The 144179-nt window shown below is 43.3% G+C and overlaps 4 protein-coding genes across 5 annotated transcripts; all 4 read right to left on the reverse strand.

Moving 5' to 3' along the window:
- Window positions 1–2353: 2353 nt before the first annotated feature.
- Window positions 2354–48795, reverse strand: EDC3 (enhancer of mRNA decapping 3). The gene is made up of 7 exons (XM_033919473.1): window positions 48572–48795; window positions 43164–43366; window positions 37859–38172; window positions 25817–26152; window positions 11181–11334; window positions 5227–5444; window positions 2354–4080 (listed from the first exon to the last, which is right to left on the reverse strand). The coding sequence occupies exons 2-7, from the start codon at window positions 43325–43327 to the stop codon at window positions 3746–3748; spliced, it is 1521 nt and encodes a 506-aa protein (XP_033775364.1). The 5' UTR covers window positions 43328–43366; window positions 48572–48795; the 3' UTR covers window positions 2354–3745.
- A 7907-nt stretch (window positions 48796–56702) lies between these two features.
- On the reverse strand, window positions 56703–82560 carry LOC117348395 (cytochrome P450 1A5). Of its 2 annotated transcripts, none has more exons than XM_033920478.1 (7): window positions 82342–82560; window positions 68855–69737; window positions 68544–68670; window positions 67845–67934; window positions 64063–64186; window positions 63190–63276; window positions 56703–57965 (listed from the first exon to the last, which is right to left on the reverse strand). In XM_033920478.1, the coding sequence occupies exons 2-7, from the start codon at window positions 69701–69703 to the stop codon at window positions 57662–57664; spliced, it is 1581 nt and encodes a 526-aa protein (XP_033776369.1). In that variant the 5' UTR covers window positions 69704–69737; window positions 82342–82560; the 3' UTR covers window positions 56703–57661. The 2 variants fall into 2 exon arrangements, with proteins under 2 accessions (XP_033776369.1, XP_033776368.1); XM_033920477.1 differs by lacking the exon at window positions 82342–82560 and adding an exon at window positions 74244–74337.
- A 3984-nt stretch (window positions 82561–86544) lies between these two features.
- LOC117348173 (collagen alpha-2(I) chain-like) lies at window positions 86545–92343 on the reverse strand. Its single transcript, XM_033919896.1, has 2 exons — window positions 91348–92343; window positions 86545–86796 (listed from the first exon to the last, which is right to left on the reverse strand). Exons 1-2 carry the CDS (start codon window positions 92255–92257, stop codon window positions 86786–86788), a joined length of 921 nt encoding a protein of 306 aa, XP_033775787.1. The 5' UTR covers window positions 92258–92343; the 3' UTR covers window positions 86545–86785.
- Window positions 92344–132244: 39901 nt separating this feature from the next.
- LOC117348517 (glucosamine 6-phosphate N-acetyltransferase-like) lies at window positions 132245–134875 on the reverse strand. The gene is made up of 2 exons (XM_033920733.1): window positions 134863–134875; window positions 132245–132755 (listed from the first exon to the last, which is right to left on the reverse strand). Exons 1-2 carry the CDS (start codon window positions 134873–134875, stop codon window positions 132412–132414), a joined length of 357 nt encoding a protein of 118 aa, XP_033776624.1. The 3' UTR covers window positions 132245–132411.
- Window positions 134876–144179: the final 9304 nt, after the last annotated feature.

The following is a 144179-nucleotide window of genomic DNA, read 5'->3' on the forward strand; positions in this document are numbered from 1 at the left end:
AGCGCAAAAGCGTGAAGTGTGTGAACACTTGAGGGCAGATTCCACAATCAGTGAATGGTACTGAATCTAAGGCCTGTCAAATCCTAGATATGTTTGTATCCTGTACATAGTGTCAATCTTTTTAGGAGCAAGTTGGAAGTCTCCCAGTTTTAAAATAAAGCATCTTTCATGACTTTGTATAAAGATACTTTAATGCATTCATTTGGTGGAGTTCAAAGAGTTTTATCTCTATCTTGATGGGTAACACTTGCCCCATTTATCATATGAAGCCAGTAAAAGATAGATTTTCAGATGGGGATGTGTGGTTTGGGAAGGAAAGGAAGAATCAGAAGGTATACCATAGGATTCTTCTGCTGAAAAATCTAGTAAGTCTTCGCTGGAGTGTAGAGAGAAATTAAGAGTCAAACTTCGCAAAAGTACTCTCTTCTTGGTGTATCTGGGAGTGTGCATAAAGAACAGCGTCAACTCTGCATCCAGGTGAAACAGGAGATACTTGCATGTCCAGTGGGTCCTCGAGGCTACAACGGGAACTCATGGCAGCCATTTTGATGACGGCTTTGCACGGGGCAGGAGCATAGGAAGATCGGTCCTGCCCTGGGTCACTGCTAGGCCACCAGGTAAGGTCCGAGGAGGTTCGGGCAGCCTGCAAAAAGAAGAAGAAGGAAAAAAAAAAAATCACGACTAATCGAATTCGTGAGTAAGGAAACCGCAAATCCATAGGGAGAGCTGCAAGTCTAGGTCCCTTCAGGACCTAGACTGCACACACCAGCTGAGATGGTTCTATTGTACTGAAAACATTTCTTGAAGCTGCTTGGTACCAATTTGGACATGGAGGGGAAAACAGCCAACCTAAAGTCAAAGGGTTCAATGGCCCAGAGAACTCAAACAAAAAACAAAACCTGAAAACTATCGATGCTCCCTGAAAGAAAAGGGGCTCAAAGTGTCCCAAAGGCCAAAAATAAATCAAATTTGGTAGGAATGAAGCAACTCAATAAAAATAAAGGATGACAAAAACAAAGCAAAATAATGATAGGAAGGCACAAATAATTGATAAAGTCTAATGCGCCAAGAACACTGAAGACACAGCTTCTCAGCGCCACAAAAAGCAAAGAATTGCAGATTCTGTTAGCCAACACCGAGTGGGAAAGCACCAGCACCCATGAAATACGGGCACTACCTTAAAATTTAGAGTGACAGTGTACTTGGCATGTCTACGTATTGGGTTCTGTGGATGACATTACCGCACACGTGAGATTATACCTGCTTATTCTTGGAGAACAGGGGGGGAAAAAAACCCCACTCACCATAAACCATTTCATATGATTATACCACTGTTGAGCATCGCTGTGTGTGCTTATTTTTGTACTGCTAGCCTGCCTTTCCTGTTTTAATTTGAGGATCATAATACTAAGATGGTTATACTTGTACCATTTACTGATACAACACGTACTCAGGATGATAGCTGTACTCTACTTGTGTATCTGTTTTTGAATGCTTCACACACACAAAAACCACCCACTATAAAGAAACCTGTGGCAGACTTCACCTAAACACATCTCTTACAGCAAAATATATTTCCCAACTGACTGGCACCTATAAAAGGTAAACAAACAATATGTCAAATCAGAGCTATAGGAAGTTATCCTCTCTTCATAGCCATAAGGATTATCTTGCAGTTTCTCTGTAATAATGCTTGCAAGCTGGGTTCCTTTTTCAGAAACTGAACCTGAAATTATTACTTTAACTTACAGTCATCTCTTACCAATTTATAAAAATAAGAATGTAAACAAATTTTTTTTTTTTAAATCAAATTCACCCAACACATCCACAACAAGCTAGCTCTCAAAGGCCAGTAACAAATGTATCAAGTTAATCTGTCGGTCGGATTTTCAGGATACTTACAGTGACTATTGTATATTATATAGATATAGATCAGGGATCTCAAAGTCCCTCCTTGAGGGCCGCAATCCAGTCGGGTTTTCAGGATTTCCCCAATGAATATGCATGAGATCTATGTGCATGCACTGCTTTCAATGCATATTCATTGGGGAAATCCTGAAAACCCGACTGGATTGCGGCCCTCAAGGAAGGACTTTGAGATCCCTGATATAGATATATATATAGAGAGATTTTTTTTTTTTTTTTAATGTGTGTGTGTATGTATGTGTATTAACTGTGAATATCTTGAAAACCAGACTGGCTGGGTATGTTCCGAGGATTGGATTGAGAACTCCCAAGTTTAACAAGTATCTCTTTAACTTGCTCGTTGGCCTTTTATTTCTATAGACTTAAACAGACTAACCTAGCAATCACACCATTCTGCAGCAATTCACTGAATATCTATCCACAGATCTGAACTGCAAGAGGATTTTACTATGGCAAGAGGGAGAAAAAGGAAATGACTTGCTATCTGCTATATTTCACTAAACCATGAGGGATTCACTTCAAATTTATATTAGTATTAACTTCAACTGAAAACCTATCACAAGACTAAATGACAACAGAAGAAAGGTGGCTGCAGAACAGATACAGCTAAAGATGAATGCCAAGTAATACAGGAAAAAAAGCAACATAAAACAGCAGGAAGCCTTCCAGTCAGACAGCTCTATGTAAACACATGCCCTACAACTGTTCACAAGAATGCAGGAAGCACTGCAATCATATCTGTCATGCGGTGCCCTGTTGGCAAAGTGGATGTAAAGATTTAAACTATTCTACCTCTGCCACTAAATGAAATGAAACTACTATGTTCATGCTGTAACTTTCTAGTTCATTATCTCTTTCACAGGTTTTAAAACCCTAGCAGTTTTGCGGAAACAACATTAAGCACATCCGCTTTCTAAAAGATCTTTTGCAATTCAAGTGCTGGTATAGCCAAATATTTCCGTCACTCAGAAACAAAAGTAATTAACAGCCACTTAATAGCTACTGAATGCCAGTGCAGCACTCTTCTCGGCAAGCAAGCCTCGAGAGTGCACAGAAGGAACACTGTGCAAAGATGTGCTAATTCACAGTTCTGAAGTGCCTGTATACACCACATATAAGCAACAGATGAGCTCTGCGTAGTAACAGCAAGTAAGAGATTAGATTAAAAGGGAAGACTACAGCACTCAAATTCTGATTGGCACACAAGTTCCAGCATTCAACTCTTTGGCTGCACTCCTACCAAACCAGCAAGGTTTGTGGCTTTCTAAGACCATCCCATGGTCCCGTTACTTCAAAAGTAACAGAAAAGGACACAAGCCTTTTATACGAACTAACATTGAACCATTTTGTCTGGTTTCAGGTGGCACATTTCTGATAAGGAGACAATAGCCTAATATCCCTGCAAACAAAATAATTTAACATAGGCAACCCATGCTAGGTGAAAGCATTTCTTCCTCACTTTCAATGACAATAGGAGCCTCCCCCTGTAACTGCTTATATCTTCATCAGTCCACAAAGAGTAACCATCGTCTCAGCACAGTGTATGAGGTAAGCCAAGGCATTCTCTCTCTTTTCAAGGACTGGTTTTGTGGAGTTTTTTTCACAAAATGGCACAAAAACAGAAAGCTCCCATTGTAAAGCACTGGACAGCACTATCTGCACACATCAGTGCACTTTCTTTTGCTTTAAATAATTCTGTGAAACATCTTATCTCCAAAGCCTCAAAGTTCAACACTTTTGTTCCTTCTTTAACATGGTCATAAAAATTTCTGTAACTTCGTCAACTTGATCACTCCTTTTCTCTGTGCTGTCTCTGGTCCTAAGTTGAGTGCAATGGAATGACAAACTTGCAACCAAACGGGGAATGGTAGTTTATTCCCACTTCCTGAAAGACTTTCTGAGGGATTCCAATATCACACAGGTACACACGTCCTGCCCGCTCCCCCAGAGGCAAAGGCAAACCCAGCTCTAAAGACCATTTGGCATCAATGCCTTGTTCTAGTTCATTCATGGGTGGGTCGATACTAAGCACTGGCGCTCGATTCCGACTGGTCCATTCCACAGCTGCTTTGTACCAAGGTTGGTCACGCACGAAGGCATTTTCATGACAGTCCAGGCAGTTAATCACCAAGTCCACAGGTGAATCAGGCAGATCTGCAAAACAAGCAGCTTGGTTAAAGTTCTTTAAAAATATGTGAAGCTGGGCAGCTCTGTCCACTCTCAACTGTACAAGAATATTCACAAATGCAGCAATGATTTATGATTAATTGGCTGCATGATAACGCACTAATCAAATGAAGGAATACTGATGAAAGAGTGGCAATATTAATCACAGGATTGCAATTCTGAATTCCAACCTGGAATTGTATAGTTTGGTCTGCCAGAAGTTCTCTGTAAAGAGAACCTAACTCATTAAGTACGGAAAAAGCATTACACAAACAAACTGTAAAGATACAACACAAATTTTAAGCTGGCTGAAATATTTTAGTGTGTTGCCATAAAACCAGCTATCTTTCATAGTTCTCTGGGGAAGAGTGAGATGTAATGTAAGTCTCCCTCCAACTTAGGAATCAAGGAAACTCTTATATCTTGGCATCCCAAGTCCTCTAAATTTTCTTCACACTTCTACCTCTAACCCTCTGTTGTAGTTCCTTCCTATTTCTCCTACTGTAAACCGCGTCGAGCTCTACGAACGTGGAGATGATGCGGTATACAAACCTAAGGATTAGATTAGATTTGAAGGTAGGCAATTTGAAGTTAGATTGTTTTGTTATTAAATTAGCATAAAGAGCTGCTGTTCTATGGATGCCAAGCTAATAATGGGGAACATCACCTACTGACAAGGCAAATAAGTTAAAACTATGTTTATGCTTGCATCCCTTACAGTAAGAATCACAATTTCACTCAGTTCAAGACTGAACGAGGACATGTTTCATTTTTACATTCTTGGCCATTAGGTGGCTCTATCAAGTTTCAGGCACAATTTTTGGCTCAATTTATTCAAAGTACAATATTTAGAATTTGGAGAGAAGTCTATAAACATTAAAAATAACAGTGTGTAACTCATAACAGCAGAAAGTTACAGTGAAGTGGTCCTCACAATGATTCCAAGTAAATTCTCACTCAAGAAAACTCATTCCAGAAATGGGAGAAACCTAACTCATGTACGAGTGACCTAAAAGCAGATTAACATCTCTACCATGCCGACAAATTGGTTAAGAGTCCTGTTCTCTATGTACAAGTAGCCAAAGAGCAGAAACTGTGATGGTCGACAATCTGGAGGCCTTTCACATTTCCTACCTTTCACAGTGGACACTTGCTGACCCTGTGTTCTATTAAAGAGGTTTAGTTCATTGGTGACAGACTCCAGCATCTTGACAAAATTGGGTATGAAAAGAATGACATGAACATCATGATTGGCAAGATGTCTTCCACAGCCTATACCCTGAGCCCCTTTCTCATGGGGTCCACACAGCATGGCAACAGTGGGACGCTGGTGAATATTTTTAGGGTTTAACCTATGCAAGAAAAGAAATGAAATTAGTAGTTACACTTCAAATTTATGTTACAAGAAATGAAGGGAAAAAAAAGGTAAAGGTTGGAAAAGAAGATATACAACATTTTAAATTTTTGGTAACATAAGAACATAATTTTAGATACCTATGCCCCTCAAAACACCATTGAAAAACCACACACAGGAGTTTAGCACACATAACCCTAAACTCTATATGGCACCTAAAAAATCAGCACTGATCAGAACAGCACTTAACCGTGATTCTATAAAAGGCACCTGCTATATATAGAAACACAATTAGCGGCCTCATGTGGCATAACATTTAGGCGCACCCATTTAAGCCAAGAAAAACCAGGCCTAAATAGCTGCACTTAAATTGTATGCAGATCAAGCATATTCTGTAGCTGTGTGCCTTTTAGGAACAGCGCCCATTCTCCACCCCTAGCCATACCCCCTTTGAAGCTTCATGAACTAGAAGTGATGTGCACCACTTTATAGGTCATCAATCCCTTCCAGCCCTGAACTGTATGGAACTCCAAACCAAAGTCTGACCCCCTCCTCCTGTGGTCATCTCCTGTGATACTCCCTGGAGCCTCAGTTTTTGTTTCCTATAGCCTAGCTGTAGGGACTCTTCTCCTGCTCATGTTTTATTTCTATATTCTAAGTAAATTAATTTGATATTTGGCGTGGATCTTGCCCTGGTGTTGTGGATTCACCCTGCGGAGACATCCTTCAGCAGGAGATCACAGACTTTTCTATAACTAATTGGCTGTATCCAAAGGATTACCTACCATTGCAGTAAGCCACCTGGAAAGCCTGCAGGTCAGATCAGGGTTCCAGGATCGGGACCTAACTCTCCCTAGGTTCGTCCACTAAGGGGTTGAACACAGGCTGTACGGTTCCTTGGAGGCGCGCCCAGGATCGGGACTGGACTGTGTACCTTCCCTGCTTGTACTGAGAGGTCCTGGTAGTCACTGACTGAGGTGACAGGGAAGGTGAGGCGGTCAGAAAATCTGAAATCCAGTTCTCTCAGCTCCTGAGGTACTGATTAGAGAATGACACGGGAAGCGATCCCCACAGGGAGCCGCGGCGTGGCGGCGGTTTGGCTGCGGGTTATGGAGACTCCATAGCCAAATCGCCGCAGACACGGAGACAAAAGTTTTCACCGCCCGCAAAAACGGTGAAAAGATTTGTCCCCGCAGGCCAATGTACCCCCTTCTAAGTACCGCTATTTACCTTGTCTTCACCATGTGTCTTTGGTTCGGGACCGGGTGTTTGATTTTTTTTCCGGCGGCCATGTTTGTCTCCGCCATGTGGTCTGTCTCCTCCAACTCTCTACCCGACTTGCACGTTGCCGCATTGACTCCGCCCCCCAATATACTGGCTCCTCATTTGATTCGTGGCATCCCCTGCCGGCTCAAGAGCTGTGAGGAGCTGTGCCTAGCGATTGCTCTGCTGATTCGCGGCGTCCCCTGCCGGCTCAAGAGCTGTGATCAGCTGATCAGGAAGAGGAGCTGTGCCTAGCGATTGCTCTGCTAAGCAAGTACCAGGCACAGCCCCTCTCCTCTTTTACCGTACAAACAGCATGCTAGTTGTGTGAGCATAGCCTGGTAAAAGGAAATCGCTCCCAACCCAGCATTTTTAACTGGAATTGATGGAGCTTTGTGCATCATACCCTTAGTATATTGAAATATGTTCACTATGCAATGACATGCCCACAGGGGGCTCGAATGGAACACACAGCAGTGCCATTCCCAGACCAGGAAATCAGCCATTTTCGGTAACCTGCAAATGCTTGGCCCTGATGCTTTCCCACCACCTTTAGGAGATATTTAATCCTTTATTTAATTGCAAAAATCCTGAATTACCATAGGAAAATCAGGACCCAATCATTTTTTTGCAGTCTGTTAAATAGACAGTACTATGTAGATCATGCAGTAACAGCCTTTTGTTCATTTCTGCACTGGAAAAAGGATCATTTCATATCCATGTGCAATGTTATTGCGGAGGGGGTCTGGTAATTAAAACCACGAGTCATCTGTTCTCTTCCCTCTAATACACACCTTGCTCCTTTTCGGTAAAGCCTTAAGTCAGCAAACCTTCCACAAAACGAGATTCATATATCACTGCCTGACATGGAACAAAAGGTAAATTGCATTGCTCAAGAAAAGCAGGAAAGGGAGACCTCAGAGAAAGAATAAATGTATGCTGCGGTGACGGTGACGGGGCGGTGAATGGGGTAGCAGTGGCGGTGACGGAGCGGTGAAAGGGATGGCAGTGGCGGTGACGGGGCGGTGAAGGGAATGGCGGTGACGGGGCAGTGCAGAGGATGGTGGGCCGGAGACGGGGACAAATTTTTTCCCCGTGTCATTCTCTAGTACTGATCTCCTTGCATGCTCTGTTTTAAGCTTGCCTGCCATTACTTTCTATGCAGCACATGCCACTGCGAGTATATGTGGGCATGCTGGATTGGCGATTTTTTTGGGGGGGGGGTCTTAAAAAGGGGGGTTTTGGGTGGTTTCCATGTATGCCCTAGCCTTCCCCTCCCCCACCATAAGATCACAAAATTGCCGTTTTCCTGGGTTCCCTGTGTTTTTCCCAGGTTGTTTTAGGGCAAAATTGGCACCCTTAGCGGCCATCTTGGATTTTCATTAAATCTTTCAAAAGTTTATTTTTTGGACTTAGGAGCTTCGTTTTTGCTCCAAACTTCTCAGATGGCCTCCTCAGGACAGGATGGCATGGATTCATGCCTTAAATGCGGCGGATGACTAGCGGATTCACAGCTGTGTTTCAATGTGCCACAGCTCACAAGGGGGGCGAGGTGTGCGCGGAACTGCGCTTCCCTCCTCTGGAAAGGCTCCTCTTACATCTTCTTCTATCGGAGACGTGAATGGTGCATTCGGTGCCCCTAAGAATGGTGCAGATGGCGCTTCAGTGAAACGCAAGCGCAGCTCTGGGGAAAGTCTCTAAGCATTCTAAGTTAGATGCATGCAGAGTGGCCCTTGCCGCAGGTGACATTTCCCCTGAAATTTGTGAATATGATGTATCAGGCTTTTCTGGTTAAACAGTCCATGCCAGTCTCTTACACTCAAGAGTCCAGCTCAGCAGATGGGGGGGTCTCCCCATCTTCTGGATTCCAGCATGTCTTTATGTTCTCTCTCAGGGATCCCGGAAAACAGGCGGGTGGTGCTCACCATCGCCTCTGCTTCGGTCTCTGTTCCATTACTGTCACAGGTCTTCTCAGCAGCGTCAGTCAATGTGACTGATCTCTAGGATCTTCCTGATCCTCATGAGAGGGGGGTCCCAGGACCTTGGGGATGCCCTGGCAGTGCGCAGGCTCTTTAGAACTAGTCGCCTGGTGGATATTATTTCTGAGTCCCTCAGAGAATTGAGCCTGAATTCAGACTAACCAGAACGGGTGCAATGCTCCATAATGAGTGATCAGCGTCTGCTGTCCATCTCCTTTCCAAACAATCCGGACTTGGCTAGGATCTTTTTGGAAGTCTTGGAGTCCCCGGAGGGCCGCCTCAAATGCACCAGGGCCATGGCGAGATTGTATCCCATGGCCCTGGAGTTGATCAAAAGACTGACCCCACCAAAAGTGGATTCGGCTGTGGCACAGGTCACTAAGATAACTTCCTTACCCTCTGATGGAGAGATAGTCCTGAAAGATGTTCAGGACAGGCAAGTGGATTTCATCCTCAAGCGCCTATTTGATTCTGCGGCAGCTGGGGTGAGGGCCACTGCAGCCACCTCCTTCGTCGCCCATGCATGGCACTCTAAGCACCGCCATGATCCTGAGGATGTAGTACTCCGGGACCTGGATTTCCTGGTCTCCGGGGTCAACTATTTGCTGACACTCTTTATGGCATGAAGGTCTTTGCTAAGCTAGGAGCTTATTCAGTGTCAGCCAGAAGAATGCTTTGGATTCTTCAGTGGTCTGGTGATGCTTCTTCCAAGGTCATACTGAGCACTTGAGCCACTGGCGGGGAAAACGGCCAATGTGAAGTCAAAATGCTCAATGGGCCAGGGAGCTAAGAAATAGGATGCCAAAAACAAGTGACACTCCCAGAGAAAAAAAAAAAGGGCCACAGAGTGGCCCAAAGGACAAAAACTGATGAAAATGAACTAAAGTTGGGTAAAATACTGAAACACGATAAAAACAACACATTATAATGAAAATAATGAAAACTAAGTATGAGAAGGCACAAAATAAGAGTAAAAGTTTGACGTGTTGGAGAAAACTGAAGCCATAGCTTCTCAGTTCCATGGAAAATAAAGAATTGATGGTCCTGTAAGCAGACATCAGGTGGGAAGGCACCAGAATGCAAGCAGTATGGGCACTGCCAAAAAATTTAAAGCAACAATGCACTTGGTAGTGTCCGTACTGGTTTCCATGGATTACATCACCCACACGTGAGAATATTATGCCTGCTTGTCCTTGGAGAACCATGAGTATACTCCAAACTCATAGATCAGCATACTTCATGTTGTTTTCATGATGAATGAGATCAGCATATGAGAACACCAGCGATCAGAAGCAATGCCATAGACTTGCTGTTCAGCTGGTCAGGCAAAAACAAAGGAGGAGGAAGAAGGAGAGGAAGAAATGTCAAATATGAAAAACATTCTCAATGGCTGAAGATGGAAGGGGAGCCTCGGAAGCAAAGGACAGGTACTAGGGATGAATGAAGGATTGTACTTAAGGCAGATTTCAGGAAAGCACTACTAATGCCTGGGCTTAAGCAGCCTGAAAATCTACCTATTAACTGAGGTCCTGCCAAGTTATTGTGACCTACAATTGACCACTGTTGGAAACAAAATAGTGGGCTTCATGGAGCTTTGATCTAACCAAATTCTTTTTAGAGCAAATACTTGGAGGAATGAGGCAAAGTGTAAATATGCTGAGAAATTAATGGAAGAGGCAAAGGTACCTGCTAAGGTTGTTAAGAAGAAGGGTAGTGGGGAATAATGCAGGAGGATGGATGCTTGGGAAGAGAGAAATGGAGGGCTGTTGGTGGCAAAAGATAAGAATGAAAATGGACGGTATTCTATGGATGAGGGGTAATATGGACATGGAAAACAGTGATGAAGGCGTATAAGATGAGGCACAAAGCAAAAGAAGGTGGACAATAGAAAAGACAGAGGAGTAAGTAAGATGAAAACAGCTAGGAAGGAGTGACGATACATGATAATGAAGAAAACCGAGATGGAATATTAGAAGCCAATAAAAGAGAAAGCCAGCTTGGGTGGGTTACACAGGTATCACTGCAGTAGAATCAAATCATGGATTGGGAGGGATGGGACACTCTTCTTACCTCCTACCCCTTACTTGCAAAATAATATGCCATAACAGTAGAGTATACCCAAAATGAGCACCCCCCCTCTCTCTCACATACACACAAAATAAAGATCTCAATGCTATCGAAGGCAAAATCATTAATATAAGAGATACTGGTTGAGGTGAAAGCCTAGTTGGCAATTCACATATAACCTGCACAGTAAGCAGTTGGGAGGCTAAACAAACTACATTTATCATACTGTGTGCTTAAGACCTAGATGGCTAGTTTGTGTCAAGAGGCTTGAATTAGATAAGTTTTCTAATTTGCCTGGTACAGGGGAAATGGCCTAACGATATAAATGAAGGAAGCAGGGCTTTGGGACCCTAGATCTGCTCTGTGAAGCTGGATTATGTGCTTCATTCCAGCAGCAATTTTTTATTTTGAAAAGTAATGTTTACCTGTTGGGACCACCCAGCAAAGTGAGAGCCATCTGACTAGCACAAACACCGGTCATCTCTAGCCTCCGTTCCACAGTCAGTCCGTGTTTCTCTGCCACAGCCAAGAGTTTTTTGTGCAGCTCATATGAAATACTGGGCACAACTAATCCAGCATCTTTAAAAAAAAAAAAAAAAAAAATCATCCAATGTTTGACTTCAGCAGCAATGAGAACAAGTAGTACACTATGATTCCATCAAATGATCTCACTACATTATTCCACTACTGCAACAGTACTCATTTTCATTGTTTGTGACTGAAATACTGCCTGCTCCTTGTTCGCAGGCGGTGTGCTCTCTGGAAGAGGACTATATTTAACACAAGATTCCTTCTTAGTTTTTCTGCAAAATATATCATGAAAGGAAACGCCTCTAAGGAAGCTTAACAGCTGCTACAGCAAGTTCTTATCCAAGTAGTAAAAATGGAGCCAAGGAGCTGATTGCAGACCCACACTAAGGGAGCAATCTACCTGCAGTACCACTTGACACTAAAACTTGTCCACTTGAGCATCCCATAAAAATACCTTGAACTGATGGTTAATCTTACAATACTCCCAGGAAAACATACATAGTTTCAAAACCTCATTGACAATACTGCTGAATTTTTCTTATGCTGTACTAATAAAAAGAGATTATGTACTTACCCTGGTAAGCTACTTTCCAGTAGATAGGTGAGACATTCTAGACAAGTGGGCAGTGTTCCCATGGCCGCTTACCATCTGAAGAAGGAATCCAGTTTGGATTTTTCTCTGTGCCTCTTCTGTACTTCACTGAGCTCCTTAGCTCCACCTACAGTTAGTAACCAAGCACCAAGGGCCAACAAACCAATGTGAAGTAGAGACACCCATACCAATCAAGGTCATCAATAATTGTTCTGCTCAAAGGAGTAACATGAGAATATCAGCTGCAAACAGCTGACAAAACCTCAAGGGAGTTCAGAAACTACTCCTGCCAAAAATAAGAACATATATACAGTATACACCCCAGCCCCCAAGGGATGACTTATCTAAGGTACAACTTGGAGACACATGAAACAAACTAAGATAATAGGTGCAGGAAGGACAAGGCAGGAATCTAGATAGTCTCACCTATCTACTGGAAGAGAGCTTACCAAGGTAAGTACATAATCTCTTTTTCCAGTGCAATAGGCGAGACCTTCTAGACAAGTGGGATGTATAAAAGCAGTCCCCAAAAAGCCAGAGCAGGCTGACTGCACCAACCCTCAAGAATGAGGACCCCAAAGGCAGAGTCCTGTCTCACCGCCACATGCACTCTGCGAAACATATTGCAAACGTGTGTAGAGGAATTATCATGCTAATCACAGCTATAAAATTAAATAAATATATTTAATATGAAGTGCTCAGACCATACCCTTTGATTCAGTGATCTCACCAAACTGGGGTATGGGTATATTAGGGACCATCATATCACTTCATTGTCCCTATGCCAACCTAGAACACTCTTCAAACACTTTAAACAGTGTAATATATAAGGAAAATTCACTTATCTTTAAGATGGCTGGACTGAAGTAGGTGGCATGATTATAAACCTCCAGTTACGTTGAGAATAAAGTGCGTTGAAAAATAAAGTGGGTCTCCCCAGTTATTGGCATAAACGTGTGTAGAGGACCATGTTGCTGCCATGCAAATCTCCTCAGGGGAGACAGTTCTAGCTTCAGCTCACAAAGAAGCCACACATCAAAAAGAATGAGCCTAGACGGAAACAGGAGACTGTGTCCCAGAAAGCATGTAGGCTGGCAAAAGGGCCTCACAGATTCATTTGGAAACCAAGGTCTTAGCAGTGGGATCGCCCCGATGGACAGAATAAGTCAACACAAACAAATGGTCAGAAAGACAATCTCATGTCTGACCACCAAATGGTGAACACACACTTGTGCATATTCAGGATCCTCAAAATCCTGTGTGTCTGAACCAGTAGGCTGAGAAACAAGCACACGTACTTCCTGATCAACATGGAAAGCTGAAACTATCTTCAGAAGGAAGAAAGGAACCGTGTGCAAGAAAAACCTAGTCTCTGAGATTCAGAGGTACAATTCTTTGCAAGAAAAAGTCTGGAGACACAGCTCGTTGATGGAACAGCGATCCGAAAAGCTTTCTGGAGCATCAACGACAAGAAGGAAGCAATCTTGAAAGGGCTCAAAGGAAGTCTTGGATAGATTATACAGCACCAGGGTGAGGTCCCAGAAAGGGAACAGTAAATAAATCAGTGGTCCAATGCAAAGAGCCCCTATCAGAAATCTGGCAACGTCAGGGTGAGATGCCAAAGACGACTCTGGGCATGAAAACAAGAGAGCCCAGCCACTTGGACCTGCAAAGAGGCCTCAACCAAGATCTGCCTGGAGAAAAGTCAGCACCACCAAAAGTGGATCAAAATATGGTTCTCTGTGATCCTGAGCACACCAATGCTGGAAAGTCTCCCATGCCGTAGTGTAGCCAGATACAGCAGACAACTGCTTAGACATGAGCAGAGTGCCAAAGACCACAGCAGAAAAGCCTTTGCAAACCAAGGCTGCTTACTCAAGAGCCAAGCTGGAAGAACAAAACAACTCGGGTCTTCCAAGCAGACCAGATCCTGCTCAAGTAGGCCAGGATGGACACAAAACAGATGGCCGCTACTCTAGCGAAGACGCAGCAGAGCCATCAACAGCCTGTGAGGCCAGTCTGGAGTCACCAGAATGATGTGGCCCGGATGGACCTCGATCTACCAAAAGATTCTGCTTAGCCTGGACCAGGGAGGAAAGACATACAGGAGGATTTCCTGAGGCTACAGCTGCACCAGTGGCGAAACCCTCACTTCCGAGCTCGAATTTTTGAATGAAGAAATCGAGCTGCTTGCATATGCTTTACCGTGGCCATGAGGTCGAAGTGGGCCAAACCCCAGCCCTGCACATGGGCTCGGAATGCCACCGGGGCCAGCGCCCATTCACCCTGAGCCAAGGGCTGTCTGCTTAGGAAGTCAGCCTGAACAATGTTGACTCCCGCCACATGCGCTGCTAAGAGTACCTGGACCTCCAGTCTTCTGCTAGTACACTAAACCCAGTTGAAGGGCTCCGAGCTCCAACTGGCTGAGCAACCATTTCCACCGATAGGGTGTCCAATACCACTGAATAGGACACAGAGTGCAGTGGGCTCCCCAGCCCTGAAGGCTGGCATCTGTCAGCATCACGATCCAGGAGGTGATCCACAATGGTACGTCCTTGCATAGCGATCATGGGAGAAGCTACCAAGAAGGCTGGTCTGAGCCTCCAGAGTCCAAGGAAGACTGGTCTATAATGCATCCCAGTGCAGAGCCCAGTGAGAGAGTAAGGCAAGCTGGGAAGGATGAATGTGTGCTCTAGCTAAAGGAACCAGATCCAAAGTGGTAGCCAGAGATCCAGGACCTGAAGATAGTCCCATGCCAAAGCAGTGGAGAAGGGAAGAAATCTGAAAATGCAGAATCAGTCCACAGGTCCCTAGAAGAAAGTTGCAGCCTGTAGCCGTGTCAAAAAGAACACCCAGGTATTCCAAGACTGCTTAGGTGAGAAATTGCCCTATCTGTAATGCACAATCCAACCAAGGTCCTCTAGCATCTGGATCACCTGATCCACCGTGCATAGACCCTCTGGCAATGAGGGAGCTCTGACTAGCCAGTCAACCAAGACAGAGTGTACCTGCAGACCCATGTTACGTAAGTAAGCAACTATGACTGCCATCACCTCACCTCGCCGTGCCTTAAGAAAGATATGGCGATACTCGAGAGGGTACAGAAAAGAGCAACGAGATTGATAAAAGGTATGGAAAACCTTTCATATGCTGAAAGACTAGAGAAACTGGGGCTCTTTTCCCTAGAGAAGTGGAGGTTTAGAGGGGACATGATAGAGACTTACAAGATCATGAAGGGCATAGAGAAAGTGGAGAGGGACAGATTTTTCAAACTTTTGAATACTACAAAAACAAGAGGGAATTCAGAAAAGTTAAGAGGGGACAGATTCAGAACCAATGCTAGGAAGTTCTTCTTCACCCAAAGAGTGGTGGACACCTGGAACGTGCTTCCAGAGGGTGTGATAGGTCAGAGTACAGTATTGGGGTTCAAGAAGGAATTAGATGATTTCCTGAAGGAAAAGGGGATAGAGGGGTATAGATAGAGGATTACTATACAGGTCCTGGACCTGATGGGCCGCTGCGTGAGCAGACTGCTGGGCGTGATGGACCTCTGGTCTGACCCAGCAGAGGCACTGCTTATGTTCTTATGTTCTTAAAGGTACAAATAGTCATTGCTAGTCCAAAGAGCAGAGCCAAAAACTTACAATGTATGTGCAAGATGTGAAGCCACAAGTATCTGCGATGGGTTGGAAAGCTCAGAATGGGCAAGTATGCTCCCATGAATCCAGAAAGGCAAGGGACTCTCCAGGGGCTACCACTGTTATAACAGATTACACCATTTCCTCTCCTGATCCATCTCACAGGCTGTAACAGCCTATACTCACTGTGACCTGTTTGTAGATTTGTGCTCCAGCCTGCCTCAGCTCTCTTACAGTAGCTGGAATAGAGAATCACTGGCTCTGCAAAGTTGATCTTCGGGCTGCCTGTCAGATGCCAAGCCTGACTGCACTTCCACTCCAGTGGATCGACATATGAGCACCAGGATGGGCGGAGGCAAGAAAACGCAGCCAGAACCCTGTGAGACACTGCCGAGCCTCCTAAGAGCACCTACCACCCTGCACATGACCCCTGCTTAACATTAAGTAAGACAACTTCAGAGACGGCCCTGAGTTCCAAAGAAACTAACCAGGCTGGCAAACAGGTACCCACTGGGATTGGTCTGTTCTTAATGCAGGCAAAGCGAAAAACACCAAAAGGACTAAAAATGCTGAATAATAAAATGTAGAGCAGAATGAACACACTCTTGCAGGCACGCGTGTAGGTGGAGCTAAGGAGCTCAGTGAAGTAGAGAAGAGGCACAGAGAAAAATCTGAACTGGATTCTGCAGATGGCATGTGGCCATGGGGACACTACCCACTTGTCTAGAATGTCTCACCTATTGCACTGGAAAAGCTATTATAACACCTAAAAATGTTGATATATTTCTTGATTAGCTTTTGGGTGTTAAATTAGTCCAGTAGAAAGGTATCATCTAATACAGGGGTGCCCAACGCATCGATCGCGATCGACCAGTAGCTCAGGAAGGCAACTCGAGTCGATCGCACTCGTGTTGCTGTCCTGATCTACGGGCCGATCAGCCTTCCTCTCCAGTGTTCTCCCTAGGGCCTTTTAGCTGGGCGGTCCGCCCAGCTGTTATCTGCCGCTGCTGAACATTAAAAAAAAACCCCAAAAAACCGGCTTGGAGATTTCAGCCCCTAGCGAACTTATGCTCCGGGCTCTAACGTGTGCGTGCCGGCTTCTCTTCTCTTCCCTCCGAAACCGGAAGTTATGTCCGGGGGGGGGGGAGGGGGGGAGAAGGGAAGCCGGCACGCACATGTTGAGAGCCCTGAAGCAAGCGTTCGCTACGGGCTAATGCGGGAGACAGGTTAGTGAAGCATTTGTTCTTGTTCCTGCCGGGTCCTGCCTACTTTCTGTTTCCGCGAAGGCAGGACCCGGCAGCATTTCCCCCAATAGGTTGATCACGATCTTGGGCTGATCAGCCTTCCTCTTCCCGACGGCAGAATTGACATCGGGGAGAGGAATGCTGGTTGGCCGAAGCAGGGAGAGCTTGGGGCCCGTTATTGGTGGTGTTTGGGTCCTGGTCCCCGATGGTAATGGTAGTGGCTTGGGGGAGGGCAGGGAGAAAGAAAGAAAGAAAAAGGGCAGGCAGGGATACAGAAGGAAAGAAGAGAAAGAGAAACAGAAAAAAATGAAAGGGAGGCAGAGAGAAAGAAAGGGCAGGGAAGAGGAAGGAAAAGTTGGGGGGAAGGAATGAGGTCTGGAAGAGAAGAAGCATACAGGCTAAAAGAAGGGAAGAAAGATTGTATGCACAGTCAGAAGAAGAAAGTGCAACCAGAGACTCATGAAATCACCAGACAAGGTAGGGAAAATGATTTTATTTTAAATTTAGTGATCAAAATGTGTCTGAATTTATATCTGCTGTCTATATTTTACACTAAGGTCCCCTTTTACTAAACCGCAATAGAGGTTTTTAGCGCAGGGAGCCTATGAGTGTCGAGAGCAGCGCTGGGCATTCAGCGCAGCTCCCTGTGCTAAAAACTGCTATCGTGGTTTAGTAAAAAGGGAGGGGGTATATTTGTCTATTTTTGTATGGTTGTTACTGAGGTGATAGTGCTTAGAGTCATCTGCTTTGACCTCTTTGAAAAACCCTGGAATAGGAATGATGATTAACATTTTCTATGCATACAGTGTGCTTTGTGTTTTTTTTTTTTAATTTTATTGTTGGTAGATCATTTTGACTTGGCCATTTAAAAAGTAGCTCGCAAGCCCAAAAAGTGTGGGCACCCCTGATCTAATAGTATACCTGTGGAATTGTGGTACAGAAATTTAAATGTTAATTAACCTTTATTTTCATACAGCCTTTCAAAATAGATATCAAATCAGTTTTCAATTAAACAATTGAACTCAAATTTACAAAAACATAAGGAAGAGAGACTACAAATTTACAAGCAGACATTGCAGGGGTTCTTATCCACTGGTGCCTGCACTCCCAAACAGTGAGAGAAGAGCTCAAATGCTCACATTTCATAAACTTTGGTAAAAAATAAATAAATAAAAGATTTCATAGCATCTTATTAGAAACTAGTTCTTTAAGCCCGTTACATTAACGGGTGCTAGAGACACTTCCTCCCTTTCCCCTTGCACGGACTCCATCGTGATAAGGCGGGGTGGAGAGGGCTGCCGTCCGGGTCCGGCGGAGAGGAGCTAGGCGGATGGAGGAGTAGCAGCAATCGCTGCTGATCGCAGCCTCCGTCCTATCTGGATTTCCTTTTTTATCTGCATCGGGAAAGTGGAGAGCGGCCTGCGAGGTTCGCTACAGCGGCTGGCGAACCTCAGCAGGCCGCTTTGAAGAGCAGCGGCAGCGGGAGGGAGGAGTCTCTGGAACACGCGCCTCCAGCTAGCGTAGGCACTGTGAGGTGTGACACAGAAACACCTCACGCCACCAGGAATCACGATTTTTGAAAAGCGCATGCGCGCTTAGCCTTTTATTATTATGGATTACAACTAGTTAATATCCTATCGGAAACAAGAGTTACTTTCATTTTAAAAATTCACTTTGCTCAGCCATGCAGTTCAGCAACTGAACTGATGGTGGCACTGCTGCTCATGTGATAAAGTTACTTATCTCTGCTTGGTAGTCCATGGGAATAATATATGCCCTTTGCACACAAATATACGTATGTACAAAGGCGGAGAAAGAGGCAGCCCGAAAAACAAATTAATACTTTGGTGTGTGGCAAGCCTGCTAAACTGGTATAATTATAGTTTATTTATATTCTGCCTTTGGTTATGCACGTGCAAACATGCATCTGTCTCCTATCTTTCCCTTCAAAGTTTTACACTAGGGTCAGTTCTCAGACATCCCCTTATTTATCAAATCCAATTTTGCTGTCGGGTCATTCCATGTCAAGTGATCAGATTCTTGGAAAGTGCCCTGCATGACCATCACGGATTTTGATGAAACTTCATATGCAGAGTCCACCATGTCTCAAACGAACTTTGGTAAAGTTTTAGTTTCGCCTGTGGAATATTTGTGGAGATATAGCCATTTGTTTGACCCCATACCACAATGAAATACAGTATGACAATGACATTCTGACAACTTTGAGACACAATATCTCCCGAGCTGTGTTTCCAAAAAAACTGAAACTTAGCTACCCTGCACAAAAATTTTTGAGGTCTGTTCATTGCTACCAATAACAATTTTTGCCGAGCACTGATTGAATGCCTGAATTACAGTAAACTTGGCCGAAAAAATTAGTGCCCCCAAAAAAGTCAAAGTTTGACATTACTTAGCTCCCACAATAATTGAGTAATAAATGCGAAATTTGGCGCATAATGTCTCAGTACAACGTTGTTTTCAAAAGTACAATTTCAACCTCCAAGCTCTTTCCATTAGTTTACAAATTAAGTGTAAAGTTGCTAATTTGTGTAAAAAGGCCAAAACTAGGGTATTTTCAGCCTGCTTTTACAGAAAAATACCTTTTAGAAACTCTTTCAAATCAGTCTCATTAGAAAGAGCATATTTCAAACCCCCTAGAAAAGTGGACTTCATTTTTCAACGCAGGTTAACAATGGCTGAAAAAGGGGGACAAAGTTGGGAGACATTGCCACGGCAACAACCTCTATTTCAACATAGTTCTGTCATTTTTAAAGTTACAGTTTTGTATTGACGTAGTATTACTACTACTCTATTGCGTTGGTCCATGGTGACATTGTCACTACCAGTTCAAGAGTTTGAACTGGCAACCCCATCGCCATAGGGGTCACGCCTGATAGCTGTGCAATACCAGCCACGGGTGGGCCACTTCGTCCAGGTTTCCAAGCCTCGCATTTGGTTTCTTTGTCAAGGTTCCAAAGCCTTTTGTTGGTATCTTTCTGGTTCCAAAGCCAATGATTAGGGTGTCTTATCCTAGGTTCCTAAGCCTAAATTGGGTATCTTATATGGTTCCCAAGCCGAAGTGAACTCCACTTTGATTTTAACTGCCAGCAATCTTTATAACATTCTGTTAAATTTTTGAGCCACTTTCTTCAATGCAGTTTCTGGAAATTGATATTGGCGGCCGGATGATGTAACTGAAGGGGCACAAAGCATGCAGATGAGGTGTTGCTCTGGAACCCAACAAACGTCTTGCCTTTCTGGCCAATAAAACGAATGAGCTGGACCGTGAGGATGCATAAATTTTATCATTGCATCATTTTGTTCAATTGAGACTTCAACAATGTTGCCTATCCACCATTGATTATCGTAAGTACAGGCAACGTAGCAACCAGGAAAGATTTCGGACACTTTCAAATTTGGAATGGCAGTATCAGAAATTTTGGCAACAAAATTTATTGTGTCATTTGAAACTTTGCTGACACGAACCGAGTTTGAGTCGACTGGTACAAATTGGTGGTGCTCTCTGGTACCGGCTACTGTGCTGCTTTCATGCCATCTTTCTTCTTGAAACTTTTTGCTTTCTTCAATTTCTTCTTTTGGAACATAAATGTATTTAACTCCGTGTATATTTTGGTCACAAAAGTTAAATAGATCCTTTGGCAGCCAGTCGTTTAGTTGTTCCACCAACTCCATCGCAGGGTGATTTTCCGTGGCTAGTTCCAAAAAAATTCCATTCAGCCTCAATGTTGAAATCATTTCTGTGATTGCACAAATTCAAAAGTTCTTGTAGTTTTTATATTGTGCAGCTGAGCCATCACTGAAGTAGTATATTTTGGTAATGTTTGTTTGAGTTACCAAAAATTCGATCAACTTTTGAATAAACACGTGTACAGATATCGTATCATGTTGCATATGATCAGAAATAATGCAACAGTTTACAACTTGCAATATGCCCACTTCATTGAGGTAATATGCAACAAAAGGATGTACCGTAGCTTGTGAATTTTCCCAGTGAAAGCCTTGGGCGGCATCCTGTACAACAAATGAGTAATTTTCAGCTAAATCCATCAAAACGATCATTTCCGTTTCTTTTAAGCCTGTCTTCAACATCTTCAAATATTCACTTTGATGTTTTGAAATGAAATGGTGGCTTGTCAAGTTCCAAATCTTGCTTGCAAGTCTTTCAATAAAGTTGTCCATGGTTAGTACGCTTGTTTCTAATGTTTCACGGTCAGCGTGAACCCATTGCTTAAATTCTATTGATTCTTCTGGATCTAAATCCTTGAATATTTCTTCCAGGTATGCTGTTAGTGCTTCTTCACCAGGGCAGTTTTGACATTGTTGTACCATACAGTCCTTGATATTTAGGTCGCACACAGTTTTTTCCATAAGAACTTTGTAGTTCTCTTTGACATTGGCGCCTTGTAGCATGAGCTTTACATTTTGATGTATCGTGCAGACACACACGGAGTGTGCACCTGATGCATCAACGGTTACACGCCACTTAGGCCTGAGCTCACATAATTTGGAAAAACCAATTTCAGTTCCGTATTTGTTACAGTACGCCACGTACAGCTCTTTTAAATTACACAACAGCAGCCGCTTTTGCTTTTGTACTTTTAAACCATTGAGGCGGACTGAAATGCAATCTTTTTTGCCAGGACATATTCTGCTGAATTCATCGTCTTCATAAAAATCTTGAACTCTATTTTCAATTTCTTTTGGAAGGGACTTGCCAATTTTTGCATCAGGTATAGAACAAATGCCTTTCTCTTTCTTTACTTTTTGGGCTGTTCTGACCATGCGCTCTGAAACGCCAAACTTCATTGCTGTTTCCTTTATTGACCAACTTTTTGGGGCCATCGTCAATAATTGAACTTTCATTGACCTGTTGGATATTGCAATTTTCGTTTTCATTTCTTCAATGAGGTCAGTGTAATCTTCACATAACTTGCATTCTACAGACTGACGAGACGGCCCAACTTCTTCAGCTGAAACTCCAGCAGCAGATGTAATCTTCTTGGCTATCACATTCTGCACACGTTCAATTTTTCGTATCACATAGCTGGCTTTATCTCTACTAGCTAACCTTCGAATTTTCAATGGAGAGGTTCCTAAAGCAGTCAAGCTTTGATCAACTGCATCGGAGATGCTGATATCAAAATCGTCTGAAGATGAAGATGCTGCAGTAGCTTCACTCATTGAAACGTATTGGGCTTTGCACCTACTGCAAAGTTTCTGACCTAGCTTGAAATTTATTTTTGCCACTTTTCTAACATCATTAGACATGGCAAGATCGACTTTTAACAATCCACTTTGAACAATGTGATTTTTCTTTTCAAATGGATTACAACACGATGTTTGCTTTAATTCGTATTTGTCGAGATACTTTGCTTTGTGGTGGAGGCAGATTTGGTCTTTATCCATCAGTTCAACTTCAGAGCGCCGAGTGATAAACAATTTTTCATCAGTTGACAAATTATGTAAAAAAATGAGCCCACATTTTTTAGAATAAAATGTGCCGTCATGACACTTTGACAACAATTTTTGCCCAATGGCACAGTCTGGCAGAAAAGGATTATTATTAGTCGATTCGTTGGCATCCATTTTAAACTGAATTAATAATAATGTGGATCTGAAAAAGAAAACAAGTTGTAATTTGTGATCTGCATGCAACAAAATTATCACCTCAATTTCTAGTTAGGAATAATCATTAATTAAGAACACTATAATTGTACCCAAAGCTTGAGTAAAAATAAACAGGGAAAAACAGTGTGAAAAGTGACATAATTGTAAGTTGAAACGTAGGCCGTTGCCATGGTGACATCTCCCAACTTTGTCCCCCTTTTTCGGGCATTGTTAACCTGCGTTGAAAAATGAAGCCCACTTTTCTAGGGGGTTTGAAATATGCTCTTTCTAATGAGACTGATTTGAAAGAGTTTCTGAAAGGTATTTTTCTGTAAAAGCAGGCTGAAAATACCCTATTTTTGGCCTTTTTACACAAATTAGCAACTTTACACTTAATTTGTAAACTAATAGAAAGAGCTTGGAGGTTGAAATTGTACTTTTGAAAACAACGTTGTACTGAGACATTATGCGCCAAATTTCGCATTTATTACTCAATTATTGTGGGAGCTAAGTAATGTCAAACTTTGACTTTTTTTGGAGCACTAATTTTTTCGGCCAAGTTTACTGTAATTCAGCCATTCACTCAGTGCTCGACAAAAATTATTATTGGTAGCACTGAATAGAGCTCCAAAAGTTGTGCAGGGTAGCTAAGTTTCAGTTTTTTTTGGAAACATAGCTCATGAGATATTGTGTCTCAAAGTTGTCAGAATGTCACTGTCGTACTGTATGTCATTGCAGTATGGGGTCAAACAAATGGCTATATCTCCACGAATATTCCACAGGCGAAACTAAAACTTTACCAAAGTTCATTTGATACATGTGGGACTTTGTGCATAAAGTTTTATCAAAATCCGTGATGGTCATGCAGGGAGCCCTTGATCACTTGACATGGAATAACCCTGTCACTTCACTGGTTAACAAGTATTTTGCTATTGGAGTTCTATCACCTGTATCTTAACGGCCAAATGCTGACTCTAAATCTGAAAACAGTTTTCGTCTATCACATCCTGTTCTTAAGTTATTACATTACATTGATGTCTTCGTTTGTGTTTTTATCATTTTCGTCAATAACACTGCCGTGAAGCGTCAATATTTTACTGCTTTTGAAACACAATATTGCTTTTTAGGACAACTCATCGATCACATATACCAGTAATTTGAAAGTTTATACTAAAAAAAGTGATTGTGCTGCTTTTTCTACCTGTGAATTTTTTTAATACTTTGCTTAAGATATTATAATTATTATGAACAGACAAGGTTATGTTAACCATCCTGATAATTTCTGTTATGTCTGCGGACAATTTACTGCACAATAACAGCAAAAGAATCTGTCCAGCAGACTTCAAAGTGTATACAAGCATTATTTTGGCTGTAAAGTTGGTGACCAAGATAAAGCATGGGTACCTCATGTGTGCTGCACTGTCTGCTATTCCGGATTAACACAGTGGCTGAATGGGAAACGGAAGAAGATGCCTTTCGCTGTACCCATGGTGTGGCGTGAACAACTGTTATTTTTGCATGACAAAAACTGCTTGATTCATAAAGAGGAATAAATCAAAAATTGTGTATGATGATTTCCCGTCAGAAATTAAACCTGTTCCTCAGGACTCAGAGAATCCAGTTCCAATTCCTCCTTCCACATCTGCAGCACAATGTGCCAAAAGTTCAGATGAAGAATGCAACTCTGCTGCTGTGGAGGAGTTGTATGAACCTGAACTGGATGAAAACCAACCTCACCTGCTAACTCAAGAAGAAAGCAGAATTGTTGGGTTCAAGGCTGAAGCAATGGAATCTTTTAGGGCAGGACACCAAAATATATTTTTTTCATGATCGTCACACCATCCTGGTTTCCTTTTACCAAATGGAAGGAAACATTTGTTTCTGTACTGATATTAATGGTCTCATGTGTTACCTGGGATATGAATATGTTTCTGACGAATGAAGACTATTCATTGATTCAAGCAAAGCAATACTTTTACACAATGGAAACCAGAAGTCATCTGTACCAGTTGCTCATACATTTGGGTTGAAGGAAACGTACGAGTCGATGTAGACACTTTTAAAACTCGCAAGCTATGCAGATCACCAATGGAACCTCTGTGGTGATCTCAAAGTTGTATCACTCCTTCTGGGTCTACAACTGGGGTACACCAAATACATGTACTTCTTGTGTCTTTGGAACAGTCGTGATGATGCCAGCCACTACAGACAGAAACAATGGCCAAACTGAAATGAATCCATACCTGGCAGATACAACGTGAAGCACCTGCTGTTATGACATCGTGAGAAAATCTATCTTTCAGCACTTCACATAAAACTGGGTCTGCTGAAAAATTTTGTCCAGGCAATGGGACAGAAATGGTGATGCATTTCAGCACTTAAGAAGTACATCTGGTTTTGAGAAAAATGAAGCCAAAATCAAAGGTGTTTTTGTTGGACCCGAAATCCGTGAACTGATCCTTTGTGATTCATTCAAACAGAAGCTGAACCCAGCTAAATCAGCAGCATGGGAAGCATTCGTGCTGGTTGTTCAGAATTTTCTTGGTAATCACAGATCAGAGAATTATGCTGATCTTGTGGAGAACATGCTGACAGCATATCTGCTAATTGGTACCAAAATGTCACTTAAAATGCACTTCTTACATTCCCACCTCAACTTCTTCCCACCCAATCTTGGTGATGTCAGCGATGAACATGGGGAAAGATTTCATCAAGATATCAAGGTGATGGAAAGCAGATATCAGGGAAAGTTCAATCCCAGTATGATGGGAGACTATTATTGGTTCTTACAAAGAGACAAATGTACAGTACAAGTGTAAAAGCAAGTATCTCAAACATTTCTGAACATGCTGACATCACTTTTGTGTGAGTTGAGAGGCGTAAACATATGCTGTAACATGTCTCCTTATTGTCTTCGTGTTGTTTTCAGAGTAAACTCCTTAACACAAGTTTAGTGGGACACAGTTCATACTCGTAATATTGTGCTGGTATGGCAAACAGTCTAAAAAACCAGTAATATGTATCTCAGAAACCTGACATGCTAGCTGAATTTCAACTACAGATCTGAAATCAGCGTTATTAAATTAACTAACACTTCTTAAGTTCTCAGTAGTAAAGAAAAACTTTTTTTTTGTTGACCAATGTAATGAGTTATACTACATACTTTGCATCTCATTATTACTTAACTTGCATTGTGCTAAAATAACATGCATTAAGACTAATGAATGCATGATTTTGTTATTAAATATATTATTTGGCAAAAAAGAGAGTGCCTTATCCCTTAGTGCATGTTAGTAACTACCCCCTCAAAGTCTGCTGCCAGAATCATATGTGCCTCATTTTGTATCAATGGAAATAGGATTAAATGCCATTATGTCTCACAGTCTTAAGTATGCAATAGGTGGTAAGCACTAATGGTTCCAACATACCAGTGCAGTACTCCTTGCTGGTTTGCTGAGGTACAACAATTCGCCTGTATACAATGGGCTCAGACTCCAAGATATTCTCATCATGCCTGTACCGAGAGGGCTTCTCATTTGGTGTACCTCTAGAACGTGTTCCACTCCGCCTTTCATAAGTTTCAATCTCTTCAAACACTGCCGCCTTGTCAAAAAGTGCTAGGTTCCCCTCAAAATCAAAATCTGTGTCCAAGATTTCATCAATGTCATCTCCGAAACACTCATCATCTTTAGTCTTTATCTGTCCATTCTTAAGGCCACTCTTCTTAGGAGTTGCTTGGTTCGGATGACGACTACTTGATGACCCTGAAAGACAAGTCTGTCAAAGTTAAGAACCAACTTTTTTTCCAACCACTCTTTCAGCTAAATAGCATCATACACTAGAAAATTCCTAAACCTGTATGCCTCACTCAATCTAAAAGTAAACACCACTTTTCAATTTACCAGTATTCTCTGTATTTTAAACACCCCATGTTGAGAACTATGTGGAGAACAATGGGAGCTCATTAAAGTTAGAGGAAATTAAAAAAAAAAAAAGAAAAGATGTTTAAAAGCTCATTTGGAGGAAATGATTCTTTCTACTAAGTGGAACTGAAGTTATGGACTATACTGCAGAATTAGATTGCTCTGATCACTTGGACATATCTGCGTCCCATATATGGTGATTCAGTGTAGGATGGGCTGGGGAGGGCATCAATGTGAACTCCACTAATATGGAACATGAGGATGTTACTGGCCAGACTTTACGGTAGATATCCTGTAAACAACGGGATGGTTGGATAGGCTGGAGTGAGCTTGGACAGCAACTTCAGCATTTGGAACCTAGGACAATACCAGACTTTACAGTCTACGGTCCAGAAATATCAAAAAAGAGACAAGTTAATCTAACCATGTATTTTTTTAAATGGGTATAACTTATGGGCAGACTGGATGGACCGTTCAGGTCTTTATCTGCCATCATTTACTATGTTACTTCAGTAAGAATGTTAAAAATGCAAATTGGATGAGCTTCTAGAGAACTATGGTATTACTATCTAGTCAGATTTCATGAGATTCTAGTTAACACGTTCTGAATCTGGGATTTGCTCATATTGCTTCAATAAGGAATAAAATATTTTTTGTATTGAAAAATTTAATTTCTAGGGTGTCTTTGAATGCCTCAAAGTGCCAAACAATACACTTCCCCCTCCGTATTCACGGGGGTTAGGGACAGAGCCAGCCTTCGAATATGGAAAAACCGCGAATAATATTCGGGCCGGTTCTGCCCTTATCTCCTACTTCCCCCAGCTATTTTTAGCCCTGTAATAATAATAATAATAATAATTTTATTTTTATATACCGCCAAAGCCCCCCTTAAGCCTTACCTGGTGGTCTAGCAGGTTTTCAGGCAGGAGCGATCTTCCCACGCTCCTGCCCCGTGCAGATCGTTAATAGGAAATGGCTACCTTGAGCTCCCATGGTCTCTCGAGCCATTTCCTGTGAGCGATCTGCACAGGGCAGGAGCATGGGAAGATTGCTCCTGCCTGAAAACCCGCTAGACCAGTGTTTTCAACCTTTTTACACCTATGGACCGGCAGAAATAAAAGAATTATTCTGTGGAACGGCGAATGAAGCACTGGGCTAAGTCGTGGGCCAGACCCCGCCCATCTCTACCCATTCTCCACCCCAGACCCCGCCCCCATAATAGTACTAATTGTAACACTATTTTTTTCCATTTATTTTTCACAGATACACAGTATAATCTTAACAACACATAATGGTTAACCACAAAATTAAACTACACAAAGCACGCTGACAGCAGATGTAAATTCTCAAAATTGACAATTAAATCACTAAATTAAAAAAATAAAATCATTCCCCCTACCTTCGTTGTCCCCCTCCCTCCATGCTTTGCCTTACCTCCTGGCCTGCTCCCGCCTGGCCATTTTATTCTGCCCCATTATTATCTTCAGGCCAGCTCCCTCTTCCTCACTGATGAAGTGCACAAAGCTGCGGGCAGCGGCTCCTTGCGCATCCCGTGCCTCTTCTGGAAGCCTTCCCTCTGACGTTGCAACATCAGAGAGAAGGCTTCCGGTTCAGATGCAGGACGTGCTTAGGAGCCACTGCCCGTGGCAGTTGAAGAACACTGTTTTGGGCCTGATGCACATGCTGGCCCTGTGGACCGACACTGGTCCACAGACCGGTGGTTGAAGAACACTGCGCTAAACCACCAGATAAGGCTTGGGGGGGAGGGGGGCTTACAGGGTTAAAAATAGCCCGAAAAATGAAAAAAAAAATTTCCGGTCAAAAATCACGAATATCCAAATCCGTAGATATGGAATTCGTGAATACGGAGGGAGAAGTGTAATAAGCTCATTCACTTTTACATTGCCAGTTAAAATCCAGCCTGGGTTGGAAAAGCAAAACATTTTTACTTATTACTTTTCCTTAGGTCATGCTCTTCAACCTCTTCATATCCTCCCTTGGTACCACTCTAGATATCCTAAACGTAACATCTTTCAGCTACGCAGATGATATAACTATACTCCTCCCCTTCGACACCAAGACCCCACCTCATTAGGCAACCTAAAAACTACACTGGAAGTTGAAGAATGGATGTGGAGCAGGACCTGCTTACTTTGGAAAGTTGGTCCTCAACCTGGCAACTAGGCTTCAACACTAAGAAGTGCAAGGTCATATACCTCTGAAGCCGTAATCCATGCAGGACGTACTCCTTGAATGGAGAAACTTTAACTAGGACTTCAGCAGAACGAGATTTAGGAGTAATCATCAGTGCAGACATGAAAACTGCCAATCAAGTGGAGAAGGCTTCATTCAAGGCAAGGCGGATGATGGGTTGTATTAACAGAAGTTTCATCAGCCGGAAGCCTGAAGTCATAATGCCATTGTACAGGGCCATGGTGAGACCTCATCTGGAATACTGTGTACAATTCTGGAGGCCACATTACCGTAAGGATGTGCGCAGAATTGAATCGGTTCAGCGGATGGCCACCAGGATGATTACAGGCCTCAAGGGTCTCTCGTAGGAAGAGAGGCTGAACAAATTACAACTCTATACTCTCGAATAACGTAGGGAGAGGGAAGACATGATTGAGACATTTAAGTACATCACAGGACGTGTCGAGGTAGAAGATGACATTTTCTTTCTCAAAGGACCCTCGGCCACAAGAGGACATCCGCTCAAACTCAAGGGCGGGAAATTTCATGGCGACTCCAGAAAGTATTTTTTCTCGGAGAGAGTGGTGGATCATTGGAACAAGCTTCCAGTGCAGGTGATCGAGGCAAGCAGCGTATCAGACTTTAAGAACAAATGGGATGCCTATGTCGGATCCCTACGAAGGTTAAGTTAAGTTAAGGAATTGGGTTATTAGGGCATAGACTAAAGGGGGTGGGTCAGTAGGGTGGGAAGACTTGATGGGCTATAGCCCTTTTCTGCCGTCATCTTTCTATGTTTCTATGATGTTAGACCACAAACTGATGCTGAACTCAAACAAAACAAAATTTCTACTACTTGAAAAGGACAAAACCCCATCAATAACAAAATTAGAAATAAACGTCACCAAATACCCCATACAGCCCTCTCTCAAAATCCTTGGAGTGTCAATAGATAGATGCTGCACAATGCAAATCCAAATCAACAAAACTACTCAAAAAGCATTTTTCACCATGCGCAACCTACGAAAAATAAGAAAATTCTTCGACAAAGAACATTACAGGATCATAGTCCAATCCCTTGTCTTAGGACTAGTGGACTACTGTAATATCCTCTACCTACCATGTTCCACAATCTTGATAAATCAACTACAGACCATTCAAAATACAGCCCTCAGATTGATCTATTCACTTGGAAAATTTGATCATATCACCAATGCCTACCTAGATTCACACTGGCTACCTAGATTCACACTGGCTAGATTCACACTGGCTACCAATGCCATAAGTATGTCGCATCCCTTGAAGAATACAGAGGCGATCCAAACGACTTAAAGTCGTTAGAAGTCTACAGATTGCGGAGAATGCTACGCACATTTAAAAAACGCAGTGAAGAAAAGTTCGCCTCCCCATTTCTCCACCCAGGGAGAAGGAAGGAAAAGGGAGAGCGGCATCAAAACAAAGAAAGAGAAAGAAGTGCTATACTCTTTGGTCTCTTTTTTTCAATATAGGACATCTCTCAGCAGTCTTGAGTTTGCCAAGGCTCCTGTCTGTGTGTTCAGCTTATTAAGCAGAATTGTGCTTGGCTCCAAGTCAATTTGGCAAAATGTCATAATACAAGAGAGACGCTCCCTTGGAAAAGGTAAATAATACTTCCCATATTTCTTTACTTTTCAATTAAGACAGAAAGCAAGGTCTCAAGAGAGCTGCTGGCAAGCTTCTTATGGGATGCCTTCCAGGATTTTTTTTTACTGCCAACTCTTAGCGTGAGTGTCGAGCTAGCACCCGCAGAGAATCCATTGTTGAGCAACTTACATTACTATTTGATGTTTATTGGTTTCTGTCACACAAGTATTGTAAAAAGGTGAACTTTGTCCTTGACTTAGCACGCTAAGGGATGTCAGAGAAGTCAACAGAAGCAGCTATGTTATTCTTTCACTTCCTTACTATAAAAATTTTAAGCATGAGGATTTCCAGAACTAAGAATCTCATGACGGTACCTCCCAAAAATGTCCACAGGTACTTTCTACCAATTTAAAATTGCCATGTTCAGGGCTTTAATGGTGTTCAGGTTCTTCTGTTGACCATAGTCTTATCATAGACTAAGGTGTCAAGTTGAAGCTAGATCACCCAAAATTCCAACAAGCTGAACCTCTGAGCTTCAGAAGCCACAGAACTGCCTGGAAGAGTGGGCCAAAAAGTGGCAAATGAGCTTTAACACAGGGAAATGCAAGGTCATGCATGTAGGGAAAAAGAACCCGATGTTCACTTACAAAATGGGAGGATCACTGCTAGGTGTAAGTAACCTTGAAAGAGACCTGGGAGTGATGGTAGACACAACATTGAAGGCGTCGGCACAGTGCGCCCCAGCCTCAAGGAAAGCAAACAAAATGCTAGGTATCATTAAGAAGGGCATCACGACCAGGACGAAGGAAGTCATCCTGCCACTGTATCGCGCAATGGTGCGCCCACATCTGGAGTACTGTGTCTAGTACTGGTCGCCGTACCTCAAGAAGGACATGGCAGTACTTGAGGGAGTCCAGAGAAGAGCAACTAAGCTGATAAAGGGTATGGAAAATCTCTCATATACTGACAGACTGAAAAAGTTGGGGCTGTTCTCCCTGGAGAAGCGGAGACTTAGAGGAGACATGATAGAAACCTTCAAGATCCTGAAGGGCATAGAAAAAGTAGACAGGGACAGATTTTTCAAATTATGGGGAACCACAAGTACAAGGGGGCACTCGGAGAAATTGAAAGGGGATAGGTTTAGAACAAACGTTAGGAAGTACTTTTTCACCCAGAGGGTGGTGGATACATGGAACGCGCTTCCGGAGACTGTGATTGGCAGGAGTACGTTACAGGGCTTCAAAGAAGGTTTGGATTGGTTCCTAGAGGACAAAGGGATTGAGGGGTACAGATAAGAGTTGATGTAGGATATAGGGATAGGAGTAGAGATAGGTTATAGAAATAGTCAAGGACCACTGCTTAGGCAATGGGCCTGATGGGCCACCGCGGGAACGGACCGCTTGGCGAGATGGACCTCTGGTCTGCCTCAGCGGAGGCAACTTCTTATGTTCTTACTCATGTGGATTAAAAACTGGCTGGAGCAAAGGAAATAGAGAGTGGGGGTAAATGGAAACAGGGGGATCGCGAAGATCTGCAACATGACACAATCAGGCTCAAGGAATGGGCAATGAAATGGCAGATGAGGTTCAACGTGGATAACTGTAAAGTGATGCATGTAGGTAACAAAAATCTCATGCGTGAATACGGGATGTCTGGGACGGTACTTGAAGAGACCTCCCAGGAAAGAGACTCGGAAGTTATGATCGACGAGTAGATGAAGCCATCCGCGCAATGTGTGGCGGCTGCGGCAAAAAGGGCGAACAGAATGCTAGGAATGATAAAGAAGGGGATCACAAACAGTTCGGAGAAGGTTATCATGCCGCTGTACCGGGCCATGGTGCGCCCTCATCTGGAGTACTGCGTCCAGCACTGGTCGCCATACATGAAGAAGGACACGGTACTACTCGAAAGAGTCCAGAGAAGAGCGACTAAGATGGTTAAGGGGCTGGAGGAGTTGCCGTACAGTAAAAGATTAGAGAAACTGGGCCTTTTCTCCCTTGAACAGAGGAGATTGAGAGGGGACACGATTGAAACATTCAAGGTACTTAAGGGAATAGACTTAGTAGATAAGAACAGGTTTGTTAACCCTCTCCAAGGTAGTGAGAACGAGAGGGTACTCTCTAAAATTGAAAGGGGATAGATTCCATATGAACGTACGGAAGTTCTTCTTCACCCAGGGAGTGGTAGAAAACTGGAATGCTCTTCCGGAGTCTATCATAGGGGAAAACACCCTCCAGGGATTCAAGACAAAGTTAAACAAGTTTCTGCTGAACTGGAACGTACTCAGGTAGGGCTAGTCTGTTAGGGCGCTGGTCTTTGACCAGAGGGCGGCCGCATGAGTGGACTGCTGGGCACGATGGACCACTAGTCTGACCTAGCAATGGCAATTCTTATGTTCTTATGCCAATGAAATGATCTACAATCTGGTTCCAAGAGCATAAATTCCAGCAACAATGGGGCATTGTCCAACCAAATACGGGTCAAGATAACTATATCACGAAGATGACCCAAAATAAGGGGATCCCCAAACCAAAATAAACGCAAGAGAAGGAGTTGTAGACCATGGAGTGATAAGTATAATACCTGGTATGAGGATGTAACTCCTGCAAGAGATCCACCAAAGACCATTTAGATAAAAAAGATTTTAAAAATCCCTCAGGCAACAACACCCTCATATAAAGTGGTTGGGGCAGAGTTATCCAAGACAGGGCTTAAGGTTAAATTAAAAAGTCTTGCCCCAATAATAAGGAACCCTCGACATTATGTAAAAAAAAGCTGCATAAGACTGTCAAAGAACATAAGAATAGCCTTACTGGGTCAGACCAATGGTCCATCAAGCCCAGTACCCATTCTCACGGTGGCCATTCCAGGTCACTAGTACCTGGCCAAAACCCAAGGTGTAGCAATATTCCATGCTACCAATACAGGACAAGCAGTGGCTTCACTCATGTCTTTCTCAATAACAGACTATGGACTTTTCCTCCAAGAACTTGTCCAAACCTTTCTTAAAACCAGCTACGCTATCCGCTCTTACCACATCCTCTGGCAATGCGTTCCAGAGCTTAACTATTCTCCAAGTGAAAAAAAAAATTTCCTCCTATTGGTTTTAAAAGTATTTCCGTGTTAACTTCGAGTGTCCCCTAGTCTTTGTAATTTTTGACGGAGCGAAAAATCGATCCACTTGTACCCGTTCTACTCCACTCAGGATTTTGTAGACTTCAATCATATCTCCCTTCAGCCGTCTTTTCCAAGCTGAAGAGCCCTAACCATTTCAGTCTTTCCTCATACGAGAGGCATTCCATCCCCTTTACCATCTTGGTCGCTCTTCTTTGAACCTTTTCTAACACCACTATATCTTGCTTAAGATAAGGAGACCAGAATTGAACACAATACTCCAGATGAGGTCACACCATGGAGCAATACAGGGGCATTATGACATCCTTAGTCTTGTTAACCATCTCTTTTTTAATAATTCCCAGCATCCTGTTTGCTTTTTTTGGCCGCCGACACACTTTGGGCGGAAGGTTTGGGCACTAACCTCCAAGGTGAACTCTAGCATCCGGTAACTGTGATTCAGGTAATTCTTCCCAATGTGCATCACTTTGTATTTGTCCACATTAAATTTCATCTGCCATTTGGACGCCCGGTCTTCCAATTTCCTAAGGTCCGCCTGCAATTTTTCTCAATCTGCAAATTTAATCACCTTACTTGTCTTTCCAATTTTTAGATCATTTATAAATAAGTTAAATAGCACAGGTCTGAGTACAGACCTCTGCGGCACTCCACTGTTTACTCTCTTCCATTGAGAAAAATTACCATTTAACCCTACCCTCTCTTTTCTATCCGATAACCAATTCCTAATCCATAACTGAACTTTGCCACCTATCCTATGACACTTTAATTTTCTCAGGAGCCTCTTGTGAGGAACTTTATCAAAAGTTTTCTGAAAATCTAGATACACTATATCAACCGGCTCACCTTTATCCATATGTTTATTCACACCTTCAAATAAGTCAAGCAAATTTGTGAGACAAGATCTCCCTCGGCTGAACCCATTCTGACTTTGTCTCATTAAATCATGTCCCTCATTAGGGAGGTATAAATTCACAAAAATAAATTTCTGCGCATCAAGAGTGACCTGAAGGAGGAGGTAACGGCCCTCTTTATCCCTGATCACTTTATGAACTTGCTAGGGAAAATCCTGGGCTAATGCAATTAATACCCCACGAGATTTTTTACCCGCTTGATTAGATGCAAAATAGACTAAAGGATAAGGCTTATGATGACAGAGCTTTTCGTGCAATGGTAATAAATGGGTTTCCTGTACAAATACGAATTTAAGCCTCTCGCATTCATAGAAATACAAATCAAAGCAGCCATAGACCTACTCATATATAAAAATAAAATCAATTGGAACCCCCTCCTATAAAAACACAATCCCTAAAATAAAATAACAATGCAAGCAATGGCATATAACAACCCACACACACACAAAAAAACATCCCACAGAATGATCACCCATTCCACCTCCATACCCCCCAACCCATCCCATCCCTGATACAAATACAAAATCAAACCAGCAGTGTCTCAAATGATTCGAGATACTACCAGAAAAAAGAAGGAGCGTGGACAAAAAGAAAACCCTGCTACCTTCAACAAACCATCTCAAAAATAAAAATATCAAAAAAGAAATAAATAAAATCACTCTAAAACCATACCAACAAATTTTATTCAAGGTATCAAAAGTGACCATAAAAAAACAACAACAGCAATTCCATCATACAAAAGTCAAGTGGCAGTCTTCAAGGGTCCTGCAGACGAAGCTGATTGTTGGCGCCTTAGCCTACACTTCCCCTGGGTAACGCACTGCCATTTGAGTTGAGGCTGCACATTCAGCACTGTAGGATGCGGAACCAGAGTTGATGAAGTAGAAGAATCCGCCGGAGATGAAAACTGCTAGGCCTCCTGAAGATTACGGATCTGATACAATTTGCCATCCTTATAAAACACTAATGCAAAAGGATGGCACCAGTTATAGCAGATATTCTGCTCCCATAGATGTTGCATAAAAGGTCCAAGATCAGTTCTCCGGTGCAGAGTCATACTAGATACGTCCTGATATACCTCTACAGAATAGGAGTCCCAAGTGAAATCCTCCGCCTTACAAATGGTATGCAACACGCGTTCCTTTATCTTGTAGTTAGTAAAGTTGTAGTCACTATGTCCTTAAGTCTATTACTATTAACCGCCCCTAAGATGTGATGCGCTCTATCAAGTTGAATAAAAGCTTCTTCCTGCAATAAGGTGCCACAATTTGTTGAACCACATGCTCACTGTTTTTGTAAGTTGGCGAATCCGGTAAGCCCCGAAAACGGAGATTGGAGCGCTGGCTCCTGTTCTCCAAATCCTCCAATTTGTCTTGCAGAGACTGATAATTATTCCGCAGGTCTGTGAGGTGTTTGTCAGTAGCCACAAAAATCTCTGCCTGAGAATCCAGTCGATGTTCCGTCTCCTCGACTCTAGCTCCCAACTCATGAATTTCCACCCGAAGATCAGCTCCCAGGGTAGTCACCTCCGATCGCACAGCTTTCAAATCCTCACAGATTTCCTTCATCCAACTGTAGATAGGTCTCCAGGGATGTCAGCCTGGACCACCTCCGAAAGCTCAGAGTCTGCAGGAAGCACCACGCCCGGAAGCGGCAAAGAAATCCGCAGTACACTCGAGGCTTACATATTAGACCCCGACGAAGGCTGCAACTCAGGCACAAAAGCAAAAGTAGAAAGATCTACCTTCTGCACAAGCTGACTCATCAACAGGCATGGGAGCCGGGATGAATAATAGCTGAATAAAAGTCAGCACAATCATTTAACAATGCATAGCAAAAAAAAAAAAAAAAGCTTAAATTTGCCAAAGGTAGCAGGAGCTAAATATTCAGGCAGCCAGCTTGTCTCGTGCTGAAGCCATGCCCCAAACTTGAGATGTTAATGTATACATTACTATGGAAACTTCCATGACCTTTGACCCTTATTTTAAGACATTGTTTGCTTGCGTTGAGAAACCAAATCAATTTTTTCAGGGGATCTGAAACATGCTCTAATAAGAGTTAATTAGAAAATGTTTCCAGAAATTTTTTTTTGTAAAAGTTGATTAAAAATACCCAATTTTTGACATTTTTGAAAAAAAACACAAACTTTAAATTGAAATGATAAAGTAATGAGATTAGCTTATAGTGTCAACATGGAACCAGCTATTTTGGGGGCATTTTGGTGGCAGAGTTAGCACTTGGCTGTTAAGTGCCGATATTCAGCTCTTAACTGGCCAAGGTAAGTGCATAAATAGTACCTGATTGTAGAACCGCTTAGATAACCTTGATAGGCGGTATATAAAAAATCTAATAAACTTGACCACATAAAAGTCTGCCCTATTTATGCTGTTCGCCATAACTGGTTAAGAGCTAAATACTGCACTTAACTGGCTATGTTTTTGCTGGCTCTGTATACCTGGAAATTCAATACCCAACATAACCTGGCACTGAGTTTCTGGGGTTAACACTGGCAGTGGTCAGCAAAATGTTAATCGCCACCAGCTGAATATGAGCTCTAAATCTCAATATTTCCAGATGGTTGTTTTTCGGAGGCATTATTTAAAATGTCTGGTATCTAAAGCAAACTATATGAACAGATAATCACTAGGGCCTCTGTTAATAGTGTATTACCAATTCATTTTACCATACTCATAAGTAAAATTACATTGGGATTCACTAAACTGTGGTACATAAATACAAAAGGTTTGGTATTTCCAGTAGTAATTTTTATTGGCATTGACTAGAACACAGTCACCCTCCAGAGTTTGCAGTGCATGATGGGACTTGACTACAATTTTTATAGAGGCATAAAGCTCTGTAGAGTACCCTTCCCCCCCCCCCCCGTACCAGAAGGCATAAAAAAGAAGGCAAAAGTTTGATGCACTGAAGAGATAACTGAAGACACATCTTCTCAGCTATGTGGAAAATGAAAAACTGATGGAACCGTGAGCCAATGTTGGACAGGAAGGCACTAGTACATGCATGGTATGGCCACTGCCTAAAGATTTAAAATGATAGTGCACTTGGTAGCATCTGTACCAGGTTCCATGGATGACGTCACCCACATGTGAATCATGCCTGCTTGTAGATCACCTTCCTTACCTGAATTCAACATGAAGTGGTTTACAATAATGTACATCAGTAATGGTACCTGCACCAGCAAATATCAACAAATATTCTTAAATCACAATCTTCAAGTGAACACATATATGAGAAGATGCTCAGGTAAGCTCACGAGTGCACACCCTCCTATTTCAAGAAACATATACCGCATCGAAAAACAGAAATCATTTCATTTGTCCCTGCAGGACAGGACAACACCAGACTCCGGAAAAAAAATCCTGCTGGTATGGCTGGAAATTTGAGAAAATAAGTATCAGAAAATACTGAGACATACCACACAAATGGAAGATCTTAACTAATGGGCATCAACAAGATACAAACATGTGCGCGAGTCACCTTGTTTGATTTCCCAGTAAAGCAACTTCAGGCCTCACAATTGCATACATTTAAACTAGAACTCAAGAGCAGAAAGCCTTAATCCCGCAAAACATGGAAAAAACAGGACTGAAAAAACAGAGGTTTCTTTAGCAATGCTAGTAGAGGTACTAGAGAAATGTATTTTGTGTGTTGTGTACTGTATACTCACAGGAATTGTGTCTGCGCCGAAAGCCTTTTGACTGAAGCAAGGATTCCATCTGCCTGTCCACATAGCTCTTGGAACACTGCTGTGGCGAGCTGGTCACATCCTGGTTCCTTATGTCATTTTTTCTGGGGATATTCAGGGGAGCAGTGGTCGAGGTGATGGGCTTTTTCACCATTTTACCTGTACCATTCTGATTGATGCCCCCTGGGTACCCAGTGCCAGAAATACTAGAGTCTGTCTGTTGCACATCCACAGAGTTTCTGCTGCTCAAAAGGCCTGGAATCTCCAAGATTTTCAGTTCCATTATATCTCGTGCTCTAAACAAGGGACAATGTGGTAAGTAAAACAACAACACTGCACATTTCCCTTTGCTAGTAAATAGTTAGTAAACACATAACCCATTGGGCAAAAAAATGATGAACCAATATAAATGTTAGCTTAATTTAGGGCTGTATCATTCTGTTCAGTGTAGTAAACATTTAATTTGGATGTGATCAGAAATATCAAAGCTTGACAGAGATATCGAACACATATTATGTACAGAGGTTTCAATTTTTTTTATTAGCTAGTTGTCCATACTAGAGAGCTGCACGGGAACGGGGACGACAGGAATCCCGCGGGACCCGCAGGCATCCCGCGGGTTCCTCCTTCGGGTCACGGGGATCCCGTGGGGACGCCCCCTAGGGTCGCGGGAATCCCATGGGGACGCCCCCTAGGGTCGCGGGGATCCCGTGGGGACGCTCCCTAGGGTAGCGGGGTTCCTGCGGGGCTGGATGTACTAAGTCGCGCGGCTTTCCTCCCTACCTGCTCTGCTTGCAGCACAGAGCCGAACGGAAGTCTTCCCGACGTCAGCGCTGACGTCGGAGGAGAGTGAGGGCTTAAACAAAGCCCTCCCTCCCTCCGACGTCAGCGCTGACGTCAGGAAGACTTCCGTTCGGCTCTGTGCTGCAGGCAGGGTAGGTAAGGAGGAGTAGCCTCGCGGCTTGAGTGGCTACCAAGGGAGGGGGGCGGTCCGCCCCGCCCCGGGTGCAGCACAGCCGGCCGGGTCCCCTTACTTTTGTGGCGCTTCCCCGACCGATCGACAACAGCCCTGGTCCAACAAACCTCCCTGCCCTTAACCGCGAATCTAAATTACCTTCTTACAGCAGCTGTAAGAAGGAAATTTAGATTCGCGGTTAAGGGCAGGGAGGTTTGTCAGACCGGGGCTGTTGTTGGTCGGTCGGTCAGGGAAGCGCCACAAAAGTAAGGGGACCTGGCCGGCTGTGCTGCACCCGGGGCGGGAGAGAAGGAGGGGGGGAGAAGGACGCTGAAAGCACTGGGGAAGACAAAGGGGTGGAGAAGGACGCTGACAGGACATGGGGAAGACGGGGGGGAAAGAGAAAGCTGAAAGCACATGGGGAAGACAAAGGGGTGGAGAAGGATGCTGAAAGGACATGGGGAAGACGGGGGTGGGGGGGGTGGAGAAGGACGCTGAAAGACCATGGGGAAGAGGGGGGTGGAGAAGGACGCTGAAAGACCATGAAGAAGACGTGGGGTGGAGAAGGACGCTGTAAGGATATGGGGAAGACAGAGGGGGGAGAAGGACACTGAAAGGACATGGGGAAGACAGAGGGAGGAGAAGGACACTGAAAAGACATGGGGAAGACAGAGGGGGGAGAAGGACGCTGAAAGGAAATGGGGAAGAGAGAGTGGGGAGAAGACGCTGGCAGGGAAGACAGAGATGCCAGACTATGGGGGGAGCGGAGGGAAGAAGATGGGTGCCAGATCAATTTGGAAGGGAGGAGAAAGGGAGAGGCACAGTAACAGAGCAAATGGAAGATGCAGAAGGAAGAGAGACAGTGGATGGAAGGAACTGAATGAGAACACGAAGAAAGCAGAAACCAGGCAACAAAGGTAGAAAAAGAATTCTATTTCTTTCTTTTTTATTTTTTGCTTCAGGAGAAAGTAGTATATTAGTTGTGTTGATAAAAATTTATAAACAAAAGAGGCTCTGGTAGAAACCTGTTTACAAAGTATGCATTCTTCCCAATTAATATTTCCAAATTAATAAAGTCTTTTTGCTTATTTGTAAATGGGTTTCTACCAGAGCCTTTAAGTCAGTAGCATAATTAAATGAAATAACTATTTCTGAAGTTTATAGGGACGGGCGGGGACGGAGGGGATTCCTCACGGGGACGGGTGGGGACGGAGAAGATTCCTCGCGGGGACGGATGGATTCCTCACGGGGACGGGTGGGGACGGGTGAGACTTTGGCAGGGACGGGTGGGATTTCTGTCCCAGCGCAACTCTCTAGTCCATACTATTTGCACCTGGTAGACAGTGAAGGCTAAGTAAGAAATAAATTTAAGAAAGCATGATATAAACACAAAGGATCCTTAGTTAATCTAAGTAAAGAGATAGGAGAAAGAGTGACCTAATGACACATTTCAGTTTATAGTTCCTTACTAGCCTAATTCAACATCAATCACTGGGGCTGCCAGAAGGAATCGCAAAATAGTTAATAGCAGAAACACTGACAACCCGATGGCAGTTTATTAATTCAATTAGTACAGCTTGCCAAATTAGCAGGTGGATCTGTCTAGCAGGATGAAACTATTGTAATAACTAGGAGACCTAAACACACAGGTGCTAACATAGCCAAGTCTGTCAGGTAATACAGAAAACCTTAGCTCACTAGCAGATTTCTATTCCATCTGTTCATTCACTATATCAAACAAGGTACAGCGATAAAGTGATAAATTTAAAAAAGAGGGTGGGGACAATTTTGGGAGAGAGTAATCATGTTCTGGAAATGGTAATTGTGATGCATATATGGTTAAACTGCTTTTTTTTTTTAGCTGGGCAAGTCACTTAATACCCCCATTGCCCAGGTACATTAGATAGATTGTGAGCCCACAGGGACAGACAGGGGAAAATGCTTGAGTACCTGAATAAATTAATGTAAAACCGTTCTGAACTCTCTTGGGAGAACAGTATATAAAACTGAACTAATTAATCAATCAGCTCAACTGTTCTGCACAAATGGGTATTGCCCATTCCTGCCAGCAGGTGAAGATAGAGAAAACTGATATCTGCCAGTTACATCACTGGTATAAATTGCAGTGCTCCCTGAAGCAATCTAGTATTTTTCTCTACCTTCAACAGGTGGTAGGTGTGCTGACAGTGTTCCACGTCCATGGTCTAGCTTCCCATTCTGCTGGCAGCAAATGCACAGCATGGTTCAACCTAACGGCAGCTCCCAGAATTCTGGTCTCCACACCACATGGTTGAGCATGGTGGGAAACAATTTTGGGAGAATGTAAGCAGGTCATGGAAAATGGGAATTTTAATGCATCTGCATTTAAAACCACTTACTCTTATTCCTAATTCTCTCCTTCCTATTAATTTCTATTCTCCTCCCTTCATTGAAAGATGGGAGAAAACATGGCAGCTCTCTCATGTACCCCATCTTCCTATCAAATTGTCTCCCATCCCCCTCCTCATTTCTTTAACTTTTTCATTCTTATTCTGTGCTTTCACCAACTCTCTACTGCTCTCTTTTAGCCCCCCTCTTCCCCAATCTCCCTTTCCCTGCATATGAGATCTGTTCAAAAAATTCCAGGACCGATTTTATTTAAAAAATTATTAAGCAATCTTACAACTTATTCCATTGGGTCCCCTTCAAAGTACTTCCCTTCCCTATGTATACAATTTTCCCAACATTATTTCCACTTCTGGAAACAATCCTTTAAATGCATCTTCAAGAATCGCCAAAAGTTGCTGTGTTGAATTTTGCTTTATGTCTTCAATGGTGTTTAATTGCTTTTCTTTCAATGTGGATTTAAGTTCAGGAAACTAGAAGAAGTCAGCAGGGGCCAAGTCAGGAGAGTAAGATGGCTGGAGAAAAATTGTCATCGTGTTTTTGTGCAAAATTCATGAATTTTGATGCATTCAAAACACCTTCCATGACTCATGACATGTTCCCCCATAAGCCACTTTCAACATTTCATAAGTTTCTGTAGTGGTATTTCCCAATTTAAAACAGAACTTCAAGCTGTAGCACTATTCACTGAGTTCATACATGATGAAAAATAGCCAATCACGAAAAAACACTTTCACAGAAACTGTTGTAGCTCGGAAATAAAAACAGATATCAACAAACGAAAAAAAGGAGGTTACTCATGATGTTTCAAGCTATTCAACACCACCTAGCACGTCTCAAACGAACTTCCCATTGGCGCGCAATTCAAACTGTCCTGGAACTTTTTGAACAGACTTCGTATATTCCTCCTGAGTAGGAGCATGTCCTTCATTAACCAACTACCATATACAGTCTGTGCCAGCACAACAAGCACTTTCAAAATTCAGCTTATTTCAGAAAGCAGGAATAAGGCTAAAGAATAAACACTTATGTAGACAGATGACAGGGCTATGCTGCATCAGAGAAACCTTCAATGCATTCCCACCTACTTTAGGATTGTTTAAATCTGTGACAAAAGTAATTTCCCAATTTTCTCATTTCTTCCCTTTATATTTTCCTCTATTCAAAATTTCCAGGAAATTTATATCTGTATTCACTAGTAATAGTACCATTCAGGTCAAGTCTTGATGGAATCAAGCTAGCAGCTAAGTCTGCTTGGCAAGCTGCAAATAAAAAGAACTAGCAAAAACACAAATGCTCACTCAACTGGGTCTGCCTGACAGAATATACATGGATTTTCAGAATGTCAGCTACTTAAGAGTACAGAGATTTGTGGTTTAGCAAGGCAAGTTCAAGTGATGGGCATATGAGATCTTCAATTTGTTCCATCCCAAGATGGGAAAGCACCAAAATAGACAACAACAACAAAAGAACTTCCTGAATAGGGAGATAACTGAGCAGACTTGATAAGGTATATTGTGTTTATTTACTATTACATTATTTGTCAAATCATTTTAACAGGACCCCTTTGTTAGATCAGAGGTGGATAACGCCAAGCTCTCAAGAGATATAAACATGCCTTATTTTTAGGACAAACCTTTACATCGGACTCGGACCACATGTAGGCAAATATATCTGCACCTCTTGAGGACTACAGCTGTTTTACTAGAGAAGTGCTAGACTTGCCAAACCTGTCCTGGAAATCCTACAAATTAGTTAAGTTTTCAAGACATCCACAAAGAATATGCTGGAGAAAAATGTGAATATGCTGTGGGTCTCCAATATATGCAGATTTACCTCATATATATTCAATGTGGATATTCTGAAAATGTGACTGGCTGTGGGATCCCCAACACATGCCTGAAAAGCCCTGTGCTAGACATTTGAAGATAAGTTACATCCACTAACCTGAAAGTGACTTCTGGTACGAGGCACTTAACTCCATTATGGAATGGCTGTGTCAAAGAGATGGTCTGGTTAAGATGATCCACAGAAGAAACTCTCCCTTGATAGACTCCCAGTGTCTCTCCACAATTAATGGACACAATACTCCCAATCCATTCAGTAGCCATATTTCTGACAGGCAATTATCCAGCCAAGTAAGTATCAACCTGCACAAAAAAATGACATGAAAGAAATAACTGCGCTACAGAACTGTATTCTGGTAGTAAGATAATTGGGGATAATAAAAAAAAAGAGAGCAATCAAGAAAAATTTTCAAGCAAATAACCTTAACTGAATATTATAGCACAACTAGTTATATCCAATTCTTGTGGCGCACCAAACAAGATGTTCAGCTGTTATTTTAAATTCATCTTTAAAAGTTGGCGGTCAAATCTTGGCTCTTTCAACAAAGCATATAGCACCCGATATGAATGGTTTTAGCTAATTTGAATGATTTCCCTGAAATTAATATAGTTATCTTATGTTTTACTATTTTATCAATTTAGCATTTAAAACCACCTTGTCATGTAACGTCAGTTAAAGCAGTATAGTTAATAAGTCGATAATAAACAAACATCAAGTACCGTATTTTTTGCTCCTGACCATAAGACCCACCCTAGATTTAGAGGAAAAAAAAAAAAAACATTCTGAACCAAATTCTCCCTGCCAGGCTCTGTACCCAACTCCATACTCCTTGTTAGGCTCTGTACCCTGTTCCCCTCTGGTGGTCTAGTGGTAGGCTGGGATAGGGCACAGGGCGGTTAGGGACAGGGTACAGGGCAGGCAAGCCTAGTGACAGGCAGGCCCCATATCCCCACGTACCCTAAATCATCCCCCCATGCCTCCCACATAGTGGTGTAGAGGGCATGCGACAGTGCAGTGGGCGGGGTGTTTTAAAAAGATGCAGCGGCGGCGGGAGGAGTGTTTTTAAATGGTACGGGGGGGGTAATTTTTTTTGTACCTTCGCTACATAAGATGCACCGAGATTTCCATCCACTTTTGGGTGGGAAAAAAGTGCATCTTATGGAGCAAAAAATACAGTATACTGCTCATGATTCCAGTTTTATCTATCTTTTTTTCTTTTTTATCAAAACTAAGGGTAATTTAGTGGGTGATGCTCATAACTATTGTTTATATATTTATTTATTTCCAGACTCTATTTTTAGGTTAAGATAATGTTGAATCTGGGCACCCTCCTAAGCCTAATCCAAAACATAAGGAAAGGAAAGTGACTTGATAAACCACCTTTCTACAATCAAAGTGATTTACTTATTATATGCAGGTATTTATTTTGTACCTGGGGAATGGAAGGTTAAGTGACTTCCTCAGTTGCAAGGAGCTGCAGTGGGAACTGAACCCAGTTCCCCAGGTTTTCAGGCTGCTGCACTAACCACTAGGCTACTCCTCCACTCCTGTGTACCAAGAACTGCATTCTACGAATTAGAATGTAGAACCAGGCACAATACATTTGACATTTGTATATAATTGGAAATGATTTTTTTTTTTTTAAAAAAAAGATTATTTAGACCTACCTCCATGGCAGTGCGAACTTTGCTGAGATAGAAGGCTCATTTCTGTTTTAGGACTTTTAATGACTCCCATACTACAAATATATATTTAGGATTTCCTAAACATGAACATTATGGCCCATATTCTATAAACAGCACCTTAAGTTAGGTGCCAATAGATGTTCTAGCGGCGCCTAACTTAAGTTGAAAAAGTCATTTAAAAATGATTGAAACTGGGTTGTTGTTTTTTTTAATGTAGGCACTTATCAGCACCTAGAAAAATGGCACCATCATGGCTACAGATGTACTCTACAACGTCTAATGCCACTGTAGGCTTGCTAATGTCAGAAGTGGCGCTAGGCGTCATAACCGCAATTCACGTGAAAGGTAGTTGCCGGAAACGTAGGCCTTTAAAACCCTGGCCTACTTTTCATAAAACCGTGATTCTATAAATGGTACCATTGTACAACACACACACGATTAGGAGCTGTTTTTTAGGAGGACAGCGGGCCCGTTTATTTATAACATTTATATACCACTTATAACCTAAGTGGTGTATATTCAGGTGTTCAAGCATTTTTCCATATCTGTCCTGGCAGGCTCACACTCTATCTAATGTACCTGGAGCAATGGGGGATTAAGTAACTTGCCAAAAAAATCTCAGGAAGGACAAACAAAACTCCTAATTTTACTAATAAATTATGCCCTATTGAAAACCATAGGAGGGACCTACCTAGACACTACCAGGTCTACCCACTGCACTTATACAAAGACCCACTCATTCACTTAACACACAAAAAACAAGAAAAAAAGTGGAGAAAAAGCCTCAGTTCATCTTCATATGACAAAAAACTCCACTTATAAACAAGCATTAAGCAAGGTCCAAAATGTATCAATTCACTCAGCAGTGAGAAACACTATAGTAGCCCTCGTAGGAACCACCTCAAAAAAACTCTAGCATGCCAAATTACAAAACTTCAAAAAAATGTGAGTAAAGCAAGCAGCACATATATGAGTCTCAAATACAGTCAATGGTAAGCAGGAAAAAACAAACAAACCACTTAGCTACAGACGGTGTCCAGGCTGTCTTCCATGCATCCAAAAAGTGCAAGCCTGTCTGGCCCCGCAGCCACTCTTTCCCGACGGGGAAACCTCCGTTTCGCTGAGCTGCATCAGGGGAATGATTCCAGCCTACTCCACCAGCAATGTAGAGGCTCTCCAAGTGCTCACATCCACACACATAGAAGCTGAGTTTTTTTGCTATATGATGAACTGAGGCTTTTTCTCTACTTTTTTTCTTGTTTTTTGTGTATTAAGTGAATGAGTGGGTCTTTGTATGAGTGTAGTGGGTAAACCTGGTAGTGTCTAGGTAGGTTCCTCCTATGGTTTCCAATAGGGCACCATTTATTAGTAAAATTAGGATTAAGTAACTTGCCCTGGGTCACAAGCAGCAGTGTGGGATTTGAACTCACAACCTCAGGGTGGTGAAGCTGTGGCTCTAACCATTGTACCATACACTCTCTACTCTGAATCCACTCTATGTGACTGAACATAGGTACTTTCATGAAACATTTAGCCTGCACCTACTCTCATATCCCCCATACAGAGAAGAGATGAAAGAATATTTCATGATGTGGAAATATAACATGGCTACAACATTCATTCAGTGAATTTGTATATAATAAGTACATAATTTTTTCACAAAACCACACAATAGAGTCAGACAGTGACAATAAGAATTAATTTAAAAAGCATGACAATTTTTGATGGCCTGTGTTATTTGACCTCTGAAAACAAGTGTCTTCTAGAAAATAAAGACAATAAACAAAGGATTTTAAATGTATTGAAAAGGGTGAGCTGAGGATATCAGGGTGCTCCACTAGCTATGACATAAATTTGAATAAAAAGTTCATACAGTATATCTAAACTCCTCTCTCTCAAACTTCTGAACTAATAACAACAGTTTCCCTAAAAAAGTAGCTTAAGGGCACAGCATCTTTATTATGCGCAACAGCATTAAAATCTACATAAGGTAAACAGGAAACAAAAGAGTAAACTGGGGTCAGTGCAGCAAACAATTATAAAACCCTGAGACCTTAATTCCACAACCTTTCAAGTTCTTTGGGGCTGGGATATCATCCTATAATTTGTTTATTTCTTTTTTATAATTCCTGGCAACCAGTGACCTTGGTGGTTTACAACACTAAATGTAAAAAAAAAATCAAAATTAAAAAGGAACTCCACAGTAGGCAAAGTAAAAGTAAGAGGAAAAGAAGGCTGCTTTGGTTCTCAAAAAGTAATAGCTGGTAAGGAATAAGAGGTTAGCTTTCATAAACTACCAAATATCACTGAAAGAGGAAGACAGGCAAAAATATCTGGAAAAGAGGCTGATTGTATGGTCAAGAAAGCAAAGATGCAAATGGAAGAAAAAATAGCTGAAACAGTAAAACGGGGAGACAAGCCATTTTCTTAGATATATTAGCGATAGGAAGAAGTGCAAAAGTGACACTGTGAGACTCAAAGGTCAAGGGGAGAAATATGTAGAAGCTGATAAGTTAAATTGCTTAACAAATATTTCTGTTCTGTGTTCACGGTTGAAGCGCCAGGAGCGGGACCACAGAAGACAAACATGAATTGGGATGGAGGAGTGGTAGATCCTGATCGATTTTCAGAGGGTTGTGTTCATGAGGAGCTAGCTAAAATAAAAGTAGACAAAATGATGGGGCCAAATAGTCTACATCCGAGGATGCTGAAGGAACTTATGGAAGTTCTGGTGATTCCGCTGACTTACCTTTTCAATGAGTCTCTAGAGTCGGGAGTGGTACCAGAGAACTGAAGAAGGGCGGATGTGGTCCCTCTCCACAAAAGTAGTAAGGAAGAAGTAGGGAATTACAGGCCAGTAAGTCTGGCTTCTGTAGTAAGTAAATTAATGGAAACGCTAAACAGTGAATGGTGAAGTTTCTGGAATCCAGTGAATCACAGAATTGGAGGCAAGGTAGATTCACTAGAGGTAGGTCTTAGACAAATCTGATCAATTTCCTTGACTGAGTGACCAGAGAATTGGATAGAGGAAATGCGCTAGATGTGGTATATTTAGATTTTAGCAAAGTCTTTGCCAAGAGCACTCAGTTTATTTATTAGACATCTGTGTGGAACACTGTCAAAGGCTTTGCTAAAATCAAAATACACCAAGTCTAGCGCACTCCCTCTACCCAATTCTCTGGTCACCCAATCAAAGAAATTGATCCAATTTGTCAGACCTACCTTTAGTGAATCCATGTTGCCTCTGGTCCTGTAATCCACTGGATTCCAGAAACTTCACCATTCTCTGTTTTAAAAGCGTTTCCATTAAGTTGGGTTTCTAAAATTTAATTCCAAAATGCAAAAACTCTAATACACATTGAATTTTAGGATACATGCACCCAGCCTGTAATTGGTTTGAAAATAAAAATGTATAATTATAAGAACATAAGAATAGCTTTACTAGGTCATACCAATGGTCCATCAAGCCCAGTAGCCTGTTCTCAAGATAGCCAACCATTAGAAAATGAAGCCCTAATTATACATTATCAGTGCTAAGCTAGTTTTTACCAATACTTATGCGCGACCCCCATCCTGAAAATACATATTTTTATACCTATTGTATTTAAATGTGGTTACAGAAGAAATATAAAAAGTGTTTTAACTAGCGCTTAACTTATCGGGAGCCGAGCGTGCAGCCCTACTTCCAATGACGCTTTTTTACGCCTCTTCTGTGGAAATGAAAGAAAAGTGCAGGCACTTTCCCAGGCCCCAAAGGTTGAATAGACTAGAGGAACGGCTGCTAGGAAACCAAGATCCGTTTTAATTCCAGCGAGTACTTACCAAACTGCTGGTATTGGAAGCGATTCCAATTCGCCTCAGCTCGGTTCGGGATTCGGACTTCTGGTCTCGACTCTTGGCGGCCAATTCCACCTCTCACACCGCCGCCATTTTCCAGTTACGAGCGACGCCGCACAGCATCATGGGAGGACAGAAAGACTCTCTAACCCGCTGCTGCGTCTCGATGCTTTGTGGCTTCTCCCTTTGGGAAGTAGGACTGATGTTGGATTATAGACCTCTATGGCCTGTTGCCCAAAATTGGCAGGGAGAGATAAAGTGTTCTGTGCAGTGTCAGATTCAATTCTGGTCGCTTTGATGGGCAGACTGGATGGACCGTGCAGATCTTTAACTGCCAATATTTACTATGTAACACGCTCCCGTCCTCCCCCCCCCCCCCCCGCTAAGTCCTTGCAATCAGAATTCTCCCACTGCACTCCTCACTTCTCCCTGCAGCAATGCCTCCAAACTCCTCTTCCTAAACGCAGAACCATGCATCTCCCGCACGTTCTTTCTCCACTCCTCTCACCCTCCATTCATTCACATACTCAATCCTTCCTATTCACTCTTATTCTATGCTGTTGGAGCCCACTTCAGCCTTGAGCTTAATTTGGGTTGGTTGCTTTGGTTTTGTTTTTTTTGGGGGGGGTTTGCCATTTATAGGATGCAGAGGTCTATTCAGCATTAGCCTTACTTCCCAAACTCTGAAGCTGTCATCAAAGACCACTCTAGTTATAAGGTCATTTAAGTTTTGCTCTATTAGGATTCCACCTTATTTCTATATAGTGATTCTCTGTGTTTAGCCCACACATTCTTGAATTCTGTCAGTTTTTGTCTTCATGGCTTCTCATGGGAGGGCAGGCATTCCAGTCTACCACTCTGTGAAAAAGAATATTTTCCTGGCATTGCTTCTAAGTCCTCCCCACCTTGCAATCTCAACTCAAGACCTCTAGTTCTATTGCTTCCCCGTCCCTGAAAATTAGTTTGCATATTAATATCTTTTTAAGAATTTAAATGCCTATATCATATCCCCCTATGTCCCCTTTCCTCTAAAGTATACACATCTTGAAGTCTTCAAGTCTCTTTTCATATGTCTTGTAGTGCAAGCTCTATCATTTTTGTTGACTTCCTCTTAACCGCCTTAACAAGTTACGTCCTCCAAAACTTAACATAATACTCCAAATAGGGCCTCACCAATGACTTGTACAAAGGCATTTAACATCTCCTTTCTTCTACTGGATATGCCTCTCTCTTTGCAGCTCATCATTCTTCTAGCTACAGCCACCACTTTTGTTTCCCTGCCTTAAGATCCTCTGACACTGTCACCCGGAAGGTCTCTCTCCCAATCTGTGTTTATCAGCCTCTCACCTCCTAGCAAATATGACTCTTATGTTTCTGCACCTCATGTACATCACTTTATACTTTTTGCATTAAATTTTAATTGCCAAAAATTAGGCTATTCTTCTAATCTTTTTAGATCATTTCTCATGTTGTCCATTCCCTCCAGGATGTCCACTCTTGTTGCAAATATGTATCATCTGCGAAAAACAAACTTTTCTAACCCTTTGGCAGCATCTCTCATAAATATGTTGAATGAAATCAGCCCCAAAACTGATCCATGGGGCACTCTGTTGCTCACCTCTGAGTAAATTCCATTTACTGCCACCCTCTGATATCTGTTAGTCAACCAGTTTGTAATCCAGTTTATCATTTTGGGTCCTAACTTTATCATTTTGGGTCCTAACTTTAGCCTGTTCAATTTGTTCACAAGCTTCCTATGAGGAACCATGCTAGAGACTTTGCTGAAAATGGGCCCTGTATAGACCACATCTAGCCTATGCCTTCAATCCAGTTCTTGGTTACCCAGTCAAAGAAATCAATCAGATTAGTGTGCCATGATTTTCCTTTGGTAAAAATATGAGCCTTAACGCGCGGAATAGCACGCGCTAAAATGCCATGCGCACTAGCCGCTACTGCCTCTTCTTGAGCAGGCGGTAGTTTTTTTGCTAGCGTGCGTGCGCTAAAAACGCTAGCGCATCTTCATAAAAGGAGCCCTATGTAACCTCAAATCTTGTAAGCCTTTGGATTCTAGGAAGTGTATTCACCCTTAATTTTTCCTACCATCAAAGTGAGGCTTACTGGCCTGCAGTTTCCTACTTTTCTGTCACCATTTTTGTGGAACATAAGAATAGCCATAATGGGTCAGAAAAATGGTCCATGTAGCCTAGTATCCTGTTTCCACAGTGGCCAATCCAGGTCACAAGCACCTGACAGAAACCCAAATACTAACAACATTCCATGCTACTGATCCCAGAGCAAGCAGTGACTTCCTTCACATCTGCCTCAATAGCAGACTATGGACCTTTCCTCCAGGAACTTTTCCAAACCTTTTTTAAACCCAGCTATGCTAATCGCTGTTACCACATCCTCTGGCAATGAGTTCCAGAGCTTAACTATTCCTTGAGTGAAAAAAAACATTTCCTCCTATTTGTTTTAAAGGATCACATCTACCCTCCTTCAATCTCATGGAACCTCCTCTGTCTCCAAGGATCTGTTATACAAATTTTAAAAAGAGCTCACCAGAACCTAGAAAGAAACATTTACAAATCAAGGTGGCTTAGAATATTCCTTCTGTATCCTTGGAAGTATTTCATCCAGCCATATGGATTTGTTCGCTATTAGTTTTTCCAGTTGTTGATGAAGAGATTATGGGGTAACATAACATCCTATATAATAAAATCCTAAGCGCACATGCGCACTTAGGATTTCGTGTTCCCTGCTGTTGTGGTATGTGATCCGTGACAGCCAACCCAGCGGCAGGGAACATTCTGGCCACTAGTAAAAATATATTTCTATACCGCAATACCATTAGTAAAAACACTAGTAAAAATATATTTCTATACCGCAATACCATTAAATTATATGCAGTTTACAAAATAGAATTAAAAACTGCACATATACAATTTAATTTAATAAATTAATCTCCTAAAAGTCTTGTAAATAAATACGTTTTCAGTTGTCTCCTAAAATGCTGATATGAGCAAGAGGTCACTTAGAGAATTAAAATCTTTATCCCATATTGCAGCTTTAAATGACAGAAGACGATATTATTTATGTTGACAACCTTTGAATGAAGAAAAGTAAATACAGCATATGTACGTCTGTGCACGAATGACGTGTATGTCAAAAAATTGCTGAAAGGCTCAATTTTTTGCTATAATTGTTTGTTTTTATTGGATTTACTTGTATGTTTTTTGTAAGCTGCTTATGTTTAAAAGGGATAAAAATAAGTGAAATAAATACTTCAGATTGTGGATTTGTACCCAGGCTCTGGCACTTAGGGGTCCTTATATCAAGCCGTGCTAGCGGGGTTAGTGCATCAGACATTTCATCACGTGCTAACCCCCGCGGCCAGCTAAAAAACTAACGCCTGCTCAATGCAGGCGTTAACGGCTAGTGAGGCAGGTGGTTTAACGCGCGTTAAACCCCCTACTGCAGCTTGATAAAAGGACCCCATAGACTTTTCCAGCATAGGAGAAACTCACAGCTCCATCTTCTGGCATAAGAAGCAACAGCTCTTCAGGCATCTTCAGATGGTGGGCCTGGGAATCCTTGCCAGCAGCTTTCTTCTAGTTTTGTGGAAGAGATAGTAACAGTTGTATAGTGAAGGTTGCTGGCATGGCCATCATCTTGCTGGGCAGGATATGGGTAAGCCAGGTTCCTGGGCACAGGTATTAAAAGTAGGATTGTCTAAGTTAAATTCTGCCACCTAAAACCAAGGCAAGAAAAACTTGGTGCCAACTATACTTGTCAGTTACACAGTTTGCCCATTATTTGTATTATTGAGGAAGGGTAAAGGGGAAGATTCATTCAATATGAAATTCCCTGATTAGGAGAGTGAGTGCACTGCTGTAATTAACTCAGCTTTGTGATTAAAGACTTGAAGTAGAGATGTGCAGTGTTTCTAGCTCTTGCTGTTGAGTAGGTACAGTCAAAGCAGAACAATAGGTTCTTATAACTACACCAACTCAAAGAAGCATCACTGTCAGACTTGATAGAGTCTGACCTAGGGAGCTGAAGCCCTATTGCAGTGCCAGATGTTTGTTGTACTCTGGGTATTTTTAGGGTAGATATGCTTCTAGATATCCCCATTGGAACAGAAATGGACGTGTCCCTGGTTAAGGCTGAATATAAGGAAAGGTGAGAGGGGAGGGACACCCTTTCTGGTCCAACACTTTGAAGGGGGATTGGCTTGTGGTAGACTTTCTTGTGTGGTTCCTGGTCTATTCTAGATTTAGCCTGTGTTTCCTGATCCCTATCTGGTATGTGCTCTCAGTTCTTGGTCCCTGTTTCAATTTAGAGATTTTGGGTTCCTAACCCATGCCTGGACCCTGTACTGCTCTGCTGCACTCTTGTACAGACTGTGGGGCCACCCCTGCTCACCCAGAAGGCTTCCCTCCACCGGGGTGGCCCCACAGTCCAGGCAACACCAAGCTAACTCCAGCAATGAAGAGCCCTCCATCTTCTGCCACGCTCCCGTTGCCTTGCAGGTAGTCCAGAGTCTATACAAGGTTCGGCACTGGCACTAGCTTAACTGACAGAACCTTTGAGTCTCTCTGCTTGTCAGGCCCTATTCGTACCGCCCCTCTGATGCAAACATGTCAAAGTAGGTGGAGCCGAAAGGGCCTTCCCGAGTGCATGAAGGCTCTTCATTGAAGTTAGCACCAGTGCTGGACCCTGCATGGAATCCAGATTCTGGGTCAGGCAGTGGTAGGGCGGCAGGAGGAAAGTTAGATGAGGAGAAATGTTTGACTTGCTGGGGGGGGATGAGAAAGGGAGTGATGTTAGACTAAGGGATGTGAGGAAATGGAGAGAGTTGGTAAGGTTGGCTGGTTGGCTGAATGGGTGTGGAGAAATGCTGGGCATGGATGGAGGAGAAGGGGAGAAGAGATATGCTTCTTATGGGATGGAGAGGAAGGGAAGAAAGAGGAGGAAATGCACATGGATGGAGGAGAGGGAAGGGGAACTGAAGAGAAAGGGAATATATGCACATGGATGAAGAGGAAAAGAAGAGAAAAGAAGAAGGTGCACATGGATAAAGTGGAATGGAAAGAAATAGAGAGAGATGTGCATGGCTGGAAGGGAAAAAGAAGAGGGGGAAAGATGCATGTGGATGGAGGAAGGGAGGGGCATGAACTTGGGACACAGAAAGGAGGGATGGAATAGAAAGGGAGAATTGTTGGGCATGAGTGTGTGAGCAAGAGGGAAAGAGATGGTGCAAAGGAAGAAAGAGGAAAATTGTTGGGCATAGAGAGAGAAGAGTGAGGTAGACATTCATAGGGAAGAGAAGGTTGAGAGGGAGAAATGTTGAATATGGTTATGGAGAGAGAATAGTGGGACAGAATGAGAGGGATGCAAGGGGGAGGAATGTTGGACATAGTGGTGGAAGGAATGGAAGAAGAGATGTGGCATGTGCTGGAGAGGGGTGATAGAAAGAGAAATGTTGGGCATGGGGCTGGTGGGCAGTTGTGAAAGATGCTGCACATGATCTGGGGGATGAGAGATGGAGAAATGTTGGATGTGGCAGTTGAAGGGGGAGAGATGCACCATGGATCTCTCTTTCTCTTTCCTCACTCCCTTTGCAGCAAGGGAGGGAATGAGAGAAAGACAGATGAACAGTGAGTGAGAGAGAGAGGGAGACATGTTGACAAAGGAGAAAGGAAGAAAAGTTGGACTCATGGAGGGATAGAGAGAGATGTTGGTTGGGGAAGGGAATGAGGTCTGGAGGAGAGGAAGCATGCAGGAGGCTGAAATAAATAAATGTTGGATGCACAGTCAGAAGGAAGTGCAACCAGAGACTAATAAAATCACCAGACAACAAAGGTAAGGAAAATGATTTTATTTCCAATTTAGTGATTGAAATGCATCAGTTTTGAGAATTTATATCTGCTGCCTGTATTTTGCACTATATTTGTCTATTTTTTTGTAGCTGTTCCTGAGGTGACATTGTATATTTTAAAGTCATCTGCCTTAACCTCTTTGAAAAAAAATATAAGGATAAATGATAATTAACATTTTCTCTGCGTATAGTGTGCTTTCTGTTTTTTTTTTTAATTTTGTGGTTATCATTATATATTGTTAATAAGATTATATTGTGTGTATATGAAAAATGAATGGAAGAAATTGCATTACAATGAGTACTATTATGATGAGGGTGGAATCAGGGGTGGAGCTTGGGCGGGTCTGAGGCAGAGCTTAGGCAGGTCTGGGGTGGAGCTTGGGTGGATCTAGGGCAGAGCTTGGACAGGGGTACTCGGTTGATATTTGTTAGACTTAGGGGGTACTTGGCTTGAAGAAGTTGAGAAACACTGGTCTAGTGGTCCAACTGACTCTCACCAGCTTCTTGCTTCAAATGGACCTAAAAAAGTTTTTATTATGTGTTAGTGCCTCTGAGGTAAGCTTCTATTCAAAGTCTCTTTTGCGTTCCTTATCAGAGCTTTACATTTGACATTCCATTCTTTGTATTGTTTCCTGTTCTCTTCATTTGGATCCTTCTTCCATTTCTGAAGGGTGCTTTCTTAGCTCTAATAGCCTCCATTAGTGCACTTCTTAATCATGCTAGATTTTTGACCTTCGTTATGTTTATTTTAATTACATTACATTTCTATTCCGCCATTACCTTGCAGTTCAAGGTGGATTACAAAAGAATTATCAAGGAAGTATTACAACAAGATCTTACCAAAAAAGAGATTTGGACATTTTCAAAGAGAGTAAGAAATGAGTTTGGTTATTTGTTTAGGGTTATTGGCTTTAGTGAGAGGTGGTGTTTGAAACTTGCAGTGTTGTTTCTTTAATACGTGGAACATTTCTGATGTGGGCTTCCAGGATGTTATTTAAGAACATTCACACTCGATATAAATTTTTGATCTTTATAGCTGCTTCTCTTTTTAATTTATTTTACTTTTGTCCATCTTTCTCATTGTATCATTAGTCTTCTTTTTGAAAGTTAAATTCTAATGTTAGAAGCTGACCAAAACTGTTATTTTTCAGTTTGGACCGAAACCAAAAGTGCTACCAAAACTGTCTAAACACTTGCAGCCAAAAACAAAACTGAAAACTAAAGTTTGTTTGCGAGAATGTGAACTAGTGAGGCCCAATGGCGATTGTCAGAGCTCGCACTCAACAGTCCTTTGCTAAACCCATAAAAGATTATCTTCCAGCCCCAGGAATTGCAAGCAGAGACTGACAATCAGGTCAGCCATTTTAACAAGAACTTCTCAACAAGTCTGGCACGTTTGGGCTTCCAAGTTAATACAGAAGTAAATATCCTTTTGAAATAGGAACTTTGTGAGAATGTGTGAAAAAAATATGTTTAACCAGCTCTTTATGCTTACCCAAACTATGCGCCAGTAACAAGAGAAAGTAGCTTTGAATGTTTTCCTGTTTAGTTATAAAACTGATTAAAGCCAAGTATGATACAGATTGCTACTAAAAAAAGGATAAACCAGACACTGGTTTACATGGCAGACATTATATCAACCTAATGCACAATCCAGAATTTTTAAAAAGCCCATGATATTACTGAATTCAAGGACTATGGGGTCCTTTTACTAAGGCACGCTAGCCGATTTAGCGTGCCTTAGTAAAAGAGGGGATATATGCTCTGAAATCAAGAGCAATACATTTCTCAAATCATTTTCTAATATATAAACTTAATTTCGTTGTCATATCATTTCCCTACAAGCACTGTAAGATGGCCAGAACTTGTGCTTGAAAACAACCACTGCAGGTTCCTTTTTTGTGGAATCTGCCTGCTAATAGGTTGATTAAAATGATGTATAAATAAATACAACTGTCAACTTCTCATACTTTTATTAGGTTAAAGAATTCATATATATGGTATTTTCAGTTTGTCACACCAAGTTTGATAAAATATGGCTACAGTAAAAGCACATAATAAACACTTAAAAATATTAAAGAGCTGTGTAAGTCTCACAGAGTTTCTTCATTTGTGTGTTCCTTCATTTTGGATATAAGCAGAACTGTGTCAAATCACTATTTACATGTGTTCAACTGTATAAAAGTGTTTGAGGATTTGTCCTTTCTTCCCTGACCCTTCCTGCTCCCTCCCCCCCCCAAAAAAAAAAAAAAAAAAAAGAGGCTAGAAGTCTCAAAAATGCTTTGGTAGAGATACCTGTATACAGATCCTGAACCACATATACTTAACACCCTGGAACCAAGGCCAGGAAAGACACTATAGAATTTAGTGGCCATCACACAGGTTTCTGCTGATTGCATATGTAAAAGTCCTTTTTGCACCTCTGTTTTATAGTCCAAGAACAAAATGGCTAAAAGGCATAAACAGCTTATTAAAAACACTTCCTTCTTCCTAAGTGGGAGACCTTCCTGATACTGTTTTACTGTGCAATTATTGCATCTTTCATTCTGTATTAAACACTAGAAAAATAATCTTTGTTTATATGGCACTTTTTGTTGTGCTTTAAACCTCTAAATAGTATTGCAAATGAACTTGGATTTAAGAATCAATGTAGCAGTTGATCTCCTTGGATTTGTCAAATCCACTCATACACATACACAGTCAAGTAGTGTATGCTTGTTTGTTCTTGTAACCCTATTTATTTATTGTTAATTTAAAATGGATCTCCAGTAGATTTGCAAATTGGATCCAGTAATAGTAAGATGGCATTACTCTGCCAGAATCTTTCCAGGTGTTTTAACACCATAGTTAAGCCAGCATGCCACTACCTTACTTTAGAGTCGCTATCGGTGAGAGTGGCTTATCTTTATCACTAAATTAACTGCTTTGGACAGCATTTGCTGTACTGTTAGGAGAAATTCATGCACTTTGTGCTGAAAAGTCCATGTGCATTGGGACTGATGTCAGAATCTGCTGTTCTTATTGCTGATATAATGTGGTAACCACAATGATCTAAGATTCTCTCAGATCACAGCCTGAATAAAAACCCCTCAGTTCTCTCTCCTTGCCATAGCTGAGTAATGAACCGTAATGTTCAAACTCAACTTGTTAAAACATTGAGAATGTGCTCTTCTGCCATCAGAGTTGCACTGGGTGGATCACTCCTTATTCTCGTTCAGAAAGCGCTGCCTGATTTTGAGCTCATATCGTTTGTGCTTCAGGGTGAGACCATATTCAGTTGACAGGTCCAACTTCTGGTCATCCTTCATGCTGAACTCCAGCTGTTGGAGCAAGATGGCCAAGAAGAGAAACAGTTCTAGCCTGGCAATGGTCTCTCCAATGCATTTTCTCTTTCCTAGGCCAAAAACTGTCACCTTATCCACCTCATTCTTATCTAGCCCAGTTCTATCAGCATTAAGAAAACGTTCTGGGTCAAATGTGTATGGGTCCCTCCAAAGTTTCCTGAAAAATAAGAAATATTATTTCAGTGCAGGCTTGTTATATAGATACAATATTATATAAATCCGAAAACTGATTTAGAATTTGTCAGCTAAGATTTAATCTTAAAAAATGCAGGGTCTTGCATTTGGGCTACGTAAACTCAAGGGAGTGGTACAGTGTAAGGCAGTGTCCCTCAAACTTTTCGGCACCACAGCACACTAAACCCGGTGCCGCAGCCAGAAGGCATCTAGAAGTGTGTGGACATCAATATGACGACATCACGCAAATGCATGATATCATCACATTGACATCCGCAGGCTTGGAGGCCCTCCGGCCATGACCCTGAACCTGTCACTTTGCCGGTGGGGGTTCCTGGAGGAGGAGAGGTGTGGGGAGAGGAGGAGAGTCGTCGGCGCCAACTGACTGCCTACATGACGTGTCTCTCACCACGAGAGGAACATCCTGTAAGCAGTCAGCAAATGCCTCTCCTCCTTGCCAGCATCTCGCAGCACACAGTTTGTGATACACTGGTGTAGGGGGTGAAGTACATCTGTTAATCAAACAGTGGGGCTTGGGAGTGATTGTGTCTGATGATCTTAAGGTGACACAACAGGTAGAAATGGCAAGGCCAGAAGGATGCTTGGATACATAGGGAAAGGAATGGCCAGGAGGAAAAAGGAGGTGATCTAATCTAATCTAATCTAAATCTTGGGTTTATATACCGCATCATCTCCGCAGATGGAGCTCGACACGGTTTACATGGTTAGGGAAGGAACGGAACTCCAGTGGAATTATATAAGTATGAGAGAAGAGAGGTTGGTGTGAGAGTGCCAGGAGCGGGACGGGGTTACGTTCTGGAGAAGAGCCAGATCTTCAGATGCTTACGGAATGGTAGAAGGGGGCTCAAATTGCGGAGAGGGGAAGGGAGACTGTTCCAGAGCTGAGTGATTCTGAAAGGGAGGGAAGAGCCAAGTTTACCAACAAGGGAGATGCCTTTTAAGGAGGGGTGGGATAGTTTTAATTTTTGAATGGATCTAGTGGAGGTTGGATTTGAGGAATTCCAGGATAGAGGGATAAAAGGAGGAAGGATACCGTGGAGGATCTTGAAGGTTAGGCAGGCACATTTAAAGTAGACCCTGGAAATAACGGGAAGCCAGTGGAGTTTGGATAGGAGCGGTGTGACATGGTCAAATTTACTTTTTGAGAAGATAAGTTTGGCCGCGGTGTTCTGGATTAGTTGGAGTCTGTGGAGGCTTTTCTTTGTTAAGCTTAGGTAAATGGAATTGCAATAATCCAATCTGGAGAGGATAATGGATTGTACGAGGATGGCAAAGTGTTTTTGGTGGAAGCAAGATCTCACTTTCCTCAGCATGTGAAGGCTGCAAAAGCATTTTTTTATCAGGGAGTTGAGGTGGTCGTTAAAGGATAATGATGAATCTATGGTGATGCCCAGAACTTTGCTAGAGAATTCCAGTTGTAGAGAGGAGCCTGTGGGCAGTGGGATGGAAGTGGGTAATTGATCAAGTTTAGGGCCGAGCCAAAGTAGTTTAGTTTAGGTGATATGGAGTCGGTCCAGAGGAAGGCTGCTAAAATGATTGGTGGTCTTTGTCATAAGGCATTTAAATATCCACGTGGCAATAAATGCACATGAGTCAAGTCTTTCATTTGAAAGGAAGCTCTAGAATGAGAAGGCATTGGATGAAGTTAAGAGGTGATAGGCTCAGGAGTAATCTAAGAAAATATTTTTTTTATAGAAAGGGTGGAAGATGCATGGAATAGTCTCCCGGTAGGTGGTGGAGACAAAGACTATCTGAATTCAAGAAAGCATGAGACAGGCACGTGGGATCTCTTCAGGAGAGGAAATGGTGAATGCTACAGATGGGCCATTTGGCCTTTATCTGCCATCATGTTGCTATGTTTAATACCTCACTCTAGTGAGATCCTATTTAGAGTACTACATACAATTCTGGAGACCACATAGTCAAAAGAAACAGGATTGAGTAGGTCCAGACAGCAGCTTTTAAAAATGGTTATAGTCTTTATCATAAAGCATTACGGGAATAGACAAAGATCTAAATATGTATAGTTTGGGGAAAAATGTGTGAGAAGGGAGGAATAATGGAAACATTTAAATTCCTAAACAGGATGCATCCTACACTGTCTGTGTAGAGCGGCATGCAAAAGGGGCCTCTAAGCATAATCTGAACCAAAACTCCAGGTGCATACAGTACCTTTAAGGAGTATTATTTCTAATAATCAGCCCACCTGGAAAACCAACTAGAGAGAGAAAATTCTAAACAGAAAAAAAGCCTCTAGCAAAAAAAAAAAAAAAATGGGGGTACCAAAACTATTAGTCTGTCACTCTATACACTCTATACAAACAGTGTAATCTATTCATGCAAGAGAAATATAGCAGCGGGAGCGCAGGTATTTATCTCATATTGGACATGGGCAAACTACTGCTGCTTAAATTTCATCAATGATTCTTCAAAAAAAAAAAAAAAAAAACCAAACGCCACATTTTTCTACCTCAAACAATGATTGTAATCCAAACTTGTGTCCTCCGCTGCGTTATAAACATTCACATTCGACAAGAGTCCTTGCAAGACCTTGTTTCGCAATGAGCTGCCTCAGGAAACTAACTTCCTCTTCCAACATTCAAAGTGTGCTGTGTTTCCTCTTGCATGAATAGATTACATTGTTTGTGTAGAGCAGTGGTTCCCAAACCCTGTCCTGGGGGGACCCCCAGCCAGTCGGGTTTTCAAGATATCCCTAATGAATATGCATGAGAGAGATTTGCATACCTGTCGCTTCCATTATATGCAAATCTCTCATACATATTCATTAGGGATATCTTGAAAACCCGACTGGCTGGGGGTCCTCCCAGAGCAGGGTTTGGGAACCACTGGTGTAGAGTGACACACTAATTAATAGTTTTGGTACCCCGTTTTTGTTTTTTTTTGCTACAGACTTTCTCTGTTTACAGAGTTTTTTCTCTCTGGTTGGTTTTCAGGGTGGGATGATGATTAGAAATAATACTCTTTAAAGGTATTGATGCATCTGGAGTTTTGGTTCAGATTATGCTTTGAAGCCCCTTTGGTTGATTAATAATTTTTTTGCATGCCACTCTATATAGACAGTGTGGGATGCATCCTGTTTATTGATTTAGTAGTTTGATACTTATGCATCTCTTCTCCTTAGCATGTTGATAGTGTGAAACATTTAAATTCCTCCATGACATAAATGTATGGGAGGTAGGCCCAACTGAAAGGAAGCTGTGAAACAACGGGCCACAGGATGAAGGTGAAAGGGGATGGACTTGGGAGTAATGTAAGGAAATATTGTACAGAGAGAATGGTGGATACAATGAATGGAATGGTATGAGGGCTGTATCTGAATTCAAGAAAACTTAGGTCAAGTAGAGTTGATTTCTGAGAGAACGGAAAGGATTGTAGAGTTTGGTAGTTGGTATGGATGGATAGGCTGTATAGTTTTTATCTATTGTCATTCTATTTCTATGATAGTATGTGGGCAAGAAATACAAAAGGGAGTAAAAAAGTACTGTATTGCTTTCATTTGAACATCATTTGCAAACTACACCCTGGTTATCCAACTAATCAGGTTGTTCTGTAGAACTCATTGCTTATGTATATCTATTGTCATTCTATTTCTATGATAGTATGTGGGCAAGAAATACAAAAGGGAGTAAAAAAGTACTGTATTGCTTTCATTTGAACATCATTTGCAAACTACACCCTGGTTATCCAACTAATCAGGTTGTTCTGTAGAACTCATTGCTTATGTATATGTGATCTGAGTCCTCCTACTGTAAATTTTAGAGAGAATCATAAGACTATTTCACCAAAGCATTTGAAAGACAGTAAAGGGAGAAAGGGAATGGGACTTGTTTACCGCCTTTTTGTGGTTACACATTCAAAGCAGTGGGCGATGGTGGTTTAAGTGACTTGCCCAGGGTCACAAGGAGCAGCTCTGGGATTTGACCACACAACCTCACTAGGCCACTCCTCACTACCTGGCAGGTAGTACTGTTCTCCTTTTTCTACCCTCCTACTTGTGTTAGTCCCGTTATTATGTTTTGAGTTTATCTGTTCTACCTAATTTTTTTGTCGTCTATTGATTTTATAAGGTAAACTAACCTGCATGGATATACCCAATGTATAAGACCCATGAACATACTTAACCCTTTCAGGACCATAAGGATCGTAGGCCAATTTTTGTGGTTTTGACGACATTTTTATGGTAAAAAGGGCTTGCAGATGCCAAAAAATTGATTTTTTTTGTGAAATATCATTATTTTTTTTTAAAAAAAATCACACTTCTGGCTTATGGACAGTGTGGCAAGTGAATCTTCTCGTCAATCTGGCAACGACGCTAATGAATGAATGTCGGAACCAGTTTGTTTACATAAAGGCAGTATCATATGGAATCCGTATATATCAAATTTAGAACTGTAGACTATCCCAATCAAAATTGATAGGATTTTAAAGTTATGGGACAAATATGTCCCTTGGTCCTGAAAGGGTTAACTAAAGGGAAAGGAAAGGGGACAGGATTTGATATACTGCCTTTCTGTGGTTTACATATTGTATACAAGTACTTATTTTGTACCTGGGGCAATGGAGGGTTTAGCGAAATTGCCCAGTCACAAGGAGCTGCAGTGGGAATTGCATCTGGTTCTCAGGCCACTGCACTAACCATTAGGCTACTCCACTCCACACTAGCCACTTGCAAGTTTTCCCCAATCTAATGTAGGAGTGTCAAATGTCGGTCCTCGAGGACCGCAATCCAGTTGGGTTTTCAGAATTTCCCCCAATGAATATGCACGAGATCTATTTACATGCACTGCTTTCATTGGATGCTAATAGATCTCATGCATATTCATTGGGGGGAAATCCTGAAAACCTGACGGATGGTGGCCCTCGAGGGCTGACATTTGACACCCCTGATCTACAGGTTGAAATATATATTTAGCTATAATCAAGTACTGTAGTATATTAGGTCCTCATTTCCCCTGCAGATTGGACAAGATTAAGGGGCACATTTTCAAAGCACTTTGACACACAAAATACTATAGGAACTTATGGTACTTTGTGTGTCTGATTGCTTTGAAAAATGCGTCCCTAATTCTCTAGGAGCACCGACCTTGCATGGTTAGGGGTCAAGGACTACATTAGCGTATAGAATGTAATCATTAAAGATTATAATCAACCTAAACTATACTTACTCATCGTGGTTCACTTGCCACTGGTTGACAAAGATGCATGTTCCTTCGGGAATAAAATAACCATTCAGTGAAGTGTCTCTGGTTGTGCTGCAAGAGAACATAGCCACAAATGTTAATTGGCAAACCTTTTTCAGTTTGTCTATGTCAGGGGTAGGGAACTCTGGTCCTCGAGAGCTGTAATCCAGTCGGGTTTTCAGGATTTCCCCAATGAATATGCATTGAAAGCAGTGCATGCACATAGATCTCATGCATATTCATTGGGGAAATTCTGAAAACCCGACTGGAATACGGCTCTCGAGGACCGGAGTTCCCTACCCCTGGTCTATGTGATGAGTGCTGTTCAGAAATTATCACATTGCTGCTTACTTTCAAAATGCTTTCCTTGAATTATATCTACTTTGGCTGTGAAACACTGGACCTGTTGGTCCTGTACTCTGTATCCTACCAATTCTGTATGCAGCAATATCTTTAGTACTTAGCGGCCTTGCATTTTATTGAGAAGGGAGGCCCAGATGCAATATTTTCTACTCTTATAAGGGGAGGAGAGATCAGGAAAGGAGGCAAACAGCTTAATCCTAGACTAATGCTTTTCAGAAAATCTTCAAGACTGAGAATCACATCCCTAAGGGTAGACTGGGATATCCTTAAAATGAAAAATTAAGATTTAATGTTGGTTTGCTAACATCATGAAGGCAATACCTTAAGGTGATGGAATGTGCCATTGCTGCTGCAAACTTTAGGGCAAATTCCTCTTAATCAAATAGTGAGAGCAGCTTTGAAGACTTTGTTTTAGTCTGTGGCTAGCAGGAGACTAATTATGTATTTAGCAACTATATCAAGACATTTCTTATAATTAGTCTGAGAATACATTACCAGTGTGGGATTGTGAAGGGTATAAATGATGAATGTCTCAACACCTCCAGAATGAATGCTTCCATGTACGGCAACAGAGGTCTGTCTGACAGCCTTGGTCTTCGCTCTTTGCCAATGACCTGGTCTATGGTGCACAAACAAAATTTGGAAAAAATACAAGTCACTTCTAGCCTATTATAAGGAGTTTTCACATTTGCTTAAAACTTCTACCACTCAATTGAAACATAGGGCTCCTTTTGCTAAGTTGCATTAGGGCATTAGTGCGCGGAGTAGCTAATAGAGCTTGCGTTAGTATTTTCATCTATCGCGCACGCTAAAAATGCTGGCACACCTTAGAAAATGGAGCCCATAGTTTCCAAAGCTGTAATGTTATTTGAAAGCTTTCCTTGGCAATTCAAAGTGATTGTCTGATGATAAAAGCCCCTGAAAAGGAACATCTTTCAGTATCCAGAAAGCTATTGCACAGTTAATTGAGTTCAGAAGAACATCCAAAAGTCAAGAGGGCATCACATGGCACACATGCCACTACTTGCATTGTTCGTACCGCGTGCCATGTGATGCCCTCTTGACTTTTGGATGTTCTTTTATTTACACAGACTTGTGAAACTCCTGAAGCAGGCCATTTGGGCCGAAACATGCGCATGTCAAGTCCCATGTTTGTTGAATTCAAGAATTTTGGGAAATAGTCAGAGTTCAGTCTCTGTTTGGACTGATCCACTCCATCGTGTTTGAGTATTGATCTTGCATTTTCGCAAAAGGCAAGTTCGATCACGTTTCCCCACTCCTCTCCAAGCTCCACTGGCTCCCAGTATACTCCAGAGTCCTCTATAAATGTGCCTGCTCAGCCTTCAAGATTCTACATGGCGTCCTTCCTCCCGTTATCCCACTCTTCTGGAATTCCTCAAACCCGCTCTCTTCTAGACCCTCCCAAAAACTGAAACTATCTTTCCCATCTATAAAAGGTATATCCCGCGCAGGAAAACTCGGAACATCCCTCCCCTTTAGAACTACGGAACTCTGGAACAACCTCTCATCCCCGCTCAGAAATTCTAGCTCCTTCCAATCCTTCCGTAAACGCTTGAAAACTTGGCTCTTCTCAAAAATCTAATCACCTCCCGTTCTCTAGTTCCCTGCCCCTCTCTTATCTTCTCAGTCCCTCTCCTATACCCTTTCTTTGTAGTTCCTTTCCTCTCAACCTCTGTAAACCGTGCCGAGCTCTGCGCACGCGGAGATGGTGCGGTATACAAACCTAAGGTTTAGTTTAGTGGATTTGACTCTCCTGTGTTTTCTTGTCTTTGAGGATAAAGCAAGCCCGGACTGAACCTGAAGTCTGAATGAATCCTAGAAAACTCTGTTGGCGGAGCTTTATTTTTCCTGATTGTTGAACTGGAAGCTTTCCTGGTTTTTTTGGCTGACTTTTTGCTTTGTTGAAAATAATAAAAGAACAATAACAATAAACTATATTTTGGGGTAGTGTGTTTAAACTTGGTGCTCACATGCCTTTCTGACTCTCCTATGAGGTCCAAATTGGCCCAAAGGAAAATACAATTCTGTCACAGAATTTCCCAAGAGCTATCACCTGAAGGGTGCTTAAGACAAGATCCAATGGTAAGCTGGAATTTTTCCTACCGTTCACTAAGGGTTTAGTTAGTGGAAATGCTTTTGGGATTCGGTGATTTAGCCAAGTCATATACCATAGCTGTTTATCTCCTTAGGAAATCTTAGTTCCAATATATTTTCCTGGTGCTATATATATAGGTCTTTTGCTGAGGGAATAACAGTATTTACCAATTGTTTATGCAACTGTCTATCTATAATCAGTGCATGGTTATATGCTGCTGTTATATTCAGAGAAATGGATTAAATGAATGAAATGATTGATTTGGATGAAATCTTGTAGCATCTTAGAGTAAAAAAAACCCCAAAATTTAAAGATTATAACTATTGCTCTAAGTATAAATAATAATTGTGACCATTTGTGATAATGGTTATATTTTTCTATGCATTTTCTCTTTTGGTAATAAAAGCTCTTCTTGGCCAAATTGTTTCCGCTAGTCTGAATACTGAAACAAGCAAAAATAATTGTGCCTGGGTGTCCCCTTGACACGAGCGTAATGCAGCATCAAGCTAATTACCTAATTATTTTATAGCACTAATTATCCTACCGTCCTGTCTCATAGAAACATAAAAACATAGAAGATGACAGCAGAAAAGGGCTACAGCCCATCAAGTCTGCCCACTCTGCTAACCCACCCCCTGTCTATGCCCTAATGACCCAATTTCCTTATCTTGACCCTCGTAGGGATCCCACATGGGTATCCCATTTATTCTTAAAGTCTGGCACGCTGTCTGCCTCGATCACCTGCACTGGAAGCTTGTTCCAATGATCAACCACTCTCTCTGTGAAGAAATACTTTCTGGTGTCGCCATGAAATTTTCCGCCCCTGAGTTTGAGCGGGTGCCCTCTTGTGGCCGAGGGTCCCTTGAGAAAGAAAATATCATCTTCCACTTCGACACGTCCCGTGAGGTACTTAAATGTTTCGATCATGTCTCCCCTCTCCCTACGTTCCTCAAGAGTGTAGAGCTGCAATTTGTTCAGTCTCTCTTCGTACGAGAGACCCTTGAGCCCCGAGATCATCCTGGTGGCCGTCCGTTGAACCGATTCAATTCTGCGCACATCTTTACTGTAATGTGGCCTCCAGAATTGCACACAGTACTCCAGATGAGGTCTCACCATGGCCCTGTACAACGGCATTATGACTTCAGGTTTTCGGCTGACGAAACTTCTATTGATACAACCCAATATCTGCCTTGCCTTAGATGAAGCCTTCTCCACTTGATTGGCAGTTTTCATGTCTGCACTGATGATTACTCCTAAATCTCGTTCTGCTGAAGTCCTAGTTAAAGTTTCTCCGTTCAAGAAGTACGTCCTGCATGGATTTCCGCTTCCGAAGTGCATGACCTTACATTTCTTAGCATTGAAGCCTAGCTGCCAGGTTGAGGACCAACTTTCCAATGTAAGCAGGTCCTGCGTCATATAATTCTGTAAACTGCATTCACTTACTATATTACATAGTTTGGCGTCATCGGCGAATAGTGTTATTTTACCTTGAAGCCCTTGAGTCAGATCCCCTATGAATATGTTGAAAAGGAGTGGACCCAGGACCGAGGTACTTAAATGTTTCGATCATGTCTCCCCTCTCCATACATTCCTCGAGAGTGTAGAGCTGAAATTTGTTCAGTCTCTCTTCATACGAGAGACCCTTGAGCCCCGAGATCATCCTGGTGGCCGTCCGCTGAACCGATTCAATTCTGCGCACATCTTTACTGTAATGTGGTCTCCAGAATTGCACACAGTACTCCAGATGAGGTCTCACCATGGCCCTGTACAACGGCATTATGACTTCAGGCTTTCGGCTGACGAAACTTCTATTGATACAACCCAATATCTGCCTTGCCTTAGATGAAGTCCTTATCTACATCGACTTGTGTGCCAGACTTGTTGAGAAGTATTTGTTAAAATGGCTCTCCCAGTTGTCAGCCTGTGCTTGCAGTTCCTATGGTTTTATCAGAGGGCTGCTGACTGCAACTTCTGACAAAACCCAGTGGGCCTCATTGATTTGCATTCACATAGCCAATTTTTAGATTCCAGTTTAAGTTTGGGCCAAAACCAGACAATAAGCTTTGGTAGCATTTTCAGTCGGCCTCTGTCCGCAAGTTACTTATTCAAAGACTGGATTATATGTCAATAGAAAAATAAAGGATCAGAACACATGACATACCCAGCTCTTCATGAATCTTCTGCTGTACATCTTTGTGAATCACCAAATATGTGAGGCTCCAGGACAGGGCAGTTGTGATGGTGTCAAACCCTAGAGTATGAAAGAATGAGAGAGTCTGAAAAAAAAAAATTCTTTTGTAGTACCATTTTAGGTATTTCAAAATGATTATATACTATTTTCCTGACCAGATTGGTGTACAAATTAACAAGAAATACACATGTATGGAACTGCTATGAATATAACAGACAAATTACATCGTAATGTATTGGGTTCCTCAGCATGCAAGAGGATAGAAAATTAAGCATTTCTCTGATAAACATGAGCCACAACAAACCAAAATGAGGGGGAAAACCTACATCAAGGAACTCTTATATAATTGGTGCTTTGTCATTAAAGAGTTTTCCCATTTTTGAGTGCTGGAAATTTGGTCCTCCCCTACTGTAGCTTCCCAGTGAACGTGAGCCATTGAAACCTGCCCCCTCTTTTACAAAGGTGCGCTATGCTTTCTTAGCGCACGGTAATTAGTGTGTACTAATCAATGCATGCATGTTTTCCTATGGACGTGTTAGCGGTTAGCGCACGCGTGGATTTAGCGTGTGCTAAACGCACGCTAAAACGCTTAGCGCACCTTTGTAAAAGACGGCCCCGATTTCTAGATTGAAACTTTAGATTGAGATTTATTTTGACAATATTATTTACCGGCACCAAAGATGTCATTGACCAGGTTGACAATTTTCTGATTTGAAATCTGAATTTTGACATCTTCATCCATTTTCTTCTCCTGGCACTGATCAATCAAGGAGTCGGTGATATCTCGAATATTGTTCTGAAATGGGAACATTCAAAGTGAAGGTTATTGCAAGTCATGAAGCCAATAAGTTAAATAAATAGAAAGATAAGAAGTTTGAAAAGGACCACAGAGAAAATGGTGCCTGATGTTTATCAAATAAAGTCCAGGTCAGCGGAAATGCATTGAACACTTGCCATGCATGCATGCCTTTTGCTCTCACCTTGTCAAAGCTCTTATAGTGTTCATTGACGAGCTTCTGTACAAAGCATTGGAATCGCCTGTTGAGATCCACAAATACTTTCATTGTTTGATTGGGAAGGTACTGAAGCATGGGGATGAAATCTGCTAAGTTTCCAGCAGCAGCTGCTTTCCCAAATTCATCTGTCAGATTCACCAGATTCAGCAGCTCTTGATCATCATGATTGTATCGTTTACCATAACACATGGCAGATACCACATTTGCCACAGAGACTACCAGGTACCTGTAAGGGTCCAAACTACCCTTCTCTTCCATTTTCTTCAGAAATGATGCCACAACGTATTCTGCTTCATTACAGATGTGCTCCTCGATCAGACAAGAAGAGGTAGACATGGAACACGGTGAAGTTGAAAAAGTCCTCAATGCATTTTGAACAAGCCTTCTGCGAATTTTCCATACTTCCCCTGAATCCGTGCTGAAGCTCAAAGTCTGGCCATCACCAATGAAACTGAATGTTTGTAAATGTGGACGGCCTATGAAATCATCTCCTTGCTTTATGAGTGCCTGCTTGAGTGTGTTCAGCCCACTTAGCACCAACACAGGTCTGGTGCCAATCTGGATTTGCATCACATCTCCATAGGTCTGGCTCATCTTGGTCAAACTCAAGTGAGGTTTCTTACCTAGCTCCAGTATATTCCCAATCACTGGGAAAGACCATGGTCCAGGGGGCTTCTTTAACCCTTTGGGGGTCCTCTCTCTGAAATATCTCACTATCAAGAAGAGTACGCTGAAGACCACTGAAGCAATAAGGACCTCAGTAGTTGAGATGGAAATTTTGTTGTTCGGTATGGGCAACACAAAGCTAGTCATCTTTGTGGATTTGTGAAGATTGCCTTGAAAGTTTCTGTAAAAGAGTTATATTAAACATGGTTATTTATTTATGACAACACTTCATCACTATTCACTTAGGTTTCTTCTCTAAAAACAAACCAGATATGATGGGTCTGGGATCAGTCTGTGGTCTCTTTAAGTAAAACTCACCATACAAAATTTTAATATAGTAACAAAATTGGAAGATCTAGACATAAGACAGAAAGGGAAAGCAGAGCCAGGGTAGTGTGTTTTTTTAGTGCCAGCCGCCGTGATAACAGCTCAGTGCTCATGGGAATTCTATGAGTGTCAAAGCTGTTTCCACCATGGCCAGAGCTAAAAGCCACACTAAGGTTTTGTAAAAAGAGGGGTTGTATTTAGAAAAATTGAAATATTACTTCTGTTTTAATGGAAGCCAAAAATTGAGAATCCAATGTACCACTTGGCTCCAGTGACTAGAGCTTAAGTAGTTTTGTGGGGAAGGGGGGATTTGTGCAGAATATTTAATCTTGCTTGGCCAGTGATCATTATCTCATGTGCCCAGTGGCACTGGGTAACAGAAAAATGAAGGCAGATAAAGGCCATATGCCAAGGGTGTCTAATGTCGGTCCTCGAGGGCCGCAGTCCAGTCGGGTTTTCAGGATTTCCTCAATGAATATGCATGAGATCTATTTGCATGCACTGCTTTCAATGCATATTCATTGGGGAAATCCTGAAAACCCGACTGGACTGCGGCCCTCGAGGACTGACATTGGACACCCCTGCCATATGCCCTATCTAGTCTGCCCAACCATACCATCCACTATCCAAATGAAGATGGGGGGAGTGCACATGTATAAAGAGGTCAGTGTGATATTTACACCCCTCCTGGATAACATACAATCAGGGGAGGCATGTTGTACAGTGTATGAGTTCCTATTAGTGCTACCAGGAGGAGTGTGTGGCGCAGTGGTTGGATCTACAGCCTCAGCACCCTGGGGTTGTGGGTTCAAACCCCGCGCTGCTCCTTGTGAGCCTGGGCAAGTCACTTAATCCTCCATAGCCCCAGGTACGTTAGATAGATTGTGAGCCCACCGGGACAGAGAGGGAAAAATGCTTGAGTACCTGATTGTAAAAACCGCTTAGATAACCTTGATAGGCAGTATATAAAATCCTAATAATAATAATAATATTGTAATGTGAAGATTTTTGACATTTTAACTAAGACGGGCTTACTCCTGTACTGTGCAGAATAAATATGAAAATTAAAAAGACTGAGAAAGATTCATTCACAGCAACTCCTATCTCAGATACTGCACTGGAATATTTTTAAAAAATTTGATTTGATATATCATCATTTGCTGAATACAGCATGGTGGTTCAAAATGTGTTGTCTAGAACACTGGTTCCCACCCCTGTCCTGGAGGTTCATCAGCCAGTCGGGTTTTTAGGATAGCCCTAATGAATATTCATGAGAGAGATTTGCATATAATGGAGGTGACAGGCATGCAAATCTGTCCCATGCATATTCATTATGGCTATTCCAAAAACCTGACTAGCTGGTGGTCCTCCAGGACAGGATTGGAACCAGTGTTCTAGACAAAATATTTTAAACCACCATGCTGTATTCAGCGAATGATGATACATCAAATCAAATTTTTTAAAAAATATTCAAATGCAGTATCTGAGCTAGGAGTTGCTGTGGATGAATCTCCAGCAGTGGCCAAACCAAGTCCCAAGTAATAAAACAAGGATTTCAGTCTGCAAGGATTGGGAAGATGAGAGTATTATCTGTGGAAATAGAATAAGTTATATGTAGAACTAATGAAGCGGGAAGGGGTAAAAAGCGGACCTCACGGACCTCGCAGATCTAAAACCGCACGTCCTTAAAAATCCGAGGTCCGTGCCACAGACCTTATGGACCTCGCGGATCTAAAACCGCACGTCCTTAAAAATCCGAGGTCCGTGCATTGACAAGTCCGCCTTCGCTTTCCCTGCAGCTCAGCTCAGGCCCCCGGCTCCCTCGCGGACCTCACAGATCTGAACTGCACATCACATCCTTAAAAATCCGAGGTCCGCGCCACTTTTGAGGTCCGTGCCACTTTTAGTCTCTGGCTCTGACAGAGCTCTATGACAATTTAACTCTGACGGATCCTAATGCTTTTCCCTCCCTATGCTAGGATCCGTCAGAGTTAAATTGTCATAGAGCTCTGTCAGAGCCAGAGACTAAAAGTGGCGCGGACCTCGGATTTTTAAGGATGTGCGGTTTTAGATCTGCGAGGTCCGTGAGGTCCGTGTTTTACCCCTTCTCTAATGAAGCCTACATTATGAGGAATGTATGTATCTATGTATATGTAAGAATCCCAAGCATATGACCCTGTGAGGAAATTTGGTGTGGGTGGGACATTAAACATGTTATTAGACACACACACACATGCTCTAAGCCCACTTTTTATTCTTCACAAAGCAGCGGGAAGGGGTAAAACACGGACCTGACGGACCTCGCGGATCTAAACCCGCATGTCCTTAAAAATCTGAGGTCCGTGCCGCTTGTAGTTAAATTTCTGGCTCTGACAGACCTCAGACCTCAGCACTGACGGATCCGTCTCAGCATAGGGAGGGAAAAGTATTAGGATCCATCAGCGCTAAATTGTCACTGAGGTCTGTCAGAGCCAGAAACTAACTACAAACGGCACGGACCCAGATTTTTAAGGACGTGCGGGTTTAGATCCACGAGGTCTGTCAGGTCCGTGAGGTCTGCGTTTTACCCCTTCCAGGAAGGAAGACAATTTGTCAGAAAACATTCTTTATATTTGAACCTTTTAATGAAGTAACAGGTAAGAAATGTTGGCAAGTATACCACTCATTAACATTTTTGCTCTCTAGGTTGATTCAAAGAAAATCAGCAGAGCAAGCATTCAACCTCACCTTGCAGCACTTTGACCAAATGCCAACCTCCCTACAATAATTAAACACTGAACCAAGCTACGAATCCCAGATAATTGCAATACAGAACACGCAACCAGCTAGGTGCCCAGTCCCCAAAAAAAAGTGCTGAAAAGTTTAATAACCGAGAGCAAACAAAACAAAACTGCAGATCTGTACAAGACGTAGGCAAAATTTATTGTGACAAAATAATTATATGCAAACCCTTTTACCAATCAAGGGACCCGACACGGTCCATGTTTCGGACAAACCTTCGTCAGGGGTCCATGGTAAAAAAGGAAAACAAAAAAGTCACAAAAAATTGTAGAGTAGCAGCAAAGTGTTAGCGACGTCGAGATTCATCAACTGCAATGAACTGTCGCGATGGTTTGCTGCTACTCTACAATTTTTTGTGACTTTTTTTGTTATCCTCCCTTTTTTTACCATGGACCCCTGATGAAGGTTTGTCCGAAACACGGACCGTGTCGGGTCCCTTGATTGGTAAAAGGGTTTGCATATAATTATTTTGTCACAATAAATTTTGCCTACGTCTTGTACGGATCTGCAGTTTTGTTTTGTTTGCTCTCGGTTGGTTTTCTATTGCAGTTTAGGTTGGGACCTCCCTTCTCTCCTTGTTTTGTTGAAAAGTTTAATAAGCAATAACATCGATAGCCCCTCCGGCAGTTTAAGTCCAGGCTATTGGGGTTTTCGATCAATGTCTCCTGAGCTCTTCTTAAGATGAATGAAAAAAATTTCCTTGATAATGTAATTCTAAAACTTGGATCTTTACTCATTGTAGTGGACTAAATAATTAATAATTATTTTCTTTCCAAACACTACTGATTTAAGTGGTGCTTGGTAATATAATTTTATGTGTTGTTTTTTTTTAAAAAAAAAACCAAAAACCAAAAAAAGCAAACTGCAGACTAATATGTACAAGATGCAGGCAGTGTTTATTATACCAAATATTTAATGCAGTTATTGATACCACCTTATTACAAACCAAGTCAGATCTTGTACATATTAGTCTGCAGTTTGCTTTTTGCTCTTCGCTTGTTGTTCTGCAGACCCTGTTGGACTCCTTTTTTGTTGTTTTTACTTGGTTTTGGGTTGTTTGTTTGTTTTTTACATATCTGTATTCAAGTATTGATTTGCTTGTTTATAATTTGAAAAGTTGAACAAATAAAATAATTAAAAAAAAAAAAGCAATAACATATCATGTCATATCTCATTTAACCTGGACCATAAATACTGGTCCTTTCAAATGCCAAATCAGATTTATTTTACTACCAAAAAAGCCAGGAAATCCCAGTAGAAATAAAGAGAAATTGTCTATTTAAATGAATCATTCATTTTCACACCCCTTTATTTTCTTGCAAAATGAACCAAAGAATATACGGGGGGGGGGGAATTCTCTATTTCCCTTATCTATATATTCACAGGAAGAACAGATATAAGCATTAATATATATATTACAAGAAATCAAAGTCTACACCAGTCTCATTGTGCAGTGGATAAACATCTGTCTCTCATTCCCCTCGCTTCTCTGACCCTGTTGTACTCCTGGGATTTCCATCTCTCTCTCTCTCTCTCGGGGTCTTGGTTGTGCGCGAAGCGCTCGTGAAACTCTCCTTACCTGGCGCGCGGAGGCCGCTTTCTTGTCCTCGAGGCTCAGTCGAGAAGCTCCTCAACTCATCGCCCGGAGACAATCGCCCCTGCGCATCGCCAGCAATTTATATCCACCTCCTTGCTGCTGATTGGCTAATGCCCCGCCGTCACCTGATGCCAGTTCAAAGGGAGCCGAGCGGCTGGAATCCCAAGTAACTGGCACGCTAGGAAAGATTGCGCAAACTTTCCAGTGCGCCCCATAAAGAAAACCCAACGATCATAAAACGATATAAAACCAGAGAGGCAATCGACATGATCAAAACAATGCGAGGACGGAGCGCGGCGGAAGACGGGGGAAGCGCTGTAAAGGCAAAATAGGGCGGCGGATGTGGAAAAGCGCCTTGCACACAACGTGCAAATGCAAAGGTTGAAAATGGTGATGGAATGAGTAGTGGAGCGGTGCAGCATCTTAGCATCTCTATCTGCAAAACTAGGGATGTTGCAAAAAAAAATAATGTAACAGGAAGCAGAGCATCACGAAGTGCGTGCGGTCTGCAATTTTCCAATCTCAGGCGAGGGCAGAGATCCCCCCCCCCCCCCGAGTCCTCAGAAAGGTTTGTGACCTTCGATCTTCATAGAGATCATCCAGAGGCTGAAATCAGCGAAAAGAGATTCAAGGATTCAGGTCTTTTTAAAATATATATTCTTTATTCATTTTTACAACTTTCAATGAGTGCAACTTAAGATATATTCACTTTACGCTTTAAGAACACTTAATATTCCATCAAAAACTAATATATGTCAAATATAACCCCCCCCCCCCCTGTACCTTGAATTTAATTTCAGACAAGAAACATAACATATCCAGCCCCCCTCCCTCCTCCTCCTCCTCCTCCTCCTCCCCCCCCCCCCCTCCGGACGTGTATAAATAAAGGGAAAAAATAACCAATATTCATTCTGTACAATATTTTGTTAAAGGCTTCCAAACATCCTTAAACTTCTTAAAATGCCCCCGCTGTGTGGCAATTACTCATTCCATTTTGAAAGACGTGGCACAACGAACTCCACCAAAAATTATAGCTCAACCTATCCCAGTTTTCCCAATTTATCGTAATTTGTTGTATGGTAACCCCTGTCATAATAAGCAAAAGTTTGTTATTTTTAGAAGATATTTGGCTCTTAGCTCTCATTGATGTACCACATAATACAGTATCATACGATAGTGCCACCCGATTTTCTAGTAAATTGTTTACTTGTCCCCAAATGGACTTCCAAAAGCTAAGTATCATTGGACAATAGAAGAGCAAATGATCTAATGTCCCTGCTTCAAGATGACAATGCCAGCATCCGTTAGACTTAGAGCTATCTAATTTTTGTAAACGAACTGGGGTCAAAAATGCTCTATATAGTAAGAAAAACCATAGATGCAGACACCGTACATCTCATCCTCCAAGCCCAAACTCGTCAGGTTCAGGTCTTTGGATGCTTGGGGAGTCTTATACAGAGTGTTTTCACAGAGATGGAGTCAAATTTTCAAAAGGGTTGAGGGTATTAAACTCGACACAAATTACGCCATGAAAGGGTTTCCTCAATACTCAGGGGTGCTTAAGCGCTCACAGAGCTGGCACCTATGCTGAGAGATACAGTTCTTGGGTTGTGCCTATATTACTGGAGGGGGGTTCGGCTCCCCATCATTGGTGCAGCCCTTTGATGCTCTGAAATCCTATCTTTAAACAGATGTTTTTTGGGGGGTTCCCATTATTAGGTCCAGCTCTTTGATATTCTAGGGTTCTATCTTTAGAGGGAACTTTTTTTAGGCGTCCCGATTCCCGTGCGTCCAGGGTGTCGGATTTTGGAGAAAAGTTTAGGATTTCCAGTCCTTGGAGAGAACTTCTGAAAGAGTTCTTAAAGAAAGATTCAAAGGTTCGGTGGGTCACAACTCGAGTTTCGGAGGAGATGTTTTATATAGACAATTCAGGGTTATCTTAATCTTTAGGAGGGGGGTGATGAAAAGTTCTCAGCCCAACCATGAAGAGTGAATATGGCTCAATCAGTGATCTGAAACAATGTCAAAACACAGAATTTCATTTCTGCAAATTGGCACTCAATGAAATAAGATAACACTTTTTTCAGCTCCAGTGGCAAAATAAGGCTCAGAATTTAGGAAGTTGGGGGGAAGGGATAAAACGCGGACCTCACAGACCTGACGGACCTTAAAAATCTGAGGTCCATGTCGGTCTGTGTCCCTGCCGCTTGTAGTTTCTGTCGCTGACAGATCTTGATTGAGATTTGAGCGCTGACGGATCCGTCTCAGCATAGGGAGGGAAAAGTGTTAGGATCCGTCAGCGCTAAAAATCTCTTCGAGGTCTGTCAGAGCCAGAGACTAGTGCTGGAGTTTGGAGACTTCTATTCCCCGCTCTCTTGGCTTCTGCTCTGCCTCTCCAGCACTAGTCTCTGGCTCTGACAGACCTTGATAAGATTTTAGCGCTGACGGATCCGTCTCAGCAAAGGGAGGGAAAAGTGGTAGGATCCGTCAGCGCTAAAAATCTCTTCCAGGTCTGTCAGAGCCAGAGACTAGTGCTAAAGTTTGGAGACTTCTTTTCCCCGCTCTCTTGGCTTCTGCTCTGCCTCTCCAGCACTATTCTCTGGCTCTGACAGACCTTGATAAGATTTTAGCGCTGACGGATCCGTCTCAGCAAAGGGAGGGAAAAGTGGTAGGATCCGTCAGCGCTAAAAATCTCTTCCAGGTCTGTCAGAGCCAGAGACTAGTGCTGAAGTTTGGAGACTTCTTTTCCCCGCTCTCTTGGCTTCTGCTCTGCCTCTCCAGCACTATTCTCTGGCTCTGACAGACCTTGATAAGATTTTAGCGCTGACGGATCCGTCTCAGCAAAGGGAGGGAAAAGTGGTAGGATCCGTCAGCGCTAAAAATCTCTTCGAGGTCTGTCAGAGCCAGAGACTAGTGCTGGAGTTTGGAGACTTCTATTCCCCGCTCTCTTGGCTTCTGCTCTGCCTCTCCAGCACTATTCTCTGGCTCTGACAGACCTTGATAAGATTTTAGCGCTGACGGATCCGTCTCAGCAAAGGGAGGGAAAAGTGGTAGGATCCGTCAGCGCTAAAAATCTCTTCGAGGTCTGTCAGAGCCAGAGACTAGTGCTGGAGTTTGGAGACTTCTTTTCCCCGCTCTCTTGGCTTCTGCTCTGCCGCTCCAGCACTAGTCTCTGGCTCTGACGGACCTCGAAGAGATTTTTAGCGCTGACGGATCCTAACACTTTTCCCTCCCTATGCCGAGACGGATCCGTCAGTGCTCAAATCTCAATCAAGGTCTGTCAGCGGCAGGGACACGGACCGACACAGTCCTCAGATTTTTAAGGCCGTACGGGTTTAGATCCGCGAGGTCCGTCAGGTCCGCGTTTTACCCCTTCCTGAAGTTGGGTGGTTAGGCTGAGAACTTTTCAGCACCCCTTCCTAAATGTAAGGGAAATTAGACCTTTAGTCATCCCTGAATTAGTTAAGGTATTCTTTTTAACTGTAACGATTATTTATTTTGACATTTCCAAGTAGAGATCCACGTTAAAAATGATACGAGGGGGGATAATTTTATTATTTTATTAATATATATAGTACATTGTATTTGATTATATAATAGGAAGGGTTGGGGAGGGTGGGGGTTAATAGCATTTTATGTGTACTCTTGATGACTATTAAGTGATATATTTATGATCTATTTGTTATATTATATTGATGCACTTATTGTACGTTTAAAAATGAATAAAGAATTAAAAAAAAAAAATGATCTGGGAATTCACACGGATCACGGTTCCTTTTTGCGTCCTCTTCCTTAATCATTTTGAGTAGAGGTATGGAACTGATTTAGATTTGAACATGTTTTATTCTAGTGCAGTGAGGAAAACACAGAATTAGTAAAAAGTAGGTAAAATCACTATGATAATCAAATGCTATTTTTATGACAGGGAGAGATCCAGGTTCCATTAGCTCATATTGCTCACTCACTGTGTGTGACCTTGAACGCTGGACTTTTGTTGTTTTATCTGTGCTTCTTAAATTTATTCTGAATTATGTTTCTAGCTCACTTCTGAAAAACTGTACTTGGTATTGAACGAGTCACTTATTTCCTTAAATAAATATGTACTTTGTACCTCAAAGAATTTTAATGAAAGATTCAAAGCGAAAACAGAAATAAACGGTTAAGTCTTTAGAATTTAGGTTCAGTTGTTCCCTCTCTAATCTAGGCTCAATGAGAATCACAGTCCAAGTATGGGAGTTATTTTTCTACTTAAGATAGCGTTCAGACTAAGGAGTGCCTAAATGGAGAGATGGACCAAAAAGATCTGCTTAGGATCTGAAGAACTAGTGGGAAATTGACTCCTGGTTTAGGTCTCCACCTGCCTCTCTAGACCAGGAAGGGGTGCTGAAAAGTTCTCAGCCAAACCAACCACCTAAATACAGAGCCTTATTTTGACACTGTAGCTGAAAAGAGTGTTATGTAAGTACCAATTTGCAGAAACAAAATTCTATGTTTTATGACATTGTTTCAGATCATTGAATGAACCATATCCACCTCATTCTCTTCTTGGTTGGGCTGAGAACTTTTCAGCCCACCCTGGTAGTGTGACGAGTTTCAGTCTCTGGTAACCAGAGTTGAGATTGTGACGTCATAATGCCTCATTCCACCAATAAGAGCCAACCTCATCAGTGATGTCACAATGGCTTGATTGTCCTGTCCTTGGCTCACTTTTATTACATACCAGGAGGTGCTGAAAAGTTCTCAGCCCAACCAACCAACTTCCTAAATACAGAGCGATATTTTGCCACTGGAGCTGAAAAGAGTGTTATTTAAGGTCTGATTTGCAGAAACCAATTTCTATGTTTTATTGTTTCAGATCATTTAGTGAACCATATCCACCTCATTCTCTTCTTGGTTGGGCTGAGAACTTTTCAGCACCCCTTCCTCTTAGGCTGTTCCTCTAATGTCATTGTGTTTGTTAAGCTTTCAATGCAAATGTTTTTAATAGTATTACATAATTGCATGCAAATATGTCATATATGCGAATTATTTCACACACATGACTTCTATTTTCTTTATTGCAGCCATTTGTATGCTCTGAAGATAAATCTCTAGATATCTAGGCAGTTCCCAAACAGTACTCTGTCACTCCAATAAATTCCTCGACAAAACCTTCGCCTTCCAGGCTGCCAAACTAAACCCATGGCTAGCCCAAATGATCCTCGAGGCCCCCCCACCTACCTCGGCTTTAGAAAATTACTCAAAACTCACCTCTTCCAAGGCCAGGACCCTTAATGCCCCTCCTCAAAGAACCAAAACCTCCACCCCCTCCCCCTATTGTACTACCCTACCCTCTCCCCCTTGACCCACTCTTTCCTACTCCTTCCAACCTCAACTACTTCATTGCCTGCAACTTTGATCAATTGGTATTAACTCAGATTAATTGATGTGAACCGCCTAGAACTCCCTGGATATGGCGGTATACAAAAATAAAGTTGTTATTATTATTATTAGAGCCCTGCCTGAGTTTCTTCCAGTGCTTCCAATCAGATAGAAAATAATGCAAAAATGTGACCATACGTTTTCCATAAACCAATGAAAATTAAGACACTCAGATTTAAACAAATCAATAATTCATCTTGTTGAGCAAGCCAAATGAAATGTGTTATGAAATAGAAGGGAAAAAAGTTAATTTTCTCTAGAAACGTTTTTCCCCGTGAAATACTCATAAACAGATATTAAACTGTTTATATCTCCTCCTGAAAGAGGTTACTTAAATTCTAATATCCATCCCTAATAATATTAAATGTATTTTACTTCTGCATTCACCTCCAAAGTTCATGCACAGACACTTGTGGTTTGGGTGAAAATGTTGAATTCTTTGCACACCATTAGTGTGCTTATGACTGGGCACAGGTGTATATATTGGAGGGGGGGGAGGAGGAGAGAATAATGCCAACCAAAAGATAAGGGCTGATAAGTGGGTGCACTGAGAGAAAAGCCTGGAGAAGAGGACGTGTCTGGTTAAAGTTTAGCTGGGTACCCAAGTGAGCCCTCCCTGCATCTGCCCCAGCTCCGGCGAGTTAAAAATTGGCCAGCTTCGCGTGAGAAGCCTTTTTGGCAGAGTTTCTCTACTGGAGACCTGTGGGGAAGGATCGGAAATTGGTGGGGGTAGAAAAGGACCAAGGACTGATCTGAAAAACTGATATGCACGGTTTTGAATGTGTGCTGAAAAGTTTCCAAGTGTACTGGAAGAGCGAGAAAACCAAAGGAAAAAAATAACTCTAATATGAGATACAAGTAATAAACAACAACATGAAAATCACAGTTACTTAAGGAATATTCTATCTTATGGTCAGCAACCATCTGATTTTTAAATTGCAGCTCTAGTTTGAGAGACAGGCAAAAGACATGAAAATCACAATTACTCAGAAATTATTCTGTCTTATCAGCAACTGAGTTTTAAATCGCATGCACCCGTTAGCGTTTAGCGTGCGCTAATTCAATTAGCGCACCTTACCCCCCCCTCCCCCTTCTACAAAACCACGTGGCAACAGCCCCGAAGCCCATAGAGATTTAGGGCTCCTTTTACAAAGGTACGCTAGCGTTTTTAACGCACGCGCCGGATTAGCGCGTGCTAGCTGAAAATCTACCGCCTGCTCAAAAGGAGGCGGTAGCAGCTAGTGCGCGGGGCAATTTAGCGGGCACTATTCCGCGTGTTAAGGCCCTAGCGCGGCTTTGTAAAAGGAGCCCTTAAAAGGCTTCGGGGCAGTTACCTCACGGCTTTGTAGAAAAGGGGGTTAGTAAAAGAGGGGGATAGTGTTTTATCGGACCTTCTGAAAACATGACCTACAATGCAAGAAGACCACTGGATATTAGACCATTGGAATATAATAAAATGCTGATCAAATACAGAAATCACCTTATCTAAATGTGCCTCCTACGTGTTCTGCACACAGGCTTTAGGGAAGAGGAGATAAATGGCTTAGGACGCTGCCCCCGAAGAGGTCGCTTGGCTTTTGCAGGAAGCGGCGGCCCAAGGCTTCGGTGGTGGTGTTTGCATTCAGAGGTGAAAGGGCAGCTGCTTTAGCTGTAGACAGTTTGCTCTGGGGGATTGCGTGAGAAGGGAATGAGGTGCTTTTAACTCCCAGGACAACCCTGCAGCGCCCTGGTCAGTCACGCAATAAGATTTAACAGATGACAAAAGGGTTGTTGGTGGTTTTTTTGTTTTTTTTTTTAAACCCGTCCAACAGGCAAAGGGAAAAGCCAGAGGAGAGGTGTTTAAAGTCAGTAAATCTTGCTGACACCTCTTGGATTCATAACCCTACACACGCACCTTCCAAATTGCAGTCCAACAGGGATGTGATAGTGGCTGATGGGAAGCTATTAAAGAAAGCTTAAACTACTAATTAACACGCAACTAGCTATAATCTACTTGGCAAATGAAAGAGGCACGCCAACAGTTTTGTACCAGAGCCAAACCTTTCCCAAAGACTGAAGTTAACTGGAGTGACTGTGGCTTTACGTCTTCAGAACAGGGTTATGTCTCAAGGGAACGAGTGATGTGATTGTCCTATTAGTCCACTTGAATGCACAGAAATAAAGATTAGCAAAAACAAAAATGTATAATATGGCTGCAACACTAACTAGCTAGAATGTTTGCATTAGCACATGTTAACTGGTTAATGCTGGGTTAACACAGGAGCACTAGGAGGCAGCAAGTTGATGGAATTTGCGCTCTGTCCCTGTTTATAACAGGGATGATTAATGATGTTGTTTAGATATGTCTATGTTATATGTGGTAATCGTAGGGAAACAAGATTTTACGTATGTGGTATATAAATTTTTTAAATAAATAAATAAAAAGTGCACCTGCATTAATTTTTTTTTAATAGAAAAATAGAAAAATTAAAACAGAAAAAAGCCTTTTTCTGGGACATGGTCAAAATGGGCTTAGTGCAGTATAGTGGTACCTTGGATTACGAGCATAATCCGTTCCAGGAGCATGCTCGTAATCCAAAGTGCTCGTTTATCAAAGCAAAGTTCCCCATAGACAATAGTGGCAACAGCAACGATTGGTTCCAGAACCTGGGGTCTGTACCTGTCAGGGCCGGGTGCTGCAGCGCCATCTCCTCCATCTGCCTCCTCCGTCCGCCATTCGAAGAAGAACCCCACAGTGCCGCTTCGGGGGGATGCGTGTAATGTCTGCCAGCCGCCGGAGAACCCCGCAGTGCCTTCAGAGGGATGCCTCCTCCATCCGCCGGCCAGCCCTCCACGTCAGATACCCCTCACATGCCGGAGAGCCCCACCCGAGACCACGCAGCCGAGCGCCGCCCCACCCGCACGCCGTGCACGACACGCACAACGCTGATGATTGACGCTGTGCACGCCACACGCAACGCGCAGGCGGGACGCCACCCGGCCGTGCAGGCCCAGACAGAGGTCCTCCAACCTGCAGGAAGGCACCCGACATGGAAGGCTGGCTGGAAGACGGAAAAGGAATCCCCCGAAGCAGCGCTTCCTGGGCTGTAAGTGCTCGTTTATCGGGGCAGTGCTCGGTTTGCGAGTCAAAAGTTTGCTGAGTGTTTTGCTCGTCTTGCAAAACACTCGCAAACCGGGTTACTCACAAACCGAGGTTCCACTGTATATCGCAAACTGTGTGCCCTGGTAGATTCCAGTTGTGCCGCAAGATGCCAGTGAGGAGGCGAAGCACCGGCTGACTGCTTACAGGATGTGGCTCTTCCAGCGAGAGGCACATCCTGTAGTCAGTCAGCTGGAGCCAATGCTCCTTCTCCTCACTTCTGCATCACCCCCATCCCACCCTACTGGCGGTAATAGGAGGGTCAGGGCCGCGGCTGGAGGACACCTGCGCATACGCAACCATCAACATGATAACATCATGCATGCATGTGACATCATCGCATTGACGTCCGTGCATTTCTGGGTGCTCTCCAGATGCATCCCCGAGATCAGTGTGCCGCAGCTTAAAAGGTTTGTGACACACTGGCTTAGTGCAAGAGAAAGTCCCTCATTAGGACATGTTAATTAGAGAATGACACGGGGAAAAAAATCTGTCACTGCCCCGGCTCCGGCCCACCGTCCTCTTCACCGCTCCATCTCCGCCGTTCCCTTCACGTCACCGCCATCCCTTTCACCACCCCGTCACCGCCACTGCCATCCCATTCACTGCCCCGTCACCGTCCACCACGTGTTCGAAACTCGAAAGCAGTGTCTGTCCTCTATGAGCTGCTGCAAGACTGCTGAACTTGCTGCAGAGGAGGAATCCAGCACGAAATATAGATAAATTGTTCAGTAACCCATGGGAATGGATAACTAGTAGATTAAAAAAAAAAGAACCAGCTCCTTGCTGCAAAAGCAGCTCAACTGGACTCCGACCGGAGCAAAGAATGAACTCCCCCCACCCCCCCAGAAATCCTGGGCAGGCAAGCAGAAGGAAAGTGTGGGGACATGGCTCACCTTACCTCTTAGAACTAGTTCTAGCGCCGACGAAGTTTCAGCTCCGAGTCCGCAGTGACTCCAGTCCAGGCAGCGACCTGTCCTCCTGCTCGCAGCTCCAAAATGTTCCCAATTGCTACTGCTGTGCCACTACAACCCATTAAATGGGGTTTTCAAATCATGTGTGGCAGTAGCGATTGGTCCCCTCACTGCTTGAGCAGGAAGAAATGATCAATCAGGAGCCAGTACATTAAAGGGGGCAGAGTCAATGCAGCAACGGCACAAGTCGGCGATGGAGAGTTGGAGACAGCATGGCCGCCGAAGAAACTTGAATTACAGTCATGGTAAATCATGGTCACGAAGAAGGGGGTATGTTTACCTGCGGGGACAAATCTTTTCACCGTTCTTGTAGGCGGTGAAAAGTTTTGTTCCCGTGTCTGCGGCGATTTGGCTATAGAGTCTCCATGGCCCGCGGGCAAACCACAGCCCACCGCGGCTTCCCGCAGGGATCGCTCACTGTGTCCTTCTCTAATGCTAATCCCATATTTTGCCACAGCTTAGCAAAAAGGCTCCTTTGTCAACAAAACACTGGGATCACAACCCTATGAAAATCATGTCGATTGTAGAATAAAAGAGGTCATGATCACCTGAGACATTCCCCATTCTGATTCTCCAAAAGCTGGATGCAAAGCAAACCAGGCACAGTGGTGAAAGTGAATAAGGCAAAAGGTACTGTACTGTACATACAGGAAGTGCAGCATTTGCTGAACAGCACATACCTCCTGTATACTTCACCTTGTTCTTGGCTGCACAATCATTTTATATGGAGCTGATGTGTGTTCAGGACACATGGGCTCCTTAGGAAGGCTAATAGTGCCGAAACAGAGACCTTGTTGGGTTCTAATATTTTATTGCACATCACCTACAACTGTGAACAACTGACTAGCTTTGTTTGGATTTTTCATAAACATTTCTTTAGATACTCTGGGCTTATCTTTGGACCTTTTTCTAGTTCCTAGTGTCGTCCAGATACTGTGTGTTTTTATTCCACCGCTTTTTGCATTTGTTCTGGAGTGGTATTTTTTCTCCTTTTTTAATGGTTTACTGAGTTTGGGGGACTGCCACTTTGTCTATCTTTATAACATTTTCCTGACCAAAAATTCACCCAAGTCCCAAATACCCAAAACAAGACCTTTTAGGTGTAGGAGGAGCCAGGCCTTCGCTTAACACCATGATTCTCTAACTGGCATCTGTCATAAAGATCGCCGACAGAAGGGATTCCCAATCCCTCCTGCCGGATACCCCACCATGAACCCCGAAAACACAGGCAGCAGGAGGAATGCTCAGTTCCTCCTGCCAGACCCCCCCCCCTCAAAAGTTTTCCAGCAGGAGGGATTCCCAGTCCCTCCTGCCAGACACCCCCATCCCACAAAAGGTAGACTGCCGCTGGACCCCCACCCCCAGCCCAGCCAGACCCCCCTTAGCTCAGCCAGACCCCCCCCTACCTTTTTTAGTTGGCCGGCTGAACTTCTCCATAAAATCGCACTACAGTTTTATAAAAGAGTGTGTGTGTGTGTGTGTAAATAAACATGGTACCATCTCTGGAAAAAGGTATCTAAAGTTACCAGAAACAACAACAATAAAAAGGTTTTAATGAATTCTGTTAGAGCAAAGTTTGAAATATACAGTCCAAATCCCATTCTTTTACAGTATATGAAAAAAATGAAAAAGCTACAGAAGTTCAAACATGTAACTTTTGCAGACTGCTTATGGACCCATGACATGAAAAATCGTCCATGCTCAATATCTTGGAGCTGCTACTTTAGACACATTTTCCCAGAGATATACATATTGCATGTTAAAAGCTTAATGGAGACCAATAAGTTGTTGATAAATTAATGTGATATTTTTATTTTATTTATGCTGGCTTTTACAAAGCTCATCGAAACAAAAAATGGACACTTGAGTTTCAAATCCTTTAAACTGACGATGGTGCTCAGAACCAAAGGTGGCAAAAAAAAAAAAAAAATCACAAACGGGGACAAACCCCTAACTGTGCTTTTGCAGAGTCTATCATTGCACCATCTTATTGCCAGTGAAAAAGATTTTTCAACGTGCTATAGAGGTAAGTATTTGATTCATAAAGTGCAAAAAAGTCTTTTCAAAAGAGTGCAAAACAATTCAGTAACTTAACTTAAATGCAAAAGCTTTTTAAAAGTCTCACTGCGGCGGGTGTGGCAGGTTCTGACACGTTTCGCCGATGGCTTCTTCGGTGAACCCACTTTCTTTGGCTGTTAAGCTGTGAAAAAACTTCTTCCATGTTGTCCTCTCACAGATACTTCATTTCCAGTTTGATGACACGTTTACAAAGCTGCAGTAGAGGTTTCTACCGTGGGCCAGCAAGGTAAATGCTCCAACACTTGAGCCCACGGTAGAAACCTCTACCATGGCTTTGTACAAGGATCCCTTATTTTGTACCTTTTTCAATTATGGCAATAAATTTATAAAGAACAACTATTTGCCAAGCTGGTAGATAGCTGACTTTGCCCCAAGTTGTGTATTTGGTCAATTTATAATCAAAGTTCTTTTGGATTGATGATTGAAAGTTGACCCACTATGCAAACAGCTCGGTCTGGTTTTTATTTTATGAGGTCCTTTTCCTCTTATTCAGAGAAGGCTAGTAAGCAATTTTGTTATTCTCTAGCAGCTTGGCAAACATTTGTTCTTTTTTGGCACAGTGCTTTATTGCCAAACCTTGTATTAAAAGTTATACTTTGTATGTCAGTAATTTTCACACAAATACAGGGTGTGGCAAAATAACCTCCTGGATTTTAAACGCCAACAAAAATGTGATTCAAAATTTTATTACACAATCTAAAAGTGCATGGAAAGTACAGTTTGTTTTCATGTAGTTTTGAAAATGATGTTGTCCAGATGGTGGTCTTCATTTGCTAAACACATTTGTAGTCGATTTTTGAAGTTTTGCATCACCTGGAAGATCATTTGTGGAAGTATTACTTTAATTTCTTGGCATATAGCAGCCTCCAGTTCATCAATAGTTCTTTGTCGATGTGTGTAGACATCAGCTTTCAGATAGCCCCTGAAAAAAAAAATCATAAGGGGAAAGATTAGACAAACATGCAGGCCACCCAACATCACTGAGTAATGAAATCAAGTGTTGTGGAAACATTTTTCTCAAACTTTCCATTGATCTCCTCACAGTGTGAGTGGTAGCCTCATCCTGTTGAAACCACACATCCAGATTGCCAAGTTCAATGAGTTTTGGTTCCAAAAGGTTCTGTAGCATATCCACATACCAACTGGAAGTTACTGTAACTGTTTGGCCTTCCTCCTCAAAAAAATAAGACACCAAAATCTGCAACAGCATACCAAACAGTGACACGTTGACGGTGTAGAGAACTTTCATGAAACTGTTGAGGATTGTTTTCCGACACCAAAGAGGGAGCCAAAGGAGGCCTCAATGACGAGACAATCAAGACACAGCAAAGGAGTCATGAGGAGGAGATGTCAATGATTCAGTCATGGGTGTGCAGTTCAAAGTTCACTTTATTGATAGTAGCATTGTGAGGACTTGAAGACTCGACACTGACAGTGTTTTGGCATCTATGCTTTTGTCAAGAGTCTCAATGACTAGTAGTTCTATCACATAAGTAGAGCATTCAATACAGGTCAAATTTAGAATCGAGCAGAAAAATATCTGGTGGCCAAAGCTCACTTCTAAATTTGACCTGTATTGAAGCTTTCCTCCACTCAAATTTGTTCCACTAATGCTGGTCACTGGAATTTTAAAGCTTCAGGTCATCTACAAACAGTAAGTATGATATTACATCTGAACTGTTGGCATCTTTAGTATAACAAGAGAGAGAGAAGAAGAATATATGGTAAATAATAAAAATAGATGTTAATTTGGGGAATGGAACTACCTATCTAGAACTTATCTCTGTGTAATATTTAAGAACAGATACTTAAAGAATTTAAGAAGGAATTAGAATTTTAATTTTTCACAGAGTAAATTTGTTTATGAGACTAGACAGGCAATGCAGTAATTTTAGTTATAATTTAAGGATCTTTAAACAAGGGAAATGTGGCACAAGATAAAATATTTCTAGAGTAGCAGAATGACTAATTTAAGCTGGATTAAAAGTAACTCACTATGATAAAGGCCCAGGAGGTCTGTTTGCAGAGGGTGGCTGGAGGAGATGATGTTGAGGGGCAACAGGCCCAGGACGAATGTCAGGAAGTTCTGTTTCACACAGCGAGTGGTGGATATTTGGAATGCTCTCTCGGAGGAGGTTGTGATGGAAACCTCCATTGTGGGATTCAAGTGCAAGTTGGATGCACACCTCCTTGCAAATCACACTGAGGGATACGGCTAAATATGGTCATCATAAGGGAACACCTAGGTCTCCATCAAGGAATACCTAGATTGGCCTCCGCATGTGCGGGTCACCGGACTGGATGGACCAAAGGTCTGATTCAGTGAGGGCATTTCTTATGTTCTTATGTCCTTGCTGGAAGAAAAGTTCTTCAGTTGTAGAATAGCTGAGAGCACATGGAGTCTTGGATGTAGAGGAAAGATTCCACCAAGGTGTACTGCAGATATCCAGCGGTGATCCAAAGAGGAGAAGCTTAGGTCAGAGGTAGGCAATTCCGGTCCTCGAGAGCTACAGGCAGGCCAGGTTTTCATGATGTCCATAATAAATATGCATCGGATAGATTTGCATCTCAAGGAGGCAGTGCATGCAAATCCATCTCATACATATTCATGGTAGATATCCTGAAAACCTGGCTTGCCTGTGACTCTTGAGGACCGTTATCGCCTACTATTCCAGCGATCAACCACCCTTTCAGTGAAGAAGAACTTCCTAGCACAGTGACACTAGGAAGTTCTTCTTCACTGAAAGGGTGGTTGATCGCTGGAATAGTCTTCCACTTCAGGTTATTGAGGCCAGCAGTGTGCCGGATTTTAAGGCCAGATGGGATAGACATGTGGGATCTATCCGCAAAGATAGATAGGGAGGGTCACTGGAGTGGGCAGACTTGATGGGCCGTGGCCCTTATCTGCCGTCTATTTCTATGTTTCTATGTTACCCCTGGCTTAGGTTAATCTGGTTCACGGAAGTTTCGCCCCCCACATTTCGCCCCCAGCAATTCGCCCCTCACATTTCGCCCCCGCACATTTCGCCCCCCGGATGTTTCGCCCCCACACATTTCGCCCCCGCACATTTCGCCCCCCGGATGTTTCGCCCCCACACATTTCGCCCCCGCACATTTCGCCCCTGAGTGTCAGACTATTCCTCTCGCAGGCGATTTCTTTGCCGACACGACGGCAGGCTACAAATTCAAAGTGCACAGCTGGCTGTTCTCACTGCCTCTAATGTCGGCCCTGCAGCTCCGGACTTCCCCACACCTGCTCTCTCCCCCCCCCCCCCCCGATCACTATTATTTTAAATGTTATGGCAGCCACTGTATCCATCGGAGGAGACTTCTAACCTCGGCCATGAAGTTGCTGTTGCAGGAAGAGTTCCGGGGCAGGCCAGGTCCCGCGTTGGGGGGGGGGGGAGGGAGGAAGAAAGAAGATGGGGGAAGCAAGACTTGCTGTCTCCTGCTGCCTCTCTAGCGGCAGAGTGGCACACAAGGCTGCCTGCCTGGTTGGCTGACGCGGCTGTCTCCCTCTGCTTGGGAGCGTCGCGCTTTCCCTGCGCCCTGCTTCCCGGCTCTCTCCTCGTGTGGCTGGGGCAGGGTAAAGGGTGGGGGGGGCTGCTTGAGAGGAGTCGCCGCTGGAGAGGAGTCGCGGCGGTACCCTGCGCCCTGCTTCCCGGCTCTCTCCTCGTGTGGCTGGGGCAGGGTAAAGGGTGGGGGGGGCTGCTTGAGAGGAGTCGCCGCTGGAGAGGAGTCGCGGCGGTAGCCGCGCCGGCGTTTCTGAGCCGGCGACTCCTTCCTCCTAGGGCGCGGGTCGCGTTGGCGCTGCGACAGCGTTCCGGGCCGGCCTCTCCCTCCCCCCCCCCCCAGGCCACGGGCCGCAACTCCCTCCTCACATGCCGCGGGCCGCGTGGGGACACACCTGCAGTCCTGATGTTTCCTTTCAGCCCTGCACGTTGTCCGGGCTTTCCGTGCGCGGTGGTGGACCCCGCTTCGGCTCCCGATGTTTAAAAAAAAAAAAAGGGAGGGCGGAAAGGAGTGGTCCGCCCCGCACGGGCGTACCTTCTGCTTGGGAGCGTCGCGCTTTCCCTGCGCCCTGCTTCCCGGCTCTCTCCTCGTGTGGCTGGGGCAGGGTAAAGGGTGGGGGGGGCTGCTTGAGAGGAGTCGCCGCTGGAGAGGAGTCGCGGCGGTACCCTGCGCCCTGCTTCCCGGCTCTCTCCTCGTGTGGCTGGGGCAGGGTAAAGGGTGGGGGGGGCTGCTTGAGAGGAGTCGCCGCTGGAGAGGAGTCGCGGCGGTAGCCGCGCCGGCGTTTCTGAGCCGGCGACTCCTTCCTCCTAGGGCGCGGGTCGCGTTGGCGCTGCGACAGCGTTCCGGGCCGGCCTCTCCCTCCCCCCCCCCCAGGCCACGGGCCGCAACTCCCTCCTCACATGCCGCGGGCCGCGTGGGGACTGGCGGCCCGGTGGGAAGGGAGACAAAGTTAGAGTGAGAGAGAGAGAACGGAGGAACGCTCAGGGGCGAAATGTGCGGGGGCGAAATGTGTGGGGGCAAAACATCCGGGGGGCGAAATGTGTGGGGGCGAAATGTGTCTGGGGGCGAAATGTGGGGGGCGAAATGTGAGGGGCGAATTGCTGGGGGCGAAATGTGGGGGGCGAACCTTCCGGATCCCTTGCCGAGTGACCCTGACCGCACAGGGAACAGGCGTGTCGAAAACGGCAGTCAGTAAAGGAGCAGGTTGATTTATTAAACTGCCAGCAGAGGCCTGGACCTCCCCCGGCACCCGCACCCCCGGGCGGACGAAAGGAATGCCCCCCACCTGCCGCCGGCGGAACCTGCTTAACCAAAGTTCCAGGACCCGAACCTCCCGGCTTCGCCATATGGGTGAGCCAGAGATTAATGTCCTGCGTACCCCAGGACATATGCCGATTTTCCTCCATCTTGTCACGGAACGCTTCGTCGTAATTCAGCCACGCCCAACCCCCGAAGCGCTGATACGCATCCAAGACGGAGTCCGCGTATGCCAATAAAAGACCATAATCCTGAGGTCTCTCCCTCCCCCAGACACTGGCTAACCGTAAAAACGCGCGTGTCCAGTTGACAATATTGCGCGAAATCACACCCACCTTGGGTTTCCCACCCTCCTTTTTACCCTTCTTCTTCCTACTGCGAACTCGACCTTCCATAAGCGCGAAGACATCAACACAGGCACGCCTCCTAATTTTACGTCGCAGGGACCGCGGGACCTTCTCCCACAGTTCCGACAATGCAACCAAGGCGGGAGCCCCCCTATCAGCACCCTCCTGCACTAGACCCTCACTCGCTACCCGCCGCTGGGACCCCGAAGAGGAAGACGACGAAGAAGAGGAAGAGGATGTTAAAGAAGAGGAAGAGGACGAAGAAGAATCCCTGTCCCTACGGCGCTTCTTACCCTTACCCTTCTTCCTCCCCCTCTTACCCCGGCTATTAACCCCAGCCCCTAGGGCCATGTTACCCGTAATCCGGCCATCTCCTCGTCCACGTCCGCCTTCAACAGCTACAGAAGCGGCGCCCTCCGCAGCAACCGCCATAGCAGGACGTTGAGCAGTCCGGGCAGGTTCCTCGACGCTCATCCGCACGGCTTCAGCGTGTCCTTCACGAACTGGTCCCAAAGTAGATGTGCCGGCCATGGCAACACGTCCAGCGGTGACCGCCTGTGGGGAGAAAACCGGACAGGGGCCAGCAACCTGAACAGCAGGAGGGTACGTTAGCCCCGCAGAACCCGTAGCCTCACCACGGATCTCACCCCCTCCTAAGCCCCCCACAAAACCCGGACCCCAAGGAGACGAAGGGCCCACAGCCGGAAAAGAAGGGGGGACCGAAGCCCACGGACCCATCGCCCAAGGAGAACCCCACATGCCCCATGGGGACCAACCTCCCACCGTGCCCCCCTGCAGGCCACTAACCGCACCAGAAGTAGAAGGGAGAATGGGAGCCCCCGGAAACCCGTTCGCTCCGCTCACGCACCCTGCTAAAGAAGAAACCCCCAAAACCGGACGGACCTCCGCCCGCGCGTCCGGCACCACCCCAGCCTCCCGAGACACAACCTTGGGCTCCGAAGCAGCAACAGGCAAGGAAACTACCACCGCCCTCCCAGCCGAGGCCCTGCCACGTGAGCGAGACCCAGGCAGGCGGCCCCTACCCCTGCGGGTCGAACCCGCGCACTCCCGAACTACCGGCAGCTCCCCCACTACCTCCAGCGCAATCGCTGTTCGGGCGGCCGAACGCGAGCGCCTGGGAGGCAACGCCCGACCCCCACCCGCAGCCGCACTTACCGGAGCTGTGTCTCCTTCATCTAAGGAGTCGCCCGCCAAAAGGGACAGCTCCGCTGTGTCCGCGGCCGATGCAGGAGGCGTGCGTGCCATCAAAGAGCCAGGACCGCCGACTGGGAGCAAGAAGCACGCAGCAATCCGGACACGATCCCAACCAGTAGGCCGTACACCCCGGAACGGACCCGCACGCGGTGATCAAAGCTGTCTCGGAGGACCGAACCGTTTAGGTCCTCCGAGCATGTTTCCTTTTTAACCCCTCCCACCCACAATCCCCTTCGGCCGCGACAACCCGAAGCGAGGGGAAGAAGAGATCTCTCGACCACGGTCCGCCCCCCCCCCCTCCCCCAGCTTTCTCATTCCCTCTCCTATCCTGACTCCCTCTATCCTATCTAGCCCGACGGGCGACTCAGCGGGCCACCCAGCCCCGCATTAGGGTCGCCCGTCGAGACAAGCTCTCGGGCTTACTTAAAACATATTGCACCCCAACCAAACTGGTTTTAGGAAATATCATAATACTGAATATTCGTTAATTGGTCTTACAACTAATATTACCTATAATCTTGATCATCATAATTCAGTTATTCTTTTCTCCCTCGACCTTTCAGCAGCATTTGATACTATCAATCATTCTCTCCTTTTAGACAGGCTTCAATCAATAGGCGTCAGTGACTTATCACTACAATGGTTCACTTCCTTTCTATCTGACCGTAATTCTACGGTACGCTTTAACAATTCAAACTCTAAACCATTTTCTTACAATTACGGAATCCCTCAGGGTTCAATTTTGTCTCCATTGCTATTTAATATCTTTCTATCTCCATTACTCAACCTTAGCCAATCTATAGGTTTCACCACTTACGCCTATGCAGACGATATCCAACTGATTCATCCTGTTAACCCAGAAAATTCCAACAAAATAATTCAAATTAATCACAAATTAGAAAAAATCAAAAATTGGCTCACACAAAACAAACTCGCTTTAAACATATCAAAGACAAAGGCGTTACTCTTCCCGTCAAAACAGGGATTAAAACTTTCTACCCCTTTTTCAATAGACAATACAACTATTGAATTAGTAACATCACTAAAGATATTAGGAGTAATAATTGATGACAAATTTTCTTATCAAGAGCACATCAGCAATATAGTTAAAAGCTGTTTTTATCGTCTACGCTTAATCTGCTCAATGTCTAAATATTTAGAACCACAATCCCTAAACATCTTAATACACTCTCTTATAATATCCAAATTAGATTATTGCAATTCACTTCTGTTAAATATTACCCAAAAGGAAAAAAGACGCCTACAAATAATACAAAATATCGCTATTAAAATAATTCATAACGGGAAGAAATATGATCATGTAACTCCTTTTTTGATAAAATCACATTGGCTGCCCATCAATCAACGAATAACATATAAAATAGCATTATTAGTATTTAAAACAATATCCACCAATGAACCACAATTCATAGATCGGCTTTTAATACCACACACTTCAAATCGCTTCCTCCGATCTGATTCACAAGGGTTGCTTGTGGTCCCTTCATTGAAAGTAATAGGAACTAGACGTCATGACATCTTTTCAGTCATAGCTTTAGTGTAATGTAATGTAATGTAATTTATTTCTTATATACCGCTACATCCGTTAGGTTCTAAGCGGTTTACAGAAAATATACATTAAGATTAGAAATAAGAAAGGTACTTGAAAAATTCCCTTACTGTCCCGAAGGCTCACAATCTAACTAAAGTACCTGGAGGGTAATAGAGAAGTGAAAAGTAGAGTTAGAGGAAAAATAAAAATAAAATAAACATTTTAACAAGACAGCATTGATCTAAATACTTTGGAAGGTAGAAGAGAGGAGAGAAAGGAATAGAAGCAGAAGGGGGAGCCGTTGAACAGTAGAATTCTGGAGAAATTTAAATGATAGAAATAGAACAAAACAAAGACAAAAGGCAAAACAATAGATAAGATTAAAGATAAATCATAAGCTGGAAAGAAAAATAAATTAAAACTTTGTCTTCAATCCACGGTTTCAGCGTCAGTGATGAAGTGGAGCAAGTAAGTTTAGGAGGAGCGATTGACGTTTCCAGAAAGGGCTTCTTCAGGGAAGAGACTTGGCAGACAGTCCCAGGATGCCTATGTCTCCTCCCCTGCGATGTTCTCCCATCCATGCATTCCCTCCCAGACACACTGCCCGTGCCCCAGCCGCTCCAAGGAGGCTGCCCCAGATGAGGCCCACGGTGAATGCAGGATTCTCTCCTCTGCGGGAAAGCCGCCCGGAGCAGACAGTCGATCTTCTTAGCGGATTGCATGGGGGGAAGAGTTCACACTCTTGGTAGGATCGGGTCTATGTTGTGGTTGTGGCTGGTCTCGTTGCTGCTTAGGTGTAAAAGCAGTTGATCTCCACTGCTGCTGATATTTAAAAGCAGGCAGATTGATCTCTCCAATGGACTGCAGGGGGAGGAGTTCACACTCCTGGCAGGATTGGGTCTGTGGGCTCTTGGTGGTTGCGGTAGGTTTCGCTGCTGCTTGTTGTTTTTCTACTGCTGCTGATATTTAAAGCAGGTAGATTGATCTCTTAAACGGGATATAGGGGTAGGAGCTCACATGCCTGGTTGGATCGGGGCAAGGGCTCCTATTATAGGCAGCTGGTCTTGCTGCTACTTAGGTGTTAATACCAGTAAGTTAGTGTAATACCAGTAAGTTTGTTATTTGTCTCTAATTCCAACCTTCCTTAGATAATGGTAGAAATAAACACGGTTGGATTATCCAGTGAGTGAATAATTCCTCTAAAATACCTCAGCCCCACCACTCCACCGCTATGTTTGCTTCAAAACAGCGGGAGATTTACGCGGTAACTCATCATCGGTATTTTGTCTAACTAAATGCTGTGAAAGTTTTAGACAATTATTATCATTTTTTATCTTTTTTATATCTTTTTTTCATATCTATCTATCTTTTTTATAAAAAACAGGTGTACTATGGTAATGGGTATACTTAGCTTTTAACCCACACAGCTGGACCTGGGAGCCAGACCCGACATGTTTCGCACAAACGTGCTGTCTCAAGGGTCTCCCTAGTGTGCAAAGATAAAGAAAAAAAGACTTAGGGGAATAGCAGAGAGATCTAATCCTACCTGCCACCTCCCATATAAACCTTTCAAAAGTATTTAATCAAAAGCGCTCACCGAGGCCGCCGTTGTCATCCGACTCACAATTGTAGCTTCTGTGGAAAGATGGCGTCGGCGTTCTCAGGCTGTTTTTAAATCCAAAAGACGATGACAGACACTCCCCCCCGAAGCAGCCATTGGATCATTCATTCACCAATCAGCGATCCCCAGTCAATCCCCCTGGTTCTACTGTATTCAAAGAAAAGATAAGCCTTTGTTCTGACTCATTCAACCTCTGTAAATCCTTCCCACCATCCCTCCCTACAATCTTTTTGATCACTCGCCATCTGATTTGATCAACCCGATGGCTAAGTCTCCGCCAGTGAGCCACTAAAGGTGCTTGAACCACATTGTTAACAATGCGCGATTTAGTCTTACGGTTAGTCCTGCCAATATATACCAATTCGCATGGGCATATAATCGCATAAATCACATCCTGAGAAGCGCAGTCTGTAATCGCATTAGAATCCAGACTCACTGATCTTGCCGGAACCTTCCATGATTCACCACTAATGGTGGAGGGACACCACTGGCACCTACCACATGGGCTATGGCAACCTCTCCCCCTCTCTTCCCTCTTCCCATATTTTAAAGGGTCGCATCTCTGTCCCACCGTCTTACCCCTAGAGTATGCTATCCGGGGGAAATCATCAAAAATAGAGTGAAGCTGTACTATGTGCCAGTGATCCCTTAAAAATCCTACCATTAGCTTAGTTGCCATTGAATATGGAAGCAACTTGCTAAATGGGTTATTCAGAACAACTATTTCCAGTATAAAGGGATTTTTTATCAGCAGATCCAAGGGGTTGCCATGGGGGCCACATTGGCCCCTTCGGTGGCGGCCCTTTTTATGGCCAAGTTTGAAGAGGATCATGTATACGCGTCCCAATGGTTTCCGCAGGTGATTTTTTGGTGCCGGTTCCTCGATGATGTCTTTTTTATCTGGCAAGACACAAATGAACAGCTTGATAGATTTATACACCATTTGAATACGGTGGATACAAATATTAGTTTCACCATGGCATGTCACCGTACTCAAATGGTGTTTTTGGACATAAACATTCAGGTTCAGGAAGGTGAACTGCACACTTCGGTATATCGAAAACCGGTTACGCGTAATACTATTTTACACTTTGATAGTTTTCACCCATTTAAACTTAAGTTCAATCTACCTGTGGCTCAGTTTCTGCGAATTCGCAGGCTCTGTTCCACGTTGAGCGAATATAAAAAACAGTCAGGTCTATTAGCCGACAGATTCCGGAAGAGAGGGTATCCGGAAAAATCTATTCGTCAGGCATATTTGAGAGCTAAGTTCGCTCAGAGGGATCTACTCTTAAAGCCACCAGGAAGTTCTAAAAAGGACGGTATTGATGTACTGACATGTGTGCTTCCATATTCAATGGCAACTAAGCTAATGGTAGGATTTTTAAGGGATCACTGGCACATAGTACAGCTTCACTCTATTTTTGATGATTTCCCCCGGATAGCATACTCTAGGGGTAAGACGGTGGGACAGAGATGCGACCCTTTAAAATATGGGAAGAGGGAAGAGAGGGGGAGAGGTTGCCATAGCCCATGTGGTAGGTGCCAGTGGTGTCCCTCCACCATTAGTGGTGAATCATGGAAGGTTCCGGCAAGATCAGTGAGTCTGGATTCTAATGCGATTACAGACTGCGCTTCTCAGGATGTGATTTATGCGATTATATGCCCATGCGAATTGGTATATATTGGCAGGACTAACCGTAAGACTAAATCGCGCATTGTTAACAATGTGGTTCAAGCACCTTTAGTGGCTCACTGGCGGAGACTTAGCCATCGGGTTGATCAAATCAGATGGCGAGTGATCAAAAAGATTGTAGGGAGGGATGGTGGGAAGGATTTACAGAGGTTGAATGAGTCAGAACAAAGGCTTATCTTTTCTTTGAATACAGTAGAACCAGGGGGATTGACTGGGGATCGCTGATTGGTGAATGAATGATCCAATGGCTGCTTCGGGGGGGAGTGTCTGTCATCGTCTTTTGGATTTAAAAACAGCCTGAGAACGCCGACGCCATCTTTCCACAGAAGCTACGATTGTGAGTCGGATGACAACGGCGGCCTCGGTGAGCGCTTTTGATTAAATACTTTTGAAAGGTTTATATGGGAGGTGGCAGGTAGGATTAGATCTCTCTGCTATTCCCCTAAGTCTTTTTTTCTTTATCTTTGCACACTAGGGAGACCCTTGAGACAGCACGTTTGTGCGAAACATGTCGGGTCTGGCTCCCAGGTCCAGCTGTGTGGGTTAAAAGCTAAGTATACCCATTACCATAGTACACCTGTTTTTTATAAAAAAGATAGATAGATATGAAAAAAAGATATAAAAAAGATAAAAAATGATAATAATTGTCTAAAACTTTCACAGCATTTAGTTAGACAAAATACCGATGATGAGTTACCGCGTAAATCTCCCGCTGTTTTGAAGCAAACATAGCGGTGGAGTGGTGGGGCTGAGGTATTTTAGAGGAATTATTCACTCACTGGATAATCCAACCGTGTTTATTTCTACCATCTTTTCAGTCATGGCACCTCTTACCTGGAATACTCTTCCTTTATATATTAGAGAAATTAAAGATCTTAATTTATTTAAAACTAATTTAAAAACATTTTTTTCAAAACCTCATTTAATCTCTAAAAACAACCATTTTCTCACTCTTTTTCTAATCTCTAAGATCTAAAATCGGGTACCTCTCTATTAACCATACCCCAATCCAAGTGTTTTACCCCCCCTACTACTACCTTTCTTTCTTCCCTATGGGAAACAACAATTTGTAACTTTAACCTCCTTTTGTTTTTTCCTAATGTATCTTAGTTCGTCCGTATTGTCAGTCTATCGCAGCCCCTTTTTTAATGTAGTATAATATATTTTAATGTTATATGTTAAATCATTTTTAATGTAATTCGCTTAGATTATAATAAGCGAAACATCAAATTCAAATAAACTTGAAACTTGTTAAGCTTTATCCTGGTATTAAGCTTTATTAAGGGATTTCTTGAAGAGTATAGTGTTTATTTCCTTTCTGAACATCTTGTAGTCTGGGGTTGTTGTCAATAGGTTGGAGACCTGGTTGTCTATCTTCGCTGCCTGAGTGGCCAGTATAGATATGATACTCACAATGTCAGCACAATACAAATGAAACCCCTTACATAGTAACATAGTAAATGACGGCAGATAAAGACCTGAATGATCCATCCAATCTTCCCATTAGTTATACCCATTAAAAATACATGATTAAATTAACTTGACTCTTCTTTGATATTTCTGGGTCATAGACTGTAAAGTCCGCCTGGTTTTGTCCTAAGTTCCCTTTTTGTGTATGCCTTGGCAAATTTTCATCAAATCTAGGAGCTAGCCCAAAAATGTAGGAACCAGCATCTAAAATCTTTTTTCTCGTCTCCTTTCCCACCCTTCCAACATTGTCCCCAATGAAGTTTGGGGTAGAGGAGGGGTTAGAATTCCTTCCCAGATTAGCAGTAGCTTCTTCAGCAATTGAATTATGAAGATTTTTTTTCCTATTTTATTTTGTTTCTGTGGGCAAAGAAACTTTAATAAATCAGTTCCTTAAGGTGATTCCGCTAATCAGTTGTAGAAGTCAATTGTCTCCCTTCCCCAAAGCATGTTGTTAGCTGTGTGACAATAACCAATAGACAGGTGAAGCAAAGAGGCAATTGCTTATTTGTGTCACCTGTCATAGCCTGGGTCCCCTCAGTTTCTCTTTCATACCCCCTTCCCACAAGCTTCATCCAGTCTATCTGTCTGTCTCATACCTCCTATACTGTTTTCACTCAGTCTGTCTCTCTTGTGCCTCTCTCTAGCCTTCACCCAGTCTCTCTCTCATGCGCTTCTCCAGTCTTCCCCCAGGCTCTCTTTCTGTCTCTATCTCTCTTTCTCTAGCCTTTCCCCAGGTTGTGTGTGTCTCTCTTTCCAGCTTTCCCCCAGGCTGTCTTTGTCTCTCTCCAGTCTTCCCCCAGATTCTCTCTCTCTCACCCTCTCTCTCTCTGTTTATTAGCTCTTGCCTCATTCACAGCTGCTTGAAACAGCTTATTTTACCTACACGGTGATAGGGCTTTCTATATACTTGAACCTTGTGGTGCAGGGGGGTTTGTGAAGTCTTGTGGGATTTGAAACCATGAGGCTTCATCAACTTTCTGCGCCACACAGTTCAGGTATATAGAGACTGCTGTGCAGGGAGATGAAGCTGTTTCAGGCAGAGCGTCAGTTGGCAGTAAGACAAAAAATTAGGAATGAAATCCTGGGCATCAGGATACAATTTCAAGTGCCACTAATAGGCACACATTAGAACATTCAAATAACACAGATACGATGTGAACATTGTACAGTACAATTAAACATCTTAATAGGCAGCCAAGGGGGTATTTACATTTGAGATACATAGATGGAACAAGATGGATAGCACAAAGTCATTGGGATAACTAGATGGGCAGCTAAACGAATTAAATTATATGATTATACTGATGATTTGTTTATAATATCTTCAAATAATTAATTCCAAATGAATTACTTTTATCAAGTGTCAAGTCAGGCAGGAAGCAGGCCTGATTAGAACAACAAAATCTGTCACAAGTTGTTCTCTTGAGATAAACAGGGAGAACTAGTGGTAGTCCTACAATGCAGTAGGGAGGCTGGTAGACCCCTGAGTTCCCAATGGTGCCATTTTCTTAAATAAGTAGGATTCCAAGGTCATAAATGAAGCATGTGAGGTTCAGCTGGCACACAAAGCTGAGTCGTGAGGCATAAGGTAACACTGGCATGCAAGGCTAACCTGTTCCACTTGCTTTCACAGGAACCTTAAGAATGACAGTTAATCAGAGCAGACAAAAGGGATCCATTCCAGGCTAGGTAATGCTAATGCCTTAAATCCAGAGCAGAGATAAACAGAGCCTTTGGTTAACCGCATGTTGGGGGTGAAGAAGATGAAAATGAGGCATTGACTAGGTTAGTTAGTCTTTCTTGAGTACCTTTCATAGAACGCAATCAAAGAGTGTACCCATAAGATAAACTCTATACAGATATTAAGGAAGTGACTAATTAGAATAAAAGGAAGCTGTTAAAAAGGAGATTACAAAAAAAAAGATCAGGAAAGAAAATGATAAACACAACCTAGATTCAGTGATGGACTTATGACCCCTGTTCTGGCAGCCAGCACTGCAGACCCTGGACAGTTCAAGTAAAGGAAGTCTTGATGAAATACCAAGTTTTCAACCAGATTTAAATGATGGGTAGGGCAGGTTTGCAGTTGCATCTAGGTCTAAGCAGAAAAGCATTCCACAGTGGATCCATGTTATTCTCATGTATTCAATGCACGAACCATCTTTATTCAAAGCCTTTACAAATTGTTTCATCAGGCCTAGCTTTATATGTAGTGGTAGCAATATGATTCTATCTCGTGCTACCAAAGGTTAATTGAATACATTTTCTCCTCCAAACACCATATATTCCCTCGGAGGTCAATTTTTTTTTTTTTGCCCATTGTTCATGTTTGGCTCTACTATCCCATAGCTCTTCCGAGCAGGGACTGTCTATTTAATGTCAAAATGTACAGCACTCCATACACCCTTCAACACTATATAGGTTTTAAATAGTAATAGAAAGTTACATCTAGATCCCCAGTTAAAAGAGTAATCTACTTTTCTGAAAGTGTTATTGTCATTGCAAATAAGAGCTAAGAAAGACAATGCGAAGAGAGGCAAAGGAGGAAGACAGAAAGGAAATGTGACATGATTTATTACCAGATTAAAGCCTGGCTTGTGTCAACACAATTGAAACTAAATATTTGGCACTTATAAGAACATCAGGTCATCACCTGTGCTATGTCAATATTATGCATATAGGTAAATACCATACACTTGCACTGATAACAGGCCACAGCCTGCCCTGGAAGAATAGTGGTTTCAGTTCACCTCCAGTAGCTGAATAGAAGCCAAATGTCATTTTTTTTTTCTAAATGCCTGTGGTTCTGAAAACGATATCAAGATGCTTTATTGAAATATTGAAAATTTTACTTTGAAGGAAGGGTCCAAAAAAGGTATTTGGAACATGCATGAGGAGAACTGGTCAATACCTTCCATTACTGCCCCCCCCCTCCCTTTTCTTCTCCAGTCTTGTCCTCAACAGACTATTCGCCCACCTAGATATGTGGAGCGGCATTGGTTCCATTACTAACTGCCAGAATAATTCTTCCTGTAGCGAATCCAAGATCCCCTTGCTTCTAGACGACCCCACAGCAGGGACGGCCCAATCAACGTCTGGCATATTAAAATCACCTATCGGTGTTATCTTTTCAGAGCTATCTTGGGAATGTCTTCAGTTTAATCTTTCTCCATTTCTTCCGACTGTGAAGGAGATTTGTATGTCACACCAGCGTAAATATATTTTCCATGCCCACTTTCCAGATTAACCCAGAAAGCTTCTTCTTTGCCCCATATGTCCTGCAATTCTGTCGCTTTGATATTATTCTTAATACAAAATGCAACTCCTCCACCCTTTTTTGCCTACTGTGTCCCTCCTGAATAGATTATAGCCAAGTATAACTATTTCCAGGGCAGGATTAATTCGTCGAGGGCCCCTAGGTACCCAAGTACACTGGGCCCCCTGCCCCGCCCCACCCCACCATGCGCCCAGGTGGAAACAGGAAGCTGCGTCAGAGGGAAGCTTTGGGCAAGCAGCACCGCTTGCACAATTACAGTTCCCGTTGCCTTTCTTACCTGTGTTGTTTGCTTGTCTTACTTTCCGTCGATGGGGAGGTGTGGGGGGGGGGGGGCTGCGTTGCTGATCGATGCTGGAGGGGCCCATCGCCGTTTGGAAACAAACAATGTTGATGCCCTCCTTCATCGAGCCCCCCTGACCATTTCGGGCCCTAGGCACGTGCCTACTTGGCCTATTGGTTAATCCTGCCCTGACTATATCCCAGTCATGGTTCTCCGTGACCCGCATCTCTGTGACTGCAACCAAGGGCTCCTTTTACTAAGCTGTGTTAGGGTTTTAACGCGTGGAATAGCGCGCGTTACATTGCCGCACCTGCTAGACCTTAGCGCCAGCATTGAGCTAGTTCTAAAAGCGTAGCGCGCGGTGTAGTGCGCGGTAATTTCCTGCGTGCGCTAAAAACGCTAGCGCACCTTAGTGAAAGGAGCCCTAAATCTAAATCAGCTTCTACCATTAGAGCCTCTAGATGTGGAAATTTTATTTAATTATTTAGTCATTTATTTAGCCCGTCCTCCCAAAAGGAGCCCAGAACGGGTTAGAAGAGTGTATTCTTAGTATGGTTAGGAAAAACTTTAGTGAGACACACACACTTTACAGCAGGGGTGTCCAATGTCGGTCCTCGAGGGCCGCAATCCAGTCGGGTTTTCAGGATTTCCCCAATGACTATGCATTGAAAGCAGTGCATGCACACGGATCTCATGCATATTCATTGGGGAAATCCTGAAAACCCGACTGGATTGCGGCCCTCGAGGACCGACATTGGACACCCCTGCTTTACAGCATTTACAGTGTAGACATAACATGGAGGTAAAATGGACATTGGTAAACCAAACTTTCCAGCTGTCACCTTTTTGTCTCATTTGAATAATGTCTTGCATTCCTGAGAGTTATTAATGACCTGGGGGAGGGGGCACTTTTTCCCGTCCCCAGCAAATTTAGTTTGAAGCCCTCTTCAGTACGTTTGCCAGTCTGTTACTAAAAACACTTCATCTCTTCTTTGATAGATGGACCCCCATCTCTGCTCAGTCGCTCTTGGAAAATCATGCCATTAAGTGAGGCAGTTGTAACGTAGTGGTTGTTCAATTTACATTTCATTCAGATCCATATCCAGAATCGTGAAGAAATAAAAAAATCGCGTAAATAGGATAAAACACAGCGAATGCCTAAATAGAAAGAGGATGGAAGCAAAATATAGCTGTTGAGATGTTATGTTGTCACAAACAAGTCCTTAATGCATGTGATGTTATAATGTGGCATGCACGTGAGCAAATAAACCATGAACATTTGACCACAATGTCTAAACAAATGTTATAATAGTGTAAGTGTACCCCCAGTAATCATAAGCTAAGAGAGCCCAATAACCAGGATGGTTACAGCTCTACTGCTTTCTAAATGCTTAGACTTTGCCAGGGATGATTTCAGTCCATTAACACACCCCATCATAGGCGTAAACTTTGGGGAATATTCTATAAATGGCATCCCGATTGTAGGCGGCGGTAGGCATCCTACCGTGGTCTAACCAGCCAATTGGGATGCACGTTAAAAAAAAACAACACCCCGAGGCAGGCTGCTTACACCGTAGGCGTCTTTCGCAACTGAGGGAGATGCGTAGGGATGCTTAAGCTCGCCCAAGGCTAGGCATGGGCGGAGTTTCACCTAGGAGTGGCCTTGGGTGAGCTTAGGTGGCCCTATGCATCCAGGGCAGGATTAACCAATAGTCCAAGTAGGCACATGCTTAGGGCCCGAAATGGTCAGGGAGGCTCAATGAAGGAAGGCATCAACATTGTTTTTTCCAAACAGTGATGGGCCCTTCCATCATTGATCGGAAAGTAAGACAAGCAAGCAACGCGGGTAAGAAAGGCAACGAGAACTGTAATTGTGCAAGCGGTGCTGCTTGCCCAAAGCTTCCTTCTGACGCAGCTTCCTGTTTCCGCCTGGGTGCAGGGTGGTGTGGGGCGGGGCAGGGGGCCCAGAGTACTTGTGTGCCTAGGGGCCCTCGACTAATTAATCCTGCCCTGTACGCATCTTCCTAGGGCCGCAATAGGCGCCTGAAATGTAGACCAACAAAAAGCTGGTCTACATTTCAAATAGACATGGCAGCTATGTTGATCGCGGAAAAGAAATCTCATTGCCACGATCAGCTGAGTGGCCGTGGCAAAGAACTTGCCCCCCCCATGAAGTCAGGCAGCAGGAGGGATGCCCACTCCCTCCTGCCACTCCCTGCAACATCACCCCCCCCCCCCCGAAGCATCCATCGGCAGGAGGAGTGCCAAATTCCTGTTGCCAACCCCCCCAAAATACCCTCATACCCAACCGCAATAGACAGGAGGGATGCCTACTCCCTTCTGCCAGAACACCCCCCTTGACTGACCAACACCCACCCAGCGACCACCCCTCCACCTGCCAAATCAAAACAAAACCAATCATTAATGAATGTTTGCCGTGAAATAACATGAAAACATATTTTAAAAAATTTCTATGTTCCTATGGTGTATCTCAGTTTTCTCGGCATGCTTTACATTTTCAGTTTTATTAAGCAAGTGTAGGCTCCTGAAGAAGGGAAAGGTGCCTTAAAACCAAGCTCAGTAGAACCTGCAGAAATTGGTATCTAGCAGCAGCATTGGACAATTAGCCCATTTTAGAACCAGAATAGCCGCACGGCAAAGAATGAAAAACTCAAAGATAAGTGCTATTTAGACTGCCAAAAAAAAAAAAAATGTTTTCATATTATTTCACAGCAAGCATTCATTAATGATTGGTTTTGATTTGATTTAATTTCACTAATCGATCACATTTTCACACGCAAAGTGTACGTCTGTGAAAGTGTGTGTTAATGAGCTGAAATAATCTCTGACAAAGTCTAAGCATTTAGAAAGCAATAGAGCTGTAACCGTCCTCGTTATTGGTCTCTCTTAGCTTATGACTATGCACCGAGGTACTCGTACACTTTATATAAAATTTGTTTAGACGTTGTTGTCAAATATTCATGAGTTTTTTGCTCACTTGCTTGCCGCATTATGACATCACGTTGAGGACTTGTTTGTGATGACTGCTTACACGTTCCTCTACGAGGTGCTATGTTGAGCAAGAATAGTTGGGAACTAAGGCCAAAGCTGGACAGACTTCTATGGTCTAACAGAATTTGTCACTGTTCCCATCCCCTTGAATAACCACAGGAAACCATCCCAATGTCATTCTTTAAGAAGAGAGGAAAGAATCAGAGTATAAATGGGCACAGCCACTGACCCTCAAGCCTTGCATTGACGAATGCTTGTGTAGAAGGACTGAGGTTGAGATAGACACTAATGAATGACAGTCTCTGGTATCCAGAGCAGATATTGTGATGTCATAATGCCTTGTTCCACTAATGCCTAAGAGCCAATCAAATTAGTGATGTCACAATGGCTTCATTATCCTATACTTGTCTCAAATAAGAATCAGAGTATGAATGGGCACAGCCACTGACCTTGAAGTCTTGCATTGAAGAATGCCGGTGTAGAATGACTGAGGTTGAGATAGAATGATACGGGATGTTTTCCTGTGGTTATCTGCGGGGATGGGGACAAATTGTGTCACCATGTCATTCTCTAAATTCCTGCAAATGGCAATAGACAAATGAAGATAAAGTCTGTATATTGTATATCACTTTATTATCACATACTGTTGAAGTTTGCAAGTTAAATATTGTTCTAAAACTGAGTAATGTTTAACTACCTATATGTGGTTGGCATGATGGCAAATTGCCAACTAGTGATTAGTAATGAATGACTATAACCTGCACAGAGTGGCGGGTGTGGCTCTAGCCGCCTTGTTGGACAAACTGAATGGACCCTGCAGGTCTTTATCTGCTGTCATTTATTGTGTTACTGTAACCTCTTGCAAGCTTTCTACCTTATAATTAGTCTGCCAGGTCTGCTTCAGAACACTGTGTCTTTAAATGAAGGCCTGGCTGTTGAAAAAGGGCTCTGAGAAGCAGCCTACTCTGACACCCTAGAGGGGACAGCAGTTTATTTAAGAAATTAAAAACAAGTCAACAGAAACTTTAGTCACTCAGCAGGATAGGGTGGTGTGAGTTCATCTCTCCAAAACCTTCCGGCAAAACAATGTGTTTTAAATGAGGAGAAACTGCCTGAGTCCCGGGAGATAGGCTACAGCACATACAATTCACATCTTTAATTTATAATCCAGCTGGCTGCATTTCTGGGGCCTGGAGTTATTACCACTACCACTATGTATCATTTCTGTGGCACCTCCAGATGATTGTGGCGCTGTATACATTAAACACGTAAGAGACAATTTGAGTTTCAGATTTATTTCGGTTTTGATATACAGTGCTCCCCCGCGAATTCACAGTCGGTGGTTTGCGGTTCCGGTCATTCGCGGTATTATCTGACCTCGAATGACCGGGCAGGGGAGGCAGGAGAGGGCAGCTGGAGAGGGCAGCCAGAGTGCCGGCGAGTGAAGGAAATCACTCGCTGTAAGCTCTGACCGCCTCTTCCTGTACTAAAAGTCGGGCCTTACCAATCAGGAGATGCATGTCAAAGCAGATCCTGATTGGTGAGGCCTGACTTTAGTACAGGAAGAGGCGGTCGGAGAATACAGCGAGTGATTTCCTTCACTCGCCGGCGCTCCAACTGCCCTCTCCTGTCTCCCCTGCCTAAAAACCGTATTAGTGGTTTTTCAAAATTCGCGGGGGGTTCCTGGAACAGAACCCCCATGAATTTCGTGTAAGTACTGTACACTTCTCCCTCCATATTCGCTGTGAAAGGGGATTAACAGAACCGCAAATACAGAAAAACCGCAAATAACTTTTTTGTATGTTATTTGCTGTTTTCTATTAAAAACCATGGTGAATATGGAGAAACCGCGAATAACATGGTGGGAGATCTGGCCTGTTCCTGAAGGAGAGGCAAAACACGGCGAAGAAAGTGCTGGGAATCAGTGATTTCTCCATGCAAGTTGATGTAATTTGGGGGAGGAGCCAGGAAACTAAAAACCGTGAATGCTGAAACCGCAAATATGGAGGGAGAAGTGTACTACTCATAAAACTGAGCGGTGTACAATAATTTGGAGAAAAGAATGGAAGTTATATAAAAAGCAGGGAAACATACAAAAAGGGACTAGATGACTTCCTGAAAGAGAAGAGGATAGCAGGGTGCAGATAGAGGGTTACTTACAGGACATTAAGTAAATGGGATATAAACATCCTAGGTAAGGAGCACTCACAGGTCATGGACCTGGTGGGCCGCCGCGGGAGCGGACTGCTGGGCATGATGGGCCCCTGGTCTGACCCGGCAGGGGGCAATGCTTATGTTCTTATGTTTTTAATAATATACATGAATACATAATAAAATTAGACATTGAATGCTTTAGGATAAGAAAGTAAGGAAGCGGGGGAGGAACTACAATATCTTGATAGGAAAGAAAGGGAATGTCACAAAAGTTTCCAAGTTTTATTAAAATTTGATTTAGTCACTTATCTAGTGTTACTAAGCAAAATACAATTAATAAAAAATAGTAACATAAAAGTCAAACAACTATGCCAACAAATCACCGACTTGTACATTAGGATAGAGGGGTTATAACAGGGGTGGAAAACTCCGGTCCTCGAGGGCCGGAATCCATAGAAACATAGAAATAGACGGCAGATAAGGGCCAAGGCCCATCAAGTCTGCCCACCCCAGTGATCCTCACTATCTATCTTTGCGGATAGATCCCACATGTCTATCCCATCTGGCCTTAAAATCCGCCACACTGGTGGCCTCAATAACCCGAAGTGGAAGACTATTCCAGCGATCAACCACCCTTTCAGTGAAGAAGAACTTCCTAGTGTCACTGTGCAGTTTCCCGCCCCTGATTTTCCACGAATGCCCCCTTGTTGCCGCAGACTAGTTCTAACCCAGGGGTAGGCAACTCTGATCCATGTGGGCCAGAATCCAGTCGGGTTTTCAGGATTTCCCCCATGAATCTGCAGGAGATCTATTTGCATGCACTGCTTTCAATGCATATTCATGGGGGAAATCCTGAAAACCCGACTGGATTCTGGCCCACATGGATCAGAGTTGCCTACCCCTGGGTTAGAACTAGTCTGTTTTAGAGAAAAGAAAGGTAACCCATAAGGAGAGCACAATAGGGAGGGGGGAGGGAAAATACGAAAAAGAAAGCAGGACTATCCCTTTAGAAAGGGTTATGGGTTATAGGTGACTGTTGAAACGTGCAAAATCTTCCTCCTCTCTTACGTACGTTGGCGTAGAGGGGCATAATCAAAAGAAACGTCTAAGTCCGTTTTGGGCCTAAGTCGCAAGTCGATCAAAGTCGGACGCGGGAAAAGGTCCATTTTCAAAAAAATACGTCCAGCATATTTTTTTTTTTTTTGGCGAAAATCATCCAATTGTACATCCAGCTGTCTGATCGCCCAGACCGTTAAGTCGTCCATCTTTATACCCCATTTTCGGCCAAAAATTTTTCCATGTCACAAACGCCTAGAAAAAGACCTTTTGGGCGTGGGAGGGGCCAGAAAAGTGATGGACTGGACACCCAGATATGGGCACCAGAGTAGTGGGGTACCTTACAGGGCACTGCTGTGAACTTCACAAAAAGGGTGCCACAGAAACATCTCACTACAGCTCCCTTGTAGGTCATGGTGAGCCCCCCAAAACACTCCCAGAACCTACTAGACCCACCTATCTACCACCCCAAAAACCTTTATGGCTACAGGAGCCACTTATATGGCAGTACAGAAGGGTTTGGGGGTTTTTAGGGGGGGTGCACATTTTTCACCATGAATGCAGTGATTAGAGTGGTATATGGGGCTGGGTCCTCCTCTCCATGATTCACTATCCCACCCCCAAGACCATTTAAGCCACCTCTGTGCAGCTCTACTAGGCTTTCCTATGCCAGGCTGCCAAGTGCTGATGTTCTGGAGGTAGATATGTAAAATTGTTATTACGATTTTTAGGGGGGTCAATGATCACTGGGGGAGTGTGTGGAGGTCTGTACTTTGTGTCTGCAGTGGTTATCTGGTCACTTTGGATTCTGTGGACTTGGACCTGGTTTTAGATGTCCTAAGTCACAACGTCCAAGTTCTGTCTAGGCAGTGTTGTAAAACCTTTGGTTATACATGCAGTAAGACTAAGTGTAGGACGGCCCACGGCCCGCCCAAATCCTGCCCTCACCACTCCTCCTAAAATGCCCCTTTTAGCTCTGGTCGTTCAGCAGCACTGTGAAGGCCTAAGTCATTTTTAAATACGTCTAAAACCCTGTTCGATTATCAGCACTTGGACGACTTTTGTTACTGATTGTTCAAGTGCCGATTTAGGCCAGTTTTTAGACGTTTTTCTGTTTCGATTATGAGCCCCATAGTGTGCGAGAGCCAAGGCGCAGTCACAGAGAAGATATCTTGCCATTGTGTCCCTATTATTTTTAGTGATGGGACCATTAACAATTTTTGATCCAAAGATCGAAGTGTATGTGAGATAGGGAAGAGGGTAAAGGAACTATTTTAAATTGATCTTGGATCAGGTTATATATACATATTTTTGTCCTGCTTCAATGTATCATATCACAGGCATCATTAAATAGAAAAGTTTTGAGAATGGATTTAAATTTAGTTAATGAAGATTCATGATGGAGGTGTGATGGAAGAGAATTCTAAAGGGTGGGAGCTGTTACTGAAAAAAATGGTCTTTCGCATAGTATCATACATACGCCTTGAAGATGGAATAGTTAATATATTTTGCTGGCTGGAACGGAGTGTTCTCATTCAAGTGTATGAAATGAGTAATCAATCTATAAATCCTGGAGTGTTATTATGCCTAACTTTAAATGCAAGTAGTATGATTTTGAAAGTCACTCCGTGTTTTATTGGTAGCCAGTGTGCCTTATATAATAAAGGCTTGACGTGACAATCCCTGCTCGATAGAGCTTACAATCTAATCAAAATAGACAAACGGGACAAATAGGGTTAGGGAATTTCTCGCAGAGGGAATGATAAAACAGACATTGGTACTTTGCAAGTTGTCCTCGGAGTTGTGCTTTTCTCATTACATCATTATTACTGGTCAAAGCCAGCATTGGCTTTTATGAATTCTCAGCTTTTAGCCAATGAATTCTAACTGAGGCTGATCTTCTAACAGAGAAAAAGGAAAAGATTTTGCACTAGTTTTGAAAGGGAAACCACACACTTTGAAAATTGCACAAGGAAAATATAGCCACAGACACTTGAACCAGCTTCGTCCACAGTTATTTTTTCTGAGAATGGCTATGTGGAGAGTGATGAGGATAAAGCGAATGTGCTAAAGAAATACTTCATTTCAGCGTTCACAGAGGAAAATCCTGGAGAAGGACCTCGGACACCTGCTGGTTGTACAGTATATCTGTGAATGGAGTAGATATTGCACTGTGTCATGGAAGAAAGCATTTATAAACAACCTGAAAATCTGAAAGTGAATATAGCTATGGGGCAGGATGGGCTACATCACATCACATAATATATCATAAATTTTTATTTCTATACCACAAAAGCCTTTCGGTTCTATGCGGTTTACAAAAGAGATGGGCTGACAATTGTCAGTGAGCTACAATAGATAGACTATTGGCATCAATGAGTTAACAATAGTTTCCCATCGGTATGCTGTTTTGAAGGGATTACAAGAATTTTGAGAACAGATGGGTTTTTAATAGCTTTCTAAAATGCTTATATGATGTTGATATTCTAACCATTTGGCCCAATTCAGGATCCCTGAAAGTGGCTTGGTACGATAAGAATATTGAAGGAGCTCAAAGAAATCCTGGTGGGATCTCTTAAAAATTTATGTAATAGATCTTTAGAGATGGGAGAAGTTCCGCGGTATTGGAGATGAGCGATGTGGTCCATCTTCACAAAGCGGGGACAGGGAAAAAGTAGGAAACTACAGGCCATGTAAGTCTCATGTTAGTGGTTGGAAAAATAATGGAGTTGCTGAAGAAGGAAAAAATAGTTCACGTTCTAGAATTCAATGGATTGCAAGATCCGAAGCAATATGGTTATACCAAAGGGAAATGCTGCCAAATAAATCTGATTGATTTTTTTTTTGAATGGGCGACCAAAGAATTAGATAAAGAACATGCACTAAATATAATCCACTTGGTTTGAGTTGAGCTAGTGGGGGGTTGGACAGGGGGGTAGATTTTGGTCAGGGGGGTGTTGCTGGGGGGGGAGGCTGACTGTTTTTTTTTTTTTGGGGGGGGGGTTGGGACGATGATGGTTCCTTTTCGAGCGAGGTGATTTTTTTGTTAGTAGCTAGGGTATGCAGGTTTTTGAAAGGATCCATAACTTTGTGTGTCATTTGTTATTGTTTATTGCGATTTGCTATGTCTTTCACTTTGTATTTTCTATTTAAAAAGTTAAATAAACAGTTTTGCTAAATATAATCCATTTGGATTTTAGCAAAGCATTTGATACATTCCCTCACAGAAAACTCATGAATAAACTGAAAGAGCTGAACTTAAGACCCATAGAGAGAACTGAATTGGAAACTGGTTGACTGAAAGGTGACAGAGAGTGATGGTAAATGGAATTCATTTGGAGGAAAGGAAGGTGAGTAGTGGAGTGCTTCAGGAGCCTGTATTGGGGCTGATTCTGTTTAATATTTTGTGGGAGACATTGCTGAAGAGTTAGAAGGAAAAGTTTTCCTTTTTTGCAGACGACATGAAGATTGCCAGTAGAGTGGATGCTCTGAAGGGAGTAGAAACCATGAGAATGAAAAGAATGGTCAAAGGTCTGGCAGCAGTGGCGTACCTAGCATATGTGACACCCGGGGCCCATCATTTTTTGGCACCTCCCCCCATAATCTGTATGAAAAACATGAAGCCACACGACACACATGAGTACCTAGGAAAAGGCAGCATCTTACATATTGCAGTGAGCAGTACATCAGTACACCCATTGTAAAACTAAATAAGTCAGACCAGCACAGATCAATCCTACAATGTCAATCCTAACAGAAAACCATGTCTTTCGAACACACAGAACACAGAAAACACCTTCGTCTAGTATGGAATATGTTATCACAAACTAACCCCTCCCCACCATGGTAACAGCTCTGACACTCATAGAATTCTGAGCATCAGAGCTGCTACCACCACGGCTGGCACTAAAAAACGCTCCACAGTTTTGTATAAGCGGGGATAAAATAGAAATACATAGACAAAGGTTAAATTGAACCAGCAAGAAGCTGGACTCTGCATAAAATGCAGCATCACAGAAACAGTGACACATGTCTCCTAAAGCAATAAATAAATAGAAAATGTTTGTTCTACCTTTGTCTTCTCTGGTTTCTGCTTGCCTCATCTTCTTGTTACTGTCTTCCTTCCATCCACTGTCTGCCATCTCTCTGCCCCTCCCTATATGGCATCTTCTCTCCTTCTATGCCCCTTCCAGAAACTGTATGCCTCCCCCTTCCATCTCTCCTTTCATCTCTCCCATTGCTCTGGCATCTCTCTCCTCTCCTTCCCTCTCCCACACCTCTCTTATGCAATCCCTTTCTACCTTCTCATCAATTTCCTTTGTCTACCTACAGCTCGCCACCTCTTTCCCTCACCCCCTCCAGTATTTCTCTAACTCAATCCTTTTCCCCCATCATCTGTCCTCTTCTCTCTCCCCACTTCCATCATCTGCCCCCTTCTCTCAATCTCTCTATCCACCACAGGCCCATCTTTCTCCCTTCCTCACCTTTCCAATTTTGGCAACAAGATCTGCAACCCCCCCTCCCCCCTGCAATGACACTTAAGATCGGCAACAGGCCTCCTTCTACCCCTGGCATCAATAGAACTTCGGATCGGCAACGCAGTGCTCAGTCAAAAGCGGAAACAGGAAGCTGAGTCAGAGGGAAGCTTTTGACATGAGCACTAGAGAATGAGACAGGGAAAAAAATCTGTCCCCGTCACTGCATCGTCCCCTTCACCGCCATCCCATTCACCGCCCCGTCACTGTCCCTGCAGCATCCATATAAGCCTCAGTACTGCAATATTTAGCTTATTCCTTCCTTATAAATCAAAGTTCTGGCTGCTGAACTGGAGAAAAAGATGTTCAGCTGGCAGAGCTTTGTTTATAAATTTTTATCAATGAGCAAAAATGGATCACCCAATTGTTACATATAATATATGTTTAAAACAGAGGAGAAAAGACCTCAAAAAACCCCTGGAGTATGAATCAAAAAGACCATAGCCAATTGGGGTTGGTTTTCATCACTGGTCAAAAAACCCCTGTGTGGATTTTTAATTTTTAATTTATTATGTGATGTTGTTTTTAATCTTATCAAATGTGTGTAATATTTATATATCTTTTTCTAAAAATTTTTTATCAAGATCTCTCTTGTTGGTGATTGAGCATGAAAAAACCAGCAGCTCTAAACATAATTCAATGTTGGAAAAACACCATAATCTTTGAATGTCAAACACATTTGATAAGATTAAAAACAACATCACATAATAAATTAAAAATTAAAAATCCACACAGGGGTTTTTTGACCAGTGATGAAAACCAACCCCAATTGGCTATGGTCTTTTTGATTCATACTCCAGGGGTTTTTTTGAGGTCTTTTCTCCTCTGTTTTTTTTTTTTTTAATATATATTTATTGAATTTTTCAATATAATCAAGCATAACTTGTACAGAAAGGAAATTCAGCAAAAGAATTAATAATTAAACATATACTTCAATCAAACATCTAATATAAGCTAAATCTCTACTCAAGTCCACAATTAAGATCCAAGGTGGATGATAAGCAAGTAATACAAAGAAAATTTAAATTAAGTAAATTATTACTAGTAGACTGGAAATACACCTTTCTTTAATCTAAGCACTCATGTTCCATCTTTCTCCAAACATGAAGTTGATAGAAAGGTTGTCAGTTGAGATGGCTCAAAGAAGACAAATTTATGTGAACGATAGTTAATTACACATTTACATGGATGTCGCAAATAAAATGTAGCCCCTAGAGCCATAACACCAGGTTTCCTTAACAAAAATTCACGTCTCCTCCGCTGGGTCTCCTTGGCCAAATCTGGGAACATCTGTATTTTACAACCTAAAAATTATTTTTGTTTATTCTTAAAGAAAAGTCTCAGCAGCCAGTTTTTATCTGGCGCGAACGCTACTGTTATAAGTAAAGTTGCTGGTTCAGCCAATTCTTTATCCGATGTTTCCAGAATATTAGATAAATTCATAGAGTCCTGTCCCATATTCTGTTGTTGTTGTTGCTGTTGCAATTTCTTATTTGGAAGGTAATAAACTTTTGTAAATGGTGGTAATGTTTCTTCAGAAAGCTCCAATATTTCAATCATATAACGCTTAAGCATTTCTCTAGGGGCTATCATAGGCACCTTAGGAAAATTAATCAGTCTAAGATTGTTATTCCGGGAAAATTTTCCATTACCTCCATTTTCCTTCTTAAATCAGTATTATCTTTAATTAGTGTCTCAATAATTTGTTTAGAAACCTTTATATCTTGAAATGCATTCTGTATTGAGGTCTTAGAGTCCTCAATTTCACTTTTTAAATCTTTAATGTCAGTCTCATGTTTGTTAATTTTATTTTCAAATAGTTGTAATTGTGGACTTATAGACTTTGCCAAGTTAGCCACTAAATCCCAGAGAGAGTCCAATGTTACCTCCTGGGGCTTCTCTATTTGAAGAAAGTGTAACTTAGGTTTATTTAGCTCACCCACTGGCAAACTGTCTCTTCCAGGGGCCCCGGCAACACAGTTCCCTCGTTGATCTCCTGAGCCTCCGAGAGGAGGTGAACTCCAACTTCCGGGAGTACCTCCGCTCACGGCGAACTGGTAGACTGAGGGCGTGGGGGAGGTGCTCTCACGTCGGGGCTTAAAGATGTTTCTGGCCCCATGGAGAACGACGCAGACTCGCCGCCACTGCGCGCCTCCTGCAGGGAACTCCCCGACGATATTGTTGGCGTTTGCTGCATTCTCCAAACAAGCTCCTCGATATTGCCGAAGACAGCCGTTCTAGAGCGCTGTGAGGCTCCACCAGCGCTCCTTCCTCTCCTCTTCGGCATGACTAAGCAGGTAAAATTTTTACCAAGAAAAATAAAATAAGTAAGATGAGCTTGGGGAGAGTTCTCCTCTGTTTTAAACATATATTATATGTAACAATTGGGTGATCCATTTTTGCTCATTGATTTACATATCGTTTTTTGGACACTCCATCACGTTTCCATTCAACATACAAATTTTTATCAACACAACTAATATACTACTTTATCCTGAAGCAAAAAAGAAATAGAATTTTATTTTCTACTTTTGTTACCTGGTTTCTGCTTTCCTCATGTTCTCATTCAATTCCTTCCATCCACTGTCTCTCTTCTCTCTGCGTCTTCCATTTGCTCTGTTACTGTGCATCTCCCTTTCTCCCCCTTTCCAAATTGGTCTGGCAACCATCTTTTTCCCTCCGCTTCCCCCATAGTCTGGCATCTCTGTCTTCTTCCCTGCCAGCATCTTCTCCCCACTCTCTCTTCCCCATTTCCCTTCAGCATCTTCTCCCCACTCTCTCTTCCCCATTTCCCTTCAGTGTCTTCTCCCCACTCTCTCTTCCCCATTTCCCTTCAGCGTCTTCTCCCCACTCTCTCTTCCCCATTTCCTTTCAGCGTCCTTCTCCCCCCATCTTCCCCATGTCCTGTCAGCGACCTTCTCCCCCTCTGTCTTCCCCATGTGCTTTCAGCGTCCTTCTTCCCCCCTCTGTCTTCCCCATGTCCTTTCAGCGTCTTCTCCCCCCATCTTCCCCATGTCTTGTCAGCGTCCTTCTCCCCCTCTGTCTTCCCCATGTGCTTTCAGCGTCCTTCTCCCTCCTCTGTTTTACCCATTTCCCTAAAGCGTCTTTTCCTCTCCACTCCACCTTTCCTCCCTTTCTCACTTCCTGCCCCTTACCTTCGTGGCACTTCCTCCCGCCCGCCCGCCCGCCCGACAACAGGCCCGGTCTGACAAACCTCCCTGCCCTGTGGCCGCGAGTCTAAATTACTTTCTTAAAGCAGCCAGAGCGTTGTAGTTGCATATGGCTGCCTTAAAGGTTGTCTCTGATGCAACTTCCGGTTGCGTCAGAGATGACCTTTACGGCAGCCACACGCAGCTTCAATGCTCCAACTGCTGTAAGAAGGTAATGTAGACTCACGGCCACAGGGCAGGGAGGTTTGTCGGATCGGGCCTGTTGTCGGTGGGTTGGGCGGGCGGGGGGGAAAGCGCCACGAAGGTAAGGGGCAGGGAGGGAGAAAGGGAGCTGTTTCAACACCATTCACCGCTGAATTTTCCAGACCTGGCTAACTGTGCACCCCCCCTAAGGCTGCACCCGGAGCAGAGCATCCCCCCCTCGCCCTCCCCTTGGTACGTCACTATCTGGCAGTTAAATTTAATGCAAAGAAGTGCAGCGTGATGCACTTGGAATTCAGAAATCCAAATACAATATAGGAGGCAAGAGACTGATAAGCACAACTTAGGAGAGAGATCTTGGGGTGATAGTGTCCGAGGATCTCAAGGCAATGAAACAATGAGTCAAGGCAATGGCCATGGCCAGAAGGTTGCTCGTCTGCATAGAGAGGAGTATAACTAGCAGAAGAAAGGAAGTGTTGATGCCTCTGTAAAAGTCATTGGCGAGGCCCCACTTGGAGTATTGTGTTCAGTTTTGCAGATCATATCTTGCTAAAGGTGTAAAAAGATTTGAAGTGGTTCAGAGAAAAGCAAGAAAAATAGTATGGGATTTGCACCATAAGACAAAGGAGGAGAGACTTGATGACCTGAAGATGTATACATTGGAGAAAAGAAGAGACAGGGGTGATATGATACAGATATTCAAATATTTGGAAGGTATTAATATACAAACAATCCTTTTTCAGAAATGGAAAGGCAGTAGAACTAGAGGACATGAATTTAGATGGCAGGGGTACATCAGGATGTAGCTTTTCACGGAGAGGGTGGTAGATACACACGGCATGTGGTAGAGATGAAAATGGTAATGGAATTTAGAATGCATGGGATAAACACAAGGGAATTATTCATGGAAAGAATGGAACCAAACAAACTTAGCAGTGCATAGGTGGCATCTCCAGTAATTGGGAAGCAAAGCCAGTGCCGAGCAGACTTTTACAGTCTGTATCCTCATCATTGCTGGACAGATTTGGATGGGCGGGAGTGGGGCTTCAACGACAGCTTCAGTAATTTGAGAACAAGGCCAGGGTTGGGTAGATGTCTACAGTCTGTGTCTTGAAAATGTCAAAGACAAATCAAGATCAAGTATGTGGTCCCTCTCCACAAAAGTGTAAGTACGTAATGAGGAAGTACGGAACTACAGGCTGATAAGTCTGATATCTGTGGTAAAGCAGTGTTCCCGCTAAGCTGCGCTGGGGTGCGTTGGCGCACAAAATATTACCTCGCAGCGCACATGTTTCTCGTCACAGCGCACACAGTGTAGAGCACAGTTCTTCAACCGCCGGTCCGCAAACAAAATCTTGCCGGTCCGCGAAGGATTCGGTCCCCGCCGCAACGAAAGGCCGGCGTCAGCTGACTTGCAACTTCCTGTTGCAGTCGCTGTGCCGGGACTCCTGCCTTCGCCGGGACTCCTGCCTTCCACCGCGTTTGCCTCCTGCCTTGTCTCCGCACCTCCAGACCAGCAGCGGCAGCTGTGTATGCTTTTAACTTCGGCACAGAGCTGCCCCTAATCAATAGTTTAGCGCGGTTTCATAAGGCAGCCTCGGGGCCTTTGCTAGGCCGGCCCACATCGCATCATCGAAGCGGGCCGGCTATCAAAGGCCCCGAGGCTGCCTCATGAAACCGCGCTAAACTATTGATTAGGGGCAGCTCTGTGCCGAAGTTAAAAGCATACAGAGCTGCCGCTGCTGGTCTGAACTCTTGGGCCGCTGAAGGAGGGCAAAAAGCAGCTGTCCTGGAGGTTTCCCTTCCTCTCGCCTTTACAGGTTCCTTTTTTCCACCTTTTTTTTTTCCCTTCAAACGGCAACGGGCCCCAGCATCGACATCAATCAAGTAAGTTCCACTGTTAATCAAGCGGTTCTGCTCGGCCAAAGCTTCCCCTGTGACATGAGCCACCCTCAGGGGAAAGAAAGTGACCCACAAAGGTGAGGGGAAGGGGGGCAGATGATGGAAGTTGGGGGGGGGAGAGAGAGAGAGAGAAGGGGCAGATGATGGAATAGAGGAGATGAGAGAGAGAGAGAAGGGGACAGATGATGGAAGTGAGAAGAAGGGAGAGAGAGCAGAAGGCAGATGGATGTCAGTTGAGAAGGGAGAGCAGATGCTGAATGGAAGTGGGGAAAGAACACATACTGGATGGAAGGAGGAGATAAATAAAGGGGGAAGAAAATAGTAAGATAATGGAGGGGTGAGGGAAAAGGGTGACAAGCTGTGTGTAGACACAGTGAAAAGAGGGAAACGGGACTAAATAGTAAGAAAGAATTTAATTTAGATGGAGGCAGAAAATAGAGAAGGAAGACCAGAGAAGAAAAGGGAAGAGAGAGCAGAGAATGATCAGATCTGAGTGGAGGAAATGAGAAGAGAGATATGCTAAAAACCACAGGGGGGAGGGAAGGATAGAGATGCTAGACCATGAGGGGAACAGAAGGAAGATGATGGATGCTAGACCAAATTGGGGGGTGGGGGAGGGGGCAGGAGGAGAGATGGCAGGGAAAGACAGACAGTGAATGGAAGGGGCAGATGCTGGACTGAAGAGACAGAGAAGGTTATCATGCTGCTGTACCGGGCCATGGTACGCCCTCACCTGGAGTACTGCGTCCAGCACTGGTACTTTAAGAAGGACACGGTACTACTCGAAAGGATCCAGAGAAGAGCAACTAAAATGGTTAAGGGGCTGGAGGAGTTGCCGTACAGCGAAAGATTAGAGAAACTGGGCCTCTTCTCCCTTGAGCAGAGGAGATTGAGAGGGGACATGATAGAAACATTCAAGGTACTGAAGGGAATAGACTTAGTAGCTAAGGCAGGGAGAACGAGAGGGCACTCTCTAAAGTTGAAAGGGGATAGATTCCATACAAACGTAAGGAAGTTCTGTGGTAGAAAGCAACATATTTATTTGGCTCATAACTTGCTGGCGCCCGATATTTTTAGCTCACAGTGAAAAAAGTTTGCTCACAACACCCGCCCGCTTAGAGGGAACACTGGTGGTAAGTAGTGAAGTTTCTGGAATCCAGTGGATTACAGGACCCAAGGCAACTTGGATTCACTTGTCAAATAAATCTGATTAATTTCTTTGACTGGCTGACCAGAGAATTTAATAGAGGGAGAGCACTATATGTAGTGTATTTAGATTTTAGCAAAGCCTTTGACAGTGTTCTACACAGGCATCTAATCAATAAATTGAGTGCCCTTGGTATGAGCCCCAAAGTGATGGACTGGGTCAGGAACTGGTTGAGTGAGAGGCAACAGAGGGTAGTGGTCAATGGAGAGCGCTCTGAGGAAAGGGATGTTACCAATGGTGTGCCTCAAGGTTCAGTTCTTGGGCCTGTCCTTTTAAACATTTTTGTAAGTAATATTGCTGAAGGGCTGTCAAGTAATATTTGTCTCTTCATGGATGATACCACGACTCAAGGAGTCAGTGCATGCAAATCCATCTCATACATATTCATTGTGGATATCCTGAAAACCTGACTTGCCTGTGGCTCTTGAGGACCGGAATTGCCTACCCCTGATCTAGACCTATTTCAGTCATGACTAAATCTGAAAAAGGTGTCATAACTGACCAGTTGACAACTGAGGGGGTGAATGCATGACCCTTCTCTTAATCCCCTAGTGGTCACTGACCCCCCCTCCCACCCCACAAAGATGTGATTGTGAGTGTGACAATAAATACCAGGCATTATGACCGCTCCAAATATTAAGGCCAGTCCTAAGAAAGCAGTAAGCAAGTAGATGGAGTAGCCTAGTGGTCGGTTCAGTGGATATTGAACGACAGTCCCTAGGTTCAATTCCCACTTTAACTCTTTCATTTCATTATAAATATGTGAACCCCCCCCCCCCCCCGGAACACAAAAATACTTCATGCACCGAAATGTTTAAGTGACCTGCAAGTCTGAGGACTATTGTAATGGTGGACCATTTGGTACAGTAGGTTTTCTCTGTTCCTGGAGGGCTCAGTTTACAATGTGAAGGTGTTTAGGTGGGATCTGTACCTGGGTGACATTGAACCTAGGCTGAACTGCTGGGATGTCTTTATGGCTGGTTTACTAGGAATGTTATGTGAAACGGTTCTTCCTCCTGATGCAGCACTAAATCGCAAAACATGAGACCCTTGTCGAGGGATTAGAAGTCATTCTGCCTGCTATTTACAAGTGAGAGATATGTAGGGTTACCAGACATCCTGATTTATGTGGACATGTCCTCTTTTTAGAGGGCATGTCTGGGTGTCTGGATAGCTTTTCAAAACCCGGTACTTTGGTCGGGTTTTGAAAAGCAGATCATGTTGGGAGCGACATCCGTACATGCACGGATGCCCTCCCGACTGAGATGAGCAGGCTGAGGCTGGGGCATGGGGTGGGCATAATGGGGGGAGGGGATGGGTAGAACTGGATGTGCCAGGGAGGCGGGTCTATGGGCCTGGATTTTACATACGTAAAATCTGCTATGCCTAGGGATTTCATACAAAGCTCAGCTCTGTATATTTGATTCCATTTGGGATTATAACTATGAGAACCGGAGCCTTCAGAAAGGGAACTTGCAAGCTAGCCCCCACCTCTTTACAAAACTGCACTAGCATTTTTTAGCATTGGCTGTGGTGGTAACAACTATGACGCTCATATGAGCGTTGGAGCTGTTACCTCCACGACCAGTAATAAAAAACACTAGCGCAGTTTTGTAAAAGGGGAGATACCATAAGGTTTTTTTCCCCTTATTTTTTGAGTTGTGGCAACTGTAGTTGTGAATGAAAATAATGTCTTTGGAGCTGTATTTCTAGCTGCATTCCTGTATGATGTGGTAGGGGTTAAGTTTAGTATTTTTTTTTTTAGTGTAGTCTTTTCTCCCAGAGTGGAGTTGGTTTTTGGGGGGGTTTTACCGTGCTATTTTTCCCCTGTTTAAGGGAGAAGCTGTGGATAGGTCTCTGCGGATTTACAGCAGTTTTGGTGCTGCAAGCTGGAGACTGATAGTGAATGTTTGAGGCTTCTGTTATTTAATGATTGGGGGGAAGGGATTGCGACTTATATACCGCCTTTTTGTAGTTATAGAACCACACTCAAAGCGGTTTACATATATGTACTTCAAGCATTTTCTCTATCTGTCCTGATGGGCTCCCAATCTATCTAATGTACCTGGGGCAGTGGAGGATTAAGTGACTTGTCCAGGGTTACAAGGAGAAGCACAGGGTTTGAACCCACAACCTCAGGGTGCTGAGACTGTAGCGCTAACATTTGCACCACACCACACTCTCCTTCCACACCACTTGGGAACTTTAGCAAACTTTTTGTATTTTGATCTTAGCATAAGGTTTGCTTCCCTTGCTTGTGGAAATATTTACTAGGAATGCTGCCAGACAGATACCCCTAATGATTTTCCTGGAGACAATTATTTTTAATGGTACTTACAGAAGATGGATGTGTTCAGCCTGAAAACACCTAGCTCAAAATCATAATCGAACCAAAAATGTAGATGTTTTTCTGGGTCGATTATAGCTGTGAGCTAGATATTTTTTGAGACAGTTTTCAGCAAAATGTCCCAATTTGGACTAAGATGTCATATCAAAAATGTCCCTCCATGTAACTATGTTATAAAGGTATGCCCGATGCATTGTTGCAATCCCTAGTCTAACTCCATCCTGGGAACATCTCTCAATGCAGGTACAAATTTGCACATTAGGGAACACCTTGCATACTTTCTCCCACCCACAGGGTGAACACTATTGATTTACTAGCATAAATAGTTTGGAAAATTGCCCTGACAGTGTTTTAATTTTGCACATCAAACTGGATGACGACCTCGTGACTTATGAGCCAATTGCAAAAAAAAAAGTCCTGACCTTTCTGGGATGCAGGTTGATTGAAAAAGTCACAGGACAAACTCACTGGGCACTTATCTGAGTTACTGCTTCCCAAAGATAATAAAAGGTTATTGAACTGGTAACAAATCAACAGAAACAACGAATCCTGCCACTGTTTGCCTGGCATCTCTCCAGCTAGTACAGGCTGCCAGACAGCATGTTGTTTTTATATGACACGGCACCAAGTCTGTTATTCTCTCATATGCTTGTGTGACCTATGAAACACACTTAAAGGAGCAGATCATCATACTGCCCACATTTATACAAACCCATGGGGAGATTTTACTTCTAGAGGAATCATAAAACAGGTGTCCAGAAGAAAAGAAAATGTGGAGTCCGATGTTTACTGATATAGGCTTAATTAAAATTCAGAAGTACCGTATTTTTCGCTCCATGATGCACTTTTTCCACCCCCAATCATGGAGCGGTGTGGGACCAGGCAGGAAGAGCAAAGGTTGCACTCCTGCGTTATGCGCCGCTCTGCAACAAGAAAGGCAGCTGTCCAGCAGGAGACCGCGCTGGACCACCACCAGTTAAAAAAAGGTACTGGGGAAGCTGTGGGCTGCTTCAGACTTCCCAGCAACAGACCATCAAACGCACCTACATGTAGAGGAGGAAAAACCAAGAAAAAAAATTTCTGAACCAAATATATTTTTCTTGATTTTTCCTCCTCTACACTTAGGTGCATCTTATGGTCAGGTGCGTCTTATAGACCAAAAAATATGGTATATTCAATCTTTAAAATAGTAAAGTTCATCCACAACTTGGGTTATTGGAGAGGACCCAACATGGTCCGCGTTTCGACCAAAAAGGTTTTTCTCCAACTATTGATGCTTTCTTCCTTGGCGTAGCCAGAAGGTAGTTTCTGCATGGGCCCAAGGAGACATGCATTTCCTCTGTGCTCCTGCTCACCAAATGTAGAAATGAATACCTTGGCTAGTGTGGGATCTCCAAGTTCCAGCAGCTGAAGACCTCCTCCACCAGAAACCACAAACCATCTGAACGTGTGCCGAAGCCAGCACATGTCACACTTGCTCAGTTCTTATGCATAAATTGGGCATGTGCAAGAACTGATTAGATGCAGGGGATGCCACAATGGGTGGCTGAGAACAGGGCTGCTGCCTGTCATTGGGTAGTCGGCCCAGGGGTTCTGGTGAAGGAAGTCTTCAGCTGGCAGGTCTTGGGGATCCTTATCAGCTACCTCAATGATGTGCACCTTTGCTGGGTTAGCCTAAGTCATAAAGGGTTGGGCCCTGCCCACTCAGGCCTAGCTGTGGCTACATCACTAGTGTGTATACTTTTTCCAAGTATATAAACAGTACTTTACTTGTGAATTTTATTGCCCTCCTTGCACAGTTTCCTGTCTGAAAACTAATTGATGGAAAGGTCAATTTGTGCTGTAGGAAAGTAATGTTCTAAGGGTAGAGAAGAGGGTTTCTATTTCCCCCACTATTAGCTGTCTCTCTAATATACGATCTTAGGCTCCTTGCATGGTTAATGGAAGACTACGTATAGCATCTGATCCTCCATAGGATCTGCATGCTGGGAACACCGTGGTGTGTAACACTTCTAAAGGAAGGAGTTGCAGTGAAAAAATGAAGAACTATAGTATAAGTCCATTCTAGTGGCAGGCTACCAGAATCCAAGGAGGAGGTACTTGGACATCGCATTAAAGGGTCACCAGACTGGGGTATGTCTGGGTCGAGAGGCAACACAAACAAAAAGGAAGAATCAATAAAGTCTGCAGTGAAAAGTACGAAGACAAAACAAGGAAAACTGCAGATCTAAACTAAACTAAACTAAACTAAACCTTAGGTTTGTATACCGCGCCATCTCCACAAGCGTAGAGCTCGGCACGGTTTACAGAGTTAGGAAGAAAGGAACTCCAATGAAGGGTTATAGGAAAGGAACAAGAAGAAAGAGAGGGACAAGGGTCCTAGAGAGCAGGAGGTGTTAGATTTTTGAAAAGAGCCAAGTTTTCAGGTGTTTGCGGAAGAATTGGAGGGAGTTTGAATTTCTGAGCGGGGATGTGAGGTTGTTCCAGAGTTCTGTGGTTCTAAAGGGGAGGGATGTTCCTAGTTTTCCTGCGCGGGATATACCTTTTGTAGAAGGGAATGATAGTTTCAGTTTTTGGGAAGATCTGGTGGAGTTAGGGTTAGAGGAGTTCCAAAGGAGTTGAATAACAGGAGGAAGGATGCCGTGTAGAATCTTAAAGGCTAAGCAGGCACATTTAAAGAGGACTCTGGAGTGTACTGGAAGCCAGTGGAGCTTGGACAGGAGTGGAGAGACGTGGTCGAACTTGCCTTTTGCAAAAATAAGCTTAGCCGCGGCGTTCTGAATTAGCTGAAGTCTATGGAGGTTTTTCTTAGTTAGGCTTATAAAGATGGAATTGCAATAATCCAATCTAGAGAAGATGGTGGATTGAACAAGGACGGCAAAGTGAGAATGATGAAAGCAGGATCTCACTTTCCTCAGCATATGAAGGCTAAAGAAGCATTTTTTTACCAAGGAGTTGAGGTGGTCATTGAAGGAGAGAGAGGAGTCTATGATGATGCCCAGGACTTTGCTTGAAAACTCGAGCTGAAGAGTGGGGCCGGAGGATAAAGGGATGGAGGAGGGTAAATGATCTAATATTGGGCCGAGCCAAAGTAATTTTGTTTTGGACTCATTCAGTTTCATTTGTACAGATTGGGCCCAGGATTGGAGGTTCATTATACATGCGGATATGTTCTCAGCGAGGTTAGTGAGGATCGAGTCTGTCTCAGATACACGTACAAAGATGCAGGCAAGAGAGGGAAATCATGAAAGGAGTCCTTATCCTACTGGTGGATAGCAATGGCCATAGGAGGGCACCTGGATCCCACAGTGAGGATTTGCTAGGCTGGGAGTTTCCTAGGACAGAGGACAGCAGTCAGCCCAAAGCAGCTTGTATTTTGCAGAGCAGAGTACATCTTACAGAACTAAAGAAAAGGAGCAGGAAAGAGAGGAAGGACACATGCCAGAGTGGAGGTGTATCAACAACAACAACAACGAAAAATCTCAAAAATGCTGCACCAAGGTACTTAAAAGACACAAAATAAGAGCGGCTATGCCAATAGACCAACCTCACTGGACTCAGAAATTGCCCCACAAATTCAAAAAAACACAATAAGAAGATAATAATAATGTGCGATACGTACCCTCAGTGTGAGGAGGTAAGCTAGAAGAGTAAGCAACTGAAGTTACAACTCAAGTACTCGTTATTAAAGCACACAATCGTACCCCATGATGGTGTGTGGCAGTCAAGTGAGCTATTGGGCTCTCTGTGCTCTTCTGTTAAGCGCTTGAGTTGTAACTTCAGTTGCTTACTCTTCTAGCTTATCTCCTCACACTGAGGCTACGTATCACACATTATTATTATTATTATCTTCTTAAGAACATAAGAATAGCCTTACTGGGTCAGACCAATGGTCCATCAAGCCCAGTAGCCCGTTCTCACAGTTGCCAATCCAGGTCCCTAGTACCTGGCCAAAACCCAAGGAGTAGCAACATTCCATTCAGAATCCTAAAGAATAGTAAGATTCTGGAATCCCAAAGAGTAACAAAACATTCCGGAACCCCAAAGAGTAGCAACATTCCATGCTAGGCTTCCCCCATGTCTTTCTCAATAACAGACTATGGACTTTTCCTCCAGGAACTTGTCCAAACCCTTCTTAAAACCAGCTACGCTATCCGCTCTTACCACATCCTCTGGCAACGCGTTCCAGAGCTTAACTATTCTCTGCGTGAAAAACAATTTCCTCCCATTGCTTTTAAAAGTATTTCCCTGTAACTTCATCGAGTGTCCCCTAGTCTTTGTAATTTGTGACAGAGTGAAAAATCGATCCACTTGTACTTGTTCTACTCCACTCAGGATTTTGTAGACTTCAATCATATCTCCCCTCAGCCGTCTCTTGTCTTATTTCTAAGTATAGTGAGGTTGTTCTGGGGTTGGTCTATTGACACAGCTGCTCTTATTTTGTGTCTTTTAAGAGTGGATGTGTAGCCTAGTGGTTAAAGAAGCAGATATATTTGCAGTGCTTGCTTGCCAATAAAAGAGATTTACCAAAAAAAAAAAAAAAAAAAAAGAAGCAGGTTGAGAACCAGGGAAGCCAGGGTTCAAGTCCCACAAATGATTCTTATGAATTTGGGCAAATCACTTAACTCTTCATTGTCTGCAGTACAAACTGAGATTCTAAACTTTCCAGGGACCAGGAAATGCTTACAGTACATAAGAACATAAGAATTGCTGCTGCAGGGTCAGACCAGTGGTCCATCGCGCCTAGCAGTACGCTCACGTAGCGGCCCCCAGGTCAAAGACCTGTGCCCTAACCGAGACCAGCCCTACCTGCATTCGTTCTGGTTCAGCAGGAACTTGTCCAACCTTGTCTTGAATCCCTGGAGTGTGTTTTCCCTTATAACAGACTCCGGAAGAGCGTTCCATTTTTCCACCACTCTCTGGGTGAAGAAGAACTTCCTTACGTTTGTATGGAATCTATCCCCTTTTAACTTTAGAGAGTGCCTTCTCGTTCTCCCTACCTTGGAGAGGGTGAACAACCTGTCTTTATCTAAGTCTATTCCCTTCATTATCTTGAATGTTTCGATCATGTACCTGAATGCAACCTCCCCTTGAGCTCAATCCTTACTAAATACTACCTGGAATTAGTGAAGAGAAAAGTAAAACAGTACAAATAGTCAATACCTTTAAAATAAAATCAAGCAAATCCACTTTTCATTTAACACACCATTAAAAACAATTCGCTCGCAATCTGTTGCAGTTACTCAACCTTCACTTCCTAGTACTCGTTCAGCCTTCAATATCGTAACTTAAGTCACTAGTCTCATCAATGAAAACTACTACAGCTCCTCACGACCAAATACCCACTAGCATCTTAAAACAACACTTCATTTTCTTTGCACCATTCATTCATGCAATGACTTTCAACAGCAGTACTCATGGCAGTGTACCATACTTTTAGAAACTAGCCATCATCTATTCAAAAATCAAAAGCACTCATCAATCGATAAGGAACTGCTCAAACTATTGCCCAGTCTCCAACCTCCAATTTTATGCAACGATCACCGAAAAATATGTCTATAATAACCTAAATGATTTCCTCAAGAAAACTCACACCCTCCTCCCCAACCAAACTGGTTTTCTTCAAAATCACTCTGGAGAAACTTCACTTCATGGACTCACAACCACTATACTATACTACACTAGTCATCACAAACCAGTATTGCTGATTTCCCTATATCTTACAGCCGCATTGGATACCATTGACCACAACATTCCACTATCACGCGTAAATGACATTGGTATTACTGATACAACCCTCATATGGTTCAAATCTTATCTACCTAATCGTCGTTATATTCTGAAACTACAAGATCATAGAAACATGAAGGCAGATAAAGGCCAAATGGCCCATCTCATCTGCCCATCCACAACATCCACTATCTCCTCTTCTCTTTAAGATATCCCATGTGCCTGTCCTATGTTTTCTTGAATTCAGACACACACTCTGTCTCCACCATCTCTTCCGGAAGACTGTTCCACACATCTACCACCCTTTCTGTAAAAAAATTATTTCCTTAGATTACTCCTGAGCCTATCACTTCTTAACTTCATCCTATGCCCTCTCATTCCAGAGCTTCCTTTTAAAATTAAAGAGATTTGCCTCATAGGCAAGAGGAAGTATTACTAATAGATGATTTTAACATGCCACTTATTGATTGGGGTATCCCTATTGCAGGGTCTTCTAGAAGAAGGGAGATCCTGGGTTCTCTACAAGGAGAACTTTTCCAACAGTTGGTAATGGAATCCATGTGGGATGGGGCCATACTGGACTTAGTGCTTACAAAATGTTTTTGATGTTATGGTAGGTGATCATCTTGCATCCAGTGATCACCACATGGTATGGTTCAATATTAAGACAGATGTAGAGAGGGCTCATTTGAAAGTAAAGGTTCTAAATTTTAAAATATCTAACTTTGTTTAGATGGGGGATTACATCAAGGAATTGTTGTCTGAATGGGAACATCCGGAAGAAGTAGGAAAGCAATGGGCAAAACTGAAAGGAGCTATTGTAAGGGCAACAAACCATTTTGTAAGAAAAATAAGTAAAAGTAAGAGGAAAAGAAGGTTGCTTTGATTCTCAAAGATAGTATCTGAGAAGGTAAAGAAAAAGTTAAATTTTCATAAACTACAAAATCTGCAATAGAGTAGACACCCCTGATGGTGTGAATAGCATGAGGAAGGACCTAGTGAAGCTTGAAGAATGGTCTGAAATCTGGCAGCTAAGACCTCCTTTGTTACTAAATAGACAGTAGAACTATAGAACTGTCTATTTAGCCCTGAAGAAGTGGTTCAATACCACAAAACGTTGGCAGGAACGGGAAGGACACGGGTTATATACACTGTTTAGATTTCTGGTTTGTTTCACCTCCATTTTTTTGTTTATTTAATAGGCGAAAGTATTTTTATGCCAATGATGTCTAATTGAGTAGAGCTAATTACATAATGGCTCACCTGTGACCTGAGGCTTTTTCTTTCGCTTTAGTGGATGTCTGGTGGGGCAGTCATTTTTGCTAGTTTTTCAAGTGGAGAGTAATTGAATTTGGGTTGTCACTTGTGTGAGTGCATTTGTGAGTCATTAATCTAGCACAGTTAAAAAGATGTTCAACAATAGCACTAGCAGAAAATAGATTATTCAGTCCGATAAAATGTTCTTTCAACTCAGGCCAGGTTGCAGTATTACAGATGTTCTCTGATGGGTCTGCAGAATCTCTGGATGGATCAAGAGAATCTCTGAAACACTTAACTTCCCTATGCTAAAGAATATCATCATTATGGAGATTGGGGTGAGGGGGGGAGGGAAGGCTGTGTAAAAAGTGATTATAGGCCTATAAGTGTGTTGTCCAAAAACAAGACATTTAGAATGACTTTTCAAATCTACACATGCTATTTTATATGAGAAAAGTATCTGCATATAACTAAAAAAGGGAAAAGGGAAGGGACTTGTGTACTGCTTTTTCTGTGTGTTGTTACAATCAAAGGAGTCTACATATTTTTAGACTGGTTCTTATTTTGTATTAAGGCCCAAATTCTGTAACCCTTATTTCGGAGGTGCCCAACTACCGTATTTTCACGTAGATAACGCGCACCTGTGTAAAATGCGCACATGGGTATAGCGCGCAGGAAACACACATTTATGTAAAGAAATTTTTATATACCGCGCTCACGGGTATACCGCGCATGCCGCCCCGACTCTCCTCTGGCTGCCCCGACTCTCCTCTGGCTGCCCCGACTCTCCTTTCACCCGCCCCGACTTTCCGTTCGCTGCCCCGACTCCTCTGGCTGCCCTCCCTTGAAGTCCTGTCCCCCCTTGAAGGTCTGCCTGTCCCCCCTTGAAGTCCTGTCCCCATCCTGAAAGCCTGATGCCCCCCCCTGACGCCCGATTCATCATCCGGAAGGACTGCTCGCACCCCCATCGGTCGCACTCCCACCCCGATGGACCGCTCGCACTCCCACCCGAAGAACCGCTCGCACCCCCACAGCCTCCCCCCCTCCCCCATGGAGAAGCTGTCTACCTTGTTTCCGGATGCCAGTGAGCCCAGCTGCTTCCTCTGCCGGCGGTCCCGCCCCTTCTCTGAGCCCTGCGCTACGCTGCTTCCTCTTCCGGCAGTCCCGCCCTTTCTCTGATGTCAGAGAAAGGGCGGGACCGCCGGAAGAGGAAGCAGCTGGGCTCACTGGCATCCGGAAACAAGGTAGACAGCTTCTCCATGGGGGAGGGGGGGAGGCTGTGGGGGTGCGAGCGGTTCTTCGGGTGGGAGTGCGAGCGGTCCATCGGGGTGGGAGTGCGAGCGATGGGGGTGCGAGCAGTCCTTCCGGATGATGAATCAAAACATCTTGGGCTTTTTTTTTAGATGTTTGGAGCTAGACCTGTTTTAAAACCATCTAAATGCTAAAAAAAAAAAAAATGTGCCCAAACTGACCAGAACACCACTGGAGGGATTAAGGCATGACCCCCCTTATTCCCCAGTGGTTACTGACCCCCCTCCCACCACCCAAACATGTGAAACCGCCCAGTACATTCTAGCCTGTATTACGAAGGGGTGCTGAAAAGTTCTCAGCCCAAACAACCAACTTCCTAAATTCTGAGCGTTATTTTGCCATTGTAGCAGCAGAGTTGTCTTATTTCGTTCAGTGCCAATTTGCAGAAATGAAATTCTATGCTTTGACATTGTTGTCAGATCATTGATTGAATCATATGAGTCCATGTCATTCTCTGGGGGAATGGGCGGCGAGATGGCAGATGAAGTTCAACGTTGAGAAATGTAAAGTATTCCATGTGGGAAACAGAAACCCGAGGTACAACTATACGATGGGAGGGATGTTATTGAATGAGAGTACCCGAGAAAGGGACTTGGGGGTAATGGTGGACATGACAATGAAGCCGACGGCACAGTGCGCAGCGGCCGCTAAGAAAGCAAATAGAATGCTAGGCATAATCAAGAAGGGTATTACAACCAGGACAAAAGAAGTTATCCTGCCGTTGTATCGGGCGATGGTGCGCCCGCATCTGGAATACTGCGTCCAATATTGGTCGCCGTACCTTAAGAAGGATATGGCGTTACTCGAGAGGGTTCAGAGGAGAGCGACACGTCTGATAAAAGGGATGGAAAACCTTTCATACGCTGAGAGATTGGAGAAACCGGGTCTCTTTTCCTTGGAGAAGAGGAGACTTAGAGGGGATATGATAGAGACTTATAAGATCATGAAGGGCATAGAGAGAGTAGAGAGGGACAGATTCTTCAAACTTTCTAAAAATAAAAGAACAAGAGGCCATTCGGAAAAGTTGAAAGGGGACAGATTCAAAACGAATGCTAGGAAGTTCTTCTTTACCCAACGAGTGGTGGACTACTGGAATGCGCTTCCAGAGGGCGTAATAGGGCAGAGTACAGTACTGGGGTTCAAGAAAGGATTGGACAATTTCCTGCTGGAAAAGGGGATAGAAGGGTATAAATAGAGGATTACTGCACAGGTCCTGGACCTGTTGTGCCGCCGCGTGAGCGGACTTCTGGGCATGATGGACCTCAGGTCTGACCCAGGAGAGGCATTGCTTATGTTCTTATGTTCTTCTTGGTTGGGCTGAGAACTTTTCAACACTCCCTCCGATAGCTTCAGATAGTCACACAGACATCATTCTGAGCCCAGAGGCGCACTCTAAGGGTTACTGCAATGAATTTCACATTAAAAGTCCCAGGTACAGATGTCCCTATAACTTGCTTATATTGTATGATGAGCCCTCCAAAATCTACTGTACCTACATTAAGATGACACCTGCAGCCATAAGGGATAGGCACGTGGGATCTCTCGGAGAGAGAAAGAGATAATGGTTACTACGGATGGGCAGACTAAAGGCTTCTTTTACGAAGGCGCGTTAGGGCCTTAATGCGTGGAATAGCGCATGCTAAGATGCCGCGCGTGCTAGCCGCTACTGCCTCTTCTTGAGCAGGCGGTAGTTTTTCAACTAGCGCGCACTATAGTGCGAGCTAATCCGGTGCGTGCGCTAAAAACGCTAGCGCACCTTCGTAAAAAAGGAGCCCTAGATAGGTCATTTGGCCTTTATCTGCCATCATGTTTCTGTAAGGGCTACTGTTGTGGTGTACAGGTGGGTACAGTAAGTTTTGGGTGGGTTTTGGAGGGTTCATTATACAATATAAGCAAGTTATAGGGACATCTGTGACTTTTAATGTCTATGCTCAGCTGTCTGAACAGGTTGCTAAGAATGCAGACTGCTTGGACATTGGGAAAGCTCCAATGAACCACAACCTCCCCCTTTCCCCTTCCACATCCCTACCCAGCCTACCCACCTCAATCCTTCCCCCCCTGACCTACACACTCCCTCCTCTCTCTAACCTCAACTACTTCGTTGCTTCTTTTTTTTTTTTTTTTTTCTGATAAAAAATATATTTGGTTAAAGACCAAGAGCTTTTCTTCTTATAATCTGATTAATGTAAAATTCTTAAATTTAAAAGTCAATCTAGCTTTTTTTCTCCTTTCCATGTTCATGTCGTAAAGCTGTATTTGAAAAATTGCTTTTTATGAATTTTTTTATTAAATATTCTTGTTGATCTGAAGTCTAGTATTTACAGGTATATTAGGTCTGCAGAAAAATAAACTGAAGAAAGTTGCAAGAAGTTTGCAGTAAACATTTCTTCACCAATTGTCATATAAAAAAGTGTTCTCTGCAAGTTTTCAATCCCAGAACCTCTTCTGCATGTAAGTTTCTTCTGAAGAAGAGTAACCAAACTTTTCATAGAAAGCCACGTTTTGGGGCTTGCATTCCAGTGTAATTTTATAGCAGTCCAGTTTCTTACTGAGCAGTGTAAGAGCTGAAACTAATAATTTTCCAAGTTGCTTTCCTCTACATTCATCACTAACCACCACTTCTTCTATTCTTCCTCTCTTGGAACATGCATGGATAAATTTATGTTCTATAATGAGGGTTCCTGTGGCAACGATCTGTCCCAAATATGTATCTTCTACCACAGTAATATAGTAATCCCCGGTTTTCTTCATATGGTCAAATTTCGTTGCTTCTAATATTGTTCAATTACTTTGAACCACTTGTAATTTTTTTTTTGATAAACAAATGTGAACCGCCTAGAACTCCTTGGGTATGGCGGTATACAAGAATAAAGTTATTATTATTATTTATATTTGGGAATGGCCAAAAAAGATAGACGTACTAAAGGCCAAAATATCTAGATAAGTTTTTTTTTGTTGTTTTTTTTTTAAAAGCTAGACTTCTTTCAGTTTTGAAAATTAATATTTTCTCTGCTGGATTTCTGGACATCTTTCCCAAAACGTCCAAACATGGACTTAAGACGTCCTATCAAAATGCTCCTCCGTGTGTGAGACAAAGAAGCGCTCCTTCATTAGGAAGGTTTGGAATTTTATTTTTTTAATTGGGCAAGTATGAGTGTGCATTAGTGCTTTAATGCAGTTTTGTTACAAGTGATTCTGAACACCACCAATTAAATGATTTTTGGCGGTAAAAGGTGGGAGCATAAGGCACCTTTTCTACCATAGGGCTCCTTTTACTAAGGTGCGCTAGCGATTTTAGCGCGTGCTAAACCCGCGCTGCGCTTCTAGAACTAATGCCAGCTCAATGCTGGCATTAAGGTCTAGCGCACGCGGCAATTCAGCACGCGCTATTCCGCGCATTAAAGCCCTTTGCAAAAGGAGCCCATAATGTAGAAAAGAACAAACCAGAAAGAAAGCACAAAGGGCCTTGAAATTCTGGGTAATTCTGCTTTAACGATAAACCAGACATGGGCCGTGGTTTGACATCTCTGCCTCTGTCGGGAGTCAAAGGGTTTGTTTAATATAAAAGATCAAAATACTAAAATCACAATGACAAAACTTTGCCCACCCTGGTGAAAAGAAACACGCAATTAAGCTACTCTCACGCGTTTTTGCTGTGCAATTCAGCTGAAGCTATGGTTTCTCTCTTCTGTAAATTTTCCTCGCAGGACTACCTTTGAGAATGATCATATTTATAGAGGTTCCCAACATTGGAATGAGCTATCAGATAGTATCTATAATATATACAATTATAGATAATTATTTGTTGCATAGAGACATTTTAAAACATGTGCGGTGGCGGCCAAGAAAGCAAACAAGATGCTAGGAATTATTAAAAAAGGGACGATGCCTCTGTATCGCTCAATGGTGTGACCTCACCTTGAGTACTGTGTTCAGTTCTGGTCTCCTTATCTCAAAAAAGATATAGTGATACTAGAAAAGGTTTAAATAAGAGCAACCAAGATGATAAAGGGGATGGAACTCCTCTCGTATGAGGAAAGACTAAAGAGGATAGGGCTCTTCAGCTTGGAAAAGAGATGGCTGAGGGGAGATATGATTGAAGTCTACAAAATCCCGAGTGGTGTAGAATCGGTACAAGTGTTACTCCATCAAAAATTAGGGGACACTCAGTGAAGTTTTAAAACCAATAGGAGGAAATATTTTTTTTCACTCAGCGAATAGTTAAGCTCTGGAATACATTGCCAGAGGATGTGGTAAGAGCAGTTAATGTAGATGGTTTTAAAAAAAGGTTTGGACAAGTTCCTGGAGGAAAAGTTCATAAACTGCTGTTGAGACAGACATGGGAGAAGCCCATGGCATTGAATGCTGCTGCTATTTGGGTTTTTGCCTGGTTCTTGTGATTTGGATTGGCCTCCATGAAGACGGGATAATGGGCTAGATAGACCATTGGTCTGATCCAGTTAGGCTATTCTTACTTCTAAAATATTTCAGGTAGTGAGAACAGTAATGGACTAATTGTAGGCATAAATTATTTAGGGACCAGTATTCAAATTGATTTATAACAAAACAGCCTGCAGGGAAGAGAGTGGGAGTGATCAGCAGAGCAGAGAACAATCTGACCTCTAATCTAGCTCCTCTTCTGGCTTGGCCTGCCTGCCTTTCCCTAGCTCCACTTTCTTTTGGTCTCCAAATTAAACCCGTGGAGGGGCTTAATCGAAAGAAACATCTAAGTCCGTTTTGGGCCTAAGTTGCTGGTCACCCAAAGTCGGCAGTGTCTAAACTCCATTCTCGAAAAATACATCCAAAATATTTTGGTTTATGAGAGTTGTCTAACTGTACATCAAGCTGTTTGATCGCCCAGACAGCTAAGTCGTCTACCTTTATATGCCATTCTCGTCCAAAAATTTGTCCAAGTCAAAAATGCCGGTTTGATTATCGGCACTTGGACGATTTGTGTTACTGATCGTCAAAGAGCCGATTTAGGCCGTTTTTTTGATGTATTTTCATTTTGATTATGAGCCTCTAAGCTTTCTGCTGTGGTTTGAAGGGTGGAATTTGCTTTGGGGGGGGGGGTGTTAATGTTTTTAAGATGGTATAGAGTGTGGCTGAGTTTTTGGCTTTTGTGATTGTGTTCAGTATAATATTTTTTCTTAGATGTATGAATGGTTGATCTGTATTCTTTTTCTTTCTTTTTGTAAAGATTAAGAGTTGGAATTTTATGGCAATTCCAGCTGCATTTGAGGGACCTTAGTTGTTTTAGTAGTCGGTGCTTGGGGCTGTACCATGGTTCTGAGGTTCTAGCTGAGGAGATGGGAGCTGGTATCTGAGGAGCAATGTTGTCAGTTAGTATCTGAAGGGCAGTTTTCCCACTGAAGGGCCTGTTCGATTATTGATAGATTGGCAAAGGTGTCTAGGGTGAGGTTAAGGTGGGATTCAATATTGGATGCAGTGAGCTTTCTGAGATTTCTAGTACAGTATAAGATGTGTGTTGGTGGTTAATGTGAAGTTTGGCTGGTTGCAATAGGTAGAAATAGATTAAGGAGTGGTTGTTCCAGGGGAAAGTCAAAGTAGAAATGAATGAAACTGTGTTGTGTATTTGAGAGGGGGTTAGAATCATATCAAGTGTATGGCCACATTTGTGGGGAGGGAATGAGTGGGGAGGATGAAGTGATAATTCTATGAGGGTAGTGAGCAGGTCTTGAGTTGATCATCAAAGTGGATATTGAAATCACCTAATATTATTGGGGTGTTGGTTGATATGTAATGAGTAAAAAGTGTGGATTGTAAGGTGAGTAAAGCAGATATGATTACTGGAGGGGGAAGGTAGATGAGGGGAAAGTCGGGGGGGGGGGGGGGATGACCTTAGATGCGAAAGGTGAGTGTTTCGAGTGGGGGTGTTGCAGAGGATGGCTGTGAAGTAACAAGAAGGCACTGAGAGAAGATAAGAGCAACACCACCACCATCACGGCCGTTATCATGGGAAGTTTGGAGGGAGAGGTAACCTGGTGGACAAGCCCGAGACAAGTAAGCCTATTCACTAGACGAGATCCATGTTTCTGTAAGACATAGGAGGTCAAACTATCATCTATATAATAAAACCGTAGGCGGCGCATGCGCACTCTAATCTGCGTGCTTCCGTGATCCGTATGTCCGTGGCCGGCAAGAGTGCACATGCAAACTTACAACAGCTCGCACTCACAGTCTGGCTGGCTCTTTAAAGTTTTTTTCGGTGCCGGCTCACCTGCTCCGCCTTCCTCTTCCTGCCAGTCTCAGCCGGACTCACTCCTCCCCCCCTGGCAGCCCTGAACCTGTTCCTCCGTTCCCCGCCCGACGGGCCGGTGAGTGCTGCGCCAGGGGCAATGCAGGTGGAGACTATCGGCGGCGGAGCCGGAGGGAAGGGGGGGTGGGAGGCACGCGAAGCTGCAAGTCGCCGACTCCACCCCCCCCTCTCTCGAACCGCACAAGGACTGCCGTTGACGAAATTTGCCCCACCGTTCCTTCCCTTCCTCCATCAGGTACAGTTCAGCTACGCCTATGTTAAAAGCAGCTGCTTTGAAATTGGAGTCCTGCCGCCACCGTAACACGTTCCCTCTGCCGCGGTCCCATATGTCAGAGAAGGGGCGGGACCAAGGCAGAGGGGAACGTGCTACGGCAGTGGCAGGCCTCTGATTTCGATGCGGCTGCTTTTAACATTGGTGGAGCTGCACTGCACCTGATGGAGGGAGGGAAGGTGAGGTGGTTGTGCGCTGTTGAGCCCCTCTGCACGCGCCCAAACCAAAAAAGGAGCCAGGACTCTTCCCCACCCGGCGCCGGCAGACCCGAAAAAACGGCCCTACCGAACAGACCCGCGAGCAGGGTTGCCATGGAAACATAACCGGAATTACATGCAGTCGGCAAGGGTCAGTGAGAGGGGATCAGGAGCTAAAGAGAGATTGAAAAAAACAAACAAACAACAGTGCACAAGTAGAGAGAGACACACAGACAGTCACAGAAGGACAGGGGGCTAGAGCAGAGATGCTTGCAGGGAGAAAAAGCTAAGCAGTAATGTTACAGCTTGAGAGTGCAGACTGAGGAAGAAAGCAGAGACAGCGCTACACAGGGAAATGGAGGGAGGAAATAGACAGAAAGAAAAATACAGACAGACATAAATTCTAGCACCCGTTAATGTAACGGGCTTAACGACTAGTATTAGAATAAGATCCTTTGCTTTTCCGCTCCTACTGACTTGAAAGGACTCTCTGTACATGGCCCCATATCCCTCCACATCCCCTTCAGGCTGCTCCCTGCATTATGTGAACCATTGGCATAGCTAGGGTAGGCTTCGGTCTTCCCACTTTGGGCTCAGGCTTCTTCCTGAACTGCAACACCCCTTTAAACAGCTGGCAGGGATGCCCAAGTCCCACCAACCATTTCCTGAGATTCTTCCTTCCTCCTGGTGCTGCTTCTTTAATGTATTAGTTAGCGGTGTGCCTCTAGGACATCTCACTAACTGTGCATGCACTAGAAGTCTGCCAATTTCTATATTAAAGAAACAGTGCCAGGAGAAGGAGAGGGGCTTCGAAACTGGCTAGAGGAGCTTCAGCATCCACACCAGCAAAGGTGTCTTTAACACACATGGGGTGGGTAGAGAATATATTGACACCCCCCCTCCCCACTCCACCTCTGGGCATCCCAAAATTGGAGGACTGGCTGTGAACATAATAAAAAGTTAAGGATCCATACTGGAGAAGTCAGCAATGAAATTGCGAGAGCCTCATGCAGGAATCTAGTGAGGAGCTCATGCTAAAATCCAGAGAACTAGTGAGGGATCCATGCTGGGGAGTCTAAGAAACCGGTGAGGGATCCACACCAGATTCCCAGAGAATAAGGTGAACCAAAGATTGGGAGGTATGGAAAGCCTTTCATATGCTGACAGGTTGGAAAAGCTGGGGCTCTTCTGCCTGGAGAAGCGGAGACTTAGAGGAGATATGATAGAAACCTTCAAAATCCTGAAAGGCATAGAGAAGGTAGACAGGGACAGATTCTTCAGACTGTGGGGAACCACAAGTACAAGGGGGCACTCAGAGAAATTGAAAGGGGACGGGTTTAGAATGAATGCTAGGAAGTTCTTCTTTACCCAGAGGGTGGTGGACACGTGGAATGCGCTCCCGAAGATTGTGATAGGGCAGGGTACTCTATGGGGTTCAAGGAAGGTTTAGATAAATTCCTGAAGGATAAGGGGATTGAGGGGTACAGATAGAATTAGAGGGTACAGATGGATTTAGAGATAGGTTATAGGAAAAGGCAGGGACCACCTAACAGGTCGTGGACCTGATGGGCCGCCGGGTGTGCGGACTGCTGGGTGCGATGGACCTCTGGTCTGACCCAGCGGAAGCAACTCTTATGTTCTTATGTAGGTATACTGAGGTACCCATGCAGGGAGCACATGAAACAGTCAGCATGGATAAAAGACCTTATGCTAGATTCTCTAAGCTCACCGATCGTGCCCCGACCAGTTTGTGACCCCGACCCAATTCACTAACCTTCTGCCCGAACCGATCCGCACATGCAAATGAGGAGAAATGCATGCCTAAGTAGGAAGGCAGTGATTCACTAAACAGAAGAAGGAACACCAATTCTGTCCGAACCAAAAAGAAGCGTCTGCTGAGGACCGATCACTCACGTCCTTGCCGACTGTCCTGCTCTCTGCCGCCCTGAAATCCCAGCCCTGCAGCCCCAGTATCAAAACAAAAATAAAACCAACAAAATAAAACATTTTAAATTCATCTCCCTTGTGCAAAAAGCACAAGAAGACAAGCTCTGCCGACTCTTCTGTTCTCTGCCGCCCTGTCCCTGCCACCCTGTCCCTGCCAATTCTCCTGCTCTCTGCCGTCGTTCCCTGCAGTGCGAGCCCATGGTTTTAACACACGGGTTAAAAGCGTGTTCTGTTCCTGGTTGCAGCGTGTTCTGTTCCATTAAAGCCCCCCCCCCCCCACCTTGTTCTGACTTCGCTTGTGTAGAAAACAAGCACATGCACGGACCGCATCTACAGGCAAAGAAGATGGTCTGTGCATGCATCTAGATCGCTCGGCAGCGATCCGCGCGATCGCTGTGGGGGTATGCCTCTGACCGCATTAATTTGCATGAGGACTCGTAGTGAATTGGTCACCCGGGAAGATTCAGCCACGGATCGGATTGGACAGGTGAGTTTAGTGAATCTAGGCCCTTGAAAACTCCTGACAGATTTAAAGCAGGCACCTTTAGCAATGTGGGGAGGTTGGTGTTCTCGTGGTTCTTGCCCCTGGCTTCATGGCAGGATAGTGTTTGCTGTCCCTGAGGTTCAGCCCATCTGAAGCTTTTGATTACTTACTGTGTTGTTTATTTAGCGCTTTTGCATGCAAAGAGTTGTGAATGGTAAAAGATACCGAAAGGGCGTTGTAACCAGCTCAGGTTTCTTAATCTCTCTCCACCCTTTTCTCTACAAATTCTTTGATTTCTAACGAGCACCTGGAAAGGAAATGCCTGCATGTTCTGCCTGAACACAGAAAAGTCTTCTCACGGCAGCTCTACCTCTACATTCGCACGCAAAGCCAGCTTTTTACTGTCACACTGTCACGCATGCCTTCCACTCTCCACGGCAGCAGGCACGTGGCCAGGAATGCACGCACATATGTGCACAGATAACCATATTGGCATATGCAGGCACAGGCTGAATGCGCATACTAACTTAGTAGCAGGGGCAAGTTTGGTTGCATATGTTCTTTCATGGATAATGCACAAATTATCAGTGGCACACATGGATTCTTATGCAGAGGTTACACTTAAGCAGTGAGGTGCTCATACCTCCCGCTCCTCTAAGCATGTTGAGATATGTTTATGTTTATTTAAGAGTTGATCTACCGCTCCTGCATTTTACTGACTTAAGCGGTTTACAAAGTATCAAACTCAAATGAAATTAGGTACTTGAGAAAAACGACCCTATCTGTCCCGAAGGCTCACAATCTAGACAAAGTACCTGATAAACTAAAAATATGTAATAACAACATATGATACATTTCCAAGATCAAAAATCAAAGAAATAGAAAGAATGAAAGAAGATAATGTGAGCCAAGTATTGGACAATCAAGCCATTGTAACATCACTGATGAGGTTGGCTCTGAGGCATTATGACATCACAATCTCAGCTCTGGAATGTTGTTCTCATTGGGGTTCCAGAATCTTGCTATTCTTTGAGGTGCTGGAATGTTGCTGCTACTTGGGTTTTGGCCAAGTACTAGTAACCTGGATTGGCCACCGTGTGCTTGATGGACCATTGGTCTGACCCAGTATGGCTATTCTTATGTTTATTTAAGAGTTGATCTACCGCTCCTGCATTTTACTGACCTAAGTGGTTTACAAAGAATCAAACTCAAATGAAATTAGGTACTTGAGAAAAACGACCCTATCTGTCCCGAAGGCTCACAATCTAGCTAAAGTACCTGATAAACTAAAAATATGTAATAACAACATATAATACATTTTCAAGATCAAAAATCAAAGAAATAGAAAATTAAAAATAAAATAAAACAAATTTAAGAGATAGAAAAGTCTCTGAAGCGGCCTGATAGCAAACAGTCATATTTTAGTGCAGGTCTTAATACAACTCCCGGCACAGCGCACTTCACGGATCCGCCACTGGCAGAGCTTGCGAGCATCAAACAAATTAACATTTCTAAAACATATCCACTAAAACTGTTATATGAAATAAATAAATCCAAATCAACACAAATAAGTACAAATTAATGCACATTGTGGTCCCCATTCCATTATTCAATTCGGGAGAGCCATTTGAAAAAAATGTGCTTTTAGATGGTTCTTAAATTTTTGAAATGATTCTTCCTTCCTTAATTCTTCCGGTAAATTGTTCCACAACATCTCTGTTGCTCTGTGCATTTTCATATGGACATGAACCCATGCACAAACGTAGTGTACAAGCAGCAGCACAGACCAAGAAAGGACTATGGGGGTAGATTCATGAAAAGGGCACCAAAAATTAGGGGTGAAAAATATGGGTGCTAAGCACCAGTAGCGTATTAAGGGTGGCACCACCCCCGAGGCCTCCCCCCCTGCCCTCCTCTCTGCACCCCTGTTTCTTCCCTTTCTTTTTTCTATCCTAAATGAGGTCTCACCAGAGTCTTATACAGGGACATCAATACCTCCTTTTTCCAAATGGCCATCCTTCTCCCTATGCAACCTAGCACCCTTCTAGCTTTCGCCGTCACCTTTCAACCTGTTTGGCCACCTTAAGATCATTTATTTATTTGTTTAGATTTTTATCCCGTCCTCCCAGTAGCTCAGAACGGTCTACAAGTAAACATACACAATGGAGAGTAATTGGACATATAAGATTATACAATAGATTTAAATGTTTGGACATACAAGACTGTGTAGCAGTTTAAATACAGGGAGTATACAGCAAGTTAAGAGAAGTAGTTTAAGTATAAGTAGTTTAGTTTAAATACAAGTTATTAGAGTTCAGACTGAGAGAGGACAATACCGAAATTTAGGGAGAAGATAGACAGGAGAGAGAAGAGTAGAGGTGGGGCTTAAGGGGGAGGGGTGTAGACTGAGGGTGACTTTTGAGGGTCTTTACCATTTTTTGGAATGTCATTAATGAGTTCTGTAGTCAGAGTTGCGGGGGGAGTTGGTTCCAGAGATGGGGAATGAAGTGGCTGTAGGAGCGTTTGCGGGCGGTTCTTAGAGGAGGGACCTTCCGGGGGGAATGAATAGGCGTATCTCCGATTCTGAGCGGAGGGTGCGAGTGGGGGTGTAGATGGGAAGCTTGGATTTTATGTAGGAGGGGTTGGTGGTATAAATTATTTTATGCACTATTGCCAGGCGCCTTGAAAGCACAGTGCTGGCTAATTGGGAGCCAGTGTTCAGCGCGGAGTGCTTCTCTTCTGTCGTGCACATAAGTTCTTCACCACCTAAACTGTACTGTTCCCTTGCATTTCTTAGCATTAAATTTTAGCTGCCAAATTTCAGACCATTCTTCCAGCTTCGCCAGGTCTTTCTTCGTGTTATTCACACCATCCTGGGTGTCTACTCTATTGGAGATTTTGCAAAGAGGCAAACCTTACCCATAGAAACATGATGGCAGATATAGGCCAAATAGCCCATCCAGTCTGCCCATCCGCAGTAACCACTATCTCTTTTTCTCTCTGAGAGATCCCATGTGCCTATCCCACGCCTTCTTGAATTCAGACATGGTCTCTGTCTCCACCACCTTTTCTGGGAGACTGTTCCACGCCTCTATCACCCTTTCTGTAAAAAAGTATTTCCTTAGATTACTCTGGAGCCTATCACCTCTTAACTTCATCCTATGCGCTCTCATTCCAGAGCTTCCTTTCAAATGAAAGAGACTCGACTCATGCACATTTACATTATGTAGGTATTTAAACGTCTCTGTCATATCTCTCCCCTCTCCCGCCTTTCCTCCAAAGTATACAGATTGAGATCTTTAAGTCCCCATACGCTTTATGATGAAGACCACGCTCGCACGCTCCCTTTCCCCGTACCTCTAAATCTTCACCAGTGCGAGTGGCTTCTCCAGCATGCTCCTCACGCCAGTGTTGGATTTCCCTCTAATATCACTTCCTGGCCCTGTGACCCGGAAGTGATTCAGAGGGAAGCCAGGCTGGCGAGAGAGCAACAGGCAGGAGACGTTACTGGCAGTAGCAAAGATCTACAGAGGAATGGGGGTGGGGGGGAGGGATGGTGCGAGCATAGTGTGGTGTGGCAGGGCAGGGCGGAGAGATGCCAGCACCTCCACCGACACAGCGCTCGGGGTGGTCCGCACGCCCCGCCCCCCCTTACTACACCACTGCTAAGCACCAAGGGCCTGATTCTATACATAGCAACTAAACAATCAGCGCTGATCATAATGGCGCTTAGCGTGATTGTGTAAAAGGCACACATTCTATTCGGAATCACGCTTAGTGGCTGTACGCAGCATAAAATTTAGTCACTCCCATATAGGCTAAGGAAAGTCAGACCTATATACCTGTACCTCAGTTGTGTGTGGCTCGGGCTTATTCTATAACAGTGCACGTAACTTTTAGGAACACCCATGCTCCTCCCCTGGCCACACACCCCTTGAGACTGACGTACTAGAAGCGACGTGTACCACTTTATAGAATGCACCTATCAAGTTGTGCACGTAACGTCTAATTAGTGCCTATGATCATCAACTATGAGGCGATAATTGCAAATTATTAGTGCCTACTTGCCTTGGTAAACAATTAAATTGTGCATGAAAATTGGCTGTGCACAATTTGGGTCCAATTCTGTAACAGCAATTGTGCATGAAATTGCTGTTAAAGAATACAGCATACGTTGGCATGCATGCACCTAAGTTGAGGCATAAGCACTAATACCATGTCAAAGGCGTGATATTATTCTATAACTTACACAATGAACTGTAAGACCCGCCTCTGGCCCGCCTATGTGCATGCCCCTCTGTATTGGCGTGCTACAGCATTTAAGTGTTCAGGGTCCAGTTTTCAGTATTTTTTTTAGCTATCCTACAATATTCTGCTGGAGACAGATGGCTTATCTTTTTTTTTTTTTTTTACAACTCCTCAGACTGAGAAATAAAGCCACATTATAACAAAATCAATAGCCCATATATCAAAGATCTGCACAGAAGCTCAGTGCAATAGTGAAAATGCTACAATAGCTGTCAATTAATTCACAGGGCAATAAGGAACACATGTGCATGAATACATGCCTACAAAATATCATCAGGGCACCCAGGCTGTAAAGGTACATAGGCACCTGCATTACACCTGTTCATAAAGGCAGAATATGCAGCATTGACTTAATTAATAGCCTCCCTGAAAGCTCATTTACAAAATTAGGTGGCAACTTTGTGTATGTAATTGCCAGTAAGAACTGGTATGTGTGGGTGTAAAATTTATAAACACAACCACTCTCTTGGCGAGGAAAGTCTTCCACAGTAACTCAACCCATGATTCCCGTAACAACCAAAAATTGTGGAATGGAACACCCACTATTTAAGAATGTGAGTATTATGCAACAGAGAAAAAAAGGCCTCAGGAGTCCGAAAACAAGCGCAACATATTTAGAAAGCTATAAACAAGGACTAGATCTCAATTATTGGCCAACAAGCCTCCTTTTCATTTTAATTGTGCTTTCTCATTTCATGTGCATCGCCA

Source organism: Geotrypetes seraphini, chromosome 14 (assembly GCF_902459505.1).
Source record: "Geotrypetes seraphini chromosome 14, aGeoSer1.1, whole genome shotgun sequence".
NCBI lineage: Eukaryota > Metazoa > Chordata > Amphibia > Gymnophiona > Dermophiidae > Geotrypetes > Geotrypetes seraphini.

Excerpts from the sequence above, each read along its gene's own strand:
- EDC3 (XM_033919473.1), bottom strand. The coding sequence starts at position 43,327 with ATGGCTACTGAATGGATTGGGAGTATTGTGTCCATTAATTGTGGAGAG. Across the intron at positions 38,173-43,163 it reads GTACCAGAAGTCACTTTCAG|AGCACGAGATATAATGGAAC; the intron begins GTTAGTGGATGT and ends TCCCTTGTTTAG. Across the intron at positions 26,153-37,858 it reads TCGGCGCAGACACAATTCCT|GGTCATCAAGTAGTCGTCAT; the intron begins GTGAGTATACAG and ends CTTGTCTTTCAG.
- LOC117348395 (XM_033920478.1), bottom strand. The coding sequence starts at position 69,703 with ATGACTAGCTTTGTGTTGCCCATACCGAACAACAAAATTTCCATCTCA. Across the intron at positions 68,671-68,854 it reads ACTATAAGAGCTTTGACAAG|AACAATATTCGAGATATCAC; the intron begins GTGAGAGCAAAA and ends TTCCCATTTCAG. Across the intron at positions 67,935-68,543 it reads CAATGACATCTTTGGTGCCG|GGTTTGACACCATCACAACT; the intron begins GTAAATAATATT and ends TTCATACTCTAG.
- LOC117348173 (XM_033919896.1), bottom strand. The coding sequence starts at position 92,257 with ATGGCACGCACGCCTCCTGCATCGGCCGCGGACACAGCGGAGCTGTCC.